We start from the raw sequence: 144,179 nt of genomic DNA, 5'->3' as shown, positions 1-144,179 counted from the left end.
CAGTAGCTGTGTGCAAGACGGTGATAGCTGCACAGCAATTATAGAAGCTCATTTTGTACATGAATATCAAAAACCAGAGTCTTCGTTTTAGGAACCCAAATACCAGTTTGAATGCCTAGATACAGAACTGCGTGTTAGAACCTTCGTGTCCACATTTGAAAATTCGGCTCATGGTCTTATTTTAAACAAGGTAATAAAATAGCCTTGTAAACTGCCAATATTACCTGTTTGGATTTGTACACTGTTCATTTATGCAATCCAATTTCATGCTTGCCTTTTTTCTGACTCACACACCATGCTAACATCTTAATGGATTTGTCTATAACAACATTTAGATCTTTCCCTTGTCATTATGCTCATAACTGTTCCTTTGTATATACACTTTCTACTTCGGTTCATTGCCTACACCTCAATTATTTCACATTTGTCTATGTTAAACACTAAACAGTATTTTCCACTTACTGACCTAGCCATTTAAAAGATCCAAATCCATCTGACTCTAATTGGTTGTTTCCCTCCTCTTTATTAGTTATACATTTAATTTTGGCAGCACTGGCAAAATGTCATCCAAATTAGTCATACAGACTTTGGTATTTCTCACCATGACAATCACAGAATCAACCTTCTGCTAGCATATTATCTCTTTCTAAAGTAGCAGTCACAAAATGGTACTTCTGAGACTGCTGACTGACTCTATTATGCTGTCTTTAAGATGTTCTGCACCCTCTGCTATATCAGACTGACTTACAAAAGAGTGTCCTTTTATCCCCCACTCTCCTTCGAAGAAGTTACTGCATTGGCCCCTCTAGATCAGTAGGGTTGAGTAAATCAGAGTGAAACCACAAATCAGCACAAGTCAAAGTTCAGATCCAGATGCAAATATTCCTGCAATTCAGGGGTGTTTAGGATCCATGTTTTTTCCTTGGTCCCAGCTCTAGTAAGATCACATTTCCCCTTGACCCAATCAGTTTCTACTGACAGGTTCTGGCTTGACCTGGCATAGGTGAAAATGCTGTGAGGAAGACTGTTCTCACGGTATTTCTGACGGCCTTCAGACTGGATTTGGAAGGTGGTTTGGAAGGATAACATGCCTAATAGGCTGCCTCCTGAAGAGAGGGAAGCTGACTGCCAGGCTTCCCCATGCCTCTTGAGCAGAAGATATAACCAGGAACCAGAGCCTGCTAGAAGAAGAATGTTGTGTAGATGGGAAGGGGAGTCATGGGACCTGCTGAGAAATAGGGCTCTGTGGAGTCAGAATACTGGAAAGCTCCCTAGAAGCCTGAAGAGTTTGGATGGCATCAGAAGTTTGGATCCTGATTTGAATTGAATTCAAACTCTGAGCCACTGAAAGTTCTCTCGTTGATACAAAATACGCAAGGACACTTGAGTAAACCCTAGTTAAGATGTCATTATTTTCTGCCTCATTTATTTAACATATGGGCATGTGGACCTAGATTCTTCTCTAAATAATTTTAGCCCTCATGCAAAACTGGAATATTGTTCCCACTTCAGTAACACATGCCAAAAGCTCGCCAGTCTTTGAAAAGTGTGAGTATATGCTCCCTAAAGAACCTTGAACATAGCTTGATACAGTTGGGGATCCATAATAGCCTGCACTCAGGCTTGCATGTCACTTCTGAAATCTCTTTCACTCTTTGTATTTGAACTGATCATTTTGAAACACTATATATAGGACTTCTGTGCCTAGTGTTCCAACTGGCCTGACTGCCTGCCAAACCCTTAATATATCAGTAAAACAGTTTCTTTATGATCTCTTTGGACCTTTCATTATCCTGAGGCTGTGGGAATAAATCCTTTGTTTATGTTTAAGTAATCTCTCTTGCTTTTACGTTGCAATCTTTTAGCAGCCAATGTTTAAGGAAATGAGCTGGGTGATTTTGTCCGAGGACTTCTGGTAGCCAATCCTTCTATTTTGCTTGATTGTAGTTTTTATTTTCAGTAATTATGTGAATATTAGGGGTAAATTAAGAGCCATCCCAAACCATCACCCAAAACTTTAACTGAGCACGGACTAAGCTTTCTATTTTGGAGTGAGACAGTGGGGAAAGGTTAAAAAAAAAAGACAGATTTTTCTTCCTAGTTATTTGTATTTTTTTTCTCACTTTAATCTAAGTTTCTAAGCTCTGGTTGGGGCTAGAAGCAGAAGCTCTAAACTGTTACAAGAAAGGGTATTTTCATGAGACTGCCACCACAGTTTTGCACTTCGTTATTTTGGATTATTATTATTATTTATAAACTTCAGTGGAGAATCTGAATTTTTGCATACCTACAAGAACCAAAATATATCCTGAACTTGTAGAGGAATTCCCATGAATTATTTTCTGTATTCTCTGAATTTTGTTTCTAGAACAGTAAGGATGATCCAATAGTGAGGATGCTGGTCTGGGAAACAGTACTGTCCCTTCTTCATAGATTTACTCTGTGATCTTGGGCATGTCACTCTGTCTTTCAGTTCCCCATCTGTAAAATGGGGATAGTAATACTTCCTTGCCTTTGAGGGCTGCTGTGAGGATAAATACTGTGATGGCTTGGATCACAGAAACCCCCTTTGGGACTGCCACCTGTTGTGCTGAGACTACCTCTGAGCACGCTTTCCCTGCCAGCTTGGGAGCAGCTGTGCCCTGCCTGCTTTGAGCCAGACCCGTTGCCTGCTACAAACACAGACCCAGGTCTGAACCACATCTCCCAAACGCTGCAGGCTTAACTGAAAACAGCTTAAGAAGTGTTCCTGTCTCCAACACTCAGGTACCCACTTCCCAATGGGGTCCAAACACTGAATAAATCCGTTTTACCCTGTATAAAGCGGATACAGGGTAAACTCATAAATTGTTCGCCCTCTGTAACACTGATAGAGAGATATGCGCAGCCGTTTGCCCCTCCCCCCAGGTATTAATACATACTCTGGGTTAATTAATACGTAAAAAGTGACTTTATTCAATACAAAAGGCAGGATTTAAGTGGTTCCAAGTAATAACAGACAGAACAAAGTAAATTACCAAACAAAATAAAATAAAACACACAAGTCTATGCCTAATACAGTAAGAAAACTGAATACAGATAAAATCTCACCCTCAGAGATGTTTCAAAAAGCTTCTATCACAGACTAGATACCTTCCTAGTCTGGGCACAATTCTTTCCCTGGTACAGCCCTTGTTCCAGCTCAGGTGGTAGCTAGGGGATTTCTCATGACTGAAGCCCCCGTTGTTCTGTTCCACCCTTTTATATAGCTTTGGCCCAAAGCGGGAATCCTTTGTCTCTCTGGGTCCCCACGCCTCCTTCTAAATGGAAAAGCACCAGGTTTAAGATGGATTTCAGTACAAGGTGACATGGTCACATGTCCTGTGAGACCCCAAGCCTTCATTCTTTCCAGCCTGACTCACAGGAAGGCCTGCAAGCAAACAGGGCCATCCACAGTCAATTGTCCTGGTTGATTGGAGCCATCCAAGATTCCAAACCACCATTAATGGCCCACACTTTGCATAATTACAATAGGCCCTCGGAGTTATATTTCATATATCTAGTTTCAGATACAAGAATGATACATACATACAAATAGGATGACCACACTCAGTAGATTATAAGCTTTGTAATGATACCTTACAAGAGACCTTTTGCATGAAGCTATTCCAGTTACATTATATTCACACTCTAGCATATTTTCATAAAATCATATAGAGTGCAAAATCACAAACACATTAAAAGGTTGTAAGGCTCACAGATACTACAATATGTATCATATAACTACCTAAGATAGAAAGAACCATAGATTGTCTTTGCAGGGAAATTCCTTAAGGCAGAAATTCTTCTTTATGGTATCTTGGTCCTTTGCAGAAATTTCCAAATTTTATTTCTGAGTCTATCAAGCAATTAGATGATATTTTCTAATATAGTGTCATGACCACTGCTATAAAGACCATTCTGAACATCTTCCTCACCTATGACTCCTCCAAGGCTTTAAGGATAACTTCATGGATTTCTCCTTTGACCTCTTTCACTGGGTCAAATCTAAGCCTTATTACTTTTTACAGTCCTCATTCCTTACTGCATCTGTATTTTCTTGATATCAAAGCAAAAAGGACAGTTTGACGCACATCATGTAGTGCCCTGGATAATTTAAACTTCACTAGTGTGGGCCAAAATTATTTTTCACATGGATACTCCAGCAGGAGACATTCATAATGGGCCAAAAATCCTCCAAAACATAACATTCAAGTTTTCATGAACACCCATTTGCAAATGCAAATCCACCACTTTATGTAGATAAATGACTGATTTTTGAGGTCAAATGCATGAGCATATGCTGGCATCTGTGAAAATCACAAACTTTGAGTGTATTTTGAAAAGCATAGACCCCCGGCTCTATTCTCATTCTCCTTTAAACACTCACCTGTATTTTTCAACTTTAATGGCATCTGCAATAGCCTTTTCATAATTCTGCCCCATTGTTATCTTTATACTATGAACCAGTAACTCTAACTTATTTGAAAAACCAGATTCTTGATCCAGGCAGCTTTCCATTCTATTCCTCCTCTACTGGAAAGTCAAAATAAAATAACTTAACAACTGCTATTTCTTTCATGCCTGTCTTCAATTCTCTGCTATCAATTTTTAGAGAACCAATTTTCTCTTTTATCTTCTATAAAGATGAAAATACGAATCAAATAACATGAAGTTATGCAGTGTAGGAATTGCAATTCTAATGGATTTAAAATTTTATTTGTAAAAAAATTGCATTTGGTCTGACAACTTATGTATGAAATGTAGCCCAGCACAATTTAGAAAGAGAGAGTTACATATAAACCTTTGAAAACTGGGAGTTCTAACAGAATTGCTGACGGAAATGTCACCATTCTGAAGTAGTGGCGCCACTATATGAATTAATTTTTCAGAGTCTATTTTACCTAGGGTTTTTGAATGCAAACCTAGTATTTTGGCACTGAATACACAGATTAAAGATAGTATCAAAATTATTTACAAGGATGCTGACTTCTCTGCTCTTTCTTGTTTTCAATTCCTCTTCCCCTCCCCCTATTCCATGACAATGTTCACTGTCTATCTGCCTGAAGGTACATAAAGAGTATAGACATTAAAAAGTACTCCCCATCTTGAGCTGAACACCAATAAAGTGATGGAATCATGCTTGGAAATGTACAAATTTTGGATAATTCTTAACCATCATTATGTTCGCAGAGGCACAATGCTATTAGAGTATACCCTGCCATTGTTCTGTAACTTTCTTGTCATGGTTAAAAAAAAGACAAGGCTGAAGAGGTGAGAGAAACAACTTTGGAATGAAAGTGTGTTTTCATCCCCACCTACTGCTGTTCTGTACCTTCCTTCCCAATCCAGGAGCTAGCTGCCATTCTAACCCCACTTCATGCCCCTCAACCTCCTAAGTCCAGCTGCACCTGATACCACTTCCCTTGATTCCTTCATGTGTTCCACATTACCACCTCAGTTCTTAGCAGCTGCTTATTTCCCCTGTTCCACCATTACCCACTCCCATCTCCAAGTCCAAAGGCCTGATCTAACAACAATTGGAGTCAATGGGAGTATTTCCCTGGATGGTCCCGCACTGAAGCCCTAGCTCCACCAGAAGCTTGATAGCCCCCTCACTCCACCAACAACTGTTTCCCCCAACTCCTAGCTGGAATCTTACTTTTGGAGAGATTAAGGCAGGAAGAGGAAGAGGAGGAGGAGGAGAAGAAAGGGGACAAAGTAGTGTGGAATGGTACCAGGCTGGTAAAATCAGAATGATTAACAAGACATCCTAGAACCAGATTTGATTAATAGATTTTAAGGTCAGAAGGGATCATTATGATCACCTCATCTGATTTCCTGCATAACACAGACCGTAGATCGACTGAGCCGTAACATATTTTAGAAAGACATCTGATCTTGATTTAAAGGGTGATATCCACAAAGGGGACACTGGCAGGCCTGGGCTTACCAACAGTACCACCTAGTGGTTAGATCACTGAGTCCCAGCTCTTCCCCATCCCTGACATCCCTTGACAGCAATCACTCACACTGTGGTAGGTAGCGACTCAGCCCTCCAGACATTTTATCAATTGTATTGGAGTAACAGAGTCCAACAAAATATATATAGTCCAACATCCCCACAAATGAAAGGGTCTTGAGCCCATCTCCAGGCCTCTGCAGGTAGTGTGCCTTTGTCTTAGGGCTTACAATGTCTTGATTCCCCCTCATCTGAATGGAAGGGGTTTGTGCCCCCTTTCATGAAAGGGATGGTTGGTAGGTGAGTCCGACCCTTCCTCTACACTGGGATCCAACCCAGAGCCTTATGAGAGGCAGCGACAGGAAATACCCAGGGTGCTTCCCTGAGGCATTTCCTACCACCTACTATCCCAGTCCAAGGGGTAAAAAATAATCCACCAGAAGTTAGAGTGAAAGGTTCCCAATCCCTAAGGAAAGGATAGTCCATTCTCTAGGGTCTGGGGCAGCTGTTGCTTGCAGACTTTTCCTGTGCAACCAGGACTCCTGTTGTACCCTTACTTTGGAGCTCCTATGATAAATCTCTCCTCTCCTGTCAAACCCTTCTCTTGAGCTGTCTAGCTCTCTTTTAAACTCCTCCTCCAGCTGGAACAGACTCTGGAGGTGCCACAGGACAAAGTCATCTGGGCCCAGAACTGTTCCTTAATGCTTTCTGTCCCAGCGTGGGGTTTATACACCTCATCACAGGCACTTAGACTTAGCATTGCAATGCCTAATGTTTAAGCATCCTGCAGCCTCGTGGAATCCACAGTGCCAAGTTAGATGCTCAGGCTTCCTATGTGATGCTGGGGAGAGTAAGGCACTTAAGTGTGGGATTCACAAAAGCCAGAATGCTGAATGGGGAGTGCCCTAAACTAGCCAGTAGAAAGTGATGAGGAGAGAGGTGGGCTTGATACCTACCCCTAAAGGGAGTAGTTTTGTGCCTAACACTGGGCCAGAGGGGGCACCTCTCTCCACTGGGGATTCACACCATGAACCCTCTCCTGGAGTTAGGCATCAAAATGAGCAGGGAGGAGGCAGCACTGAGCCAGAAAGAGGGAGAATGACTCTAAATCCCAGTGGTTAGAGCACTCACCTGGGAGATCCAGGTTCCAGTCCCCAATCCAGTGAATATTTCACTATTTTATACAAAGAGGGACAGATTCAAGGGAAGAGCTCCCTCGGCCCACGCCACGTCCAGCAGCTCCCAGTGGCCTGGAGCAGTGAACCGCGGCCACTGGGAGCCGTGATCGGCCGAACCTGCGGACGCGGCAGGTAAACAAACCAGTCTGGCGCTCCAGGGACTTTCCCTGAACAAGCGGCGGAACAAGTTTGGGAACCACTGTGCCAGACAGTATCTTAGAACACCTAGCAATTCAGGCCCTGCAGGGGGGATAGGTGGATGAAAACCTAGTTTGGGGATCCCGCTGGGGCTTAGAGAGCAAGCAGCTCAGTGGTGTGAGGATTTAAGCAGCTTTTCACATGCCCCACCCGCAGACACTAAGGCACCTACAGGTTTAGGTGGCAGTTTAGCAGTGGTTTTGATGATCTAGATGTTGGACTTAGTGGACTAAAGAAGCAGATCTTTAGGCACCTTTGCAGATCTAATCCCAAGTGACTGAGAATCCACTATATTCCTCAATAACTTGTTCCAGTCCTTAATTACATTCCCTGTTAAAATGTGTGCCTAATTTCTATTATGAATTCGCCTAGCTTCAGATTCTACCCATTGGATCTAGTCATCTATCTGAAGTAATTATATGGACATGTAGACAGTTACCAACCCAGGGTGCCCCCTCCTGACCTTGGGTGACCCTTTAGGAACACTGCCTCAGTTTCCCACTGAGGTTCCAAAAATAATTCACTCACATCCAGAGTCTTTAAAATAATATTTATTTTCTCCTGGGGTCTAATTTATTAAACCCCATCCAATTCCCCAAACAAGAATCCCCTTTGCTATCCTTTGCCCCTTAGGTTCAGGGTTTCCCAGTCCTCCTCCTTGGGACTGTGCTTCAAATCCTGACCTCCCTGGCCTGCAACCCCATCCCCACCCCCTGGGGTTTCACAGCCCTCCTTTCCTGGGTTGAGTGCTTCCCTTTCGGTGCTGGCTTTCCTGACCTGTAAATTCCCCTCCCAACCCCCAGTTTCAGGCATTTCATAGCTATCCTTCCTGGGCTTGTGTCCCAGTTGTGTTCTTCCGCTGCAGCAGTTCTTTCTGAGGGGATTGGAGCTTCCTTTTGATTTCCCTGCCCAGTTAACTAATCAGTCTCTTAATTCTTCCCATCTGGGTCTAATAACCCCAAACACCTGTCCATGCTGGCTGGGAGAGAGGGGAGCCTTGGCCTGGTCCCTTAAGGGAACAATGGTCTGGAATGGCTCCATACTTTCTCTCTCCTGAAATGAACTTCTCCCAGGGACTATCTTCCTCTCTCCCAGTTACCCCTTCAATTATTTTCTCACCTTTTTCTGCCTTCATGAACATATGGAATTGGGTAACTGGCTTTTCACACTTCCCCCTCTGGCCTTATAGGGTCAGTACCTCGTTACAGGCCTCCATTACTGTAGTTTCTAATCCCCTCATTGTCTTTAATATATTTATCTTTACAACACCCCTGTGCAGTAGAAAAACACACTAGTATCCCCATTTTACAGATGGGGAACTGAGGCACAGAAAGACTAAGAGACTTGCCCGAGGTCACACAGGAAGTCTGTGGCAGAACAGGGAAGTGAACCTGCATTCTCCAAAATCCTAGGCTAGCAGCCTAACACCGGACCATCCTCCCTCTCTTTGCCTTTGTCTGTACTTGATCTCTATGCTAGAGACTGGCCACCCATTTGTAATATTGCCACCATATAAACTTCAGTGCATAAGTGACTATCACCAGTTGCAAATCACTGAAAAGAGAGAGGCTTACTGAGCACAACTCTGCTAGTGTAGAACATTGTTTCCAAAGTCAGAATAATTTATCTTTTACTTATATTGCCAGACGAGATGTTTACTGGGGGAGGAAAAAAGTATTTTACCAATAGCTGTTTATATTTTACAGTTGATGAGTATTTGCCCCTAGAGGTTGTGTGACAGTTGGATGAGTTTTCTTTTAGGGAAAAATAAAATCAAGCAAGTGACAATGGCACAAAGGAAAATATATTCCCATTATGAATTACATACACCTTTTTATACCCAGGAGAAAACATTTCATTTTTTTCAATTAATCTGACCTTCATCAAGAACTAGCACAGAACAAACTCTCTCTGGCAGTGCTAAATACTTGAACTGCAAAGTGAGTAGTACTGCGGATCTGTACGTAATGCACTACAGTGACTAAGCTTAAAAATATGTAGCTAGCATTGTATATGACTGTGGATTTATATTTGGTCACACACAGCATGGCTTATATATGCTTGCCTGAACATATGGTAAATTAATGATGCATTGGTAATGATTTTAAGCACAAAATATTCTTCAGGTAGGTGCTTTTCTTTATACCTGTTGCGCTGTTGTGTGTTACCAGGTTGACTGAATGTGATATTGTGTAGGACTCAATCCTACTTCCATTGAGTCAAAAGCAACACTTCCATGGTCTTCAGTAATTGTGGATCAGGACCAATCTTTTGTCTTTTGATAGTAAATACAGCAAACCAACTCACCTTCTCATAGTGATCTGTAAACCTGAGCAATATTCTCCATGTTGTCCTAATCGCCTGTTTACCATTGTAGTTATTCATTGGATTCAAACTGAAAACACCTGATTATCATATTTCCCAAACCTACATGGGAAAAATGCAATGTTCATAGCTGTCATATATAGTACAGACAAAATGAGTACTACAGATATAATTGAAAATGGTATAATATAAAATGAACATAGGGTCATAATAAAGAACTTGTACTATTATTACAGGAAGGAGGCTCTTTTCTTGATCTGCAGCATAGTCCTCAAGCACGCCATCTAGCACTTATACAGGTCTTGTGAACCTGTAGATATATTATGTTGAATAGGCTCTGCAAATAGCATTTACAAACTCCCAGGTTCAGAGGGGTCCAGGGAAGAAAATAGTTAATGGTGGTCCTGGAAACAGGAACGCTAAGGAGGTGCTTACAGTTCACCTCAACCAGCTAACATGGTAAACTAAAATGGCCTTTATAAGAACATAAGAATGGCCATACTGGGTCAGTCCAATGGCCCATCTAGCCCAGTATCCTGTCTTCTGACAGTGGCTGGTACCAGACGCTTCAGAGGGAATGAACAGTACATGGCAATTATCAAGTGATCCATCCCCTTTCATCCAGGCCCATCTCCTGGCAATCAGAGGTTTAGGGACACCTAGAGCATAGGGTTGTGTTCCTAACCATCCTGGCTAATAGCCAGGGATGGACATATCCTCTATCAACTTACCTAGTTATACTTTTGGCCTTCATAATATCCCCTGGCTAAGTTCCACAGGTTGACTGTGCATTGGCTGAAGTAGTACTTCCTTATGTTTGTTTTAAACCTGCTGCCTATTAATTTAATTGGGTGATCCCTGGTTCTTGTATAATGTGAAGGGGTAAACAACTCTTCCTTATTCACTTTCCCCACACTATTCATGATTTTATAGACCTCTATCATATCCTCCTTAGTCATCTTTTTTCTTAAGATGAACAGTCCGTCTTTTTAGTCTCTCCTCATACGTAGGGCCCTACCAAATTCACAGGCCATTTTGGGCAATTTCACGGTCAGAGGATTTTTAAAATGGTAAGTTTCATGATTTCAGCTATTTAAATCTGAAATTTCACGGTGTTGTAATTGTAGACCTTCCAACACAAAAAAGAGTTGTGGGGAAGTCGCAAGGTTATTGTGGGAGGGGTGTTGCGGTACTGCTACTCCTGCTTATGCACGGCTGCTTGCGGCAGCGCTGCCTTCAAAGCTGAGCAGCTGGTGAGTGGCGGCTGCTGGCCAGGGGTAGCGCAGAAGTAAAGGTAGCCTGGTAGGGTATGTCGCCCAGCTCTGAAGTCAGCACAGAAGTAAGGGTGGCAATACTATGACCCCCCCTAAAATAACCTTGTGATGCCCCTTGCAACTCCCCTTTGGGTCAGGACCCCCAATTTGAGAAACGCTGGTCATTTCATGGTCCGTGATACATTTTTCATGGCCGTGAATTTGGTAGGGCCCTATTCATATGGAAACTGTTTCCTACCCCAGTCACTTGTGTTGCCCTTCTTTGTATCTTTTCCAATATTAGTATATCTTTATTGAGATGGGGCAACCAGAACTGCATGCAGTATTCAAGGTGCAGGCATACCATGGATTTACATAGTTGCATTATGATATTTTCTGCCTTACTTTCTCAACCCTTTTCTAATGGTTCCTAACATTGTTAGCTTTTCTGCCTGCCACTGCACAGTGAGCAGATGTTTTCCAAATGCCTTATCTACACTCTGACGCTAACACTTGTTAAAATCACATCTCTTTTTCCTTGTGTGGACATGGCCTAATTATAGTTAATAATCAGGAGGGAACAAAATATAAAGATGACCAGGGAAACACATATCCCTACAGGCTTGGACGGAGCTGGATTCACTGGTTTGGGAAATACAGTCAGAGGAAAGGAAAGCTTAGTCAACAGACTGTCTTTCCAACCATTGGGATGGAGTGTGTTTCTAGGACTCCCAGAGATAATAAGGGACAGCTTGGGGGCAGACTGTGAGGGATTTTCTTGCCTCTGAGAATGCAGCTTGACCACTCTAGGAATGGGAAAACACTGTCCTTGATTAAAGGGAAGGCCTAGATACTGACTGCAGATACTGACAACTGATCCCAGCTTGTACCCAACCCAGGCAAGTGTTGATTGTTTTGCTTATTTGTTACAAGTAAAAAGGTTTGTTTTTGTGTCTCCCCCAGCTCCCCACCATGAGTCATGTTTTCTTTCTGGCTCTATTTATGTGACATCTTCAAAGTCTCCTGTCCACCTATCTCTACATCTTCCCATTCTGATTCTATTCTAAAATTCTTCTCTGTTCTAAAATTATTTTATAAAACTCGGGCTAGTAATCTGAAATCCAAAATAAAAAGTTGTTCGAAAAGGAGAATTTTCCCCCAATGTTGCTTGTGATTTCACAAGAAATTCAGAATTATGACTTCATTTATTTTTAACTGCAGTCCCTCCATTTTGTTGTAAGAATATTATATGCTTAATTGAAGGGTAGACTAATATGGGAATGAGTGTCTGCACTCATGAGAAAGCTAAGTACTAAGCTTTTGCTATGAGTTGCTGTTCACCTCACCTGAGTTACTGAGCACCCTTTACTGCCATTTACTTTTCACAGAGTTGAGGCTCTGCAGGACCCAGCAGGATCAAATCCTAAGAGCAAATGTATAAAATTATTTGCAAATGCCATCACCTCCATAGTTGCCAAGTCAATTTGGCTGGAAAGACTAAATTGACTCAGAAGTACAGCTATTCCCCAGCCAAAATGAGTGTATATGACCTTACATTTTCCTCTCTACATTTCTCAGAGATACTTCCATTTATATCAACACCTAATGAGTAAAGGAGACAGAGAAATGTCAAGGTGAATACTTTTTAGCTTGTCCAAGCACTATTTTTCCTTTCTGTCTCACCTCAACAGTAATTAAAGTTGTGGAAATAAAGCACAGCATACTCAAATGAGAGTAACATTAATATGTTACATTTAGTTAGTATCTAATCAAAGGACACCCCCGCCCCCAAGACATTTTACGAACTATTTCCATAGCAAATGCCCAAAAGACATTTTATATAACTATTTCCACTTCACCCATCATTAAAATGCAACCAGTTCTTGGGTGGAACAGAGAAGCTCCAAAAAGTGAACAACAGTACACAACGATTTAAGTAAGAAGTGAAGAAGACTCAATTTAAACAGAAGGGGATGGGATCTGATAGGTAGGTCACACTTAGGCAGGACAACATAGCTAACATTGCTACTCTTGTGAAAAAAATCCCCATGAATAAAATCAAAGCATTTGTCAAAAGATAATTGAAACCATGGTCTTTACTGCAGAGATTCATAAATTTGAACTGTAGGGCTATACAGACATTGTTGGATTCTGGTAACATCATAATAAATCAAAAGACCAGTATTTGAAATGTTTTTATGCTTTTAGTACAACCCAAAGAATGTAATTGCAGCATTTGTTTTTTCTAGTCTCCCTGTTTTGTCTTGTAGAATGCATGCTGACATCTACATTTAAGTCCAAATATAAAACATAGGCATTCTTACAAATCAGAAAGGATAATGTTTCTGCTTGTTCTTATGTGCTCCTCAGTTCACTCCAATACGTCCACCCCCGATCTGGCTGCTTCTTGTTTTTCTGATCTACATGCTGTTTCATTTATTCTCACTTCCTTCATTCGTTCAGTTCCCTGTTGTTCCTTTTTTCTCTCCTTTCAGCTCCAACTCTTCTCATCCCGCTTGTTCTTCTCTTCTCTTCTCAAAAATGCCGGTCAGGTATTAAAAGTCAAAATCAAAAGCTCTTGTTACGGCTGGTCTGTTCTATAGCACCTAACTAAACACTGTGCCACTTTTATCTTTAGGATTTTAACACAAATCTTTTTTCTCTTATTGTGGTTTGTTTAATCTGAAAATAGTCCAAGTTACTATATTGTAAGAGTATGGGAGGCTGCAGCTGTGCTGATGCAGACGACTGAATTGGCTAGTGCAACATATGACATCATATAATTGATTTACCACCTTTCAAGGTAAGTCATGTCCATCAGTCACATCGTGCTTTATATAGTTGGTTTTGAGTCTAGATCAGAACTAAAAGGGCCTATTTTTCCAATTCAGACTCAGCCAAAATTAATTACAATGTGGTTCCATCTCATCCATATCGTAGTCTTGATTCTGCCTCACACTGTACCTGTCACCTAATCCTGATCTCAGCACCACCTTCTTGGCTCACTTGGTATACAGACAGACAGGTGTACATGCTGAAGTTCTCATGGCATACAGGATTTCAGACAAATTAGACATACAGTTGTGTGCCCAAAATACAAGTGCAATGTTATGCTTAGTTTTGAAATGGTGTGTGCCAATTAGCAGAATTGCCCATTGCCACTCACAATTACCCAATTTGTGGATGCAGTCATGGTACATGGGCATCTAACTTGCTTGGAAGTCTGGCTCCGTTTATACTTCTCCTAAAAGCATATCCTTTAAAGCACACCAGAGTATAAAGTTTTAATGATTCCTACTTGAATGGGTTTTAAAGATTTTTTTTTAAAGTGGTTGCCTCCAGGGATGAGTAAACAATCCTGTTTAGTGTAACTGATTAGCATTCCAAAAGTATTAAATTCTTTGGGCACATTAAATCACTAAGATTAACCTAAAGAAAACTTATTTTCCTCACAACCTTTGAAAGGAATTCAGAATCTAAGGTATGTTTTCTTTTGAAAAAGAAACACACATATAAACATGGAAAAATCTCAATAGTTTGGACTTTTGAGCCTCTTCTATATCTTGTATACTGTAAAAGCAATTTAACAATACATGTTTTAAAAAAGCAGAAAAACAGGATTTTGAAACATATTTGCAGGAAATTGCTGCTTTCTTGGATATATTATATAGAGTGTAGGCTTCCCCTCCCACATCTGAGAAAAGGTTGTTTTCTGATACCTTCTGGAAAAATACATCAGTGTTAAGGATCATCTTCAGTTGCACAGCCAGCACGATATACTGTAGCACTTTGTGTACTGTCAGTTCTCTGTGAAAACTGATATCCTGAATGAAGATGAAGTGTTGCTCTTCACTGACATTGTCAGACAGTGAGAACTTGAGTTTGAACAGAATTCTGCCACTATTGGAGTCTGATAAGATTAGGCTGTTGTGGTTTTGTCTGATAGAGGACAGTGTACAAGAGCACCCCATTGTCTCCATTATAGCATCGTCTTTGTGGAATACCCATTATGTTATAGCAGGAGCTTGTTTTATGGGATATGACATGGAATTGAGGGACAATTTAAGGGCTGTGGGACAAATAGTGGCATCTCCAAACCAAAGGGGAGGAAGCTCAGCAGCTTGTCCTTAAGACAAGTTTTTTTCTACTTATTTAATAATCTTCTAAGAATGGTTGGTGGGTTTTATTATATATTGATAAAACACGATTGAAAGCATAGCTGGCATGCGGAAAGTAGAAAGTGCCTCCAAAACAAAGATTAAGTCAGCTTTCCATCAACAATTGCCCTCACCTATTCTCAAGAAGCCTGATCCAAAGGTGACAGAAGTCAGGGGAAGGACTCCAATTGACTCCATCAGGCTTTGGATCAATTATCGCAAATAACACCATCATCATTAATCATTGGAAACAAAAATCTTGGAACTAATAGGACTTGTTCTGAATTTAATGTAGGCACCCTTTACTAGAAGGGCCTCTGAACTTTATTGGGAGTGTTCCAGTTGGGAAGATCCTGTGTACTGCCATCTCACCTTAGAGATGACAACTCCCATGATGCCTTGGGGAAAGAGGGAGAGACTTTCTCCTGCAGGGAGAGCAGGCGGTGGACTCCCTTTTGGGAAGAGGAGTGAGATTGCTGCTGTGGAGCTCTGCCCATACCAGGAGCTGCTGCTGCTGGGAGCCTGTGGGGGCTTTGATCAAGCAGGGAGCCTCAGAGGCTGTTGGTGGCTTCACTGGAGCCAGGGCAGAGACTGCTGCTGTGCCTAGAGCTAGCTGAGGTGGGCCTACAGTGAAGGAATTGTGAGTAACCCCCACTCTGGTTTGGAAAAGAACTTGCAAGGAAGGGGCACCGCAGAGAGACAGAGTCTGAGTGATCGTCCCACTGAACCAGGACCCAGAGCTGCTGACATTTGGTGGGGCCAGCTCCAATCATCAGAGGAGTTGTGTGGCTTGTTGCCTTGGCTGGACTGGTGCACAGAACCAACACAGTGCTGTCTCCAGCTGCAGATCTTCCAGTGCACCCATACAAGCGTCTACGACACTGATATCCAGAGAAGCGTGCACTCTGGGGTGGGGTAAATGGTGGCAGTGTAAATGCCAGTTAAATAAGTTTAATTTATTATTGTATATTATATTTGTTAATTGATTTTATTCAACTGCCCCTATGGATTTAAATTAGTGGTGACATTTAATCTTAGTCTGTTATACCCTGTTTCTTTACGGTGTTAAGTAAGTGAGTGTTAGCTCTAATTTAAGTATATTGGATGAATATTATTTATAATTGGTATGAGTTAGACATGCCACAGGTTATTAATTATTATTATTATTATTATTACTATTTGAAGGAGTTTATTCCTGGAGGTTACTAAGGCACACCACTGAGTGTGTACCGGGACCAGCCAGGTGGAGGCACCGCCAACTTTAACTTCCTTTTGGAGTAAAGGGACTGCAGCAGAGAGGTAGATAGAGGATTCCCACTTATCCAACATCACCACTGGGATCTCCTTTAATGTCAACAACATCAGGCACCCAGGCACACAGGTGAGTGTTGCCGGCTCCCGAATAACCCAGGGAAGAAAGGGGGGTTACATTAACATCTCAGCCCCTTTGCTGTATGTTGTATCCACCCACTCCTATTCTCCCACTTCATCTGCCTTTAATTCTTCCGGATGGGGACTTTACTTGCACTATGCACATCCACGGTGCTGCACAAATTCACACATACATGCAGCAAAAGTAACAGGTAATCGCCCCCGCAAAAAAGAGGGAGAGGGAGATAAATAAAATGGTCTTGCCTTCCCAGTCAAAAAGAGTTGTAGATCATTTAAGCTCTTTTTCCTGCCATTGTGGGGACCTCAAGCACAGGTGTACCTCAGTCCATCCTATTATCTGCCTATGGCACATAATGGTCTAGTTTCCTGTGAATTGTAATACTTTGGTCTCCTTTTGTTTGTAGAGGTTAATGTGTGGGTGCTAAACAGTGGTAGTGGTCTGTGATATACAGGAGGTCAGACTAGATGATTTAGTGGTCCCTTCTGGCCTTAAACTCTATATCTCTGTGAGGTCTTTTATCTCCTCAGCCTTCACAGCTAAAGGTCTGGAATAAAACAGTCCCACATTCACACAAGAAGATAAAAAGAATTCCTAGACAGAAAATTAATAGACATGTCTATAGCCTCTGCTCTGGGCACCACTCTGCAGGTTCTTCTGTTATAACAAGTGAACCTGCATTAGAAAAGCAAGCTGCAGCCTAGGAAGCATCTGTTGTGCTTCTGTGCATCATTATACAAGTTCCTCCCAACTAAAGCACATCTTAGAAACAGCGCAGTGTGTCAATTCTGGCTGCCAAACTCAGAAAAATCACTCGTTTGACTGAACAATACCGAAGGCCGTCTAGAGCTTCCTTTTGCACTTAATGAAGGGATAAATAAATCAGAAGCTCTGTTGCTGAGTTCAGAACCCTGATAAAAAACAAAGGTATATATAACATGTTGGATAAGTTTCATGTTGTGTCGCCCACCATAAGCTGGGGCACACAGATGATAAAAGCCTACTATTACTACCAGCTGTAGGAATTATGCCATTAGCTGAAGTGGCAGGAACCTGTGTTTTTGTTGCAGCATGTCCTTTGTTCTGTCCTGCTGGCAAACCATGGTGGGGGGTTTTATGTATGCAAGATACTGCCCACCACAATAGATGGTATTCTGAACCCAACAGCAATAGCTGCAAGGGCATTAGTGTCTTTTCTAAGTACAGTTTGCATATGGATCACCTGGACATTTTTATATTAGCATAGAGTGGCTCAGATGTATCCAAGAAAACCAGATCTTTTGTCTATATCAACAGAATACTACTTATTTGATAAATAGTCTAGAAATGTTAGGAAAGTATGTGATGTTTATAGAATTTGGCTTAGAATTTATAGAAGTTGACTTTGGCAAACTCAGGTAAAAAATACTGTTCTCTAGCTGAATTTTTCAGCATTTAGTGAACATGCACAATGCATCCTCAATGCCATACTATGCTCTATATATTTGATTTATGATTATACAGCTGTGACTATGAAATGATGTATGAAATAAAAATCCCTGAACAATGTACAGGGAATGCAGACTGTGTAAGCTACCAAACGTGCTGGATAACTGCTGTTTGTTACACTCTGCAATAAGGAAAAAGACTGTTTATTTTAGCCAGATCCGAACACCAAGTACATAGAAAACCTTTCAGAATATACAAATGCCCTCTTTAATGTGCATTATGCATTGTAAGATAAGGCTGAATAAAAGAGTCATATGGGGGATCTTTATTCAGCCTGGGAAGGCGTGATGCTGAGTATCTATTCCAATCCCCTGTAAACTAGCTAGGGCATGCTATTGTATGCCAGCACATACTCACTAACCTGAATCTCCAGTGTCCCCACCTTGTATAATCATTTACACCAGGTCAGACTAACTGTAAAACGCTGCCAAATCAGCCAGGCAGTGTTTTACATTCACTTCCTTGGTGTAAATGACTAAACAATGTGCAGGGCAACATAGCATTCATTCCACTGCCTATTGCCATGATAGTGCAAATATAACAAGTTGTTCTAACCTCTCAATGTTTAGCTGAAAAGTAAAATGAAATGGATGACTTGAACCCTGCTCTTTGCCCTGGGCACCAAAATAGAAAACTTATAAGCCACCACTCAATATTCACAACGTACACTCTTAGCTTAGAAAAAACAAACCCTAAACCTCTGGAACGTACCATCACTGCCCTTATTTGAGAAATGTTTTAAGCACAGCTGAGCTTGCTCCAACTAACATATTCTTGAGGACTTAACCAAAGTCATCTTTATGGTATGTCTGACGTGATCTATGATTCTCCTGTGGTATCTTTTAACTACAGCTGAGTGAACACATGATGTCTGGTGTGATGCCTTCAGCTGTGGTTACTCTGGCTGATTCAACAGTCCTTAATAGACTATGTATATTTGATGATGGTGAATAATGAAAACATATTCATAAATATTGTCTCTATATATTTAAAAATCATAATATATATTTGTTCATCTCTATGGTAGTTTTTGCACTCTAAGCCCATCAAATCATGAAAAAAATATTGAGTGAATAAAATGTTTGATGATTATTATTCTACCAGCTCTGCCTGTAACCTGATGGTAACCGTTAGAAGTCTTATACACACTTTTCCTGACTTTCCATAATGCTAAAATCCTATTTAAACATAGCCAGCAGAAAGTTGCATGGGAACCATTGAGGGCGCATTAATAAAAATGTATTCAAAATGTGTCTTAGTTTGATGGGTTTGTACAGGTATAACAGCTAAGTTTCTATACTCTACAGGAGGATAGCCTTGGTTTATACATTCCTCTCTCTTCATATATGAAAGCCTTCCTTTGCTTCTCTCTCTCTATATATATTTCCTGAGGGAAAAGTGTGGATTTTTGTGTTTATGTGAAACAAGAAAAAATATCTCTAGTTTTTTTAAGAACTACAGATATACTTGCTCAACTCTTGTTATGAATCAGTTAAGGTAGAAGAGTCATATGAGGGATGGTGCCATAAATAAGAATCTTCTAATAAGGGTGGACTATATTTGTTCTATTGACACTATTTTGATGGACGTGATTTTAAAGTATAAACAAATCTAAAAATGATTAGGCATGATTACCCTGCAGATGAAAAATTAATTCTTTCTAAATGGGGTGCTCTGTTTGAAAGCGATGTGTAAATCCTCAGTGCTTGTGCATGGTTTACACTGTATTGATTAAGAAGAGATGGGGTGTTCACTAATGATGAAAATATTGAGCATCGTTAGCAACTGCTGCTAAAAATGAAGGATTTGTTATTGATTTTTTTTTATATTAAAATAGCTCAAGCAAGTAGACCATGTCAGAGAGGAATATGCATAGAAAAATGAACAAGGGAGTCTATAAAATGCACAGATATGAGGCAAGGCCAAATTTTTTATTTTTTTCTTATTGTGCTGCACCATGTAATGATTCAGCACAATAAGAAAAAATAGAAAATTTGGCCTTGCCTCATAGTTGTGCATTTTACCACAATCCTCCATAAGGGTTCTGCTGAGAGAGGACTACTTTAATCTCTATGGCCTCTCCAGCAAAGGGTGTCTATTGGATATGCTGAATCAATTCAAACCCTGGATGTACTACTCATACTTTGACAGGCGCAGATGTAAGAACGAGTACTGTTTCTTTACATTTTTACCAGGTAGGGTTGCCAACTTTCTAGTCGAACACCCTAGCCCTGCCCCGTCCCCAAGGCCCTGCCCCCACTCACCACATTCCCCCTCCCTTGGTGGCTCGCTCTCCCCCAACCTCATTCACTTTCACTGGGCTGGGGCAAGGGGGCAGGGTGTGGGAGGGGATGAGGGCTCTTCCTGGGGGTGTGGGCTCCAGGGTGGGGCCAGAAATGAGACATTTATGGTGTGGGCGGGGGCTGCAGGTTGAGGCAGAGGGTTGGGGTGTGGGAAGGGGTGAGGGCTCTGGGCATGGGGCCAGCAGCCAGGGCCCTGGGAGTGGGGGTGGGGCCGGCCTGTGGCCCCGGGGCCAGAGGCCAGGAGCTGAGCCCCTTTCCCCCCGCAGGTGAGGGTGGAGAATTGGGAGTACAGCCTAGGTGCAGGAAGCAGCTCAGGCACCCCTACTTCCTGTGCCTATGCTGGCACCGCACTGTGGACGCTCCCGAAGCAGCGAACAACCAGCAGGTCTGGCTCCAAAGCGGGAGGCTCCATGAGCTGCTCTCCCTCACAGGCACCGTCAATGGGAGTGTGGAGCCAGTTCCTGGAGTGGAGGCAGCGTGTGGAGCTCTGTGTCCCTACCCCCCACTCCCCCGCCTAGGAGTCGGACCTGCCGGCTGAAATTTTGAACCCACTGCTAGTCAAAACTATCAAGCCCCACAACTCTATGATCCCACAAGTACAGTGCTGAAAGCTCACGTCAGAGAGAGCAGTACCTGGGATTTCATCAGACCATGCAGATTCAGTCTCTGGATCTTCTCTTTCTTACCCATATTGGCTTGAACAATGGAAAACCTACCACTGACCACTGTTGTGGACACCAGGCTTTGTGCTCTCATTTATGCCAGGGTCCTCTGGGCTTCCTGCATACTGAGAGCAGTAAGTTCAGAACTGGAGCTAGTACCAAGTGAGTTCTGGGTTACAATAGAGGGAATTATGGGAAGATGGGCCAGTCTCCCACAGTGCCTCTGGCCTCCTGAAGATAGTCCACAATATGGTGCAGAAATTGCCCAGAATGCAGTAGTCCCATCTACATGATCAGATTGCCCATCTTCCCCAAATTTCCAAGCACTGCTTCCACTGGTGTAGGTGAACCAGCAACAGCAACAGTAGGAAATGTCTGCAAAATTCCCCTACCATAGACATTGCTTTTGGTCTCTGATGCAGCCGGCAGTTAGTCTGTGGTTCTCATCACACTCACAAAAATTCACAAAACCATGAGGTAGGGAAAAGCCTCCCGAGGAGTAGACTGGATGTATATTGGGAGAAGATATTATTACTGCTGCATTATTCCTCTTTAGTCCTTTCTCTTCTCTTTCAGAGAAACCATTGATGTCTTTGTATTCTTACATTCCAACAGGTCCATCTAGTTTTTACCTACTCCTATTTCAAAATAATGTTTATTATAATATCAATAAGTATCATAATATGTCTCCTGATAAGCTATGGAAAAATAACCATATGTAGTACAGTTGAAGGGTTACTTTACTCCATTGTGAATATATGAAATAATACTGTATTGCATTGTATTGATGCTAGAGAGGAAATTAAATTTCAATGTGTCTACATATATTTAAATGACTGACCTATTATGCAACTATAAACACCTGTTTTCATGGACAGTTCATTGCTATAGTAGCTCAGGATAGGAGAAATTTTAGATTACATTAAGTATTACACAGATAATTCTTCTTTCATTAATAACAAGGTAGCAGGTAAAGGCATAATTAAATATTCATTCGTAAAGCCCCAATAAAAATAGCCTATTGAAATCAACAGAAAGACCAAATAAATTGATGCAGGAAACTGACCATTTAACTTTCTAAGAACATATTGTGATTCCCCACTCTGGTATACAGTGGGGAAAAATCCTTACACATAAGAATCACACCAATATTTTCATTTGAGAGATTATACATTGAGAACAGTGCTATAGAGAAGTAATACTTTTGGATTGGGAGGCTCAGTCAAAAATAGAATGATATATTAATATACTTTTTTTAAAAAATGAAACTCATGAAACAGCTAGAGCATTAAAGCCAAAAGTTGGCAGTCAGTGGAATGATATGGAAAGTATATGTAACACAGACCCAAATCAAAATATGCATTTTTTTAAAATGCTTTGCAGAGGGTATGATGTATAAGTGTCAGCCACAGAAAGGAAATATCAAAGTAGTAACAGGAACTGAGCTTAAGATTTCTCAGTACGTTCACTTTAGTTACAAAAGATTTTTATGCTCTATTTCAGACATTATTTAAACATTGTTATTTCTGCAAACATGCCACACTGAGATAAGGTTTCGTGCTGCACCACATCAAAATGCAGATTGGTGCAGAATGTCTGAAATTGCCTTTATTGAGGTAACTGTTTATTAAACCTTAGAGGAATTGAAACTGCAAACTCTTAAAGAAAGGGGAATTGGGGAGCGGGAAGGAAAAAGGATTTGTAATGTTCTCCTTAATCATATGATTTGCACAATATTAGTACTGCTATAATCGAAATAAAGTTTCCAGTCTCATCAGGATATTGTACTATAGCTGAATCATTTAATCTAATGATTTACATTTGGGTAATTTTCCTGAATTATAATCTATTTAATGACCACCTTCTTTTGGCTCATTTACTATGTCTGAATCTATATTGCACTTCATTTGCAGGACTTGGGACTTGAGCACAATCTTATGCAAAATAAAAGAGAGAAACAGAGAAACTCTGGTAAATATGCTATTTTACTACAACAGAAATGTTTGTATGTTTCATAATGTGAAATAATATTTGAGAGAATTTCAGAGCATGAATTTGATCTGGATTTGGGTTTACTTCATTGTGAAAGAGGATATTAAAGTTTCAGACTCCGGTGACCTACAAAGATGGACAAGAAATTTGAGCCATCAATTTAAAAAATCCCAAAATCTGGACACCAATTAGGATCCCAATATTGTGTTTGAAGCTTGCCTTCATAATGGGCTAAATCACATCTCTGAACACCCCTGATCCCCAGATATTAATTTTAATACTACAGCCCATCTGTGGTAATAGAGGAAGTAATTTGATTAGCATCCCTGTACTTTAGCACGTATTGTTATTGCCATGGAATGCTTCATAAACATAAAGCAGACCCTCACTTTACACCACACAGCACTGGAATATGAGCAATAAAAATTACGTTGGCATCTGAGCCAGTCCCTCTAGTGCTAGGGCCCCAGCATGACTGTAAATTAAGCAGCATTCTCTGATTACAACTGCGTGGGCAGCTGAAGTAGTTGTGTGTGCAAATTAAGCACACTGCTGGGCATGGATTCTGCACTAGCAACTTACTGTTAAAGGTTTGGTGTTTTTTTAAGCAAAGGTCTGGTCCTGAATTTGCATAATTGGGAAACTTAGAAAGTATTGCAAAAAAACATCAGAGCAGGAGGGTAAAAAAGGGGCTCCAAAGTAGTAGTAGATTCACTTTAAAAAAACCCCCAAAACTTGTATGTAGAGGACCTTACAGAGGAGATTACACTTTATGATTGGGAAATAGGAAGCAAATAGCTAAATTCAGAATGATCTGAATAGATTTAGCTATTAGCAGATAATGAGATCATGAAGTTCAGACTATAAGATGTAAGATCATGAAACTAGGAACTAAAAACACCATCTATATAAACGTTACAGGATAAATAATATTATAGTAGAGAAGACAAATCTAGAGGTAAAAATGACTAACACACCAAAGTGACTTAGGCTCCTAAAGCCCATTGAAAATTTTAACCATCATCACACAATATATGGCAGTAGAGGTTTTATTTATTTTATTTATTTATTTGAACACAAGGTGTATTTAGTAAGGATGCCAGGAGGGCTTTGTGTTCAGCAGCATCTTAGAAAACATTCTGTTCAGCTTTGTGTTTGAATAGGGTTTTCTTTCTGAAAATCTCCCCAGATCTCCCTAATGGTCATACAGTTATGCTTGGTAGTCCCTCTGTTTTTTCATCCCTTTTTGGTCTCCTGGTCTTCAGCGCTTCTCTTTGAACCTTTGGGGGAGGTGGCATATTAGCATTTGGCAGGAGTATTCTGTTAACATTTATGGTGCTATAACAACAATTGTGCTGGCACACACAAATTGTATCTGGATTAAGGAGTTAATCCAGAAGGTTTTACTATACATGGAAGTAGTGCTTACTATCTTTATCACTTCCAAGTTGTCTATAATAAAGTGGCTACCCTGCTCCTAAAATAAGAGAAGTGAAAGCAGGAAAGCTAGGCTGATTGAGGAAGCAGCTCAATTAGGGCCCAGCTGGCACTGATAAAAGGGCTGTGGGCCAGAAGCTGGAGGAGTCTCATTCTAGTCCTGGAGTAGGAAGGGCTAGCTGCCTGGGAGCAAGGTACCTGAAGCAGAGCAGTGCTGGGGAAGGGCAAAAGGGAGCTGGAGAGCTCCAGCCTGGTAAACCCCCAGATTGCAGGCCTTGTTGAAGGCCTATGAAAGGTACTGGGGCAGCCCAGGGATAGGCAGAGGCAGCTGGTCCTAACCCTTTGCCAGTGATGAGTGGCCATTACAGACTGCAGTCTACCCCAGTGAGCGGGGGCTAGATGATGACTGGCAGTAGCCACTGAGGGAAGGTGGTTGTCATAAAGGGAAGGGTAAACCCCTTTAAAAGCCCTCCTGGCTAGAGGAAAAATCCTCTCACCTGTAAAGGGTTAAGAAGCTAAAGGTAACTTCGCTGGCACCTGACCAAAATGACCAATGAGGAGACAAGATACTTTCAAAAGCTGGGAGGAGGGAGAGAAACAAAGGGTCTGTGTGTCTGTCGGTATGCTGCTTTGCCAGGGATAGAACAGGAATGGAGTCTTAGAACTTTTAGTAAGTAATCTAGCTAGGTATGCGTTAGATTATGATTTATTTAAATGGCTGAGAAAAGAATTGTGCTGAATAGAATGACTATTTCTGTGTGTCTTTTTTGTAACTTAAGGTTTTGCCTAGAGGGATTCTCTATGTTTTGAATCTAATTACCCTGTAAGGTACCTACCATCCTGATTTTACAGGGGTGATTCCTTTACTCCTATTTACTTCTATTTCTATTAAAAGTCTTCTTGTAAGAAAACTGAATGCTTTTTCATTGTTCTCAGATCCAAGGGTTTGGGTCTGTGGTCACCTATGCAAATTGGTGAGGATTTTTACCAAACCTTTCCCAGGAAGTGGGGTGCAAGGGTTGGGAGGATTTTGGGGGGAAAGACGTGTCCAAACTACGTTTCCCAGTAAACCCAGTTAGAGTTTGGTGGTAGCAGTGGTTATTCCAAGGACAAAAGATAAAATTAATTTGTACCTCGGGGAAGTTTTAACCTAAGCTGGTGAAAGTAAGCTTAGGAGGTTTTCATGCAGGTCCCCACATCTGTACCCTAGAGTTCAGAGTGGGGGAGGAACCTTGACAGTGGTGTTAGAGGGTTGGGGGTTCCCCTGGGAGGGCAGACCCAGAGTGTGGGGACACTGCCAGGGGGCAGCACCCAAATGTAAAGGGGCACCGGGGTCCAGGAGGGACACAGGGGCCAGTGGCAGGTGAGACACCGGCCAGGAGGAGGCGCTCCATACTCTGGAGAGCTAATTCCCGAGACGACCTGCCGTGCCGCACTGGTGAGTCATCGCCTCGCTACACCCTTGTTGAAATAACAAGTGCTTCTGTGTTCTTATTGCTTCTGCCTGCACCCACTCCACACCAGCAACAAGAACAACAGATTAACATTTCACTCCATTGCATTTCAGACACACAATTTAAAAAAAATGTTAATAAGGAAAAACGTCACAAGATCTTTTTATCCTAGGTCATTACAGCACCCCTTGTCATCAGCCTAAGGATGACAATGTAATCTGAAATCTCTTGCTATTTCCTCTAGTGACCTTGCAACAGGAGGGCCAATAGAACATATTCCAGTGACAGGCACCCTAGAAATGTTTAAATTAGACAGATAGAACAGAAGCCTGCTGAGAAAGGACCCTCGGGGTGGATGAGCAATTACCTAACACAGCCCACCGAGATGCCTGGAAAAGCAAGTAACAGAGCCACTGAAGAATGGTCCTGTCCATCCCACAGACAAGGAAGCAATACTGTATAGTGAACAGCTTCAAACATTGCTGTTTATTTTAGCAGCTTCTTTAAAATTAATCTCTTGTTTCCTGACTAAAGAATTGTATTCGATATACCTATTTAACAACAGACGAGCAAGACAGGGTTTTGCTCTGCTCTAATGTCTACTTCAGATTTCCCCCACACACACACACACAGAAATACTCATCAAATGCAGTCTGCCTCCCCTGGAGATAATGGGTGCTATGTAAAATGGCCACCGGCTGGGAAGCATGGGTATGTCTGTTACAGCCAGCATGCAAAGCATTAGAACCTTGGTACATGTCTGATAGTTTTGTGAAGCACATGAAGAATTCAGAATGTGAATCAGATTCTAGAGACCAGCAGCTCTCCCATTTCAGAAAAATTGTCCACAAAGAAAATAGAGCACTTCTGAATATTTCAAACATTTTTAAAGGATATATAAAATGCATGTATATCCTTTGAATTTTTTCATAAGAATGGTCATACTGGGTCAGTCCAAAGGTCCATTAAGCCCAGTATTCTGTCCTCTGACAGTGGCCAATGGCAGGTGCCCCAAAGGGAATGAACAGACAGGTTATCATCAAGTGATTCATGCCCTGTCACCCAATCCCAGCTTCTGGCAAACAGAGGCTAGGGACACCATTCCTGCCCATCCTGACTAATAGCCATTGATGGGCCTATCTTCCATGGATCTATCTAGCTCCCTTTTGAACCCCGTTATAGTACCAGCCTTCACAACACCCTCTGGCAAGGAGTTCCAGAGGTTGACAGTGCATTGCATGAAAAAATACTTTCTTGTGTTTGTTTTAAACCTGCTACCTATTAATTTCATTTGGTGACCCCTTGTTATTGTATTATGAGATGGAGTAAATAACACTTCCTTATTTACTTTCTCTATACTACTCATGATTTTATAGACCTCTATCATATCTCCCCTTAGTCGCCTCTTTTCCAAGCTGAAAAGTCCCAGTCTTATTTATCTCTCCTCATACAGAAGCCGTTCTATACCCTAATAATTTTTGTTGCCCTTTTCTGAATCTTTTCCAATTCCAATATATCTTTTTTGAGATGGGGCGACCACATCAGCACACAATAATCAAGGTGTGGACATACCATGGATTTATATACAGGCAATGTGATATTTTCTGTCTTATTATCTGTCCCTTTCTTGATGATTCCCAACATTCTGTTCACTTTTTTGCCTGCCGCTGCATATTGAGTGGATTATTTCAGAGAACTATCCACAATGACTCCAAGAAGAAGAGTAAGGTAAGTCGATGGTAGAGCATCTCCAGTCAACACAGTGCAATGAAGACCCCGGGGTAAGTCGACCTAAGCTACTTTGTCTCCAGCTACACTATTCACATAGCTGGAGTAGTGTAACTTAGGTCAACTTACCCCAGTAGAGAAGACAAGCCCTAACTAGAGACCAGCAGCTGACCCATTTCAGACAAAATGTCCAGAAAAAAAATAAAGCACTACTGAATATTTCAAACATTTTTAAAGGACATATAAAATGCATGGGAGTCCTTTGAATTCTTTCAATGTTCAGTTCAATAGAACACATTGATAAAATATTGTCAGGTGATTGATTACCTCTGAAACAGACACCTCCAGTAACTTACTTCAGCTAGTGTATTTAAAGTTTGAATGGAAAGACAATGAGAGAGAGAGGAAAAAAAACTTAGGGTGAAAAACTGCGTTACAATTCATTGGCAAAATTATTAATTTCCCCATTACTCAGAGCCAACAGTATATAAGCACCGGCAAGAGATCAATTTAAAAAATGTTGCTTGTCAGCAAAACATTTATTCTGAATTTATAATAAGCCTGCTTCTCATAATGATTAATGGTAATTAACTTTATAAAGCTGTCAGTAATTTACCTGAGCATTTCCTGCCTGGCCAAGTTAGAATACTTACTGCACAAAGGTTTCCTAGCCTTCTCTCAACTGTTCGCAATAAAGACACAAGATTTTGGCCCCAAATTAAGGGCGAGGGGAAAGAAGCCTGTAATTCACCCTTAATTAGTCAATGCCTAAATCATTCAGCTTCAGACATTTTATTGCTTAGATCTGGCTGAAATCACTCAGTGGTTAATAAAAAAACTAGCAGACAGGTTATGGGACTCTGCTTTTCCTATGATTACTTTGCATTGCAGAATGCATCTTTGTGTCTTTCTTATGCCTTAATCTAATGCCATTTTGGTTGCCAAGGCAATAATGCGTTCTACAATTATTCTCTCCTTTCTAACAAACTACAAATTCTATTAAAAAAAAAGGCATCTGACAGTGCATTTTTCGAAGTAAACTGATATATTTCAGTAGTGAAACAAGAGGTGCTGGTTTGGTGGAATAAAGCACAAGTAACATGTTTTTACTGTTGCTCTGTGCTCACACTTATTTTTTGATAGGGCAGACTTGCTGGAGAACTATTTGACCTCTACTTTTCTGTCTAAGTTCAACAATGTGTTATATTTTTTTTCAAATGCTGTCTGCAGAGGAGATGGAACCAGGATAGGTCATATTTAAGATAAATTCTTTTCAAGTAAAACACTTTATATTTTACAGTGGTAACTCCCATCCACTTCTGAGTAACTACTCAGACACAATAATAGGAACATGAGCTCATGGCATTCCAAGATCTAAAAGTTTGCTGAGACCCCTGGTAATGGTTGCTTGATATTACTGTGCAGTGGTATGACATGAGGTCTTCCCCTGCATAACTTGCACACCCCAACTCAGATTGAAACTGTTGAGAATGTAGGATCAGATCCCTGGGGCAAGGTTTCTGAGCTCCTTAGTCATGTACAGTGACGTCTTGCTTTACAACTAGTCCCATTGATTTCAGTAGGATTATTTGTGGAATAAGGTACTACTCAGTATGAACAAGGATATACGAGTTTGGCCCAAGATGAGTAAAATTACATGCTAGTATGCACTTAATTTGAGTCATCATTCAAATGTATACAGAAAAGGTTTATTATATATTATAATTGCATTAATAAGTATAAATTGCATCTACAAAAAGCAATGAAAGGCCCACAGAAATCAAAATACCTCACTATGTAAAAGGTTGGAAATATTGGGGTACACTTAAAATTTTTACTACTGTTACCAAATTTTTTACCATTGTCAGGATATTCTCATGTCTAAAGAAACTCTCTCAAACAAGAAATTTCTTTCAGACTGGTTAAAAAAAATGTTTTAATTGTACCCACTGTCAAGCAGTTTTCTGTAATGTGAGTGATGAATGTCTAGAAATCAAATGGAGGAGCAAGAGGGTTCTTAAATGCACTTTGTTGCTTGAGATTGCTTTCATGTACCTTAGATACATGGAAAGCATTGTTAAATACTCCCTGCTATGCAGTATGAATACATCCCTAAGAAAAAAGAGGAGAGAGTCAGCAGTGCATGCTGCACACTCAAGATTACAATTGCTACCTTAAAATTGAGGATCATTTGGTTTAATCTAAAATTCAATTTAAAGACCACAATTAGTCATATTTTGGAGTATTTCCTGGGCTGGGCAAAAAATTAATTAAAGATGACAGAAGGATCAGAATGGCTCCATGCTCCGGAAACATTTTCAATAAAATAAATGGTGAGATCATGTTCTCGAGCAACTCCCTATTCTTTGAAAATGTTAAATTGTAGGTAAGATGCTCTAACAAAGGCTGCTTTAATGAGACATCTCTTTAGTTTTTGCTATTGCTAAGGTCATGTATGTTCTGTGTCAGAGTCAAGCACTCTAATGGAATAAGTGCTTGTGATTTCTTATCTGACAATACTCTGTACTGTTAATGAAGCAGCTACATCCTTCCCCCCCCGACCCCGTAGGGTATGTTTGCCCTGAAATTAGAGGCACTCCTCCCAGTCTGGGTAGACAGACTTGCACAACTAGGCTCCAGTACTTTGGGCTGCAGTTTGCACGCTCAAGCCTGGGGTGCAGCCTGAGTGCCCAAACTGCAGCCTTAGCCACCACACAGAGATGACTACCAGTAATCCTTTTCAGGAGCATGGAAGAACCAAAGATAACACGAACTCTGTAAGGTGAAATTCATCCTTGCCTGACTGCACCATGGAAGCCTTACACTCGTCATGGTTAACAGAGATGTGCACAGTAACCTCACATGTGGCTTCCAAACAAGCCAGCACAGAGAAGTGGGGCAGGGGCAAGACCCCTAGATCTGCACATCTGTTGATTCAGTTGCCAAATACTCGAGTAGGGCAAATGGCTCCAAACAGCCTACTGACAACAGTGGAAAGGCTCCTCTTGACTTCAGGGGTGTTTGGATCAGGTCCACAGTGGGCATAAAAGGGAAGTGGCTGCTCTTCTTGTCCTATTTTTCAGGCCCTGGGATTTCTTCCCTCTCTCTGCCCTTCCAACCCAGCTGTTCATAGAAAACTTGCATAAAAAACAATTGTTTGGGTATTGTGAGGTTTTCCAGAATTTCAGCATAAATGACTCATTTTGTAATGCACTGTTGTTAGTTTTAATTTCCAAGTGCAGACCGAGAATCTTCTCCCTCTTTCCTGCTCTGCAGTACTGACACTGGCTGAATATAGCATTCAAAACTATAATAAACAGGGCAGACTTCCACTAAAGTCCACACTACTGAAAGCTTCTGCAATAATACAGATTGATATAGCTTGTGTTTCCTTACTCCCCTCAAAAGAAGCCAGGCATTTAAATCTTTCTGAGAAAAGGAAGCACAACAGAGAAAATTATTTTAGCAGGATATGAAGTTAGCCAGAGGTGTGGATTTTAAGATGTTACTCACTTGCAGCACAGTGGAAGCCACATCAGATAGTCATTACAGGAGACTTATTATCCAAGTGATTGTTTCCATTTTTGTGAACATCCCACAACTTTTTGATCAGAACCACAAATACGTACAAAAGAAAAATGTTAAATTCTTTCCCTCCCCTGTCCCACTGCTGCTGGTGTCTAGGAAAAAAAAATACAACAAATTTGTAGACTTTCTCTCTCTTGCTTTACAGTCTCTAGCCTTCTATGAAGATAGATCATAACTGCCTTCAACTTGTAAGCAGTGATTTCTTTGCCACATACACCATGTATAATATAGTGGGTTCAATTAAGTGGTTGTATGGGATCTTCACAGCACAACTTGTGCAGTAATCACTGTGTGCAAATGTCTATGGCTTGCATTTTGTGGAAAGACAGACTAGATCATTATGGCCCCTTCTGACCTTAAAGCCTATGAATCTATGAACTTGCAGAAGAATCTATGGGCCAAATTTTGAGCAGTAATGAGCACCTACAGTTCACAAAGAGCTAAATAGAAGGTGATGGGACTGGGCAGCTTTCAGAATTTGGCCAAGGATGAAACATGAGAGTTTGGAGTTTTAGACTTTGGAGTTTTTCTGCCTAAAATGCAAGCTTTATTTTGGAAGTTTCTTTTTTAGTGTTTTGTGACTTGTCAGGCATGCCACAAAACACATCTGTTCAACAGGGTTTCTGGAGAAGGCCAAGACTATGCCTCTTATATGATGAAAGGGTAAAGGATGCAGGACTCCCCAGCCAAATTCCTGTGGAAGTGATTTTAAAGCTGCTGAAGTTTATTCAGTTGTATTTATTGTATGTTTAATTATAAGAGGGCACCTAGGAGCTTGGATAGGAGCCTTTCTTATTTTAAAACTAAATAAATAAATGCAAATAAAGGTGTGGATATTTTTATTCAATCACTAGTTCTAGAATTTCATTGACAAACCCTCTGCTGTCCTATCCCTTTAAATGTTTGAGTTCTCTACAGTGTAAAACCTCACTTCTGTGTTAGTTTCAGTTTTGATGCCAGAACAATAAAGCAAGCACAGCACACAAGTGTGTGTCTATCAACTCCCCCTGTGTCAGTCCCTCTATCTCCTTCTCCGCTGGCTCCAGAAATATAATAAGACCAAGATTTCTCATCTTTGCTCCCATAATTGTTTCATTTCACTCCTTTATTACCTGGAGATGTCTTTCATGACTGATTTACAAATGTACCTCGTATAGTTACAGACTGCCAGATGAGAGCAGTGTATATTCAGATACACATGTTAAGTCTGATAAAGTTAATAGAAGTTATGTGCCCACATCTGGGGGCAGAGCTGAGGCCCCTTAGAGTGTGGAACATAAACTTAATAGCTACCCTGAGGTCAGCTTTGCTAATAAATTGTACGTTTGATGGATGTTAGATAATTCAAAGACAAGCTCCAGATACAGAGTAACTGCTGAAAGAAGTAATGGGCCAGATTCTACTTGCACGAACACCAATGTAAGAAAGATCAGAATCTGACACAACAGGAGAGATTCAGGCCCAGATCCAAATAACCCTAAGCTTTGTAGTACTAGTATGCACAAAAATAATGCATGTCTATAATAATGGTAATGGAGCATACAAATCAGATTATAAATAAAGAACTTCATTTAGAACCTTCTCTCATAATCCATTTAAAACATTTTCTTTTGTACTCATCTACGGCTCCTCCCCACAAGCACATTGTAACAGTTACATTAGGGATGGCTGCAATGGGGACAATGTGCTTAGAGTTCCCAAGATTCATAGAATTACAAATGCAGCATTCTCTCTATTTTCTTGGAATTTGTCCTCATTTTAGAGATTATCCCTCAGGATTATTTCTATTTGTCAGCATCTTCCAAGGCTCTCCCTTTACCATATCAAATGAAGACTCCTCTTTACCCTAGAAGATTAATTAGAAAGTCTGTCCCCTAAGCCTTTCTTTTTAGATGATATCAGCCTTCTTCCTCCTCTATTTTTCCCCATCCCACCAAGAAGGTAAATATGATTCCATGCCATGATGAGGAGGCTTAAATGTCCTTATATTGCAAATAACTTTTCCATCTTTAGCCAAAACAAGGATGTTCTGCAAAATATTTAATAGACCTGGCAAATTGGACTAAAGGATCCTCCACTCTCCAAATTTACGGAGAGGAAATTAAAATGTATATAGGTTTAAAAAAAAGCAGCTTATTTTAAATAATTGAGAGGACTGCCAGCTTTTTAAACTTTGCAACCCACTCTTAAATCAGGACCCCAGTCTCTTCCAGTGTCATTCCATTGATATGCTTGCCCCATGGAACCATATGAAGTGTACACATCTAAATGGAAAGAATAACCATCTTCATAGAATTGTAGGAACTCAAACTAGAAAAGAGCCATGATATCGCCAAGTCCACCTCCGTGCCAATACTGGCTTGTTCCCTCTGGTACATGTTCTAGTGCAGTCTAATTTAAACATCCTAGTAGCAATAGGACTGACCTGAAAAACTTCCCAAAGCTTAGGGTTATTTGGATCTGTGCAGTACAGGGACAGGAGTCAGTCACAACTTCCACATACAGGATTTTGGTTTAGACTCCCCTCTAGACCCAATCAACAAGGCTTCCAACACTTCACTGGGGAGACTATTTCTGAATGTAGAAGCTCTTGTCGACAGGTTACAGAGTCACAGGAGTGCATTCTTAGGGTTGAGAGTCACTGAGAAAAGTAATGTGCAATAACAGAGCTAGTGCCGTAAGCGATGTGGTTTTTCGCAGTAATTGTATGCAGAAATTGGAGAGAACTTCCTTTCCATATCACGGTGCTCTCAATATTTCCTATGTCTGCCACAGCACACAACTATGGTAACCATGGAATTACAGTTCTTGATGTTTGACCCACTTCTGTGTTTCTTTTCTATAAAGAAAGGGATAAAATAATTCTCCTCTCACTCAGCTGATGGAAGCACATGACCCTTGGATTCCTGGGGACCTGATCCTACAAATGCAAAGCCCCTAGTGGGAGGCATTGGGCTCTCTTAACTTCAGTTGCTATTAGCCTGTTTTGAGGTACAAAACAACTTCAGAATTGAGCTCTGTGTGAGCATAGAGAATAGAAACACTTTCCTGGTGTTTTTCTTTCCAGAACTGCTACAAAATAGCCGCTAGATGGGTGAAATATGTGAATAATACATATCTGGCCTAAGAAAACCTTTCACCTGTTCAAAGGCTACTTGTGATAGGATATGCAAATTTCATAGCAAAGTGAGCTACTTGGTATGCTTATCTGAATGTCAGTAACCAGAATGTTCTTTTGGCTCGCAACTAGCTCAAAGCAGTGCTGGTTGTGAGACAAGTCTAAAATAGTTGGGTTTACATCCATATGAAACCAATTAACTTATATTCACAAACAGATCAATGGCAGAGGTTTTTGACCATCCCTTTGCATTGCACTGAGCATTCACCCTTATGATTTGCTGGCTTTATGGACTTCAGTAACTCAGCAAGAGGTTATGGGTGAGGTTCTGAAGCCTGTGATCTGCACGTCCTGATGATCACGATGGTCCCTTCTGGCCTAAAGGTCTGAGAGTCTAAATTATACTTTTTCAATATGCTTATTAACATGATTATGTTTGTAGTATTCTTGCTTTTCAGAGGTCTCTCTACTATGATTGAAGTGACCTTTCTTCAATAAATTGTAGACCCCCATTTGAGAATATAAATATACTAGTATACCAAAGCTCTGACTTTGAGGTCTGTGAACTAATTTCATTATCATAAATGATCTACACATCTTTATGTCCCTCAGTTAAATGTAGTCTAATAGTTTTCATGAACCTAATCATTCATGGTATAGCATTTGTTTTGTTTTTAGTAGTATTCAACTGGAAATATTTATTGCTGAAATGAAAACATCTTATATTTAAGGATCTTAAATCTCTGATATATATTATCATCATAGATTTTTTGGACAAATATCCATACTAATGCTAAATCTCTTTCCTAAAGTGATAAAGAGGTTTACTGTAACCTCTTAATGTTTAATGTATCCAGTGCAAGCTCTGGGAGCAGACTTGAAAGTTGAATAACAAGGGCAGAAGGTACTTGAAAGTAATCTGGTTTTGGAATAATCCAAGAGAGAGTTAAAGTAAAATAAGGAAGAAGCATATTATGAGGTGTGTTATTACATCCCCTTGTTCCTCTTTTGTTTCCAGCCTTTGTTTCTCTTCCTTTCCCATTACTGTAGATAGGATACTATGCAAACTGCTCCCTTTGCCTAAAGGACTTCTGTCAATGCAAGCATTCTTCTAGCAAAGGTCTTACTACTATATCCCCATAGCCTTGCTATTCATTACTGCCCTTCATCCAGTAAAACACTTATGGATAGGCTTTAAATTAAGCATATGGGTAAATCGTATTGACTTCTGGATCGGATCTGACTATGCAACCCTGATGCTTTTGTGAGTAGTTCCAGAGAAAGCACCAATCTGAGTTGCACAGTTGGTCGGGGTTCACTTATGGCCCTTTCCTACATTCTTAATAGTTCCCACTGCCATTCAAAAAATAAAATCTCACTTTAAAATGTCTGAAACCAGTCAAAATCCCACTTCCACTCTGAGGACAGCACAGCTTCAAGCTGCTGGGACTGACTTGGTGACATCTTGGCATACAAACACCATGGTAATGTGTGCCAAAATAACTGGCACATACTCAGTCAATTTGCCAGGAAGACCTGCTGCTGATCTAATATGGCAACATGCCAAGTAATACAGCCCTTCGCAGAGTCCTTAACGCTGAAATTTGGCCCATGGTCAAAAGTTAGCAAGATCCACTACCACATACCATAAAACTACCTCTGTGATCCCTCTCACAGCCTTGTTCAACCCAACGTGCCAACAGACCTGACAGTTGTTTAAACAGTATCACAGAATCTTTTGCAAACAGAGTTTCTCACTAATGTTTAATTAAAAATGAAGCTTGTCACAGCTTACCATCAACGTGCACAGTGTCTCCAAATACTATGATTATGCTGGCAATAAATTAATCAAACTTCTTCAGTATAAATGTGAGTTTATATCACGTACGACTCAGGCTAGGGATGAAAGTGCTGTACTATCCACCGTTACATTAGCTAATGATGCTGGTAGAAAAGATACACAAAATTGTAAGATTGAGCATAGCTCTGAGCTGGAAGCTTAAATTTAGTTTTTAGTCACATGATTATTCTTAAATGGGATATCTAGTTTACAGTATTTGAAAATCACCTTTATTTATGCGTGTATTACAGTTTCCTTTTCTTTATCATTGATCCTTCTTTGGATGCAAACTGTCAAAAAAAAGCTAGTGATTCAGTTATCCCACATTTTATGATAGTGCTACATGCATCCAGCAACTCGTACTGCTTTGTGTAAAATGTGCACACACTGCTCCTTTCTTCTTTGACCCATTCCCAGAGGAGCATACTCCCTGGTACATTAGAATCCAGATGCCCATTGTTACTGCAATGCCCCAGCATGCCTATTTCTAAAAGAAATCAAACCAGCTTCTTGAGTGTAAATGAACCGTTCATTCAGACTGTCATTCTCAAGAAAATGTTAATCCAAAATCATGTCTGCTTTGCAATACTAGTAATTGCACAAATTCAGTGGCATCCCATGCTCCACCCCTGCTGTACTAGCTCTCATTTTTATATCTAAAAGGATACCGCAATTTTCAGCTAAAAACAATACGTTTTATATTTTACTAACAACATTCTTGGTCTTAAAACCCCCCCTGAAAACTCTGTATTGCTTTGATGTGACTTAAAAGAACTATGTTCAAATTCCCTATAAAAGGGACGTACATATGAATCTTGTTTCAGTACAGGATATAAAGGGATTTGTCAAAAACTGTTGCAATTTCAGTGATGCAGAATAACTACAGTGCTATTTGCTGTGCTAGTTCAATGACCAAATTACCGATATAGCTATGCTTTTTCCACTGCATTGGCTCTGACAGTCTCAAACTTTCCCTCTCCCCAATGCCCCATGTGTTTTTCTATTGTGTTACTATTATTGTTTTAAACTTAAAAAGAAAGAGCCCTAAATACGAGCTTTGCAGTCTATTTAGCAAATCTTAAAGCTTTTTCTTCAGAACAGACGGGCTAAAGGGGTTTATGAAGTCTATGTAAATTATCCAGCCAGATTAGACCATTTGATAAAGATGTAGATCACAGTACACAGCTTGCATCTGTGTTCCAATCTGCACAACACTAATGGAAAATTTCAGCATATTTTATTGTAGAATCACCAGAAGATCCAGCCAAATCAAGAATTAAACCAACTCACTGCACTCACAGGAGGCTGATGGAATGTGTATTTGAAAGGGTTTAGGCAGGAAAGAATAATATATTTAAAGTATTTTAACAAAAATCTGGGAATCAGGTAATTCATCCTTACAATAAATCCATTATCTGGTTCACTTAACAGAATCTATACCCATAAGGTAACCAGTATTTTGAGTATTACTATCAGATCTTGGAACAATTTTCCATTCATAAACCTTAATGAGTGAAACTGGGTTTTTTTGTATCACTATCAGTTATTTTACGAATACAGTATTGCTTTGTTAGCTGGGTGAAGCAACATTCTCTCAGGGCCTGATTTTGCAGTGGCTTTGTATACAAGACCCTCCTGAAGTCAGACATAATCTGACTGTTATTCCTTTGATTTATTGTTTTGATTTTGTTTTTTTTAAATCACAGCATTTCAAGGCATATGTTGACTCAGGTATGAATATTTTGAATAATACATGGTATGGCACTATGTCAAATACTTGTACTGGGCCCAATACATATGTCCTCATTTAGGCAAAACCAGTGTCACTGATTCCAGTTCATACTGAGTAATGTGACTGCCAATGCACAACTGGAATGAGACCTCTCAGTTCACCAAATTTCAGCCCAACTTCAGTCAGTCACCTGCTTGAAGTCACCAGTCTCACCTTTTGAGTAGATCCACATCTAAGAGGATAAGGGTGAAATATGGAGAGGATAAAAGACTTGGGAAATGAATGAAAGTGATTATCAGTTTGGGTAAAAATGGAAGAACAGAGTACCAAGTTGGTGGAAATTCAAGAGAAAAGATGAATGGTGATGATCAACTGGTACAGAGATAGGAAAGGAGGACAGAAAGATAACACTGAAGGTGAAAATAGATTTAGCCTGAGGAAACAACCACAGCACCTGAAGAGGGCAAAAGACAGATACATCAAGATGTACATGGAGAAGATGAAACAAGGGAGAATAATGGCAAAGGAGAAGAGAGTAAAACTAAGGCTAGGGCTACACTAGAGAGCTTATAGCAGTGCAGCCGCTGTAGCCTCTCTAAACCAACAGGAGAGAGCTCTCCTGTCGATTTAATTACTCCAGCCCCCACAAGCAGCAGTAGCTATGTTGGTGGGAGAAAATCTCCTGCTGACCTAGCACTATCCACACCTGCACTTAGGTTGGTGTAACTTACGTCGCTTAGGGGATGGCTTATTCACACTCCTGAGTGACATAACTTATACCGACATAAGTGGTAGTGTGTACATAGACTAATAGACAACATACTTGTAGTAAGATTGGCTTGCATGGAGTTTGCTTTACAGTACATTTGAATCTACTAATTATGGTGCTTCTAGTAACAACCACCAAAGTCAGAAAAAACAACGAGGAGTCCTTGTGGCACCTTAGAGACTAACAAATTTATTTGGGCATAAGCTTTCGTGGGCTAAAACCCACTTCATCAGATGCATGGAGTGCAAAATACAGTAGGGAGGTATAAATAGACAACATATGAAAAGATGGGAGTTGCCTTACCAAGTGGGGAGTCAGTGCCAACAAGCCAATTCAATTAAGGTGGAAGTGGGCTATTCTCAACAGTTGACAACAAGGGGTGGAAGTCAGAAAGGGTGGAAAGTGAGAGGTTTTCTAGCTCTGTATAGGCAAAGAAGGGCAAAACTATGCACATGCCTCTGACCCTAGCTCCTTTGAATGTTACAGACTACACATTTTATTTTGGATGGTGCCTGCTATAGAAGAATGGACTATGACCTGCAACCTATTAAGCCTACTTGCAGCTCTGATGTACAAGCATTTAAGGACTGATCCAAAGCTCACTGAAATCAGTGAGAACCTTTCCATTAGCTTAAGGGTCTGATCCAAGGCCCCCTGAAGGAGCAATTGAAAATGCATTTTTGTATAGCTAAATAGGTTGTGTTTATTCCACAGAGCTATGTAGTTTGCTGTTTGTATGGAATCTGTTCATTCCTGCACAGTGCTTTGAGACGGTCATTCAAAAGCATTTATGTAACTACTACAGAATGTACAGACCAGTGTACGAAGGAGCATACACCACGCAAGTGGGTAGGGCATCATAGGGAATCACTGTGTTTAGTGAATTCAGTGTAACAATATTAACATTGTTAATGGCTACATTGACAGCTGGGCTGAACTGAAGGATGACATGCAGCCCTAGCCAATTGTGTTAATTCAAACTCCATATGAATATTATATATTTTATTCTAAACCCACAAACAATAATAAATCTGATCTACACAGCATAGGCTGTAAATCCAGTCCTTCGGCCAAAAGAAAAGTGCTTCTTAAAGGTTTCTGTGTGACACCATCCTTCAGAAGGGAGACCTTATGACTTCCGCTCTTAAAGGTTATTGAGTTCTTGATTTCATCTTCAGGCTTGAGATAAGAAATACTTTCACTTGGCAATAGAAAGAGCCATAAGAAGTGTCCTGGCATTAAGGTAAAAATCAGTTCATGCAGTAACTGGCTCTGAGATTGTGAGAGTATATGAGACAGAGAGAGAATGCTTTATCAAACAGTCTTCCTTTGTACTGTAAACATACTCCCACCTTTGAAAGCTTTAAAATAAAAGGTTAAAGGAGTTAGTCTAAGTAGTGCCCAGTGATTTTTGATCAGTGAGGAGGATATTTCATTATACAATTGGCTTATCTGCTGTAATAAAATGCATGATGCTTACTTAGGATCTACACATCTGCTACTCTCAATATCTAGTGATGATCTGGCACTTCTCCAGTTCCGTTAGTAATAGTTTTAGATGACACTATGAATGCAAACTCATTGCACATAATAAATGTTCAAGGGTGTTTACACACTCAACTTCCTATGCAGTGCACACAGAAAACAAAAGGGAGCATATAAACCCAGACAGTTATTTGCTGATTTAAAGTGTGTACTTTTCTTAGATTTTCATATATCCATAAGTCACTGTCTTATGGGCTCACTCACCAGCCCATAAGCAAAAACATCACTCTCCAGCCCCAAGAATGCAGTCCCCTTTTCTTGAGGCACTCAGTTTGATTTCTTCAGAATAAACCGATGTACCACAAGTTCCACATATCAACCATGTCCCTGGTTCCTGCAGAGGACTTTGGGTCAATCTACTCCCTGTTGGGTTACATACCTAACACCTAAATGTCACATATAAACTGGCCTTTTTTTGAGGGTCTCCTGCAGGAGCCTTCCTACTCCCTTCAGCTCTCCAGCTCAACTGAGCTACTCAGTGGCTTTTATGAGGACTAGATGATTTTTGAAGCAATCACCTGGCCTCACCTAGGAGACTGCTGACTAATCAAGCTGGAGCTGATGTGAATCCCTCTTAAAGGGACATTGACAACTACAGTATAGTCAATATCTGATTTTAACGAATATTGGCAGACAGTTTGGAATGTTACAACAAAAATCAACATACCTCTCCTACCAGATCTGGATATGAATAGGCTTTTTCTAAGAGAAAAGAATTAGGGCTAAGCTTAAAATTAACAGAGCTTGAGCATGAAAAGTCTTAATAAAGTCAAAGTTCTCAAAAGGACCGTTTGCTTTGTTGTGCAATGTTGTGAGGCATGATCTCCAATATCTACATACACAAGCATGAACACACACACAACTGCCAGTTTAGGCCACATTTCTGCATCACTAAATTCAATGCAAAAAAGGATCAAGGTGCTAAAGCCTGTTTTTCTCTGCCTGAATTGATGATCTATGCCCAGATCCAGCAGCATACTTAAGAGCATGTATAATGTTAAGCACATACATAAGTATTCTGTTGTATCAATCCCTGTGATGCTGTATTTCCCTCAAACACTTAAGACAAATACTGCCCTGTAAAGATTCCTGCAGACTGAAAATTTAGATTTTGGACATTCACACTGGAAGGAAAATAAATAGAAATAGAGAGTCATACAGGCTATTCCATTAGAAACAGGAAAAGCCATATACAATTAGAGCTGTGCAAATAACTGATTTTTCAGTTTTCAGGCTGATCCAAAAAGTTTTTTTTAATTGTCTTGTGTTGATCCACAGCCATTTAAAAAAAAAAAATCAGGAACTGTAAAGTTGGGTCAAATGAAATGGTTTGTTCAAACTGAAATGAAACATTTCATTTCATATGAGGTGTTCTACATAAATAAAATTGAAGTGAATTTTGAAATCAAAAGTTTTTTTAAAATTTTGTTTGGTTTTGACCAAAACAAGTCAATGAATTCAACAAAAGGGTTACCCAAATCTGCTTTTTTTTTTCCAGCACAAAAAAATGAACAAAAAAAGTTTTGACCAAAGAATTGCACTGAGTTCCGTATACAATATATTTCAGTTATACAAAATTGCTTAATTTTATACTTAATCAGCATACTTTGATCATAGAAAGAATGGCTGTTCTTCTATGAATTACATTGACTTTGCATGATCTAATAAGGAGATCAGGGATATTTATTTAATTAGACACACAGAAACACCCATACAAAGTTATCACAAAGATATTCTATAAATTAAAGGTTGGAATAAACCAATGGCATGTATTCTGCAGATGTATTAACATAAATATTTCTAAAACACAAAGTAAAGCAGCGGTATTATTAGTCAAGGCTTCACATATCTTCATGCTGCCTCCATGGCATCCTTCCATACTCTTTCATTTTCCCATAGAAGCCTTTCCCTCTAGGTGCTCCATGGCAATCAGGATCTGCAGAGCTTGCAGCAGCATTAACTCAGGCTCTGGGCCTGTTCCCCCAAGAAGACAGTGTTGTATGCAAGTGACAGTAAATCAGCCAATGACAGAAGCTATGCTGTCGAAGGTGAACATAGGCATAGATGCATTGCAATTTTCTGCAGGACTGAAGGATCTGTAGGTTTGGAATGACTTCCACCACCCCCACCCCAACCCATTCCACCCACAGAGGCCAGTTTGTCAGAAATTCCATGATGTGAACCTCATTGGGTCCCTATAGCCCTTGCCACTGGTATTGTCATGGATGGGGACAATCCTGTCCTTAGAATCTTGCAGAACAATTCTGTTTTATCATTTTTATAAATTAAATGTAAAAGATACAACACACCAGAGGTGTTTTAGTGTTGTGGGAGAGGGGTTCATTTGGATTGCATAAAGATTTAAGAGCTAATTTGACATGTTTTGTGTATTTCTTAAAGGACTACACAACATGTTTCTTAAAGTCCCAGAACATTTATAGAAACAGCATAATCGGGAATTAAAGATGTTCTGCATTTTCACAAGACAATTGATGAATCCAGGGTCAATTTTCTCTGTTTTCCCCACTGCCAAACTATTCAGTAACTGTGCATATTTTAAGGCCCAGTATCTCATCGTTTTGGAATGAGTCAAAAACTATGTCAATTAAGTTTTCCTTTGCCTTTTTGTTTGTTTGTTTGTTTTCAAAGCATATTTGGAAATATTTACTCAGCTTATAATAATTTTCACTGCAAAATGTTCACTTCTGAATTTCAGGCCCTTCCATGTTATGGACCAGATTCTGATACCCTTTCTCTGTCAGTACATTAAAATCAAATCATATTGCAAACTTGACAGCAGCTCTGATTAAAGGTTTTATCTACTCTCAATTATTTTTTTTAAAGCAATGGGAAGTAGCTGTATGGATGCCCGGACCTGTGTAAGTGCTAGATTGGTCACAGTATCATAACAGACCAACTTTCTGAAAAAACCTACTACTCAACAGGAGGAAGGGGATCATAATTTGGCCCTTTAGTAAGGATCATTGTGCTGCTGATTTGAGGGAGGACGATGTTATCATTGTGGCACTGATTCATTACAACTTTAATTGCTTTGAAATGCTAGCAATGGAGAGCACGCTAATCCTCAGGTGGTGTAAACCAGTTTAGCTGTATTGACTTATATGGAGCTATACTCATTTACACCAATGGATGATCTTGCCCTGTGCGCTGTTGCCTGATTTATTGATTATAAATTGATTACATTGGTTATATTGATTATTTAGAATCCCCAGTTGTCAAGTAATTAGACTTCTGAGGTTTAGTCAGTTCTAATCCCAGAATCATGCACAAGAGACTTACGATTATTGTCTGGTTGGCACCCTGATGTATACTCACACTGAGGGCAAAGGTATTTTTTTAAGATTTTTATGAACATTGCTAGTAAAAACACAAATTTTCCAATCCAAACGAGAATGTAGCTAGAGTTCAGTGTCACTTTGGTGTTCTCCCATACGCATATTCACACAATTCTCAGGGAGATCTACAGAGGGAAAGGGAGGTCTTTCCAGAATGCCAAGTCCAATGGTCAAGGTTTCCCACCTAAAGCATGACGGAGCCTATTACATGGTATGGTGGCTGCCATGACTATTCATAGGCGAGTTCTGCCTCCTTTTCCTACAACTAACTTCCTCTTCCTAATACTGTTGGGTTGTTCTTATTCTATGGAATAGTATATTAATTATCGCACACATATTAGCCTATGCATCAATTATTTACTATGGCAATATTGCGGTTGTACATCTGTTCATGTTCCCATCTCAAAATACCCAACATTGGCATAAGCTGACTTCTTGCAGTTACCTGTCAGCATTTTATGCAAGATCTCAGCAAAACTAATATCGCAAATAACATTTGATGCTCTCTTGTGACTTTGGTCACTGCTTGTCCGCTTACTTATGCTCAGGTTCGTAGGCCTGACTGCCTTATGCTAACTGCTTACAGGTTTGAGGCCTGCAGGTTTCTTGCATTTCTGCTGGGTATAACATCCTTGCGGTCCTAAGATCCAGCAATACTCTCTGTAAGCCACAGTGCTAGAAATACTGCACGCTCACTAGGAAAAATTCAGTGCTGTACAGCTCTGCTAAGTTTTGCTAGCATAGCTGTAGTCAAAACACCATACCAAATTAGTTCACTAGTTATTATATACGAGTGCAGCTACAACATTGCTCGCATCAGTGTAAACGATAGTCCAAACTGGACTCAGGAATTTTCAACCTCATGTTATACACTCCCAGTCAACAAAGGATTTGATGACATACTGAGAAAAACCCTGTAAGCTAGTCTAGACTGCACCAACTGCTAGCACCAATGCAGCTCCAGGCATTACTAACAACAGGCAAAAGTCTGATGCAGAGGACAAGGCTATAATGGGCCTTTAATGAGGACTACTGTCAAGTGGCATTACTGGAGGGTCCCATGGGACCTAACTCAGTGTGAAATAACATCATGAATATTTGATGTGAACAGCACTGGAGAAGTGGGAATGTCATTAAGAACATTCCCTTTAATTATTGGTTCCCACCCAACATTCTGTTTTGTAACTTTTATTCACAGTCCTCCCCCACTACATTCCTTAGAAACCAATCTGGGACTTTTTAACTTACTTTTAGTTCAAGGCAACTGAACCAAGCCCAAAGGAAAAAACTAGATCCATTTACACTTCAGAATAGTATTAACTAATCTTGAAATGAAAAACAAAACAAAAACAAACAAAAAAGTGAAATTAAAGCTGGCACCGAAACTAACAAATGTAAGAACATTTTGATTAAAGGTTACAAAAATGAATCCTTTTGCCTGGCACTGAATCATATTCAGTTTGTAACATTGCCCACTATTCAGTGGTCACTTGGTTTTTGCTACAATATCTGCATGCAGAAGGGTCAAGAAGAAGCTTCTATGGTACCCTTAACTCAGGAGTTGCATGCTATTTCTGGTTTATACTAAAAACGTTTAAAGTCATGTACCTTTATTCACTTTTTTTAGTGTCACTGAAAGATGTTACAACTGCAAGAAACACCATTATGTACAAACTTACTATATAAAAAGGGCAGGAAGCCTTGTACAAAAACCCCTATGAAATGGAGCTTTGTTTAATAAATATAATAGGGACTTGCATTCTTCATCACATCCTTTGTCCTACAAAATGTCAAAGTGCTCTATAGACTACGGACCTGATCCTCAGCAGCGACCAAGTGCATGAAACACTGGTGAGCAGATATATGCGTGTATAAGGGTGGTTATAAACCTTTGTGCTCCCCTGGGGCAGTGCCAGGACACTCTTAAGTGCTGACTCACCTAACACTTCTCAGAAGATGTCTAATCAACGTGGTGCTTATCCTGGTTGTGGGCAGTCTCCTCTAGGGACCCCAACACTGCTAAAAGCAGGGGAGCTGAACAGTAGAAAAGGCTGGCAACACTGGAAAATGTTTGAAAAATGTCCCTAGTGTAGACCAGGCTTCAGAGGGAAATTTCACTTTGCCAACAGCTCTGGATCGAAGCATTTGTAATTTAGCAGCTAAGTGTGACATGCTGCATTCCAAGGGGATTTCTTCTCCTTTTTTTGCAAAGCCAGAGCTAAGTGGAAGAGGGAGAAAAAGTGCAACGGCAATGTGCTACTATAGTTATTCTGTGCTGCAGTCTGACTTCAATTCATGACGATTTCAGTGCATAAAGCTCCTCCCGCCTCCATTACTGGGCAGGCCAGAGACTGATTGCTTGAGAGCTGACAAGATCACAGCCTAGACAGTATGGCCCTAGGCCAAGAATGGAAATTAAAAAAAATATGATAATTCTTACCTCATATGAAATTTTGGTGCCAATTATTTGACTCTTTTAAGCATTAACCTCTAATTTGATCTTGCTTACTTCCCCCCTCTCCCACCCATCATTCTGGGTGTTGAAAGTTTTTATTGATTTGTGCAGTACACTATGGAGGTGGGCGGGGGGGGGGGGGGGAGATTTAAAATAGGGAACTGGAGTAGAGGTACCCTTATCTTCCTGAGGAATACGCTTTTGTGAAAGGCCTTCTCACCCACCCTATTTAGGCATCTGAATCAAACATGGGCAGGATAATAAGGGCTTTAATTTTGTCCCCATTAACCTCTGCTGAAAGATTCCCATTGATTTCAATAGGAGCAGGCGCAATACGTAATTGAAGTAGAGAATGGAGTCAGGAATGCTACATTTCAGTACATTTGAATGTAATGAAGCCCCTGTGGGGACACCAGCTGCACTGCACAGGAAAAGAGGCAGAGAGAACTTCAGTTCCATTCTTAGTTTTGGAAACAAAGAATTATTTAAAAAAAAAAAGATTCAGATTGCCAACTGACAGGCACTTTGATATGGATTTCCCCCTGGATTCCATCTACCCATCTGTCACCATGCTGAATCAACAGTGCAGCAAGCAAATGAGCCTTTCAGGATTATTAGTATATGTCCACTACAGACTGTTTTAATTCCAGATGACAGGGTTATGAATATACTATTGTGAGTTCCTTTTGGTAGGTTATAGGGCATGGATTTCAGGTCATTCAGTGAAGCAGGACAAAAGAATGGGTCATGATGACAACTTCTACTTGCAACTCATTTTAGTCTCAGTTCAACTCATGACCCAAGGTCTGTGCCCCCATACCACTAAGAAACAACCATAATAGCATATCCACCACCACCCCAACACACTTACGCTTACTGGCTCATAAGTAAAGAGTCCTCAAAACTGAATACGTAGACTTAAAATGCAGGAAAGAGCTGAACAAAGGAAAATACAGTGTTGCTATTATTTTAAATGAGAACAAACATGGAGCAATTAAGAAATTGCTCAAGGCCATGAAAATCACTAATTGCCCAAACTCCCTGTGAACAAAACAAAGTATCATATAAGGTGAAATATTTAATGCTCTGTTCTCGAAAATTGTACATACTTAGCTGAGATTTTGCTTCCTGGCTTTCAATTTCTGAATATAGTTGATTTTCAACTTTATGAGAATGTAGAAACATTTGCACCCCTTCTGTGGTTTAAGGTGAAATATTTTTCAAAACTTACCACATCCTTGTTTACGCTGCTAGTTCTAACCAAGTTTATAACCAGTTACAGGCGGTTTTTTTACCATTATTAACCTACATGAACTGAGAAAATTTAATCATTTAAGTTATACAGATGTGTGTCTAACATTTGTCACATAATTTCATATTTCCACACATTTATGATGAATCTTATCTATAACTATAAAACAATTTCCCTATATCTCTCCTACTACTCCCAATTTATTTAAGGGCGGGGATCAAGAGAGCCTGCCTCAAGCCTCTAGACAGCACAACACAAAAGAGCAGTTTAAAAAAGATACAGCCAAGAGCCCACAGCACACATTGTCCAGATGTAAATAGTTACCCTCCTATGAGACCTTCCAGAAGTTTTTTTTTTTTACTTCTATAATTTTCCCTTCTATAAATCATGTAATTCACACCAAACTGCTATGTTAGTCCCTTCATGGGGGTAATCTATGTACTGCATGGTTAAAACACACAGTAATTCTTGTGTCCAACATTGCTTTGCTTCTGCAAGCAGCCTAGTTTGGTATGTGCTCCCTCGCCCTGCCCCTCTCCTCCCTGAATTTGTTTTTATTTATATGTGCACAAGATCCCCTAATCATACTTTTGTAATTGGTTGGGCCACTCCTACCTCCCAGACCTTCGTGCGATGAAGCATACCAAAATGCATGCTGAACTTGTTGCATTATGGAATAGCTCCCCAGGATTTCCCTGCATTGTCTCAAGTTGTCCTGACTCTTGCAGACAGAATCTATCCTGAGTCACAGAGCAGCTTCAGAGCTGAAAGGTCTACTATCGACATGATCGTCTCGCCTAGAAAACTAGAAGAGAGAAACAGAGAACAAAACAAAGCCCCTCTATGTAGCCTTCGTTGAGCTCACAAAGGCTTTTGACTTTGTCAGTAGAAGTGTACTATTTGCGCTTCTAGAAAAGATTGCATGTCCCCCCAAGCTCTTAAGCATGATTCAGTCCTTCCATGAACACATGTATAGCAAGTCCAGTACGTCGGCTCAGTCTGTGAGGCTTTCCAGATTCATAGCAGAGTTAAGCAAGGTTGTGTGCTTGCCCCTACTCTGTTTGGGATTGTCTTCTCCCTGCTACTGAAACAAGCTTTTGGTTCCTCAACTGAGGGAATCTACTTGCACACAAGATCTGATGGAAAGCTGTACAGTCTTGCAAGACTCCAGTCTAAAACCAGGACTCGGGAGGCCCTTATCCACCACCTCCTCTTTGCTGATGACACAGCAGTGACAACCCACACAGAAGCTCATCTTCAAATCCGAATGGACAGTTTTTCCAAAATCTGCCAAGACTTCGGGCTTATTATAATCCTAAAAAAGATTAACAGAATGTGCCAAAGAGTTGAGCAAACATGCTCCATCAAAACCAACAACTATGACCTTGAAGCGGTGAACAAGTTCACATACCTGGGGTCCACTATTGCAGTCAACCTTTCACTTGAAACAGAACTCAACATCCACATTGGAAAAGCTGCCACAACAATATCTAGACTGAACAAGAGGGTATGGCAAAACAACAAACTGACAGAACACAAAAAGATCTGTGTGCATCGTGCATGTGTTATCATATGTTTGTATGGGAATGCGACATAGACCTTATACTCTCATCAGGAAAAGAGGCTCAACAGCTTTCCTATGTGTTGCCTTTGTCGAATCTTTGGAATCTCCTGGTGGTATACAGTCACCAACATGGAGATGCTCAAACGGGCCAGCATACAAACACTCCTCAAACACAGACACTTCCGCCGACTTTAGCATGTGTGCCGGATGAATGATTACGCATCCCAAAGGACATCCTCTATGGTGAATTGGCATCTGGAAAAAGACCCAAAGGATGCCCAAAATTGTTTTTCAAGAATCTGTGCAAGTGAGACCTCAAAAAAATGGACAGGGATGTGGAGAAAAGGGAAGATCACACTCAAGACCACAGCCTTTGGAAACAAGAGCTTAACAAAGGTCTCCGGAGTTATGAGAGGAAGCGTCCTGCTTAGCAGAGGAGAAAAGAGCTCACAGAAGGCAGAGCCCAAAGGGTCGAAACATCACCTTTAAATGTTACAGATGCGGTAGAGATTGTTTCTTTCGAGTGGGTCTCTCCAGCTCACAGCGGCCATAAAACGAACCCAGTAAATTCTTTACCCCTCAGGGGTGCATACCCATGGTCTCTCAAGACTGAAGGATGCCTACTACTGATACAAAAATTGTTAAGCAACATGGCACATGAGGACATGCAAACATGGTTGTAATATCAGAAAAGCTGCCATGGGGATATATAATGAATCATATTACTTGTGACCAATTAATGTGATTGTGTCTTGCTGGTAGGTGTGGTGTGGATAGCCCTAAACGGACTAATTATGTAAGACTAGAGTCAAAGTAAACTGAAGGAATTTAATGGCACGAAGAAAGCTAGATAAATCAAAGGGTGAGTCAATATTCTGGATGAAGATAAAGAAAACATTGGGCCAAATTCTGTGGACAGTTGTGTCAATATAACCAAAAGCAGCGTTGAGCCAAAGCTTTCAGTTCTCCCCATGATATGCATAAATTTTCCCTATGAACATCAATGAAATTTAGACATAAGTCCCAAATAGGGATTAAATCTCATGGGGAAGAAAAGCAAAGAGACAGCTCCCATGTAGAAATATTTTTAGATGTAGATCCTTCTATGCAATGATGTAGTTGACAAAAGATTTTCAAATACTGAATATGCCAATAAAACAATACTGATGAAAACGAAAACCTTTAAAATAGATGGCCAAAGGATAATCTATAGGATGGGCAACATTTAAATACTTATTATGTGACATCAAGCATATATTGCATTGCTGTTGAGTATATGACACAAATTTGAAAGGGCAGCATTATCCTAATGAACAGAGCAGATCTGAAATAAAGCAATTAACTCACTCTCCATTCATTGTTTTAATACTAATATAAGATAACACAGACACTCAAGATGGTAGGCAGTAAAGTTAATCAAATGAGAGAATATCTTTTAAAAAGTGTGTCAATGCTTCATTCTAGGGTAGCGAAAAAGAAAGTGCTTCCAAAAACTGCTAATTCATATTTTCTAGAAGAAAAAGTTGTATTGGATCTACTAGATCTGAGAGGATTTAACTCTAATAGTGCAATAGAAATGTGTATTGGATAACTAGCTCATCCAGTAAAAAATGTTTGGTTTCCCTGCTGACAGAACCTTATGATGCTGGGCCACAGAACTTAAGAAAAAATGACTTTAAATGTGATCATAGTCTTGGTCAGGCGTTAGAGGTGCATAAACCCAGATATACATCAGCCTTAGTATTAGCAGTCCACGGACCAATCAGGAAACTCTGTTAGCTTTCCTTTGTGAAATATGTATTAGTACTGTATTGGAAATTCATATGACTGACACTTTAAATGCATCAGAGCATAAAACCAAGCCTGTTAGCTCTTAATCATAATTACTTAGATTTATAGTATTTAAAATTCATATATACACCCATCCATTCTCTCTGTCTCTGACACACACATACCCCACAATTCAGGGCATAGCCAACCACTAACTTACAAGGTTAGAAGTTTTCCCCTATTGCTGGTTCATTCCACATTTGTCCACTACAGGATTTCTTGCACCTTCTTCTAAAGCATCTGGTAACCACCACTCTCAGAGAGAGAGGATATGGGACTAGATTGTTTGTTCAGTGGTTTAATTCAGCAGCAGTACCTCTGTTCTGTTATATTCTCTCATGAGAAGCCCCGTCCCTGGGACTACTCATGTGGGCACTGGGTATCAGGCTCACAATCCATTATTAATTGCATTTTAAAGAATGTTGCACTTAAAGAAGGAAGAAATACATTGACTTTAAATGTTAAAGGAGTGAACTAAAGTATATATTTAAATCGCTTAACCCAACTAAATACAATTTTGCAACTGACACTGTGAATTAGGCTGCACAAACCATGAAGACTGACTGCTTACCCATTTGGTTGATTGTTGGGTGAAGAATAGAGAGGAATCAGTTGGTCAGTGTTGGAAGCCTATTAAAGATGTTCTTTTACATGACATCATAACATGCATACACAGAAAATAATACATTTAACTATGAAAAGAGAATCTCAAGAAAATTAGCTCTCCTTGCCCTCCAGGGTTTATAGCCAGAAAAATCCATTTAAAATTAATTAATTTCTTAACGAGAATTTGTAAGAAAGCCTTGAATTGTTTTTATTATTTGGCATTTGAAAGCTGTGTGCAGGCTTCATCGCTAAAACTCTCAATAAAATTCCATTTTGCCATAACAAAGCATTCATTTTTGCCTTGGTTCCATTTTGACTAAAATGCCTCATGACAGGTTTATAGTATTAATTTCCTCTTCTTCTATCTACCCTTTATAAATGTTTTCTTTAAAATATAAATCTCATCCCCAGTTCCAGGTATGCAAAAACTCGAATAGATTGCTTTACCAGATTTTATATCACAAACATACTGTAACTGAACTATTCATGATGACAGACCTTAATGCTCAAAGTCATCCTGATGCAAAAATGATATGCTGATAAAAGTAAAAAAGCTTTTAATTAAACAATTTCTGGGCCTTATTACTAATTCAGTCACAGAAATTTCCAATGAGTGTTGCTAGTTCATATAAGGAAGTTAATCCTGTTAACAAGATTCAGTTTTCTTTGCCTCAATAATGTACTTTCAGATACTTATGATTGGTCTAAGGTATATTTGTTTTTCAGAATTATTTCTCCTAGCTTTTAAGTAAAACAAACTAGTTAGGTAGATTTGGGGAAGGGTTTGTTTCTGGGAGGCCCAGAATCATCATTCACATTGCTACTGCAGCGTAGCTGCACCAGAGCAAGCTCCTCGTGTAGAGGCATTCATTTGGGTACTGGTGCAATTAACTTTGATTTCACACGAGTGCAAATGTTGTTCTATATTGTTCAGTGAAAGGCATCTGCACTAGCAGGCTGTACTGGTGAATCTACACCTATACAAAAATCCCTAATATAGACAAGGCCACACATGAAAAACAAAAGCATTTCTTTAGCCAGGGATATTAATTATATTTTATTTATCTAGTTCTTCTAAAGCTGAAACTATGTTATTTTAATTTTTGGTCCTAGGCTGAGGACTTCAAAAAATATAGTCACTTGTGAGTTTCCTTGAGAACATGAAACTGGTAATAAAGGACCTAATTCTGGTACCTTTACGTGTAACACCACCTGACTCCACTCATTAATTTAATGGGACTGCTTGAGGAATCAGGTAGCATGTGATGAGAATGAGAGAATCAGAATGTGGCCCCAAAAATTTGCTTAGTTTTATTGGGTTTCCCTGAAAAGTCCACACAGGGGCAATGGTTTGCAAATTATTTTATTTATTTATTGTGAAAATTGTCACACTTTTTTGGGGATGTTTTAATAGCTTCCTAAAATGCAAAGCAGCCTTTCCATTGTCATCCTCCTCAAACAAAGAATGTCGAGGGGCCAACTGAATTGTGAGATGTTGATTTAGTACTTGTTCTCATGATGGGATGGCACTCTAACAGCTTTCCTTTCATTGCTGCCTCTGTGTTGCTCTTTGAATAGGTTATTAGGGATGCCGCGACCCATGCCCACATACATGACCTCCAAGACCCTTTTCACCTTTTCCTGAAAAAAGAATGGGGAGTCTTGAAGCTCCTCCTAAACCTGACTCTCCCATGTGGTGAAGCAAGCTCCATTTATTCAAACTCTTACAGGATAAAGCAGGCACATCAGCCTTGGGCTATGAAATGACAGGAGCTTAAAAAAAATGAAACTAAAATGTTGTATTAAATATAATTGTATTACAACTCAAAAACCATTCTATGTTTCAAACTAGGCCTGGGATGATATATGTTTACTTTGCATGTTGCTTTGCTGAACTGAAAACTTTTATTAATATTTGTGTTTCTGTTTTTTTGAAAATTATCATAACTGATGGATTTATGGATCTAAAATGGTAACCAACTTTTAATAATAAAGTAATTAATATATACCTTGACTTGAGGGTACATTACTTGTGACAGGATAATATTTGCTTTGAAAGCAGCAGTCCCCAAACTAATATGTTTATATCTCAATGTGAGGTGCATGAACATGCTCCGTCGTTAGCAGCACATTGTGTCATCTTGACAATCAAAGCTCTTCTACAGATTTTGTTTCTTTGGTCCCTTTTGCAAAAGGATGCTTTTATATATATATAATTTATATATAAAAGGATCACCTTGATCATTAATTAATTTATACATATACATATATATATATAAATTAATTAATGATCAAGATGATCATCAAAGATTAGATAAAAATAATGTAGGAAGGGATTTCAATTTAAAAGGGTCCCTGTTCCTAGTGATTCTTTGAAAAGCCTTTGGTGTTCTTGAGATGCAAGTCCACATTTACATATAAATAAAAATTTATTATTTATATATTATATGTATATATATTATATATCCTTTCAGATTCATCTTTAAGAAATGTACAGACTAATACCCCTTTAATCCAATTGGATACTCCCAAACCTAAAACTATTTACACACTATTATGTCCTGTAAGATTATTTTCACCCTTGCATTTGCCAGGGATATCATCATCATCATGAGTGAGGAAATGACAAGGAATGGGGAAGTAAAGATATTCAAACTACCGAAAGGTTTGCTTTGCTAAATGATTGTATTTTTCCCGCTGAAATATTTTGTTTGTTTTTTTCCCCCCATGTCCCTAATGCAGCCAACTATCTATTTGTAGAGAACTACAGATAGTGTGTACAGGTGCTCAGTGAAAATGAAAATGTTAAGAGATTCAGAGCTCAGGCAAGAAGTGTAATTCTGCTCTCAGTCTGAACTGAAACTCCTGTTCACTTTAGCATAGCTACACAACCACTAAAAATCCGATCAAACTCAATAGCCTCCAAACTGGTGGAGAACACAAAAGGACCACTCGATAAACACACAAGAAAAGAAGTGTGTCAACAACTCCACCAAACACTTGCATTAATCCCCCAAGGAGAACCTTCCACTGTCAGCACTGAGGAAGTAAAAGGAGGACCTGCCGCAATGAAAAAAGGGAAGGCTGCAAGCCCTGACGGTATTCCACCATCTTGGCCAAAGAAGGATTCCAATGGCTAGCAACATTGTACTCCGCTATCTTAAGGATAGTATGTATCCCTGAAATATGACATGAGGCAATGGTTTTTGCCATTCCAAAGCCTGGAAAGCCCCCTGATGAAGCGGGAAGCTATAGGCCAATTTCTATACTATGTACGACATATAAACTTCTTGAATTTATCATCCTCAAAAGAATACTCCCTTTTACTGAGACAATTATTCCTGTCAAACAGGCGGGCTTCCGGCCAAAACGTAGTTGTTGTCACCAAGTTCTGGCACTCAAAACTCACACTGAGGCTGGCTATCAAAAAAACCTAAATACTGGCACAGTATTTGTTCACCTGTCATCTGCGTATGATACTGTATGGATTAAGGGCTTGATGCTGAAACTTGCTAAAATTATACCTTGCTACCAAACACTTTGCCTGCTGTGGACCATGCTGAGTAACAGATGCCTGTGGTAAAAATGTGAAACATGATTATACTCCAACATATCTTGGAGTGAAACTCGACCGCACCCTCTCCTTCCATGGTTATCTTGAGAAGGTAGCTGCAAAGATAAAAATGAGAGCCAACATAATCCAGAAACTAGCAGGTACAACCTGGGGTACACCAGCATCGGTGCTGCGAACATCTGCAATAGCACTTGTATATTCAGTAGCTGAATATTGTGCACCAATATGGAGTAGATGCAGTCACACACAACTTGTGGATACCCAGCTGAATACAGAGTGCATCATGGGAACCCTTAAGTAGACTCCAACACCATGGCTACCTGACCTGTCTAACATCGCTCCCCTGCTGATACGCCAAACTGCTGCAACATTCCACAAAGCTCAGCAAATCGAGGAAAACAGATGTCTTCCTATTCATCAAGACATTGACAACGCCCCCCTGGGAACATTTGTTTAGACTCATGCAATCAGGCTATGAACAGGAGGAGGCTTGGAAAGCAGACTGGGCTAAACAAGACTTAAAAAATAAGCACCTTGTGCCAGATCCCATGCAGAAGGTTCCTGGGTTTGACCTTCCACGGTCATCTTGGTCCACTCTGAACCAAATTCGAACCAACCATGGTAGATGCAGATATCTAATGCACAAATGGAAAATCAAGGACTCCCCGATGTGTGTTGTTCCCCACTACAGACCATCAAACATATCACTACCTACTGCCCAATTTATAAATATGAAGGAGGCATCACTGCAATAAATTCTGCTACTCCTGATGTAGCCATTTGGCTCAATCAACTTCAGGTGAAATTGTAGTCACTGCTGTACACCAGCCATACGAAAGAAGAACAACAGATATAACTCAGGGTAGAGTTTAGCTCAGTAAGTTAGATAGTTCCTTTCACAATAATCCCTCAGTGAGTCTGTCTTTGAATTCTGTGGACTGTGTCCAACCCAAGGTCAGGGGAGGGGCCAGCGGAGCAGTCATTTTGGGGCATGAGGCTGAACAGACTTTGAAGGGTTCTGACTGGAGCCAAAAGGAGAGGCTCAGACTGATTCCAGAGGACGGACTGGAAGGCTGAAGATTGTAGGTTCAGGAGGGTCATGTTGTTGGTTAGATTTGGGGCTAAACTTGCAGGATATGTATGTTCATGTATTCTATTTTACTGTTAATTTTAAATATTTTCAGTCTGATGAACTGATACCCTGGATCATTTCAGTTATCGCTGTGACTTAATATTGATTAGAAACTGAGGGCTGCATGTCTAAGAAGAGGTAACTATTTCTTCTGAATCTAGGGGTGAGAAACAGAGACCAAAACTCTTTGCCAAATGCAGCAGCATTACAAGAGGCCATGATACTTACCCATAGACACAAACAGGCATGTTACATACAACTATTTACTCATGCAGCTGTTAATGCACAAAGAGCTTGCATTCAATTCAAAGGGTCTGGTTTTTATCAGCTTCCACTCATCAACTCTGCAGGGGCAGTTCTGAGCTCACAAGTAACTGAACCCACAATTTTACTGTGGCAGAAAACTGCAGGTGCAAAGGATGCTGTTGCCCCTCTACAGTGAGCTACAATCATACCATTCACACATCTCACTAGCTGATGTGTGGACACAATCTCATAGTTAGATGCACACAGTGATTTGAATTGTTCCCAGAGTTATTCAAGGTCCTCAAAAGTGTGTTTGCAAAACTGTAAACTGTTTTTTTTTTCCCCTGAAGAACTATCTTACACTTTTAAGTAAAACAAACTAGGTAGGTAGATTTGGGGAAGGGTTTGTTTCTGGGAAGCCCAGGATCATAATTCACATTGCTACTGCAGCATAGCTGCACCAGAGCAAGCTCCTCATGGAAAGGCACTCATTTGGGTACTGGTGCAATTAATTTTGATTTCACACGAGTGCAAAGGCTGTTTTGTAGATTATTATGTACTGCATGAAATTTTCCTTTTGAATCATTCACTTTAGCCTGAACAAAACATTTCATAAACCAAATACATTTTTAATGAATGGGAAAGGATGTTTTTGTGTGTGTCCTTTCCTTTGCTCTTTCTAAAACGATTTAATGGAACAACAGTTCAGGGGAGAAATACCTTATTTAGCAACTTGAGTGTTGTCTTAGTCCATTAATCAGACCAATAATTATAAAATCTGAGCAGGAATTAATTTGCATTTGAGTGGGAAAAACAGATGAGGCAGCATTTATTTCAATGAATTTCCTTCAAAGGGAGATTCCTTTGAATCCAGACCTCATGTTCCCATTAGCCATTATGTTCCTTGATTCATAAATTCAAACTTTACAACCCAGTTACTATTATGGACAATATTTCTTTCATAGATAAATTATCAGCTTCATACTACATTAGGATTTGAAACTTGTTCTGTAACTTTAATATTCAGCAATAAAAGGGAACCTCTGTACACTTTATCTCATCTTTACAGTACTAGAAAATATATACTAGCTGCATGTGACATTAAATGCACTTAAAAATCATGTAGGTTATTTCATGTTCATTATTTTCTAGAGAAGAGACTCCTAAATATTGGTGTATATTTATTTTTTTTTAACAGATGGGTTAACATGACTTTAGCCCACAAGGCCCTCAAACGCTTAAAATACACAACTTCAGTTATTCCTAACCAAATGCAGTGATGGAGAGATAATTACAACTGTACACTAATCATTGTATATTTGATACACACATCAGCTAAATCTATAGATGACAGGCTGATTCTGCTTGTTGGGCAAAGAGAACCTTTTCTATTTAAAGGAATATCAAGACAGGGACATTGCTGAACGAAGCAAGAGGTTGCACATTGAACCAAGTAAATCTCAAGTCATATTCCTACATCTCATTCAGATTAAAGCCCTGAAGGTATAATCAATGGTGTTCTTCATAACAAGTCAATACAGGTGGCAAACATAGCAGAGGATCATATGGATTAAAGACCTTCTTGTGATTCTATCATCTCCATTTATCTCTGATTTTTATAGAAAAAAACTCTAGACTATTTTTCATGGATGTATTTTGTCCTCTCCCAACAGCTAGGAGTGAGTGTGGGGCCATAGAAGAGATTTGAACCCCATGCATTTAACATTTTTCTGAAACAGTTACATTAAAACATCTTCTTTTCTAATATGGCACAGGCAATGTTTCTACCTAAAACAGTTTTCCAGAACATCTGTATTTAAGATCAAGATTTTCAATGGGTTTGCAAACCTACTATGGAAATTCTAGAATTTTAACCATTCACATTACCATTTTGTTCTGTAATTTGTGCTTTGCTACCCTCTGTCAGCTTTTTCTGTAATTTAAACAAGAGAATTCATTCAAATTAGAAGAAATAAGGATTCTTCTTTTGCAAAAATCTTCTAGACAAATTTGGAAGACATTTAAACTAGACAGAGAGGAAGAATGTCACAAACAAAGTTATTACATGACAAAAGCAGTGACTCAGTCAGCTTATGCAGCCAGGAGGGATGACAGCAGTTAAGACATGGGTGCTGACCTTGAAAGGAAAGGAATAGCTGGGGTAGGTGACAATAGGACAAGAGGCAGGGCAGAGAGAAGCAGCAGGGGACAGATGGAGGGCAGAGGGTGTCACTTATCTGGTTGCCACCAACTCCAGGGAACCCCTTGTTCTTGGGTTTATCCGGGGAGAGACTTCAGGAGCAGGAAGCTATGGGTTCCCCTTGGTCTACCCCCACTGGGTGGGTCCTCCAGCAGCTTGGTCTGTGCTGCAGCCTCAGCACGTGCATTAACGTGCACAGAGTGCACAATGTGTGCATCCTGCTTGTGACATTACACCCCATATTCTTCATAGGAATATGGTTATGATATGAATATGGGATAACTAAGATATACTTTATGCAAGATGGCTCATGTAAGATATCATTGGAAAGGTCATGATTCTCTGAATGTGATTATCCAATTTGTATGCATGTATCATTTCTGTATCTAAATTTAGGAATATTGACTATGTAACAATTACAACTGTGTGTGTACTTGGGGGGAACGCCCACCAGACACTAGGCAATCCTCCTGAACGACCCATTAAGAAGAAACGCTAAGACTGTGAAGATACTCTCTCTTCTTCCTGAGAGGCATCCTGGGACATAGCTTTGACACTTCCAGGTCAGGTGATAAGGTGACCTGATACAAAATATCACCTTGGACACTGATCATACTTTTCCTCTGTAGGGGGATGGGGATCAAACAAAGGGTTCCCGCCTTAGGTAAATCCTTTTTAAGGGCTGGGTAGGGGGTTGATCTGGACTCTCCTTGATTGCCTACCCAAGAACAAGGAATGCTGAACGAATCTGAAGGGACAAAGGCTCTAACCTGAAGTGAAAGGCACGGGTGAGTCCAGACTGAGACAGGGATTCAGTCTGTAAAAAGAAATAACTGGAACTCTGAGCTACAGAAACTCTGCATCCTGCCTAATTCAACATTTAGGGTGAGAAATTTCATGTTGTAACCTGTTTCCTTAGTGAATCAAGCTTAGTTTGCGTGTTTTGTTTTATTTGCTAAGTAATCAGCTTTGTTCTGTTTGCTATCCTTTATAATCACTTAAAATCTGCCTTTTAGAGTTAATACATTTGTTTTTTTATTTTTAAACCCAGGTTGTGAAATTTCTAACTGTGGAGGCAAGAAGTTGTGCACATCTCCCATCACATTGAGGGCGAGGGCGAATGTTTATGAGCTTGTACTGTGCAGATCTTTCTATATAGTGCAAGACAATATTATTTTGGGTTTATTTCCCAAAGGGGGGTGTGCACGTGAGTCTGGATAAATCCTCTCATACAGATCTGATTTCAGTCTGTTTCTGCAGCTGGGTGTGGCTCTACCTGTGTGTGTGTGTGTGCGCGCGCGTGTGTGTGTGTGTGCTGCAAGAAGCCAGAGAGCCTAATTCAGCAAAACAGGGAGAGGGAATCCAGGCTGGTGGAGCACTGAAACCCCAGTGGAATCCTAGAAGGGGTACCCACTAACTTTATTTACATTAGTGCACTTTGGTCTAGTCCCATTTCAAAAAGGACTAGATCAAAGCACATTAAAGAACCGTTAGTGCACATCAGGGTGCACACGGACAGTTACTCTGTAGCACAGCAGGGTAGATCACAGCTCAGTTTGCCATAAATCTGCCGTCCAAGGCAGCTGTGCCACACTAGGCAGCTGCCAAGTTTGCCTATGCCTAGAGTGACCTCCACGCATAACATGTTTGGAAAGGCACCACACATACACCTAAGGGCCCCCTATTAGCTGTGCTTCTGGTAAGAGAAAGTAGCTACACAAATACTTTTTATTGGACAGTTAGAGAAGATAAATTAGAACTATTGTGTACTCAGTAAGGACCAATGGTGAAATCCAAGTCCCCTGGAAGTCAATGGCAAAATTCCCATTGACTTCAGTTACGCCAGGATTTCATGCTAAGTCTTTACATCCTTCACAAAGCCTAAGTTAGTGGGGTTTGTCGAGTGGGGGAGTCTCTGGGAGTTAGAACTTTCCAACTCCCAGCCAAAGTTGCTGGGAACCAGAGAAACAGCTGCAACAACACAGTTCAGTCTTCTGAATGCATCACAAAAGGACAATGCTTCCCATTTTACGGCATGGGCTGGAATAGCACATGGGCTGTAACAGCAGCTGCACCCGAACCAGGCTGATCCATGGTTGGGGCCTGGGGCCAGTGCAGTCATCTCCACACGTAACAGCTCTACTCATAAGACTCAACATCCTCTGCATAGTTTGAGTGTCCCTGGAGATGTGCCTAACGTGTTTCTGTGACACCCCTTCATAGAGAGCCAGCACGAGGCGTACGCACAATTCAGGGTTAATTGGGACCTGTCACCCAGATTTGTGCTGACCCTCTGCAAAATAGTGAATTTTACCTTTAATGAAAAACTTTGTCTTTGCATTAAATATTAAAGAAGGTTATTCTGGGACAACAAATTCTCCCTCAAACCCTCCTCCCCCATTCATGTATTGTTTTATACTAAGACATGGTAAAACAAAACAACTCTCAATGTACAACAAAACATCTCTCACCTTTTAAAAGGTAAATGAAACTTAGTTTCCTTATGAATGTTGAGGGGTGTCAAGGTAAATCTGTACACTGCTTTGATATGTTTTCTGACTTTGAAACATTGGTCCTTTGTATTCAGTGTGCCATATACGGCATTTCAACTTGTTCGCCAGGAAATAAAAGCTCATACTTTTAACATCCATATATTGTGAAACTGGCCATGGAAAAGCTATTTTAGAAAAACACATGCTGATTAATGTTAAAATAGGTATAGATATAAGGACTGAACAATCTCAAAGTCTTTCTGTATTTAGCAAAGGCTGCTTTTGATTATTATTTTTGCTTATTACTTCCTGTTCTGTCGGTATGAAGTATGAAGACTTTTGAAAAAAATATCCCCCCGACACAAATGTTCTTACTCTGTGCCAGAATGAAAAGATTTCTTTAAACCACTTGCATGAATATATTAATGTTACAATGAATCTAGCAGCAATAGACATATTTATCTATGGTGGTTTGATACATGCTGAACATTCGTGAAGAGGCCTGAGGCTCTTGAAGGACATTAGGATAGCAATGTATATAAACAAGTCTGTATGTTAAGAATGCCGAAGAATTAATTTATATGAAATGCCACATAATGTGACATTAATTCTAGATTGTAGTCAGCATATGGAAGCTGAATTCATAGAACTGTAATCTTTTCTAATTACTTTTAAAGCACCCAGAACTGTAGTCATTTTGCAATTTTCTTAAATTTTGGGACAACTGTCTACAAGCCTGTTCTTGGACTCAGAGCTCAGTGTGCAACTGCTTGATTTGAAGATGCCTGGCAAAGATGTTTTATATTCATTTCAAATTCTACATGTCTGTCTAGGTTCCTTTATTGCACTCATCACATCACCTTCCACCTCTTTCACGAATTCTGCCAGGTTGTTTGCTAATTGCATGAGCTGGGCCATGTTCATTTACAGTGTAGCCACTCATTCATCTCAATTAATGCCAAGACAAATCACATGACCTGACATAAAGCAACAGAGCCCAGTGTAATCAATCAACACTTTATTCCACTGAATGTATCAGCAATGTTTAATGCACTCTAGGGAAAAAATTCTAGCTTTTTCAGGCAGAAGCACACAGGTGAAGGGGGAGGGAACATATCCGTTGTGCCTGAGTGCTGGCAATCTGAGCCATTCTGCCTGTGCAGGGTAGATGTAGAGACAGCATCTTGGGGACAGTATGATCCCTGCCACTGCCTATTGTTCCTTTCAGAAGGTGTAATGTGAGTTACCTAGCTCCAGCAGCATGCAATGATGGCTGTTGGAAAGCAGGAGGACATGGCCATGCCTCCAGACCATCACTGAGTGAAGAAGTGCTGCAAGGTGCATTGGCCATAACTTTGCATTGAATAACTTAGCAATCAGGGAATTGCTAAATCTGGATTCTAGCTGCCACCTACTCATACACTGGCTGGGTGCACACGCAGGCACATATACGTGAAATTTAGGAATCCTAGTAAGGAAATGCACTTTGAAAAGGACCATTTTCCCCGAGTACTCCAAAATTGCTTGGGTTGTCAGGTGCCATCAGTCGCATGCAGCTTAGGTGATATCTATTGTATATGTGTTGTGTCTGGAAAAGATACTGAAGAAAGGGGTCATAAAGATAGCCAGGGTCACAAAGTAAATGCTTCATATTTCCAGTGACAGAGATGACAATTAATACCACAATTCACAGCCAGCTAGAAAACACTCCCATTGACTTCAATGGGCTCTTTGGACCAGGCGGTCACTGAATAAAAATAAAATATTTACCAAACTATTTTTTCAGCCTTGAAGAAAGAATGTTTTAGGATACACAGTGTAGGTCATTTTTATTAAACTACTCTGGCAACATTTCAGTATTGTATGTACTTGAAATTAATATACTTGCCATAAGACATTTAGCATCAGTGACATCCATACGTCGCTAGTGAATATGGAACAATGAATTATTGTCAGGCAGATTGTAGGAATGATATAGTTGGATCTTCTGAACCTATAGAGTTTTAGTTGTCCAGTCTAGTCTGTCTTTAAAATGTTTTCTCTTTCTATTTAAATGACTCAAAGTTTGATAAAACTTGTTCAGTGTACACTGCACTAGCCTTATCATACAGATATATAGGTACGAGGAGCTTCTGTTATTTGAAGACAATGTTGAAATATCGATTCTGAATTACTGTATTTAACTCTGGTAGCTTTGTGGGGGTGGGGGGTTATTCACCTTTGAATCTGAACTTTGTCAGTACTGAGGTGTAAAAGTGGAGAAGGAATCCATGAAAGGGTCGTCACAGAACTTGCACTTCACATTAGAGAATAGCAGCATGGTAGGAAATAGCATTTGCAATATTGAAAGTTACCAAGTGAAAAAAACTCTCTCCGTCTGTTCTCAGAAGTCAAGAAAGTTGAAAGTTTCCAAACTTTTGACCTAAACCTGACAGGTACTGCAGCATCTGATGTTTCATGTTTGAAGAAATATCACTGGAAAATAAATAGTAGTGAAGTGATTCTATCAGGTAGGGCCCCTGATGCTGCTAGCTTTTTATCAGGTCTTATACCTGTTAACCTTTCATAAATGTCAGTCTAGAAAGAAGATAGTACCACCACACCCCAGGGCAAATAATTCACATGCTCATTCTGCTGTTTGACCAGCTTCAAATGAACACATTACAGCACTTCTCCTCCTATATAGCACTGAGGCCTTGCCTACACTGGCAAGTTTCTGAGCAGTAAAGCAGCTTTCTGCATTGTAACTCCCGAGGTGTACACACTGACAAACCACTTAGTGTGCAGAAACTGCGCAGCTGCAGTGCTGTAAAAAGACCACCCCGATGAGAAGCGTAGAGCTTTCTGCTGCTCGGTGATGCATGCAGTGATCTCAAAGCATCTTTCCAGGTGACCATGCCTGCTCCACGCACCAGGTGATTCCCCGCTTGGAGCAATGCCAAGCTGCTGGACCTCATCAGCATTTGGGGAGAGGAAGCTGTCCAGTCCCAGCTGTGCTCTAGTCATAGGAATTATGATACCTACGGACAGATTTCATGATGCATGACAGAAAGGAGCCATGACCAGGGCACACTGCAGTGAAGGTTCAAAGGGAAAGAGCTGCGGAATGCCTACCACAAGGCGTGGGAAGCAAACCGCCGCTCCGGTGCTGCGCCCACGAGCTGCTGGCTCTACAAAGAGCTGGACAGGATACTCGGTGGCAACCCCACCTCCACTGCGAAGGCCACTGTGGATACTTGGTGGCTCGAGTGCCAGTCAAGAGTGGACTGAGCCAGGAGAAGGAAATCTTGAATGAGGATGTGGAGGGGGACCCAGAGGCAGAGGATGACTCGGAGGCCAGAGTGATTCTATGATTCCTCAATAGGCCAGTGTTCTGAAAGATGCATCACGCACCTTTCTGGATCAGCCTGTGTTAATGTCTATAAAATGCCCACAGTGATCCTCAAGCACCTGGAGAACCACTGAGAAATACCCCTTGCGATTAATGTACTCAGCGGCTAGGTGGTCTGGTACCAGAATTGAAATGTGCGTGCCATCTATCGCACCTCCGCAGTTAGGGAAGCCTATTTGTGCAAAGCCTTCCGCAATGTCATGCACGTTGCCCGGAATCACGGTCTTTCAGAGCAGAATGTGGCTAATGGCCCTGCACAATTCCGTTAACACGAGTCCAACGGTCGACTTTTCCACTCTGAATTGGTTAGCGACCGATTGGTAGCAGTCTGGAGTAGCCAGCTTCCACAGTGCAATCTCCATGTGCTTCTCCAATGCTAGGGCAGCTGTCATTCTCATGTATTTGTGCCGTAGGGCTGGGGCAAGCTCTTCACACAGTCCCATGAATGTGGCTTTCCTCATCTGCAAGTTCTGCAGCCACTGCTCATCATCCCAGACGTGCATCACTATGTGATCCCACCACTCAGTGCTTGTTTCCCAGGCCCAAAAGCAGGGTTCCACTGTGATCAGCACCTCCGTGAATGCCACAAGCAATCTCGTGTCGTAGCTACTATGTGTGGCAAGATCAATGTCGCACTCCTCTTGCCTTTGTAATTTAAGGAATAACTCCATTGCCACTCGTGACGTGTTAGCGATAGCGAGCAGCATATTGGTCAACAGTGCGGGATCCATTCCCGCAGATCGAAGAGGCAGAACAGAGCACACAGTACACAAACCATTGAAAGATGGCGCCAAATGCGGACGGAAGCACAGGAAACACAGGTGGGGTGCGAAGCAATGCATCATGGGGCATTGGGACAGGACCCAGGGTGCCCCATGACTCCCTCTGTCTTCTAAGAACTTTTAGCAGCAGAAGAAGAAAAGATGCTCTGTGGGATAGCTGCCCAGCATTCACCGGTCCAAACACTGCTGCAAGTGCCGCAAGTGTGAACACGCTATTGCGCAGGCAGCTGACAGTGTGAACGCACAACAGCGGTTTCCCGGCAGTGCTCTCGGAGCAGCGCTGTAACTGCCGGCGCTGTAACTCTGCCAGTGTAGACATACCCTCGGACATGCAACTCAAACACTCTGAAAAACTGTCACATATTTTGGATGTGGTTTTGCTACCACCATTAAATTAAGGTTAGAAGTAACTGTCTGATTGCAGGTGCAATCTAAGCAGAAGCAATTATGATGCAACTAATTGCTTTCGTTTAATCACAGAGGTAAAAAGGGCTCCCTAAATATTGCAGGGCAGCTGGAATGTCGGGATAAAAATCAAGGTCAAATAATCTCATATGTGATTGTTGAGACTCAAGATAATCTCTCTTCCATCAGCATTCAAATCAATCAACTTGCAACAAAATTAAAACAGAGAAAATTCTGGTGTATGGTAGGAAAGAAGTCATTGCATGTGTGAATTTGGATGACATTTCCTAGTTAAGACATTCTTTTTTATTAATTCACCCTCCCCTCTGTAGTCATTAACCTAAGTAGAAACGGTGAAAGCCTGTCAATGTTTTTTACTATATAAAAATTAAAGCTGCCTAAACATTTTTATTTGCTAGCTGACTCTTCCCTCGGGTGCTTTAAATTTATCTGCTCTCAGTAGTAGAACAGTCTAACTCATCATCCACCTGCAATCATCCTTTAGTGTTTCTGAACCTCTCTTAAATTACTGTCATTTAAATATAACATAACCTCGTGCGCCTCTGCAAAATGGTCATTTTCTCCATCTTCCTCACAGCTATAGCAATACCTTCCTACCTGAAAGAGCCTCCTCATCTATCACACCCATTTTACCACAACACAATGGCATGTAAGGTGCCTAAGTAGGCTAGCATATGTGTCAAGGTTCCTCCCCCACTCTGAACTCTAGGGTACAGATGTGGGGACCTGCATGAAAAACCTCCTAAGCTTATCTTTACCAGCTTAGGTCAAAACTTCCCCAAGGTACAAAATATTCCACCCTTTGTCCCTGGATTGGCCGCTACCACCACCAAACTAATACTGGTTACTGGGGAAGAGCTGTTTGGATGCGTCTTTCCCCCCAAAATACTTCCCAAAACCTTGCACCCCACTTCCTGGACAAGGTTTGCCTGAAAAAGCCTCACCAATTTGCCTAGGTGACTACAGACCCAGACCCTTGGATCTTAAGAACAATGAACAATCCTCCCAAACTTGCACCCCCCCCTTTCCTGGGAAATGTTGGATAAAAAACCTCACCAATTTGCATAGGTGATCACAGACCCAAACCCTTGGATCTGAGAACAATGAAAAAGCTTTCAGTTTTCTTACAAGAAGACTTTTAATAAAAATAGAAGTAAATAGAAATAAAGAAATCCCCCCTGTAAAATCAGGATGGTAGATACCTTACAGGGTAATTAGATTCAAAACATAGAGAACCCCTCTAGGCAAAACCTTAAGTTTTGATACTGCCAAGAATGACCTTGAGCGGATCACTGCGGACTACGTGGCTCTGGGAAGAAGGATAAAGGAGTTTGAGGCGCAAGTGGTGTTCTCGTCCATCCTCCCCGTGGAAGGAAAAGGCCTGGGTAGGGACCGTCGAATCGTGGAAGTCAACGAATGGCTACGCAGGTGGTGTCGGAGAGAAGGCTTTGGATTCTTTGACCATGGGATGGTGTTCCATGAAGGAGGAGTGCTGGGCAGAGACGGGCTCCATCTTACGAAGAGAGGGAAGAGCATCTTTGCCAGCAGGCTGGCTAACCTAGTGAGGAGGGCTTTAAACTAGGTTCACCGGGGGAAGGAGACCAAAGCCCTGAGGTAAGTGGGAAAGAGGGATACCGGGAGGAAGCACAGGCAGAAATGTCTGTGAGGGGAGGGCTCCTGCCTCATACTGGGAATGAGGGGCGATCAACAGGTTATCTCAAGTGCTTATATACGAATGCACAAAGCCTTGGAAACAAGCAGGGAGAACTGGAGGTCCTGGTGATGTCAAGGAACTATGATGTGATTGGAATCACAGAGACTTGGTGGGATAACTCACATGACTGGAGTACTGTCATGGATGGTTATAAACTGTTCAGGAAGGACAGGCAGGGCAGAAAAGGTGGGGAAGTAGCACTGTATGTAAGGGAGCAGTATGACTGCTCAGAGCTCTGGTACGAAACTGTAGAAAAACCTGAGTGTCTCTGGATTAAGTTTAGAAGTGTGTGCAACAAGAGTGATGTAGTGGTGGGAGTCTGCTATAGACCACCGGACCAGGGGGATGAGGTAGATGAGGCTTTCTTCCGGCAGCTCACGGAAGCTACTAGATCGCACGCCCTGATTCTCATGGGTGACTTTAATTTTCCTGATATCTGCTGGGAAAGCAATACTGCGGTGCATAGACAATCCAGGAAGTTTTTGGAAAGCGTAGGGGACAATTTCCTGGTGCAAGTGCTAGAGGAGCCAACTAGGGGGGGCGCTTTTCTTGACCTGCTGCTCACAAACCGGGTAGAATTAGTGGGGGAAGCAAAAGTGGATGGGAATCTGGGAGGCAGTGACCATGAGTTGGTTGAGTTCAGGATCCTGACGCAGGGAAGAAAGGTAAGCAGCAGGATACGGACCCTGGACTTCAGGAAAGCAGACTTCGACTCCCTCAGGGAACAGATGGCCAGGATCCCCTGGGGGACTAACTTGAAGGGGAAAGGAGTCCAGGAGAGCTGGCTGTATTTCAAGGAATCCCTGTTGAGGTTACAGGGACAAACCATCCCAATGAGTCGAAAGAATAGTAAATATGGCAGGCGACCAGCTTGGCTTAACGGTGAAATCCTAGCGGATCTTAAACATAAAAAAGAAGCTTACAAGAAGTGGAAGCTTGGACATATGACCAGGGAAGAGTATAAAAATATTGCTCAGGCATGTAGGAATGAAATCAGGAGGGCCAAATCGCACCTGGAGCTGCAGCTAGCGAGAGATGTCAAGAGTAACAAGAAGGGTTTCTTCAGGTATCTTGGCAACAAGAAGAAAGCCAAGGAAAGTGTGGGCCCCTTACTGAATGAGGGAGGCAAGCTAGTGACAGAGGATGTGGAAAAAGCTAATGTACTCAATGCTTTTTTTGCCTCTGTTTTCACTAACAAGGTCAGCTCCCAGACTGCTACGCTGGGCATCACAAAATGGGGAAGAGATGGCCAGCCCTCTGTGGAGATAGAGGTGGTTAGGGACTATTTAGAAAAGCTGGACGTGCACAAGTCCATGGGGCCGGACGAGTTGCATCCGAGAGTGCTAAAGGAACTGGCGGCTGTGATTGCAGAGCCATTGGCCATTATCTTTGAAAACTCGTGGCGAACCGGGGAAGTCCCGGATGACTGGAAAAAGGCTAATGTAGTGCCAATCTTTAAAAAAGGGAAGAAGGAGGATCCTGGGAACTACAGGCCAGTCAGCCTCACCTCAGTCCCTGGAAAAATCATGGAGCAGGTCCTCAAGGAATCAATCTTGAAGTACTTGCATGAGAGGAAAGTGATCAGGAACAGCCAGCATGGATTCACCAAGGGAAGGTCATGCCTGACTAATCTAATCGCCTTTTATCATGAGATTACTGGTTCTGTGGATGAAGGGAAAGCAGTGGATGTATTGTTTCTTGACTTTAGCAAAGCTTTTGACACGGTCTCCCACAGTATTCTTGTCAGCAAGTTAAGGAAGTATGGGCTGGATGAATGCACTATAGGGTGGGTAGAAAGCTGGCTAGATTGTCGGGCTCAACGGGTAGTGATCAATGGCTCCATGTCTAGTTGGCAGCCGGTGTCAAGTGGAGTGCCCCAGGGGTCGGTCCTGGGGCCGGTTTTGTTCAATATCTTCATAAATGATCTGGAGGATGGTGTGGATTGCACTCTCAGCAAATTTGCGGACGATACTAAACTGGGAGGAGTGGTAGATACGCTGGAGGGGAGGGATAGGATACAGAAGGACCTAGACAAATTGGAGGATTGGGCCAAAAGAAATCTGATGAGGTTCAATAAGGATAAGTGCAGGGTCCTGCACTTAGGAAGGAAGAATCCAATGCACCGCTACAGACTAGGGACCGAATGGCTAGGCAGCAGTTCTGCGGAAAAGGACCTAGGGGTGACAGTGGACGAGAAGCTGGATATGAGTCAGCAGTGTGCCCTTGTTGCCAAGAAGGCCAATGGCATTTTGGGATGTATAAGTAGGGGCATAGCGAGCAGATCGAGGGACGTGATCGTCCCCCTCTATTCGACATTGGTGAGGCCTCATCTGGAGTACTGTGTCCAGTTTTGGGCCCCACACTACAAGAAGGATGTGGATAAATTGGAGAGAGTCCAGCGAAGGGCAACAAAAATGATTAGGGGTCTAGAACACATGACTTATGAGGAGAGGCTGAGGGAGCTGGGATTGTTTAGCCTGCAGAAGAGAAGAATGAGGGGGGATTTGATAGCTGCTTTCAACTACCTGAAAGGGGGTTCCAAAGAGGATGGCTCTAGACTGTTCTCAATGGTAGCAGATGACAGAACGAGGAGTAATGGTCTCAAGTTGCAGTGGGGGAGGTTTAGATTGGATATTAGGAAAAACTTTTTCACTAAGAGGGTGGTGAAACACTGGAATGCGTTGCCTAGGGAGGTGGTGGAATCTCCTTCCTTGGAAGTTTTTAAGGTCAGGCTTGACAAAGCCCTGGCTGGGATGATTTAACTGGGAATTGGTCCTGCTTCGAGCAGGGGGTTGGACTAGATGACCTTCAGGGGTCCCTTCCAACCCTGATATTCTATGATTCTATGATTCTACGATTCTAAGTTACAAAAAAGATACACAGACAGAAATAGTTATTCTATTCAGCACAGTTCTTTTCTCAGCCATTTAAAGAAATCATAATCTAACACGTACCTAGCTAGATTACTTACTAAAAGTTCTAAGACTCCATTCCTGGTCTATCCCCGGCCAAGACAGAATATAGACAGACACACAGACCCTTTGTTTCTCTCCCTCCTCCCAGCTTTTGAAAGTATCTTGTCTCCTCATTGGTCATTTTGGTCAGGTGCCAGAGAGGTTACCTTTAGCTTCTTAACCCTTTACAGGTGAGAGGAGCTTTCCCCTGGCCAGGAGGGATTTTAAAGGGGTTTACCCTTCCCTTTATATTTATGACAATATGCATTCCCTAATTTGGGAATGCATACAAAAAGGAAACTTGCACACCACTTTCAAAAGAGGAGCCTGTGGGAGCTTAAATTCATAACTTTGCTAGACACTAAAAATCATGATCTTAATAAAGACACTGATATATGGCTTCTTACAAGAAATCTGTAATCCCCTAATCTCTTTTTTGTCCTGTGATTACTGGGGTGTTAACAGGCCACTTCACCTTGAGCTGTCCCTTACAATATGTAGTTTCAGAGTAGCAGCCGTGTTAGTCTGTATCCACAAAAAGAACAGGAGTACTTGTGGCACCTTAGAGACTGACAAATTTATTTGAACATAAGCTTTCATGGGCTACAGCATCCGATGAAGTTGGCTGTAGCCCATGAAAGCTTATGTTCAAATAAAATTTGTTAGTCTCTAAGGTGCCACAAGTACTCCTGGGTTTTTTTAGAATATGTGCTAACTACTTATGCTAAACTATCTGTTTGACCTTGTATATTTAGCTGTGACACTTTGAGTACCTTTCCCAGACCCGAGGAAGAGCATTGTGTAGCTTGAAAGCTTGTCTCTCTCATCAGTAGAACTTGGTCCAAAGTCCAATAAAAGATATTACCTCACCCACCTTGCTTCCCTAATTTGAACATGAAATTGCATTAACTACACATGCAAACAGCCATGTGACTGAGTAGATACCTTACACATACTTTCGGTTTCAGCCCTTTTGAAAATCTGGCCATATGATTAATCAGATCATATCAGACAACAGTGTTATTACAGACAGGAACAAGAACATTACCGTATTGCCTGACAACTATTTGCCAGCATGCATCCACTATGTAAGTAAGTAGACAAATGCTTGAGAGAACAAATGTTACCACATACACAGAACTGTAGCATTTTTTCTTGAACTTCTTGAAACGATGCAGTAAATTCATGATCTTTTATTCCTGTTACACCACAAAGAAGATAGTACTTCCATGGAGTGCCAGGACAGAATGATGCAGGTTGCCCTATAAATAAAAATTACAGGACTTAAAACACGTCTCCTAATCTTTGAACAACGGAGTACAGGTCAGCTTAAGTCCCATTTCTAGCAAATTATTGTGCACAATAATTTTAGTAAAAAATCAGTCATAACCTGATAGCAATCTAAATAGGTATATACCTATGACATATTTTGTACAGCACAGATATCAATTACAAAATACCAGGGACTCCATTGTCACCCTTTGCCCAGGATAACTGCAGACCTTTTCCAGCAATAGATATTTGCAGTTCCTATAGGTTACCATGCCAACATTAATTGTACCATACAGTATATCCATTTCAGAGGTGCTCTCAACTGGAACACCACATCCAAACTCCTTCAGTCTTTGAGAGGTACCTAAAAACATGTTTAGACCTGCACATGGGATCTGAAATTCCCTCAAACTATGGGGAAGTTCACATCTGGATCCATCATGAATAACGATATTGCTGTTGGTTCCCCCTCATGCCTTACAACACATATGCACTGGGTGAATGTCATGGGGTCACTTTCTTTCCTAGGTTGAACTGAAACGCATATTAATGTTATAGTGCAGAATGTTTTTTTCTTCTTTGTTTTGTTTGTTTGTTTTCCTCCCAAGAAGTTTCTTGGCCTTCTTGGGATGTTAGAAATTGTCTTGGTTCTAGGACTGACCCATTGCACCTGCTGTAAATTCAGCTCCTTGATGAGACAGTCAATACCAAAGTGGTTCACTTCTTGGTTAATAAAAGGATGGAGTCCATTTATGTATCACCATGGATTTCAAACGTTGCAATTACTACCCACCTGAACCACTGAAGGTGTTAGGAAGACAATGTTGGGTACTGCTTTGATTTTAAATAAAGCTGTAATACCTGATTGTTATCCCCAGCTTACTACTGAGTTAATAGTGGGTATACATGGCTCTGTACTATCCAATAACTTGGATCTGAAATATAGATGTCTTGTGATTCCCTGAGCTCCAGCTTCTCAGAACCTTACAGCTTTCATTACAATCCAAGGATTTTGTTTATTTCACATGGATGTCTTTTGGTCTGTCATCTGCTCTGAGTTGCTCTCAGAAAATAATATCCACCAGGAAAGCATTCCTTTGGCAGCAATTTACTTTAATAACCTAGCTCTACTTGGCACGTTCTTTCTGCTGATCGCGTTGCTACCTGACTTGAGTGCTACAGTACTAACAGCAGTATAGACTCTCTTTGAGCACTGGGAAGGATCCGAAGCTGATTTGTGGGTTATTACCATGGCAGAACAAACTAACCTCACACCTAGCACCATGTGGAGTATAATTTTTTTGCACAGCGTTGCGCTTATCCTTGCTAATGGGATTCTATTGCTTCCATCGGAAACAATGAAATTTCGACATGACAGCGCCTGTGTTACCAGAGATTGTGCAATTTTATTACATGAATGGTATCAGCATGTCACCGCTGCTCATGCAATCAGCTCATGTCCTTCAATATGTCCTTCAACTAAGGGGATATATTAGAGAGGTCTATAAAATCATGAATGGTTTGGAGAAAGTGAGCAAGGAAGTGTTATTTACCCTTCTTATTACACAAGAACCAGAGGTCACCCAGTGAAATTAATAGGCAGCAGGTTTAAAGCAAACAAAAGGAAGTATTTATTCACACAACCCAAAGTCAAGCTGTGGAACTCATTGCCAAGGAATGTTGTGAAAGGCAAAAGTATAACAGGGTTAAAAAAAGAATTACGTAAATTCATGGAGGATAGGCTCATCAATGGCTATTAGCTAAAATGGTCAGTGATGCAACCCCATGTTCTGGGCATCCCTAAACCTGTGACTGCCAGAAGCTGGGACTGGACAAGAGGGGATGGATCACTTGATGATTGTCTGTTCTGTTCATTCCCTCTGGGGCACCTGGCATCGGCCACTGTCAGAAGACAGGATACTGGGCTAGATGGACATTGGTCTGACCCAGTATGGCCGTTCTTATGTTCTTAACCCCACGTTTCAAGGCATGGTTCATTATGGTCCCCATACACAAAAGCACATATACACATCTAGCCTTAAGAATCAGTAGTCCCAGTGAAGTAACTGTGACTGCTCACATGCTCAAAATTAAAATGTTTGTAACTGTTTGACTGGGGCAAAAATCATGTATTTATAGTAATGACATGTGAATAATGAAACAAACTTCATACTTTTCTGCTTGCCAGAGTCCAACATGCCAATTCAGAAATGAGGTTGTTTGTAAAGGTAGATGATGAATGATTATTAGAGCTAGTCAAAACTCAGAATTTCTGTTCCTTGTGAAATTACGACATTACAAAATTTGTTTTCATTCCGAATCTGAATGAAAATAAAACATTTCAACATTTCCTGGAAAATAAAATTCTGGTAAAAATTGTTTTTCAAATTCTACTTTTATTTGATATCAAATGGAAATGAAACAGCATTTCACAATGGAAAACCAAAACCCTTTAGACCTTACGAAAATGCTTTTTTCAAAAATTTTTAAATGAAAAGTGATCAAAATTGACATTTCCAGGAAATGTGTCCATTTTTATAAAATGGTATCTTCCAATGGAAAAACAGTTCATTGGAAAATTGCTGACTGTCAGAGACTGGGATGTGGGCAGTCATGCCCAGTGGTTAGAGCAGGAGTCAGGCATCAGATCCCAGGTATGAGAGGCCAGGCACCAGAGCCAAGGGCCACAGTTTAAGTCAGAAGTCAAGGATTGGAGCTGAGGGTCAGAACTGGAGTTAGAGGCCAGATGCCAGAGTCAGAGCTGAAGTCAGAAGTTAGGAATCAGAGTGGAGGATCAGAACAAGGCTCCCTGGAGTGAGGCAAGGCAGGGGTAAGGCTGAGTTCAGGGCAGGAGCAGAGCTGGGAACAAGGCAGAGGCAGGAGCTATTGCAGCCCTGGGCAAATGCTTTGAGCAGCCACTAAACTGCTGCTGGCTTAAGACCTGGTCTGCTGACTCTTCCCACCAATGAGGCCATGTAGCCAATCAGGCAGCCTACTACAAGCTAGTTGCGCTCATTAGGTTACCCAGAGACTGGCCCTGCTGTAGGCCCCAACTACAGACACTGACCAACCCTACTAATCATGCCTCATATATTCAGAACACATCTGACAATGGTTTAGAATGTGACTAACACAGCTGCAAAGAACACCCGATAGAATGCCACGGCATGCTATTTTGATTAAACAGTATAGTTAAAAATATCTTAACCCACCACTTCCTTATGAAGTACAACAGTTGAGTTACCTACACAAACACTGAGCTCAGATTATTGTGAACTGAATAATCTTGTGTACCGCTATCTAATCACAGCACCTTGGAAATGTAGGGCTAGAAATCATCTAGTCCAACCCCCCGCTCTGAGGCAGGACCAAGTAAACTTAGACTCTTCCTGGGGTCTAACTTCTTCTTAAAAATCTCCAAATGATGCTTTTCAAATTCCACAACCTCCCTTGGAAGCATATTCCAAAATTTAAAACCCTTAGAGTTAGAAATTTTTCCTAATATGTAATCTAAATCTCCCATGCTGCAGATTAAGCCCATTACTTCTTGTCCTACCTTCTGTGGACATGGAGAACAATTGATTACCGTCCTTTTTATAACAGCCCTTAACATATTTCAAGATTGGTATCAGGTCCCGCCTCAGTCTCTTTTCTAAAGACTAAATACGCCCTGTATTTTTAACCTTTCCTCATAGGTCAGGTTTTCGAAACTTATCATTTTTGTTGGTCTCCTGTGAGCTCTCTCCAATTTGTCCACATCTTTCCTAAAATGTGGTGCCCAGAACTGGACACAGTGCTCCAACTCAGGCCTCATCAGTGTCAAGCAAACTGGGACAATTACCTTCCATGTCTTACATATGATACTCCTGTAAGTACATGCCAGAATATTAGCCCTTTTCACAACTGCCACATGTTGTTGACTAATATTCAATTTGTGATCCACTAAAAGAACCCCCAGATCCTCTTCAGTAATACTACCACCTAGCCAGTTATTACCAATTTTGCAGTTGTGAATTTGATTTTTTTTTCCCATAAGTGTGGTACTTTGCACTTGTCTTTATTGAATTTCATCTTGCTGATTTCAGACCAATTTCCCAGTTTGTCAAGGTCCTTTTGAATTCTAATCCTGTCCTCTAGAGTCCTTGCAACCCCTCCCACCTTGGTGTCATCCACAAATTTTATAAGCACACTCTCCATTCCATTATCCATTGCAACACTAATCATGCTCTTGTTAGGGCCAAGCTCCAGTTACATCTTTAAAAGACCTGTTATGAGATGCCAAAAGTTAAATCTCTCCTCAATGTCACCAACATGAAGGATTCTGGCACTTGTGCAAAGTTTCAACGTGTGCTTGAGCTTATTTTTGAAAATGATCAACCTGATTCCGACACCTTGTGGGAAAATTTTAAGAATAAGACACTGGCTACTGCCAAGGATGTCTTTGGAACAACAATGAAAAAACATCCTTACTGGTCTGAACATCTGCTGCTCCCTCTTATAGAAAAGAAAAAGCAAACTTGCCTAAGTCTACTTCAACAGCCATCCAAGCTCAAAACTCTCAAGTTCAAAGAGGCTAAGGCTGCGGTTGAGAAAGCCACCAGAGAATGTGCCCAGAAGTGCAGAAAGATTCAGATCTGGCTTTGAAAGATGGGACCTTTGTGGTACTATAATGGAATTATAGAGGCACTTCGTCCACCTTGTGAAAAGACTGCAAACCTAAAAGTGAAAGATGTTACCGTATTGACTGATGGGCAAAACCAACTTGACCCGATAGACTGAGCATTACAAAGGACTCTATTCAAAGGATGCCATTATCTGTGATACTGCCTCAGCTGCCATTCCCCAGCTTCCAACAATGCATGAGCTGGACCAAATACCAACTCTTGACAATGTACAGAAGGCTATCAAAGAGATTGCTCCTGGGAAAGCAGCAGGCAATGACCCCTGGAGCTCCTAAAGGTGGGTGGGGCGAGGGGAGAGAAAGCTTGCGAGTGACATCTATGCACTTCTCTGCTCCTGTTAGGAAGAAAGACTTATATCCCAGGATCTGAAAGATGGAAAGATCATTACTCTAGACAATATAAAAACAAAGGAGATAGAGCAGACTGCAACAACTACTGAGAGATATATTTGCTAGAGTGATCAGCAAGGTGCTTGCAAGGGTCCTGTTGAAAAGTCTTCAAGTCCTTGCTGAGAAAGTCTACCCTGAGAGCCAGTGTGGGCTCAAAGCTGGACACTCCACAACTGACATGTCCCTTGCAGTGTGTTTGTGCCAACAAAACAGCCATGAACAACAGGCACCTCTCTATGTAGCATTCATTGACCTACAAAAGGCCTTCCGCGCTGTTAGCAGGAATGGCATCTATAAAATCCTGTTGAAAATTGGCTGTCCACAAAAGGTTCTCTCCCTATTCGAGGAGTTCCATGAGGAAATGAAGAGAACCATCCAGCGTGAAAATGAAACACCATCCGAGTTTAATATTGATACTGATATGAAGCAAGGCTGCATCTTAGAACCCACTGTCTTTAGCATCTTCTTCTCTATTCTTCCTAAATACACCTTTGGAAATGATCAATCTGGCGTACTAACCGAATTAAGGATGGATGGCAGCTTGTTTAAGATCAGATGATTCCAGAGCAGAAGCCTTATTATATGGGATCTGCTTTTCACAGATGACTCTGCGTTTGTCTCTAATTCACCTGATGAACTGCAGGTCACGATGAATAAGTTTCCTGATGCATGCCCCAAGTTTGTCATGATAATCAGTATCAAGAAAACAGTTGTCATGTCACAAGGTACCAACATTCTACCCAAAATCTATGTCAGTAATTAAGTTCTATACACCGTGGATCACAGATCTATTCTTAACAGCTCATTAACCTTGATAGGGAACTTGATGCTAGAATTAGCAAAGCTTCTGTTACCTTTGGAAAACTTACCTCATGTGTTCAGAACAAAAAGTTGCTAATCGTGAACACAAACACCAACACAATACTCTCCTTTATGGTTGGGAAACCTGGGTTACATACTCTGAGCAGGGGCAGAGATTGAACAGTTTCCACCTCTTCAGGCTTAGAGAAATCCTTGAAGTTTCTTGGTAGCAATGGATCACCAATAATGAGATCCTTGAGAGAACAGGCCTACAGTCTATGCAGACTATCCTGGACATTCGCAGGCTTCGCTGGTTGGGACACGTGGAGCGCATGCCTCAAGATAATCTGCTGAAGGCTATGCTCTACAGCCAACTTAACAACTGCCTGCAATTCAAAGGAAGGCCAAAGCTCCAATACAGCGACAAGGTCAAGAAAGGCCTGAAGAAATTCAATATTCCCCCTGACAACTGGAAAAATCCTGCCCACAACTGTTCAGTTGGGAAAAGCTGAGTTAAGACTGGTGTATTCACCATGGAAAGCCACAAGAGAGCCCAGGGCAAGGCCCACAGGTGAGTCAAGAAGCAGAGTATGCTTCAACTTCTATCTGGTGAGTGGACCTGCAGCCACCCTGGGAAGGTTTGCCACTTGTGCATCAGGCTCTTTCCCCATCCCATTGCTAAGCACCACTGACCGACTGACTTTGTCGCATGTACTTTCATCTGTCAAGATGTTGGACAGCCATATAATACAGTACAGAAAGCAATAAGCACCAGCCCATGGAGGTCCAAGAAGGCATGGGTGAGGAGAGAGAGAGCAAGATAGACCCGAGTCTCTCTTTACTCTGGGTAGGGACAGAGTGGGAGAAGAGAGTCCAGCAGGAGCACTGGAAGCACTGGGAGGGATGGAAGAAGATCAGAGTATAATTGACCAGCTTCCACTGCCAATTGTATATCCCCAGCCTTCAAAACATATGTAGTTGTGGCTCTTTGGAAATTGTGATTTGTTTCCAGCCAGCCTCCCATCAGTTGGTTGTCCCTTTGGAGGGAGAAGTTGCTAGTCACAAATACCTGGAAGGCCAATTAGTCTACTGGTCTACTGTCATTACTATTGATTTTTGGGGTGTGGACTTACTTGACCCTTACTCTTCCCAACCCCAGGTTCACTGAAAGTATCTACAGCCCAATTCAACAACTCAGCTGATCCTTTCTACTAAATCCCTGCTATTGGATGAAGATGACCTACATTTCCTCTGAGATGTCGTGAGCATGGGACAGGACTTACTCTTGTTACAAGAGGTTCTTTTTCGGGGGTCCCTAGATTTCTTCACCCAGCCTTAGTTATTACTTTTAAGTAAATCCACACTGGGGTATAAATATCTCGGACACTGGCTTTTCTACAAATGTGGGTCAAAGAAAATAAGGGAGTGACACCACCCTTTAAAGAACTGAAGTTGTGGAGGCTACATTTTGGCCATATGATCTGCTAAGAGCTGTGCTCCTCATTCTCTCTCTCTCAGTCTACTTTAGGAGACTCCTTGAAAACAATGTTTGTAGCAAACACATGACACTTACATGACTAATGCAAGGCTTGGGTACGTTCAAGCATAGTCTGATAAATTAAAATCCCCATGGGAAATGGAATCTGAACTCCAAGTGAGAAGGAATGTTTTGCCTTTTCGTAGAGTGTAGCTTTTATTCAGCTTATATTATTAAACTTATTTTGGTATTTTCCATTTCAAAAGCACAGCATTGGCTTTTATTAAATATTAATGTTGACTTCCAAGTATAAAAACTATGGCAAGAAAAAACAGGCACTTAGATTAAGAAATCCTGTTGTACTCACATGGTCATTAAGTGAAGGGGATAATATTATGCCCTTGTTTTAATTTAACCTTTGTCCTGTGTTTATTTTTCATCACTCAATTCCCTGGTGGCTCTGAACAAGATATTGCTTCTGTTTTTCACATTTCATTTTCAATTTGAAACTTTCAAACAGAAATATTCCAGCATCTAGATCTAAAGTTACTATAAAATACATAAAAAGAAAAGGAGTACCTGTGGCACCTTAGAGACTAACCAATTTATTTGAGCATAAGCTTTAGTGAGCTACAGCTCACTTCATCGGAAAGCTTATGCTCATATAAATTGGTTAGTCTCTAAGGTGCCACCAGTCCTCCTTTTCTTTTTGCGAATACAGACTAACATGGCTGTTACTCTGAAACCCATAAAATACATGCAGCCATATAGGCCCTGATTCAGCAAAGTTTTTGAGCAAGTTCCTGAATAAGTTTAAGCACATGAACAGTTCCAGTGATTTCAGTGGGACTGTTAATGAGCTTAAAGATAGGCATGTGTATAAATGCTTTGGTGCATTGGGACACATTTGCTGTAGGCTTTCTAATTGTTCTAATTTAAAGAGTTTTAAAATGATGTTCGGGATTTTGTTTGTATCATTTACAATGGATTCCAAGTTTATGACTAACCATATCTGTATATTCACTGTCATCAAGACATACAGTGCATCAATTTTCTTTCATTTTTGTTTCTCAAACACTACGACAAACACAACACTATTCAGCTTCCTCCTGAAATTTTAAAGCGAGATAGACATTGTTTTAGCTGAAGAAGCCATTTAGATACCAGCTGTTCCCACTGAAAAGATGTGGCAGCCATCAGCAGAAATAAGAAATGCTCCCTCTGTACATATTGAAATTAGTATTATTTCCCTTTCCTCTCAGTTTTGTGTGCCTGCTGATGAAAGAGACAAGCTAATTTTTTCCCTATATCTTATCCCAAGTAAAAATCTTTAATGACAGGTATCTTAGCAGCCAGTATTGCACTCAGGTAAAACCTTGCTGCTTGCTACTGAGTGTAGGAGAAATCCTATGTATGGTAATAAACCATTCAACAGCCTCAGAGCTGGAGCTGATAGGGAGGGACTAGTTTATATGTATATATCAAAATTACTTTCCTCCATGTATGTGTTTTTAGATAGACTAAGAAATAAATATATATGGGCTAAGTAGATGAAAATAATGTGGTATACCCCAGTGTGTGACCCCAGGTAAATGCTGACTTCTTAACAGTGACCACTGTAAATGAGTTTTCATTTGGTGTTGGCTACAACATTGTGACTGACTATGAATAATCTAGTCATACATTCTAGAATGTAAGAATACAATAACTGAAATGTTATTTTATGGGTAATACCATAGTCTGCATATTAATAAACTCAGCATGTCCTGGTGTCTATTTAGAATAAAATTGCTAATGACTATGATAGACTATTTGTCATATTTTTTCGTCCAAAGGGAAGGTTATGAAGCTGGCATAACTAACATCTGTCCTTGGAGACAGGTATAAAATGCATCATATCTTATTAAAGATTTTGCTTCTTTTGCCACAGGCAATCAATTACAAAATATTTGATTAAGAAAACATTGCATTAGTATTGTATTCTCAAGCTGTCTCTTATCATTTTCCTGTAACATACTATAATGACAATCAGTATAACTCATTATTCCAAGTAAGGAATGTAGTCATTTTCTTCTTAATGATTGAAGTGAAATGTATCTATGGGGACCATTTTTAGTTTACTCTCTCTTACACTGTAATATTTTCATTGTTAATACTTCACACTGTGCTCCTGCAGCCTAATAAGTGTCTTTGCAGAGTCTCTGTGCATATCACTTTAAACATGAATATTATTTCTAGTTAACCACAGAATACAATGTAATGTGCTAGATAATTTCATACAAACCTAGAAATTTGAATACAGTTAACCAGGCATAGATCTACTGAACCTGTTTGTAGTGCTACAACAATGTTTCACATATCATGCATTTCATCCAAGAACCTATAAAAAGTAATTAATTAAACTTCACATACTCCTGTAAAATAGACAATTATCACAAAACTGAGATAGAGAGAGGTTAAGTGACTTGCCCAAGGCTAAACAGTATAACAGAGGCAGAGCAAGGAAAATAATAAAGAATACTTAGATTGTTAGTCCCTACCTCAAAAAGCTATCTTTCTGTTCTGTGTTTGTACAGCGCCTAGTAAAATTAGGTCCTGATCGGGCATTACTGCAATTAACTAAGTAAAATAAATTAAAATAAAATAAAATAAGGAGAACTTGGCTCCCACTCTCCTGCTTTTGCGGCTAGAAACACAGCTTCTCAAGACAATGCGTGCAGGTTGGAATCCCCAATCTTATCTATCTTGCATTTGACAATTTGTACTTCTCAGCTAGAATGCCAGTTTTATATTCGGTACATCTGAAAAATGCACCAAAGCATTCATGTGAATAATTTTGGCAGATGATTTCTAGGGATTTAGGAAAAATGGCTTTCACCATGAAATATCAAGGCCAAGATACTTCAAAGTAAGAATCTAAAGACAGATCTCTGAATACAGATAAGTAGCCAGATTTTCAAAAGTATGTAGACACCTAAAGATGGAGATCAATGCCTAGTGGCATTTTCAAAAGTGCCCAAGTGAGTTAGATACCTAGGTTTCATCATTGGTTTCAGATGCAGATGGGTGCCTAACTTGCTTAGGAACTTTTGCAAATCCCACTAGGCACAAATCTCTACCTTAGGTGCTTAAATGTTTTTGACAATCTGACTCATAGCAACTCAAATGAAGTTAACAGGTCAACTTTTGTAAGCCAGTAATTAAAAATAAAATATAAATAAACACACAATTATTTAGGAATCTTTATAAATTATGTAACAATGCTATAGAGATAAAGTGCATTATATTTTTTCCAATGCCAGATTAAATGTATTTTATTATAAAATATCGGAGCTTTTAATGATTTAGCCCCAAAGTAATCTGGGAATCTTTAGCCAAAGGAAATCTTCTGTAAAGCCCTGAGCCTGCAAGATTAATTTTAACTTTCATCAACTGTGCAAGTGCACATTATCATCAATCATCTTATTATGACACTAAAGAAAAAAAATCTATTCCTTTTCCTATACGTTTTGTAGAAATACTGTATCCACAATTTAAGGTGATTCTGATTTAGAAATCTGATCAATTGTTTCCTCTGGGTTAAATCATATTACATAATTCATTTTTACTAAAAGGAAAATAAAAGGCTTCAGAAGAACAATGTATATGAAATTCAGAGTAAAACAAAATCATAGAAAGCACATATAGTCCATCCCCCGACACACTGAGGGAAAGTCTAGCTCATCGCAGACAGGTGTTTGTTTAACCTGTTCTCTGTTCTTAAAATCCGCCAATGACAGGGATTGCATAACCTCCCTTAGTAACCTTTTCCAGTACTTAATTATCCTTATAGAAAGGGTTTCCTAATAACTAACTAAATCTCCCATCAGATTAAGCTGATTATTTTCCTACCTTCAGTGGACATGGAGAACAATTGATGATCATCCGCTTCATAATAGTCTTTAGTATATTTGAAAATGGTGTCAGGTCCCCCAACCCCCATTTCTGAAGACTCTGCATACACAAAAACAAAAGGAGTACTTGTGGCACCTTAGAGACTAACAAATTTATTTGAGCATAAGCTTTCGTGAGCTACAGCTCACTTCATCAGATGCATTCAGTGGAAAATACAGTGGGGAGATTTATATATAGAGAGAACATGAAACAATGGGTGTTACCATACACACTGTAACCAGAGTGATTACTTAAGGTGAGCTATTACCAGCAGGAGAGCCGGAGGAGGAGGGGCAGAGAACATGGGGAAATAGTTTTACTCTGTGTAATGACCCATCCACTCCCAGTCTCTATTCAAGCCTAAGTTAATTGTATCCAGTTTGCAAACTGATTCCAGTTCAGCAGTCTCTCGTTGGAGTCTGTTTTTGAAGTTTTTTTTGTTGAAGTATTGCCACTTTTAGGTCTGTAATTGAGTGACCAAAGAGACTGAAGTGTTCTCTGACTGGTTTTTGAATGTTGTAATTCTTGACACCTAGACCAGTCCACACAAGAGATCCACTTCCTGGACACTACGGTGCTAATAAGTGATGGCCACATAAACACCACCCTATATCGGAAACCTACTGACTGCTATGCCTACCTACATGCCTCCAGCTTTCATCCAGACCACACCACACGATCCATTGTCTACAGCCAAGCTCTACGATACAACCACATTTGCTCCAACCCCTCAAACAGAGACAAACACCCACAAGATCTCTATCCAGCATTCTTACAACTACACTACCCACCTGCTGAAGTGAAGAAACAGATTGACAGAGCCAGAAGCATACCCAGAAGTCACCTACTACAGGACAGGCCCAACAAAGAAAATAACAGAACACCACTAGCCATCACCTTCAGCCCCCAACTAAAACCTCTCCAACGCATCATCAAGGATCTACAACCTATCCTGAAGGACAACCCATCGCTCTCACAGATCTTTGGGGACAGGCCAGTCCTTGCTTACAGACAGCCCCTCAGCCTGAAGCAAATACTCACCAGCAACCACACGCCACACAACAGAACCACTAACCCAGGGACCTATCCTTGCAACAAAGCCCGTTGCCAACTGTGTCCACATATCATAGGGCCTAATCACATCAGCCTCACTATCAGAGGCTCATTCACCTGCACATCTACCAATGTGATATATGCCATCATGTGCCAGCAATGCCCCTCTGCCATGTACATTGGTCAAACTGGACAGTCTCTATGTAAAAGAATAAATGGACACAAATCAGATGTCAAGAATTAAAACATTCAAAAACCAGTTGGAGAACACTTCAATCTCTCTGGTCACTCGATTACAGACCTAAAAGTGGCAATACTTCAACAAAAAAACTTCAAAAACAGACTCCAACGAGAGACTGCTGAATTGGAAATAATATGTAAACTGGATACAACTAACTTAGGCTTGAATAGAGACTGGGAGTGGATGGGTCATTACACAAAGTAAAACTCTTTCCCCATGTTTATTCCCCCCCTCCCGCCACTGTTCCTCACACGTTCTTGTCAACTGCTGGAAATGGCCCACCTTGATTATCAATAAAAAAGGTTTTTTTTCCTCTCCTCCTGATATTAGCTCACCACTCCAAACTGTGCTGTTTCATGCTGAGACATAGCAATGAATCTAGTCCTGATAATAGCTCACCTTATCTGATCACTGTCGTTACAGTGTGTAGGGTAACACCCATTGTTTCATGTTCTCTGTGTATATAAATCTCCCCACTGTATTTTCCACTGAATGCGTCCGATGAAGTGAGCTGTAGCTCACAAAAGCTTATGCTCAAATAAATTTGTTAGTCTCTAAGGTGCCACAAGTCCTCCTTTTCTTTTTGCGAACACAGACTAACACGGCTGCTACTCTGAAATCTGCATACACAGAGATTACTGTCCAAACTTTCCTTGTAAGTCAGATTTTGTTTAAAAAAAAACACAACTATAATTTTTATTGTTCTCTCCTCTGTCCACATCTTTCTTGAAAGGGTAGTGCTCAAAACTGGACAATTCTCCAACTGAGGCCTCACTTGTGTCTAGAGGTACAATTACCTCCTTTGATTTCTACATAATATTTTATATAATGTTTATATTACCTTTTTTCACAACTGCATTATAATGTTGACTCGTGTTCAATTTGTGATCCACTGTTCATCCAAATCCTTTTCTGCAATAGTATTGCCTAGGCCAGTTAGTCCCCAGTTTGTAGTTGTGCATTTGATTTTTGCTTCCTAAGTGTAGTATTTTGAATTTGTCTTTATTGAATTTCATCTTGTTGATTTCAGACCAATTCTCCAATTTTTCAAGATCATTTTGAATTCTAATCCTGTCCTCCAAAGTGCTGGCCACCCCTACAGTGCACTTGAAATCAATGAAGCTATGACACTTTACGCCAGCTGATGATCTGGTCCATTCAAGTCAATACGTCTTTTTTATATTAATTTCAAACGGAATTCAGATCAGGCCTCAGTGTCTGCAGGCCAGCAACTCAAGTGACTTGGGGTTTTTTGGGCTCATCATTAGGTTAGTTTTAACGTCTTTTCTACTGTCTGCCCAAATAGACAACTATGTGCAGCAGGAACAGAATCACTGTTGTATGGGAAGATTTGTGTACCCCACTTATGGTATCTCAAATGGAACTAATTTGGTTTTAACAGAACCTACCTGACAGCAATGTGTTAGCAACGGGTCGGTAAGAGTAGGCAGGTTGTGGTTTATCCAGTCTACAGGGACGCTGCATAGTTAGTTCAAACCTGCACAGGCAATAGTGCAACTGGAGTCTTGGCAACTTTAAACTTCGAAGCCATGTTTAAACAGTTAATTAAAATTTAAAAGCTAATGATAGGTTAACCGTCTTTAATGTTGATTGCTAAAAATGCTAATCAATATTTGTTAAGTCATCCAATTAACTGAGTACTCTCATCTCCAATATCTCTGAAGCTATGCAAATATAGCTTTATAAACATAGCTTTCAAGTTTTATAAATATCCAGACAAACATTTAATATAAATTAACAATCAATTACATATTAGAGCCATTGCATTATTATTAGTGATGTACATAAGGCCAACTGTGTACCAACCTGATCTTACCTCTTATTGTTTAAGATATTGTACAAATTAAAAAATATGCATGTAACCTCACTGATACCACTGAACATATCCAAGTCATTGAAACAAAAGGGTTTCTTTTTATTTACTTTGGGTATCTAGGATGTGCAGATTCATCAGCGCACTGTTCACGTGACTGTTCAATAGGCATGTCTACACTTCTACTGCACTGAAGGGATTGCCTTTAAAATGAGAATATACAGAAGCCAAGATACCCATCACACGTAATGAAAATATTCAAAGACAAAGAGAGGGTGAATGCAAAACAGATTTTGAACGGAAAATGACATTTCAAAACATAGGTTTTGGAGACAGATCCTGAGAGTTGCTGAAATCAATGGGAGTACCAGGTGATCGGTAGTTCTCAAGATCAGGCTATAGAGCTATATTGTATATAGAGATTATCAATTATTAAGAACCCACTCCTGTAAACACTTGTGGCCAAGCTGCTGTAAATTGCACTAGGGAACCAGTCTGACATAAACTGGGGTGAGGATTGAGGAATGCAACCCCCTTTGAAACTCCTACACCTCCAAACTGTGCTGTTTCATGCTGAGACATAGCAATGAATCTAGTCCATTGTCATCTCTTCTCTGTCTATAAAGATCTGTTTAGAGATGACAATTTAACAATGTTGCACAAGCTTTATGCTAACAAGACTTACTGACCCACGTTTTTAACAGACTTTATAACCATGACATCTATTTTTACCATTTTACATGTGAAATAATCATAATCATGGCAACGTTGCATGTTACAGCTTTTTCCTTTCTTTTCAAACTAAAAAACTTTCCTCTCCCCCAAACTTTTGCATTTGTAATAATAACCACAGCATAACGTTCCCCATGTTTTTGCATTTAACAAACAACCAGTTATATATATATAGAGAGAGAGAGAGAGAGAATTGTAGTGGCACATGGACAAAGTAATACCTTGACAGATGAAACTCTGTTGCAGACTTTGGTTTTACAGTACTTCATGTTTTAATCTTTCATATGCTTATTGAAGCCTGAACCTTCAATCCGATATACAATGATGGACCTTTACATCTGCCTGGAGCATCACTGAAGTTGATAGGCTCTGCATGAACACAGAGGCTCACATGTATTGATAAGATTGCAGGAGCAGGGCTTTAGTGATGGAAAGGTTCAGGTACTTGCATTGTAGCACAACAGCATTAGAACAACATGAAATTAACAAGTTTAGTTTTGGTGTTTGCCAGTGTCAGCAAGGCACCTTATCTTTCAGACCTCCAAAGAATTCCAACAAGGACCAAAGATGTCCCAAACCAGTATTAATCCAATCTACTTTTAATTTTAATTTTAAAAACTGAGTAGTTAAAAGTGATGCTTCTTTCAATCCCTGAAGCTTATTTTAGGGAGGCAAGTTACATTAAATTCAATGCCTTGGCTTAATTATTTTTATTTTTGTTAAGTTGGCATGAAATTTCCAAGAAAGGCTTAAAAAAATAAAAAAGCCAAGAAGGGTGAAAAATAAAAGAGGAAGAGAAAAATGCTCCAAACTGTAGCATTTAACACTGTCTATAGTTTAAGATTTCAAAGTGCTTGTTCTCCACATTATGTCAGAACTATGGCTCTTTCTTTGACAGCCTTTTTTAAAAAGTGTGTGACAGTTTTAACTGTAAGCAACACTGAAGGACAGGAACTTGATTTCATCATTTCATGGTTGTCAGCTCAACAGACAGGAAGGTATATCTTAGGACAACACATTTCTCACCAGCTGCTTTCATGAATAAGAACACACTTCCATCATTAGTCATTTAACCTATATAACATGACAACAAAATTTATTACAGCAGCTAAAGATTCGTGACACTATCAAGAATTCAGAATTGTTCTTTATACAATTTGCATCTGTTGAGTGCTTCAAGGTGACAATATATTTGAACATCAATTATATTTGTCCTATTCCTACTTAACTAACTAGATTCAGAAGTATTTCAAAGGCTTTAGAAGTATCATCTTGTGAGAAGAAACCAAGAGATCAATTATGGCTCATAGAATCTTAGTAGCTCCAGGGAAGGTGTGGGTTTGCACTGCCCAAGTGGTCTTGGACTTTTAAAGGGAGGTAGGATGGGAAGAGATGCCCCTTGCAACAACTGTTTGAGGTGTAACCAGAGTTCTGCCAACACTCAGCTATCCCAGTACATGATGTGTGGGAGTTCTAAGGTTCTAGATCATCCCTCACCCCACCCACAAAATGCCCTTTCTAGAGCACTTAGTATTGCCAGCAGTGCTAGCTTTTTCCACACCTCTAGCACTGGGAACCAATTTATGCCTTGCTTATCTGTGGGGGAGACGAGCGACAACTGTGCTTAATTCTCCTAGCAGGCCACTGCAGAGCAGGCATAATTCAACATTAAATATACTCTCAAATATATTCAAAACTGCTTTGTGAAAGTCTTAACAATTAAAAGGTATAAAAATATCTCAATATACTCTATGGGCCTGATGCTTTAATTTTTGGTCCTTATTCAGGAAAACTCTGACAGCAGCTAAAGGGAGCTTTTCCTAAGAAAGTCCTGGGTGGGACTGTACAGTAATTAAGGTTTATAGAATTGTCAGTATTTACCAAGCAGCTTCATAGCATTCATCACGAGTCTGTGACAACCAGCACAAAGCACTTGGAGATTCTAAGGCATGACAATCACCAGATAAAGTAGTAGTGGAAGAAAAAATTAATCTTCTTAAATTGTTGTCATTTTCCAGACTGCCAGCCAAATGAATGTTAAGGAGGAAGTACTGTATTGTACATACTGAAACACAATGGAATGCATCCGACGAAGTGAGCCGTAGCTCACGAAAGATTATGCTCAAATAAATTGGTTAGTATCTAAGGTGCCACTAGTACTCCTTTTCTTTTTGCGAATACAGACTAACACGGCTGCTACTCTGAAACAATGGGATGGATTCTCAAGAGCAGCCTTCCAATTTAACATCCACAAGTTTTGGGTGCCCAACTGTTTACAGGTAGAAACTCTGTATCTATGCCTCTGGATTGATCTGCTAACCATTTTACTACTCAGTTGGTAGTATAAAAAATAAGATTTCTATGTACAAATCTTGTAAGTGTAAATTTGAGAGGCAAGGTTCAGGCCATTTCTAAAGTGTGGTACTATCCCTTTGCTGTATCCAAATGGCTGAGGGGAGATTTTCAAAGGAACACAGGCAAAATAAGCACCTAACTCATTGACTCTCAATGGCAGTTGAGCACCTAACTCCCGCTTGAGCCTTTGAAAGTTTCCCCCTAAGTCTTCATATGGCGAGAGCAAAAGATATGTTTTGTATGTTTACAACTAATACACTGAAAGTGTCTTGGAATCAATCCAAAATTATAATGAAAAGGTAGAACACAGCTTATGACACTTGTCATGTAATACATGGCTTTATTTTGACATGATTAAGTCATAGGAGCCTCTAGTGTATATAGAGCTTCCAGAAGTTCTCCAATCCTTTATTTCAATTCTTTCTGTATGATGTTGCTCTGGAAATACTTAATATAACTAATATTCTCTTTCTTTTCCACCCCAACCTCTTCAAGAACAGATAATATCTCAAAACAAAAATGAATTTTAGCCTATTACTTGTCAAACTTGTTTGAAACCAGGCCCCAGATATGTATTACCTGCAAACAGCTAAAGTCATATTGTTCGGCAATGTTCAGTGTACGGTCATCACTACACATACTTTGAACTGTGAACTTCCCTGTCAGCAGCAGTCATGCCTGTGTTAAACAGTTTCCCCAACTTTAAAATGGGGGTAAAATATCTACCACACATGATTTTCGTACATCTTTTGTTACTGAGTTTTGAGTGTCTTGTTCAAAGCCACAAAGTTTATCACAAGATATTCTGTTCAAACACACACACAGAGATATAAGCTGCCATCTTTACTGAAAGAACAGTTCTAACAAGACAGACAAAACATGCACAGGATAAGAATGGATAAAATGCTAAACTGTCCCCTGCTTGGGGAACTATAAGCCAGCCCTGTGAGAACAGGGAAATACTCTTATTGCCCTCCACAGATGGCACTGGGTGGTCACACACGAATTCTGTAACAGAGCAGAGATTTGAATACAGGCTTTCCCATGTCCTAGGTTGGTGGCCTTAGTACTGGGTCACCCTTCCTCTCTGAACAAGTCCCTTCTTTAATTTCAATGAGACTACTTGCAAATAACTGTGGTACTATACAATGCAAGGATGGCAAAATCAGGTTGTAGTTAAATATTACTATAGAACACTATTTTTTTTTCTAAAATCAATAAATAGTTTAAGAGAGCAAGGTTGGAAAGACATGCCATTCCCAAAAAGCAATCCAAGGTATTAGTGACTTATAGATCACTTTCCTTTAATATGGGAGAAAAGAAGGTGCGTTACAAAAACAGCTGTCTAAATTACCTTATTTCAGTCAACTGGAAATAAGGTTAGTAGAATAGACTTCATTTTTAAAAAAATATTTATGTTAAATGCAAGAGATGAAGTATTCATACTGGTCCCCATACTACAGTAGAACTAGTATCTATTTTATTGATTATAAATGTAGAAAAAAAAAATTTTTTACTAATCTAATTTAATCTGCTCATCATCTGCTCATTACTCCTTCTATTATTTGATAAGGCTCTTTGATTGCTCCCAACCTAGGCTGGATTCAAACCAGCAACCTAGAAATAAAATGCTCAATATCTCATTAGCAGTGATTTCCAGCTATAATTGTTCCAACAAACACATTTGCCTGTTCTCACTGATAGTTTCTTTGGCTCCACAGCACTAGACAATGAGGTCCAGACTGAAGAAACCAAAATGAAAGACATGTAACAACAATAAAAATAATTTTTGGAGCAAGAAAAAGAAAGGAGATGGAATTTCAAATGTCTGTTTCTTTATAAATATCTGATCTGGTCACCAAGTTCTCTAATGGATTATTGTTCTGCCAAAATACTAGTATGAGTGCATCACAAAACTTGTGGCACATTGCTTTTTACAGAGTAGTTAATTATTCATGCACTGATTATATTTGTACATTTCTATCCGTGACAAAAATAACTGATGCTTATGGGAAAGTACGTGATGCTTGGGTGGATCCCATGAAATCATCTTCAGAGGATTCAGTATGATAACACAAGCTTATTGTTATGGAAGTCAAGAATCCTTCTTCCTAGAGCTATTATCTGAAATCTGGCAGAAAATGTATTCTATTTTCCACTTTTGTAATTTAATTAAAGGGATTCTGGATAAAATACAATTGTGAGAATAATTGCAAGAAACAGAAAATCAGGTAGACAGCCCTCTCTCCCCCAAAATAAATAAATATACCTTGCACATAAATTTAATTTTTGACAAGATTTTGCTATCCTTTGTAGCTCAATAGGTACTGTTGATAATTGCAGGCTCTTCCCCTTGGGTCCTACATATAAGTGAATTCAAGAATGAGGTATGAACAAGTATCATAAGAGTACATACTCTGCATTCTTAATAACAGTTGGCTTAATGGTGCAGTGGTTGCCCTCAAATCCTACAACAAATGAGTAGCCATACTTTAGAACATACTTAGGACAGAGATGCAATCACCATGATCCCCATTTTCCTAGTGTTGCCAATCCATTCAGGTGCTTGGCTGTTTGAAACTTTGTATCTGAGAAACAAAACCTTAAAATCAATATAACATTTAACTTGAAGCCTTTGTGGAATAGCAAATACAGGAGAAATGTGCTGACTATATTCAGTCAGGTAAGCACATCTCTGCACCAGCTGAAGTCAATTTCTAACAGTCGTGGGTAAACAAGGAAACAGGGAATTGCTGTCATCAATCCCAAAGAAGAAAAAAGACTTAAAATGCTGCAACCTACTAGTTATGCTTCTCAGATGGTCATGAGAAACCTCAGAGACTTTAGATATGTGAATTTTGAAGGTTGAGTCAAAAATAACCTCAAGTTTGCTATTAGCTGCCTCGGTTGCTAACTGCTGGACATCAGAGTCCTGTGTTAGTGGGGTGGCTTTTTTGAGAAAGTACAGTACTGAGATCAAATCATCCTGGCCTTTGTCTCCCCAAAGCAGCACTGCAAATAATTACCCTGCATTCAGTTCTTTATTCTGAATGCAATGCAAGCACAAAGAATTTAATACAGAATGCACAGAAGCTCTAAAAGAATTTATAGCAGCAGCATAATATTCCATCAAGTTCTTCTACCTTTCTCACCAGGCCAATCATGGCTGCCATGCTGTGGCTGAGAAGGCTGTTGGTTCTTTGATCACATACACTTGTCTTTGTAGATGGTTTCTATGGTGAACAGGTTCATGCAGTTCAGAATACGTCCAGGGTTACTCAGAGCTGTGTCAGCAGCTTTCAGCTCTCAGAGGGGTTGAAGGTGATTGTAAGTCCCATCTGAGATAACTGTGATGTCAGCTCCTGAGTCAATTTTAAAAGTAAATAGTCTTGCTGTGAATATTTCACTCTCCAGCCAGGCTCTATGTCATCACAAGTGATAAACAGCTGAAAAATGTCCATATTTCATGCATTTATTATACTGTCTGCCTAAGGCTAGACACATGCATCATCTCTTGGGTTATGACTTTTTTCATACCATGTGTAGGAGGCTGGAATTTGTTCCTTTTAGCCGTGGAGTCTTCTCTCCTTCCCTCTTTCATAAACCACTTTATATGATGTACAAAGTATGCGTCAAACATAGCCAGAACATCTTCATAATCAAAACCTTTTCATAATCATCATCTTCAAGCCAAAGGATTTAAAGATGCTCTGCCTGCTTATCGATAGTATAAATTGATTAACATACCTGTATATCAGCAGTTTCTTTGTGGAGTTTTTTTGCAATTTGAAATCTTGTAAAATACTGCTTCCTTTGTGTCCACTGTGAAGGTTTGTCAAAGCTGAAGTTCTCTGGGGCATTGAAGAACATGGCATGTTGATGACATCCTGCAATCTGTGTCACTTTGTTTCCTCTGTATGCAAACTTTGTTGCTGTTTTACTTCTTTTCTGTTCTTAGTTTATTCCTGACACAATGTCATGCTCCTCTATACCACTATGCCTCTACATACAAGCAAATCAACTGGAATCAATATGGCCTGGCTATAGAGCTTGCTTATACGCGCCAGATGTGTTCATCATAAGATCCTTTAATATTCTGCAGAATAATTTAAATAAGGTATTTTACATTTAACATCACCTAGTGGCTGAACAATGTAATACAGTTTAGCATTCCATTACACACCCATCTCTTAAAATAAGAAGTTTCCAAAAATTGATTTCTAATGAAAAATTCAACTCAGCATTGAGTATCATGGTACTGTATGAATTATGCTACTACTATAAATTCTTTTAGAGCTTCTATGCATTCTGTATTACATTCTTTGTGCTTGCATTGCATTCGGAATAAAGAACTGAATGCAGGGTAATTATTTGCAGTGCTGCTTTGGGGAGATAAAGGCCAGGATAATTTGATCTCAGTACTGTACTTTCTCAAAAAAGCCACCCCACTAACACAGGACTCTGATGTCCAGCAGTTAGCAACCGAGGCAGCTAATAGCAAACTTGAGGGGTTTTTTTGACTCAGCCTTCAAAATTCACATATCTAAAGTCTCTGAGGTTTCTCATGACAATCTGAGAAGCATAACTAGTAGGTTGCAGGTAATCTTCTAAAGCAAAATCTCCCAAGGGGTATGATGATATGTAGTCAGTTTAGAACTTTCTTTGGCTAAGGGAATTTTCCAGAATTTGCATAAGGCATCCAGCTTGGGGAATACCGTAGCTCCTTTGACTTTGGGGAACAAGTCATCCAGTGTTGAGGGGGATTTATTTTTCTCTCACAACTACCTCGTTAAGGCTTTTAAGATCCACACAGATTTGTATTGTTCCATTTTTCCTTATAAACTGGTACCACTGGGGCACAGAGATTTTTTTTTAAATTTATGCCAACCTACTCCATTCTCTTGAACTCAGTTTCCACTTTATGAAGTACAGGGACAGGAATCCTGCAAAGTATAAGCACAATATATGGTTCAGCATGGTCTCTTAAGGTTATTTGTACCAGAACAGAGATGTATACTGGGGATGCTAAGTACCTTGGTTGATACCTACAAAGCATTTACACAGTGACAAATCCACTGAATGAACTGTTAAAGTCCAACATATCTTGGCTATGGGGCCAAATCAAGAAATTGCCTTCAAAAAAGGTAAAATAAATTATCTCAACAGTTCTCAAGTACTACAAAGTGAACAAAACCCCAATGGTCAGTGTGGGTATAAGCAGGTATGATCTAGGTGGTGCACTGCTGCAACAACATGGCTCTGAGTGGAAGACAGATACATTTTGCTCTCACACACTCACAGAAACAGAAAAATCATATGCATCAATTGAAAAGGCGTGCCTGGCAAGTTTATGGACATAAGAGAAATTTTATAGATATCTGTGTGGACTGGATTCATTTACACTGATAGACCATAAACTGCTTGTAACCCTCATCAATGGAAAAGACATGGATCAAAAACCACTGGGATGCTAGTATCTGCTGCTAAAATTAATACGATTTAACCCAATTGCTGAATATATTCCTGCAAAAAATCTGACAGTAGCAAACACTCCATCACAGAGCCTTGTATCACATTCAACTATTCATGAGCTCGAAGATGACATAAAGGTGTACGTGTATGCTGTGGATACATTCAGACCGGTGTCAGGAAAGAGACTCCTCCAGCTGCAAAAACCAACCCTGACAGATATTCAACAACGGGAGGCTCTAAATTGCTTTATGAACAGCTGGCCCAAGAATCTAAAGGACACCAAGGAAGTGACAAGAGACTACTTTGTGGTACATGCACAAATAAGCAAATCAACTGGACTCATGATTAAACGCAATTGCACCATAATTCCAAACAAAATGAAAGGAAAAATCAGAGTGCTCACCAGGCATCAGGAAGGACATAAAGAATCTGCATGTGAACATTGCAGAACTAACAGACCAACACAACACCAAGAATTTTTAATAACAATGCCTCTGCCAGAGGAACCTTGGAAGAGATCAGCTGCAGATTTATGGAAATGCTGAGGACATCATTACCTGGTCGTCCTGGACTATTTTTCCAGTTATATAGAAATAGCATACTTGAAAGACATAACATGCCACAGTGTTATCAAGAAAGTGAAGTATGCTTTTGCTCATTTTGATATTCCAGAACAATTAGTGATGGACAACAGACCACAATTCACTGCAGCAGAATTTTAAGTCATTCTGAATGAAACAGAATTTCGATCATATTACTAAGCCCACATTATGCACAAGCTAATGGAGAGGCTGAGAGAGCTGTACACAGAGCCAAGAAAATCCTCCAGCACAAAGATTCATTCTGCTTTCTTCAGAGCTACTGGATATGGTCCAGCACATGTCCTGATGGGAAGATAACTCAGAGCTACTGTTCCAACTTTGGAAAAGAATCCATCTCCAAAGTGGCCAGACAAGAAGAAAGCAGCCAAATTGGATAAGACCTCTAAAAGGAGCTTATGAACATTTTTACAACAGAAGTCACTCAGTTGGACAACTGCCGGGTCTAGAACCTGGTGACCATGTTCATGACAAATTGGATGGAAAAGAGAGAGACAATCCAGCTGTCATTAAGAAAAAGAAATCAACACCCAGTTCATATGTGATTGCAACTGACAGTGGAGAGTTCAAAAGAAACCGTTGACATGTACAGTTTGTTCCTCAGAGACAGCAATCAACGGAGCAAACTCTACAGATGGCAGATTCAGCACAAGACAAGAACTCAAGAATTCCAGACCTACAACAGCCAGTCAGTGCAACTAATGGACAGTCAGATGACTAAAAGCTGTTACTCATTTGGGTCGTGTAAATAGAAACAGTATGATTAAGAGACAGTTAACGGACTGAGATGTACTGGACTTCAAAGATAGCATAATAACGTATATTTTGTAAATGATACAAATGTAGAGCCTAAAGGAGGAGATATAATGGAATGCTAAACTATTATACTGTTCAACCACTAAGTGGCTGTGTGTAAAATACCTTATTTAAAGCTAATCTTAGCTATGTCTGGCACTCTGGCAGAGTATTAACAGCTCTTATGATGAAAACATCTGGTGTGTATAAGCAAGCTCAACAGCCAGTCCATATCTGGAACAGAGGGTTATGACAGGATGAAGGAAAAATAAATGAATGAATCAAATCCTCACAATAAACTTCACCCCTTTCTTAAAGTGTAAAAACTTTCACTGAACATTTTTTGTCTTCAGAAGACATTTGACACAGAGAGTAACAATTTAAGCTTTTCCCATCCTCCAGCTTTAGGAATGAGAGGAAATTCATTCTCCAGGACAATTCAGTTTTTGGTGACCACGCTCAAGTTCTCAAAAAAATTGCTAATTCATGCAAATTTTGAAGAGGGTGTGTATGATTGTGAACTGGGACTATCCCACCATTTGCAGAGGTCACTAAAGAGCCATCCGATTGTAACCTTTTTTTTCAGTAGCATAAATCATTATTTCTGGCCCAGCCCTACTGAGAAAATACTGGAAATTACAGAAGGAAACAGGATCTCAAAATTCTTCCAGACTTATTCCCCAAATAAATAGCTTGAGAGATATATTTGATTAGGCAAGTAATAGCTACCTAAACAAAATGGACCAACAAGCCTTATCAGACTCGGCCATCACTAAAACATCCACATTCAATTGCATATGGCTAAATACTGACATAGTGACTTACTTCAGAATTACTATTATTAATCTAAAATGGTGGCATTTTTTCACCTTAAATACTTAATATTTTTGCACTACAGGGCAGTTATTTGTTTATTATTGGTCAGCATTGTGCAATAGTACTGAGAGGTCCCTACCACGATTAAGGGCTCTATTGCACTATGGGTATACAGTGACACAGTGCCCTATGGAGCTTGCAATCTAAATAGACAAGACAAACAGAGGGTGGGAAGATAAACATAAGCAGAGACGGGTGAAGTGACTTGCCAAAGGTCAAATAGGTTAGCCAGAGCCTGAATTAGAACCCAGGTCCCAGTTCAGTGCCCTACCCACTAGACCACACTGCCTCTGAAACAATTACTGTTGTTGAAGAAGGCAGGCATCAACCCTATTATCGCTCACAGACTAAGTGAGCACTGTACCATTTGAACTAATTCGAAAGCTGACAACGTGCTCGGCACTGCATAAGGCACGGAAGACAGCATGGGGCTAGATCATCAACTAATGTAAATCTGCAAGTTCTATTTGCTTCATGGAGCTTCAACAATTTATACCAGCTGAGGACCTGGTCTGTGCTCCAAGGAAATTATAATTCAGATTTATGAAGAAGACATTTTGTATCTAATATAATTGATTACAGCCTGTAATGCGAACAGAACCTAATTTGTACTAATGAATCCTATGAATAATACAGCAAGGCATTTAATAGTATGGAGACCACAAAATGCCAAACCAGATGTCACTTGTGGCGATGACAATGTACACAAATGGCTATGTTCCCCATCTCTCTTTGTCCCCTTCAAGTTTGATAAGAAGGAATTTAAGTCAGGAGATTCCTCTGAAATTCAGTGCCTATTAATTCAATGCCATGATACTCCATGTACTGTGTCATTCACCACCCTATGATAGTTATCCTTGTACTATGGAAATGCTTGTCTGCTCTGGCAAATTTTGATAAATGGAACTTCAGATTAAAAAGAATATAATCAGAATTTAAGCTAACATATCTCTTGGGGAGTCTTTTATAGAGAAAAACAAACCTGACTTAATTAAATTATAAAAGTTCATGTGTGTGATATGGCAATAAACAATACATATAATCTATATCTGTAAAATATTTATTAGTACACACCATGTATATTTTTAAAATCATCCCAAATATATTTATGTTGTGGTGGGTGCACTTTTTGTGAGTCAAGAGCATGGTTGTTTTTTGTTTGTTTGTTTTTGCTCAAAACAATACTCCACACCAAGATTAGCTGTAAATTCCATACATATATAATAAAAGCATTCACTGTATCCTTTGCTGTTTGTCAGAACTGCAAAACTTTTGTGTAAATATCAGTTTGTGCTGTAATAAAACAAGACTTGCTCAAATGATAAATGACAAGCTCAAATTCAACATTATTTGCCAAAATGTCAGTCAAGTTTCAAGTCAACATGGGTGTCTAATGCATATCAGCATAGCTATTTTGGTGTATCAGAAAAGAATCTTGACTCACTAAAAATGATTTATAGAAGACAGTTTTCAGATGCTCTCTACTGTCGTATGCCATCAAACCTAGTGAAAATTATACAAACTGAGTTATATAACAGTTCTTCTCTTGTTTTAGAAGTCTACACCAGATTATAAAATTAAAATATAGTAGGAAAAATTTGAGGATTGAATAACAGATGAGGTATTGCTGTTAATGAAGGGAAGACAAGTGTTTAAATTAATAAGGACTGTGCAAGCTGAAAAAGAGAACATAATAGAAAAATAAAATAGCTACTCAGACAAGACAAATAGGAATCCATCAACAGGCATTGTACAGAATCAGAATAGCAAAGCCAGGAAGACAATCTTTTTATCACAACAGATGAATATACTAAAATGTTCACTTCACATTGTAATGCCATCTAAGTAACAGATGGCAAAATGCCACTTGAACAGGAAGATGTCAAAAGAGAATATTGTCAGCAGCTACATAAAGAGCGAAGTGATGCTCCAGACATTGCTTTGTAACGTAAGGCCACAATCTACAAAGTCTTAAAATAAACCCATCTATGAAGCAAAAACTAAAACAAAAACTGCCTCTGCAAAATCTCTTTCTTGTACCCTAGCTTCAGACAAAGAGGCAAGCAGCCCCAACGTATTACAATTAAACTCTGGAGTAAGAGGCTGCTGTAAACGCTTAACCATTCTAAATAAAATTAAATAGTTTATAACTGTCAAGACCTATATCTGGACTAAGATAATTACTGTCACCTTTAAGAAAAAACAAATGAAATGGACAGTCTCATTCCTATCCTACTTAAATCAACTACAGATCAGCTTTCTACAGTTTCAGATTCCTTCCAAAGAATGGATGTAATGAGCTACTCATCATTATTTTTCTATATAAATAGAAGGGGAACCTGTTGACCTGAAAGTAGAACTGATGTTTTGCTGCCTTCAGCAATGAATACTTGCTACTAAAAATGACTCAGTCGAATTCTCTCACTCTTTCATGTTTCCATTTATGATAAGATAGCAACGTGGATGCTGCTAGAGGGTTTGGGGCATAAAGTACAGATTGTTGGCTGGGTGATGATCAGTAATCTTAAAGTATAATATGAAGACAATGTGAATTTCAGGTTGTTCCTACAGGCTGAAAAAAGAGCCATAAAAGCAATCAGAAGAGATTGGGCAGAGAACATACTCCTATGGAATTATAACTGAATGCTAATTAGGTTACCAGAAAAAAGGCATAAGTGGCTAGAGATCTCTATTTCATTGTGTAGTCAAGCTTTTAGGACTGAGAATCCTGCTAATAATACTTCAAAAGCAAAGGAACGTAATGGGCTCTGGCAACATGCCCTTGTTGATAATATGGTTTGGTTATTTAAACAAATCGGTATATCCAAAAATGAGTCAGTCATCAAGCCAACAAATGTGTAATAATGTCAAGAGGGAAAAGTGAGGTCTGTCCCAGATCTCTCACAGCAAGGGATAGCAAAATGTACTAAGGCCTAAGAACCAGAAATTGGTCTAATAAAATATATTATCTCACCCAACTTGTCTCTCTAATGCAAAACATAGGCATTTTCCTGGCCCTCTCTATGGGTTAATTTCTCCTCTAATAAAGAACATGGGAAATATTAAGTTTGGATATTCTGGGACAAAAGCTGCATATTTTATGTCACTCTGTATAACATGTTAAAGCAAAACAGATCTTCCAATGAAATCCAAAGCATATCTCACCCTATAACCATCTGTTATGCATAAATAATTACTTGTGGGGGGAGGGTGAGTTAGAGTTTGCTTTTTTTCCCTTCAAAAAACAAAATGGCCACTTGTGCATAATTTTAATAAGTTATTGCTGAAAGACTGATTTATTTGCAATAAGTGAAGTAAAGACCAGGTATTAAACGTCTCTTTTTTGTTTTGTGTGTTAAAACTGCCTCCCTCAGTCATTATAGGCAAGACAGTGAAGACTATACTCACCATCCTGAGCAGTTACTCATGCGAGTAGACCCACTGGGTCCTCTGGGACTTTTGTGTAAGCAAGAATTCTTCTACATGAGCATTGCACCCCTCTGTTGCTAATCCAGGTGATAGCACAAAATAAAAGTATTTAGAAATAAAACAAGTACTATATACAGTATTTCTAATTTATTGGAGTATTATGAGTCAAGTCCACAGATCTTGGAATCCAGCACAATATCTTTTTGTTTGGTTATTAATTCCTTATCGAGTCACATGTGGTGAATGTCTTTCCTTTGACTGCAATATTTGTATTGATTACTTTCCTTGTCCTCTACTTAAGAGTCACATATATGTGACTTGTTACTTATTTTTTTAAAGTTATAACAACAGACCTTGGTAGTAATCAATCTTGGCAATGAGGAGAAGCAAACTAACATGACTCCAAAATTTAAAATCTGTCCTTAAGTTAAAGTTCCTATCTTCTGTAAAAAGCGAGAACACAACATTAGAAATAATCATACAAAAGGAAAAGAAAATCAGTCTTACATACTTCGGTGTGAGCAACATAGGAAGTTTATGAAAGACTGATTATGTAAGTTCATAGAATTCCATTTAGGTCTTTATCACTGGAGCTGAGATAGCAATTTGACATGTAAAAACTTCAAAACTTCATTTATACAGTAGACGCTTGTTTGCAGTAATACTGTTTGCAGTAACTCTTTGTAAGAGCAACCACCGCTTACGAGCAACATTTCCCCTGGGAACACTTTCCCTACTGTGAATTGTCAACACTCCCCATAGGAGCAACATAGCAAAAAGGCACCAATATGTTGCTACTAATGAGTATCTACTGTATTGGTTTTTGAAAAATGTTTAAATACTTCTCCTGTTCTCCAATTATATCTATGACAATTTTCTTCTACAGTATTACATTCTGAGTGAAATTCAGCCCTGTGGAGAGAGCACAAACAAGTTCTGTGCACCACGTTTATCCTGCTTAAACCCTATTTTGAGGGTGTACATGAGATTTATGTGGCACAGTGGTCTGTGCAAACCTTTAGTTTGGGGAGGAGTTCCACCTCAGAGGGAACTTCACCGTGTGTGAAGAAATGTCACTTAAAATTCCTCTAGATCTTGTGCCTTCTCCTATGTAGTATCTTCTTCGTCTTCTTGCATTTCACCACTAGCTCAAATAATCTTATCAACTATTATCTCATCTTGAAGCCTATGTTTTAAGTACCCTTCTTAATTTCCTCTTTTATAATCCCATGTGAACTAAGTGTTTCCATTGGTGAGGGCCATGAGTTTGAAAACAGAGTAAGCAGAAGCTATCCAGTAACCCAGCTAAAATGTGATACAGTATCTTTGAAGAGTTGTAGTTGAACAACAGAAGATGTTCTCAGCAAAAATAGCCTTTGAAACGGCATCTGGTAATTTTAATAGTACATCAAAAAGTGGGGCGGGGGGAAGAGAGTTCTGCTACACAGTCTGAGTTTACTGTTGGAATCCAGTTTATTCCACTACTTTCTACCCTGAAATACACTTCTGCTTATTTCCCTTTCTTATAAAGTATTTCTATTCTAAAGCAAATCACCCCTATGTTATTTGGGCTTGATGCAGGAAGTACTAGGTAAAATTCTGTGGCCAGTGTATGCAGGAGGTCGGATTAGCTGACAGCAATGGTTTATTCTAGCTTTAGAAATCTTTGAATCTCTATCAAGTGTTCTGACCTGAGCTAAACTCAGAAATCCTTACTCAGTTATTATTCAGCCACTGAAAAAACAGACTTTAATGAGAGCTTTACCTGAAGGAAATTCTCTAGACAGCAGAATTGTGGGGAAGGTGCTACACAAAAGGTTGCAGAATTTTGGCAGGCGGTGCACCCAATGCAAGAAAAAACACTGCAGCATCAACCACTAAATCACTCATATTTATTTATACTGAATGGCATGTGGTGAAACTGGTCATTCTTAATCTCTGGCAGGCTTCTTCACTTATTCAGTTTTGGTTAATGACCAGAGTAGGACCCAGACTTTATCTTCTCTAGATTGCCTTTTGTATATTGTATATTGTTTCTGGTTGGATCTATTTCTTCAATCACCTCTGTTGGGATATGGAAAAAGCTTACCTGACTTACATAGTCATTTGACAGTAGTCATTTGTCATTTGCATAACAGGTCCAAACATGGTGAGGGAGATTAAGTGATAGTCAAAGAGGGAACAGATGGAAGAGGCTGAAGATGGAAGAGTAAGGTACTTAGTGAAGAGGTCAGCTGAGTGACCATTTTGACAAACTGATCCAGGGTTGAATTTCATACAAGCTCGAGGAGGGTGAGATTAATTATCAAACAGGTCAACGGAGTTGTACATGAATTCACTGAAAATGAGAAGAAGGGATTGAAAGAGGGAGCCGCATATTAAAATTAGAGAGGAAAGGCAGGGACAGGAGTCAGGAGTGAGTAGATGACAGCAACATGAATGAGGAGAGAAGAGAATTGAATTGGGTGTTTCTCAAAAGGAGGGAAATAGTGGGAATATATGAATATTTGATAGGCTGGTTACTCACATCAATATGGAAAGCATGATTATTGTCCCTCCTGGGCTTGTTTAAGATACTTATTTTTCTTTGCCATGCCTTACAAAATTGTACTATTTGTTCATAGAATAGAAGAGATGTGACTGAGTTACAGGAGGATCGCATGCCTTGCATATTTTGATGTCTTATCTTTTGGTTTTGTAAGTTTTATTATAACAGTGTACAATCTCTTCTCTTGTCACTGTGCTTTATTGCCCCATTTCAACTTAAAAATAAAAAATGTCTAAAACTAGTATTTGTAAATGTATGTTGACCATCCCTAAATGAGCTACAATTTTTCCAGGTGCTTCTAGAACCTCTCAACTATTAAAAGTGCTACATTAGATATTTTCTTTTGTCTATTGGTGCCTTTGCTGTTTCCAAAGAGGTGAAAATAATTCTTCTAAGGTTTTCCCTACATATGTTGTACATTTTTTCTGAATCATAACGTGAATTTACTTCAAGCTTTGGAGTTCATCTGTCTAGAGAGAGCTCCAGTTTTTTCTTTATTCCATTTTCTTGCCTGTGGGATATGCAGGTCTATGTTATCTGTCTCAAAGTAGGTGCATTTTTGAGGACTGTTATCTGGACTTGTTTATCGGAAACAGTTATAGCTTGATGGCTGAATTCCTGAATGTTAAGATCCATCTGGATAATTGATAAATTGTATCTCCAGCATTGTCTTCATAAGGCAAACTGCTCTGTATATCACACAGTTCACATTTTCTCAGGCAGAATGTTATTATTGAACTTAAGTACTACAGCAGCTTCTCAGAGGATAATACTAGAAGCACTGATTCTTAATGGAACAATGCATTTTAGAAGCAAGAGCTGAGTGATCTGTAAGATACTTACAAAAGGTTCAGTATTCCCCTTTCCTCAAATTACTAGATCTGACAAATTCCCTGTAAGATTTACTACATATTAGGACTTTTTTGCATGACTGGTCCAAATTTCCATTAAACAAACAAAAAATACCTTACAGGTGCTTGAATTTCCAGGTTTCTAAGCCTAAACACTGAGTTATATTAAATTCTCTAGTTTCCCAATTGTGAACACAATGGGATGATTTATGTTAATTATAATGTTACAGTCACAATGCTACAACTGGCTGTGTGTGCTACCGAACCCTATTCGATTACAACTGAATTGCTCAAATTAAGCAAATAATGAAAATCTATAGATTTTCATTAATGCAGTTGTTCCAATGACTGATCTCGCAACAAAGTACATTTTAAACTTTCGGTAAACTGCAAGATAGATCTGATTGTTTGCATTTTCACACTATGCTGGTAGCCCGCAGAGTATGAAGGGAATGTATACTGGTGGTAACAAAAGCAAATTTGTAGTTGTATTTAGTGTACTGATTGTAATGTACATGTAAGATTTTCATGTTGTTATGCAAGATTAATTTACCATTAAAACAGAGGTTGAAGGGGCCATCCATCAAAACTTAAGACAGAGGGTTATTGCTTTTGACTGGCTCAGCCACCTACAGGAAAAAAATCCCAGTGCTATGTTTTAAAACCTGCTGTCCCTCAACTGCGTTCTCAGAGCTTTAACATATCACAGGAGACAGAGTGATAGGTAATCACTAACTTGTAGCTCACTCTATCCCCCAGCCCTTTATAAAACATTCCAGACAATAAGCAGTAAAACACACTTAGAAACTTGCAGATTACGGTATTGATCTCCCTCTCACACAGAGTCACAAACATCTCTCTTCCATCTAAATAATATCGTGGCCACAAATGCATTTAAATCCTTCTGTTTCCTACAAATGTCGTGGGGTGGCTTCAGTGAAAGACCAGCAGCAGAGTGCCACATGGGGTATATATATATTTCTATGATATTTCATTACAAGGTTGATCATAGGTTAAACCTTGAATTTTAATGTGGGGGGGATGGGAGGAAACCAACAAAGAATTGCAAGGAATCAACTGAAAGAAAGGCATTGCAAGGAATTTTCAGCTGGTGTATCACTGCATTAGTAATCACAGGATAAGGGGATCTTAATGTGATGCAGTAACTGTACTAAAAATAGATGCAACTCTTTAATATCTATAAAATACACACCTTTATTTTCTTACGATCAGCAAGTTTACTGTGCTAGCCCTGACTGCTGAAGACAGAAGAACACAGCAACAGTGGTAGAGCCCTCTATGCGCTGGATACCTGAATCATAACTTCCTCACGCTTTCCAGAACCCCAGTCTTCCCCTCTCAAAAGGTATCGTATGGAGCTGTGTTCTAGATTGCTTCCAGAGAGAGGATTTGCTGTAACTAGAAGAGCTCCCAGAAGTAGTAGGAGAGTACCTGCTATAGTTGGAGGGGGTACAGCCTTCTTTTGCCCCTATCCATGTCTTAAGGCACATGAACAGTTAATAGATGAACAAAAATCAGATGAATATAGTAAATAGGAAGGCGCATTATTTTCAAAAGTGCTCAGTACCCACAAATCCGGCCAGATTTTCAAGAGGGCTCAGCCCCCAGCAACTCTGCTGTCCTTAAGGGAAGCTCTTGAGTGTGACGTTTTAATGAAAATCTGGGTCTAAAACTCTCTCCTGCAACTGGCTCCATTAGGATGGCAATTTATCACAGACATGTCCCCTTTGCTAAAAATTTCATGCCACCAGGCCCTTCTGGGAGGTTAATTGGTCTCTTCTCTTGTAGTATCCCACTGAGAGTTGCGGGCAATTTCTCAACTGAAATTTATCCTCTTTGAGATGTCAGACAGCACAAAAGGACCAGAATTTGACTTAAAATGGCCAGCAGAGAATTCCCCTGCTGTATAGCAAATCCCTGTTGATGTAATGCTGTCACAGCCAAATCCCGGCCCAGTCATTCCCCATAATCCTCTCTGACAAAAGGCACATGTTGAGGAGAGGGATAGAGTACATTGGAGATATGATGTATTAGACTTCCTATACCAGGGACATAACTTAGAGAAGCCCCTTAGCTGTTGTTGGCACTCACACTGGCCCTCACAAACAGGAAGCTGTAAGTGGCTCCTTGACATGCCCTGCTGTCTCTTGTTGCTGAGCAAAGCTTGGCTGCATGAGAGAATCTGAATTGTGTTGTTCAAGATACGAGAGCTGCTTAAGAAAAAATGAAATTTGATATTTGTTGTGAAATTTCCTCTTCACCTCCCACCCCCCTCCAGCTACAGTGCTAGTAATTTTTTAAAATTTATATACAAATATGTGAAAAAATGTTTGCAATTTTTGCCATGTTTCAACCAGCTCTAGTGGACACAGGCAACATAGGACTTAATAGGTCAAAACCAGCAGAGTAAATTCTGCCCGGTATCAACTGGAATCCAGTGAAGACTGGGGACCAGAGGTATTATATACTCCCAATATAAGTATTGCTAAATACCACCATATTTTGCGTTAATTTTCTCTGATGTAGCCTGGGTAGAACATACGAGAGTAATCCCCCGTTGGAAGATATTAGAAAAGGGATGGACTTGTGGTTAGAATGTGGGATAGGACTCAGGAGATGTGGGTTTAATTCCTGGTTCTGCCACACACTTCTTGTTTGGCCTTTGGCAAATGGTAGTCTGGACCTCAGCTCTCCATCTAGTATGAGGGGGCCTTGATCTTAGGTTGATTCACTATTGTAATGAAATAATAAAAGTAAGCGAGAAAAAACATACTTTGCTATTAAATTTGATGTGAACAAGAGCGGGTTTAATATGGGGGATCCAACTCCTAAGGAAAGTGTTCCAGTTTCTGTGCTGCTGAGACAAGAAATTGACTGCAGCTGTAGCATTATATGTACAATGGAAAAATCATTAGAATTTAGTCAATTACGAACCACATTCAGTTTCAAGTGTTCTGTTTTCCAAGTGCATAAAAACCCTCTGTAAAGAGGTATCAGTTTAAAAAAAAAACTCTCAAAATTGAAAAAGGCTAAGCGATGTAATCTTTCTGTAATTCAGTTTTTTGCAATACTTTTATGGAAAAGCAATGAAAATAAATTATTAAGAAGGTCACATTACATATTTTCTTCAAGGTCTATACAATTTCATAATGGTATTTTATACTTTGTTACTTCCAAGAAGTTGAAAGATAATTGTTTTACTTTGCAATTAAAGTTATCACATGCAAATGTTTTCAAAGCTAAATTAGATTTTTCTTAATGCTTCAAAAACATATTACTACTGAGTAGTTACCTTATCTGGTCATACGTAATTGAAGTCAAAGTCTGGCAATGGCAGAGTATAAACCTAAAACTATAAACTCAAGTGATTTACCATCCAATAGCAAAATAAGACATTCTGGAAGACTTTTGTCAGCACATAAATACAAATTATTGAAAAAGCAAATGTAATCACATTAACAAGTATTTTTGGAAGTGTTTATATTGTCACACTAAATACAATAGTTTCAGTTTATTTAAGAGAAAACTGCTTCATAAAATAATGAATTTCAGCATTTCAGTGGAAAGTTTTAGAATGTTGTTACCAGAAGATCTATATTCATGACAAGTAAGAAACTTTTATAACTCGAGCAAAAAGAATGTTCAAACACTAGAAAGTAACAAAGGACCCTGCCCTTCATCAAACATGAGTGCAACATGGAAATCTGTATTATCATCGAATAATAGACATGTAGGTCTGGAAGGAGCCTTGACAAATCACCTAATCCACACCCCTGCATTGAGGCAGGACCGAGTATGTCTAGACCATCTCAGACAGGTTTGGGTCTAACCCAATTCTTAAAAAACAGCAGTGATGGATACTCCACCACCTCCCTTGGAAGCCTGTTCCAGAGCTTATCTACCCTTAGAGTCAGTGGTGGTGCTGAAAGCTATTGAACAAAACTATAAATGCTGTATATGCCGGAAACCACTTCCAGCCAGGGGGACACCTTCAGCACCCCTAGTTCCAACACCCCTGCTTAGAGATAGACATTTTTTTCCTAATATCTTAATCTCCGTTGCTGCATATTAAGCCATTACTTCTTGTCCTATCTTCAGTGGACATGGAGAGCAATTGATCGCAACATTCTTTATAACAGCCCTTAGCACATCTGAAGATTGGTATCTTAGTCTTCTTTTCTCAAGATTTTTTTTTTCTGCATAGGTCAAGCTTTCTAAACTTTTTTATTATTGCTGTCCTCTGGACTCTCTTCAATATGTCCACATCTCTCAGATTAGATGCAATCCTCCAGCAAATGTGTCAACAGTGCCAAGTAGAGCAGGACATGACACTATTATTAATACACTCCAGAATTCTATTAGCCTTTTTTTGCAACCGCATCCGATTGTTGGCTCAGAATCAACTTTTGATCCACTACAAACTTCCAGATTCTTTTCTGCAACCAGTTATTCCCCATTGTGTTGCTTTGCATTTGACCTTTTCTTTCTTAAGCAGAGTACTTTGCACTTGTCTTTATTGAATTTCATCTTATTGATTTCAGACCAATTCTCCAATTTGTGAACGTCATTTTGAATTCTAACCCTGCCCCCGAAAGTGCTTGCAACCCCTCCCAGTTTGGCATCATCAGCAAATTTTATAAGCATACTCTCCACTCCATTATACAAGTCATTAACCAAATATTGACTAGTGCCAGCCCCAGGACTAACCTTCTCAGATACGTCCTCATGGATTGACAATGAACTATTGATAAATACATTTTGGAATATAGACTTTCAGTTAGTTATGCACCCACCTTTTAGTAATTTCATCGAGACCACATTTCCTTACTCTGCTTATGAAAATGTCATATGGGACTGTGTCAGATATCTTACCGAAAATCAAGGTGTTTCATGACTACTGCTTCCTCCAATCCATTTGGCCAGTATCCCTTTTAAAGTAGGAAATTAGTTGGGTTTGGCATAATTTGCTTTTTACAAATCCATGTTGGATGTTACTTATTACCCTATTATCCTCTATTTTACAAACTGGATGTTTAACAATTTGGCCCAGGGTCTTACCAGATATCAAAGTTAAGATGCCTGATGGAGAATTCCTTGGGAATCTTGGGAGACAGGCCAGTCCTTGCTTACAGACAGCCCCCCAACCTGAAGCAAATACTCACCAGCAACCACACAACAAAAACACTAACCAGGTAACTATCCTTGCAGCAAAGCCCGTTGCCAACTTTGTCCACATATCTATTCAGGGGACACCATCACAGGGCCTAATCACATCAGCCGCATTATCAGAGGCTCGTTCACCTGCACATCTACCAATGTGATATATGCCATCATGTGCCAGCAATGCCCCTCTGCCATGTACATTGGCCAAACCGGACAGTCTCTACGCAAAAGAATAAATGGACACAAGTCAGACATCAAGAGAACACTTCAATCTCTCTGGTCACTCAATTACAGACATAAAAGTCGCAATATTACAACAAAAAAAACTTCAAAAACAGACTCCAACGAGAGACTGCTGAACTGGAATTAGTTTGCAAACTGGACACCATTAAATTAGGCTTGAATAAAGACAGGGAGTGGATGTGTCATTACACAAAGTAAAACTATTTCCCCATGTTTATTTCCACACACCCCCTCACCCCCCGTTCCTCACACATTCTTGTCAACTGCTGGAAATGGCCCACTTTGATTATCACTACAAAAGGTTATTTTCCTCTCCTGCTGGTAATAGCTCACCTTACCTGATCACTCTTGTTACAGTGTGTATGGTAACACCCATTGTTTCATGTTCTCTGTGTATATAAAACCTCCCTACTGTATTTTCCACTGCATACATCCAATGAAGTGAGCTGTAGCTTACAAAAGCTTTTGCTCAAATAAATTTGTTAGTCTCTAAGTACTCCTTTTCTTTTTTTGGATCCTCTTGGTTCCCATTTTCAAAGATAGATATTATGTTTGCATTTCTCTAGTCCTCTGGGCTCTACCTGTTCTCCATGAGTTCTCAAAGATAATGGTTAATGGTCACAACTAGATTGCGTCATCTAGTTCCCCAAGTATCCTAGGATGAACTTTCAACAGGCCCTGACAACTAAATATTCTCTAACCTTTTCTTCCTCTCTTCTGACTTCTGTTCCTTCTCTCTTTTATAACAGGTATAATCTCAGTCTTAATGAGAACTTCTCCAGTCTTAGCATGACAAAGTTTCAGCTTCTCTATTCAGCAATCTACAGAAACCCTCACAGGTAGCTGAAGACCATTAATAGTTGGCTGCAGTTATATCATGGAGGCCTGAAATGCAGAGCTATCAATCTTGAGACAAGTTCAGCGCAGGATGAAATTGATGAATCTATAACCAATAATATTTCACTCAGTTTTAGCCCCTGCTGCCACTGCTGCACTGATCTCCTCCTCCCCCACATCAGCTGCAGGAATGCCCTGCATTTAATGAGGTCCTGTTGAAGCACAACTTTATCAAATACAAGGGCAGGCCGGCTAAGCCGTCAACTTCTGCTGTTCGAATGAATGGAAGAAGGATAAGAAATGTGATTGGAAAAAAAGAAATAAAAAGGGATTTGGGTTTGTTTTAATATGGTCTTTGACCCATTATAACACTTTTCTTATAAGGCTTTCTTTTTCCTGATCCCACAAACCACTAGGAATTATAGAAATGTAGATTAATTCTGTGGCTTGCCATCTTTCTCAGATTTCTTATTGTATCTATTTGCTTTCTCGCCCTGTCACTAAAGCAACAGTTGAGGTATTTCAGTTTACACAACAAGATTAAAGTACGCTACCTCCTTTCCAAACTCGCTTTGATCCTGTCAGACACAAGATGATAGGACTACTTTCCAGAAAGAGAAATTCACCTAATTAATTACTGTACTCATTCATTAACTCACTGATTGCTACTGTCCTCATGTAGCAACGTTCCCAGTAGTATTATCCTGAGGCCTAGGATAGTCACTCAGTTTAGAAGGAAATGTATAAACAAAAAATAGTCATTATCCATTGAGGAATAAGAATGAAAGACTAATAAGGCCCCCATGAAATCACCAGATCCCCATAGACCCTTGAATTCTTAAAGACTCAAAAATATGCTTTAGCAGTTTTGTTGCTTCTTATCTTGTAAGCCCAAAACTCAATATATATCATATTCACCTATGTTAAATGCCCTAATGGTGTATTAAGGAAGAAAACGACTTACAAAGTCTAATTAGGCATTTTAAAAGTAATTTTCTATGTACTATGTAAAACAAATATTTAAAACTTATCTTAAAACCTAGCTACCCTGATAAGCATAATTTAGAAATCTTGAATGAATTCACCTCAATTAGCCTTTAATTAAATAGCTCATTAAAAACTGATTTGAATACTGCTCATGAAGAAATCCTTGTTCAACTGTTATGACAGAGCAGGAAGGTAATGAAGGTAATATTAAACAATTTTTGGAACACTCTGAAAGTCATATATTATTACAAGAATAAAACCCTGAACTTTCTATGACTTCCAAAATCTTACCGAAAGGCCCAATAAACAGAGTTACTATATTATCACAATGCAAGACAAACTGAGGTTCTAAATAAATGTGTGTGTAAGAAATTTCCTATGCAGAAAAAAATAGAACTTTAACTTCTCTTTCTTGGAAAGACACACACAGAAACAGCAACTAAATGGATTCAAGGCTGACATCAAAACATTTGTTGGCTATTGCATATTAGCTGCTTCTTGGGAACTTCTTTGACAAAGGGAAAAATGCACATTAACAGAAAGTCCAGAGAAAAGCTATATTTTTCCCCAATTTTAAAAGTAAAATATTTTTTGGTTTTCAGTTTGAATTCTCTCTGAAAGTTTCTCTACTGCTTGCAAAAGTGTCAGTTTGGAATGAGAACCCACATAAAGATAGTGATCATTTCCCCCCAAGAGTGAGTTTTATTCTTACAGTGACAGAAGAACAAAAGACCTAATTCCATTGCCCTACACTTTGCACAGTGATTTATACCAAAACAAAGTAGTATTTTACATCACTTTGTGTTTGGTCTGTACTAGTGCAAATGACTACACAATATATAGGCCTACGGTGATTCAGGCGCAAAATGATTTCCAGTATTTGATTTAAATTGCATATTTGTGGGAACTCAGAAATAGATCTGGTAGTGTAGTAACCTACTGTTTTTTTTTTTTTAAAACTGGGACACATTTCTAGTTTCTGTTTGATAATAGCTGCTTAAGTTTATATGCACAAATGCCAGATGGTCTTTACATTTTTCTTTGAACCAACTCTCTTGGGACATTATGACAGAAAACAGAAAAAAAAACCAACAAAGTTTCATAATTATTTGGAAAGAGGTCATCCTGTCAAGGATCCTGTTGTGAAAATTGGTTTGTACAAAAGGTTATTTTGAGGCCATTCCTGTAGGAGCCCAGGTTGCTGGCATTAACAAGAACTCATTAATAAAACACCCCAGCTTCAAATGGCAATTTCCATTTATGGGGTTCCAAAAACATTTTAGATTTAGGTGACAAAGCCATCACAAACCAGATAGTACTAAAGCAATTGTACTATTTACACCTGGGTGAAAGAGTCAGTCATGCCTGGATAAAACTGCAAGGATATCTGAACGTCAGATGGAATTGAACAGTTGTGACTTTGCTGAGTTGAGCAAAATTCTAGAGTAGAACAGAAAGATAGAACCACCATTGGTGGCTTCCTCTATTATTTTTATAGTACCAAGAGCATAGTAGGTTCTTCCCAGCACAAAAAGAGGACACGGGCATTGCTCTGAGTAGCATGCAAAATAAAATTCCCTACTAAGGATTTGATCCTGCTCCCATTCAAGTCAATAGGAAAACTTTCTTTTATTTTAATACTGCAGAATCAAATAGCTAAACAAAAGGGAGAGGCTGGGCAGAGAAAAGCCAAGAGTTACAGCAATAAGGTGATGTGGTCACTCAGCAAAAACATAGCAAGGCAAAGGTTTGCACTTAAAAAAGAAAAGAAAAAGAAAAAGCAGCAGCTAGACTTGTGCCAGGTAGATTGAACCCTGAGTTGAGAATGCTGCATAGCTGAACCACCCCATGGGGAGCACTGGAAACACAATGACTTCTGGAGTACCACACACACTGCTACATCCCTTTAACAGGTGTGGCCAATTTTGCCATCCCATCCCCCAACCAAAGGCTACCAATCTCCTATGCCGGCAAGCACATAGGGTGGGTGAAACCAATGTACTGCCTACTCTCAGCATTTAGGGAGCATTCCTGCTGTCATCCTCCATGCCCTTGTGAAGTCATATCAAGAAGGCTCCTTCTTCTGTACTCACCCACTGTGCACCTACATAAGTGTTAGGCAGAACCTAGCCCAAAATAAGTGTCTCTAGTAGGCCGGCCACTTTAAATTGTCCTCAACCAGTTTTACCTGAGCTGAAAGCAATGTTTAAAATGCAAAAAACAGAACCCAGCATCACACAGAACAAAACCCTTTCTTTCCTGTGTAGCCCATAGGATTATTTTGCTAGCTATTATATCCTACTAATCCAGCCAGCAGTATCAATTAATATGTTTCTTTTTCTGAAATTAATCTCTCTCATTCTTACATTTTATCAGTATTAATTATTTGGAATTTAAGATGTGTTGAGGCATGTATTTCCGAAGAATAAGTTTTACTGAAATGCAAGAAGCCTACCGGTCTGTAAGATCCGGTAAGATCTGCTATACAGCAAAAAGTATAATCAGTTATAAATATGTCAGCATAAAAGTTGGCAACCTTTGGCACAGATAAGAATGGTCCCTGAACTTTGGGGAACCAAAGGGAGGAACTATCCACATCACAGGTTTATCCAGCTTCTACAATCGGTTGGTTAACCGCAGGGTACACAATAACTTGAGATAATCCTTATTAATATATTTAGAAAGTGTCATAATCCACTAACCTATAGGAGAAGGGTACCCATAAATTCTTAGGGTATGGAAATAAGATTTGGGTATAGTAGGTTGGGCCGAAATTACATAGGTCAGGATCCTATAAAATACCTTGTAAGAGAGCTCTTTGGGAGTCTAGTCTATTCTAAAATTCTTCCTTTGATTCATTCATTCAGTTCTCCTATACTCTATCTTCTCATCTATCTATCTAGTCTATCGTCTATCACACTATTAGCTTAGCATGTGCAGTATAGTATAACTACTCAACATTCCTAACCATTGGGGAAACCAGCACCATCGCATAATCAGGCATGCAAGGAGTGAGGCTGGTCCTTCACCTCCTGTTACCGTGTCCTCAAGGAAGGGTGTGAGTATGTTAGGTTAAGGTTAATAATAGAAATGGTACCACCAGGAGTTTTGGAATTCTTTTACTGTTTTGCAGTTTTAAGTTTCATTGCATTTCTTAGTTTTATGTTAATTTCAATAAAGGTTTTATCAATTTGGTGTTGTCCTCAGTGTATTTGTTCTTGTCAAGCACCCCGAGAATCCTCTCCCATTATAGAGCTCATTGAGTTCATGAACTCTGTAGTCTGAATTGGATAAGAACCTATAAATCTTCTGGTCAGATACGATCAGTGGCGAGCCATTAAACTAACCCATTAAATTCAGGTCAACACCTGAGGGGGTGCTGTCTTCCAGCCTTCCTCTGTGGGTTGGAGGCCAGCTCAAACCAACTTAGCCCTTTTTCCCCTGGTCTTAGGGAAGTCAGCAAGCAGGCATGCAGTCCTTCCCTTGCTAATGTCTCTTATTATGAGGGAACAGGCAAGTTATATGCTGACCTCTTTCCCAGAACGTATCCTGGTTGATAGAGAGAAGGGAGCTTTGTCCCACGCTACAAGGCTCCTGAGCCCAGGATCTTAAAGAGATGGTGTCTGGGTTTTCCCAGACACCGTCTATCAGCTCAGGACCACTTTCTCTTTCCTAGTACCTGCCTCTGTCATTTCCTAGGCCCCTGTCTGCTCCAGAATTCCTAGAACAGGGTAGTCTGACATCCTAGACTCTGGCCTTCAAGGGCCAGTGTACACAGTTACAGTATCCTTGAGAAAACAGGAGAGAACACAGGACAAATTACAGTGTCCTTAGAGCCAATAGTGATCTGTCAGATTTCCTTCTCTTGTGTACTTCTCTCATAAAAAAGGTAGAACACTACTCTTAATTAGGACAGATGGCTTTGTAATTGCAAAATCTTTGGTAAAATTCGAAGTATCAAATTCACATTTCTGCATGACAGACGGTGCTGCCATGTGAAGCATGAAAGAACAGGGCTCTGTCAACAGGTTCATCACACTGCATTTGAGTCTTTGTTTATTTAACATAACTGGGTTTCTGGATTAATAAAAAGCCTGCATGCATTTGCACTGAACTGATGTGAGGCAGGTCCCTCATCCTCCCCAGAAAGCAGAACTCCTTCAGATGGAATGTTAACAAGAGGCTGGGAGGTCACCTACCCAGGGATTTTGCACATCACTAATAAAAAGTAGTGAGCATTTAAGTAGAAAATGTATAACTGGATTGGGAACCTCACTAAAGATGAAGAGTTTTCCCTTTCTCTCAGACAATATACTTCACATACAACTCAAGAAGTGACCCGAGTGACACAGAATATAATGCATCTGATGAAGTGAGCTGTAGCTCAGGAAAGCTTATGCTCTAATAAATTTGTTAGTCTCTAAGGTGCCACAAGTACTCCTTTTCTTTTTGCGAATACAGACTAACACAGCTGCTACTCTGAAACCAGAATATAATTTGATAGAGAGAGGGGAACATATAAGAAGTGTGTGCAATGGTTGTAACTTTCCTATTATGATTCAAATGATGCATCATCTTCCCATTATCATCACCTTCCTCCCTTAAAGAGGTATCAGCTTGTGCTTGTCAAATACATTGATCAAGGCAGTTTATTTTAGTTTTTTTTTTAAATTGTTTTTCCCTTGTAAAATCATTTGGAAATATTCTATGCTGCTTCCAGCTAACCAATTCCTGGTGGATTTATTTGCTAGGTTTCAGACTACAGGTGGCCCAATTTGGAAAAATATGCGAACCCACTCTTGCCATCCCTATCCCACATGAACCTTTGTTTGTTTTCAAAAGTGATCTCAAACTGTTTCTCCTCTAATGTTCTGAGATGTTTGGAGAGAGTTTCTTTTTTCATTTCACCTGCCATTTTGCAATTCACTTCTGATCTCAGCCAGAACGCTGAAGTATCAATATTGTTAAAAAAAAAAAAAAAAAAAAAAAAGCTGTTCTTGATGTATTTGTGATGCAAGTGGGAGTTCTGGAATTTAAATGAATGGTTAGTCATCCAAACAATTTCCAGTCCAATTTTGCTTCCTCAAGTGGGGCAAGCAAGCAAGCAAGCAAGCAACCTGTCTTCTGGATTCTAATTCAAACAGAACACAAACAAAAATTTTTGAATCACAACAAATGACCCAGGAGGGGACCACAATATGAACCAAATTCTCTGCTGGTGTAAAATGATAAAGCTTCATTGATTTCAGTGGAACTGCATCCATTACACAAGCCCTACAACTTCCAACTTGTATCTTACCCCCCACACCCCGCAAATCCACAAAAATTCCCTTTCCCAAAAGTTCCGTTCAGTAGCCAACACCTACAAAGAGCACTTCAGTTTTAAAGAAAAATACACTGCACGAAAGCTGCACCTTGGTACCAGATGTCAAGATCACCAACTAAACTGATCATGAAATGGAAGTTCTTTGAAAGCCATCTAAGAAGATAGAATAGTTATGTGATTGATGTCACAATAAAACAAAATAGAACTTTACGAGATAGGAAATTATAACAGTCTTATTCTTCTAGTCAATGACAGTAAACAAGGAAAAATAACTAAAATGCATTTCTCTCGACTCATCAGTTTTCATGCATACAACACATTAAGCACTTTAAATTTTAAAAAAATGTTATTGGGCGTTTATCAAATGGATTTATCAATGCTTAGTTGAAACGTACTTCAAATTACTGTTGCATATTAATATGCCTCTTGATATTTAAATGTTTATCTGCCTCAAGGAATGAAGTGTTTTACTTCAATAATAAGACAACAGGAGAGCTTTTCCATTGACTTAATTAATCCACCCCTAATGAGAGGCTGTATCTATGTCAGCAGGAGAAACTCTCCCACTAATATAGCACTGTCAACATCAGCGCTGAAGTTGGTGTAACTTATGTCACTCGGGGGGTAACTTATTCACACCCCTGAGCAACATAAGTTATAGCAACATAAGTAGTAGCGTAGATATAACCTAAGAAGTTGCTCCCTGTGGATTTTACTTCAGTGCAGTAAGCCTTATCCAACCACCTGAGCATGAACATCAGGAGGATCTATACAGCAGAGTACTTATCTAGGCACCTCACCTTCCTGCTCTTGCATGCTGCTAGGGTTGGAGAAGGGGTAGCATTGTTACACCTGCATAGGTGCTGAGCCTGCACTGCTCTTCCATTTTCCAAGACACTATCTCCCAGGCCCACTGGCGTAAGGCAGGTTGCCATGGCATGGCCAACAGACAAACCCAGAGTAAGCCACCTATTTTTCAGGCTACATAATCCATGTCTGGAAGGCAGACTTGAGTGAGTTAGTAATTATTAGAGATTTAAACTCACCAAATCCATCTCTCATTTACGTAATACACAAGTGTTTCATAAATATTTGCTAAGCACATGCTGCCAGAGGACCTGTGTGCATTCTGGAAAGATTTACGGTGCCAATGTCTTAAAATATATGCCTTAAACTTTATTTTATATGGTCTGAATTCAAGATTAGAAGTAGCTGTCCTGGTAGCAGTAATGAAAGTATTTGATTAAAGTGTAGTTTATTCACAATGGCTGGTGTTTGTAATTTTTTTAAAAAAAAAGGCTCCGTGTTCTGCTATCTTTCATCTGTCACATGAATTTCATATTATTTTGGCAACTCAATGTCTGCAAATGTGTCATTCTACCCCCCAAACAAACCAAGACAAACTATATGGTGGTCTCTCCATCAAGCAAATATTTCTAGTGCTCTCAAATGTATACCACTGTGGAAATGCATATATTTCATAACCATCTCAGAATATTCAATAAGGAGTTCACTCTGCTTTTTATAAGGAAAAAAAAGCAGAACAGCATAGCTCATGGAGGAATCCCTAGGAGACCTTGATGAAGTGGTTCTGAGTGCACAAGGACAGTATAGGCCAAAGTTACACTACCCCTGTCATCAGCTACCTATTTGTATACTGACCAGAATCTCTGTACTGCACCCACCCTAACCCCGAGCTCTGTCCCAGATATCCCCCTTACGGGGGTGTTTGAGTGATGGTCTTCAGAAGACAGCCTGAGGTTGTCCTCCTCAGGTCAATGTTCCCCTGGCCAGATCTGGGGCTTTTTAGAATCCTTTTATACCACTCTGGCTTCTTTACTCAGTATATAGGGACCACAGTCACCATGAAAATCTAATCTTAAATCTTAAACATAAAACCAAGGTGCATTCTAATGTTGCCTCCAAAATTAGTGCAACTCCCATTCATCATGAATGCTTAACTTGTGTATATGCTACTGCATTTCATGATACAACACACTTTTCACACACTGAATAGTTCCATACTTCTATGGATTTCAGAACCTGGCTCTGTATGAATAGATTTCAATGGGACTACTCACATAGCAAGGAACTATTCTAGGTGACTAAATGGCAGCGTGTCACCCACAGATGTCACCAATTACTACGTTCAGAATAAATTTTATTTTCAAATATATATATTATATATATATATATATAATCTTTGTTTCATAAACCAGGCTGACGCTCTCCAGATCCAGTTCTGCTATCTTCCAGACACACATTAGTCACTGTAACCACCATGTCATTAAAATGTTTGGGATAACTCTTAAAGGTCCTACTTTAGATCATAAGAAAAATGACATGTTGGAATGCAAACAGACAAACTGATCGCTTCTTTCTTAAGTGAGTTCATATCAGAATCTCCAAAAATGCAATCCTTTTGAACTGCAATTTGTCCAAAATCCTCATTTCAGAAGGATGGTCCAGAACACAAAGTCATATCTCTTGCTCTTGTTACGTTGCAGTTTGCTAATCCGTTTATTGGATTGCTTTAATATTAGTATGTGAAGAACAGGCATTGAAAACCACTACTAAAAATATCCAAACTCTTCTTTCCTTCATCAGCAACATTTCTCTTGGAGTGACTTATCATTTGATAATTATAACTAACAACTCAAGCACCTCAGAAGCTATGAGATATCTAAATCAAACTTAATTGTTTAATTCAACAATTTCAAAACTGTTCACTTCAGATAATTGAAGACTCCAGGTCTGATCTAAAGTTCATTGAAATCAGTAGAAGTCACTGATTTAATAGGCTTTAAAAATATGTTCCAAAGAGCTGATTTTCAAAGGTACAGGAGACAAAGCTTGTACAACTGCATGACAGATTTGTTCATCCACTTACCACGATTGTGCATACAACTGGGAACTCAGATGCTTAATTGCACACAACCTAGATTCTTGGTCTTCTGAAACTCAGATATGTAAGCTCAGAAATACACCTTAAATAGTAGTAGTAGATGGCAGTTTAGGATCTGGTTCTATTGCCCTTACTCAAGAAAAATCCCTCTAATTTCATTTGCAGAAAACAGTTCAATAATAGCTCCATCCAGGAAGGCCAGAGGCAAGAAACAACGCACAATGTTGCCAAGAATTCTAGGGCATCTAAACAAAGTAGAACCTAAGGACTGCAGAATATTATCGTTGACGGGCACAGGATTTACTCTGAAGAACCCTTTCTGTTGATTTAACATATATGTATTTTTCATTGGCAGCCAGGCTTAAGAAATTTAGAAGGCCTAACAAGAACTATTAGCTCCATCTGCAAAAACTGACATTTGCTGTCATGGAAAGAGGCATCAAACTAGAGTTTACACTACAAAATGTCTGTAGTTTGCTGATTTCATAAACACTAATTTTTTGGGCCTCATTTTCCTTAGCTTTGTAAGGAATCCGAACAATTTCAAAGCCGATCTTCTGACAAGTTTTAGTGCTTGGATGTATGTTTTAGGATGCAGGCATGAGCAATCTTTCATGTTTGTTCATTGTTAATTATACTGTTGTCTCAACAATTAATTTGCAGCAAGACCGGGTGTGACTACTTCCCCCCACCCCATAGCCTGCTGCTCACTAGCCATCCATGTAGACCCATCTGACAAGCATTAGCAGTTTGCTAATGCACTTTGATCTAGTCCCATGTCAAAGAGGTCTAGGTCAAAGCACATTAATGAACTGTTAATGCATGTCAGCATGGTCCACACAGTCTGCAGCAGGTTAGTTGAAGCAGATCCACACCCTAGCTTGCCGCAAACTAAATGTTTATGTGGATGAGCCTTTATTCCCATTTGGTTTGTCTTTCAATGATCAGATGTATATGTTCGTTTACTGTTTTTTTTTGGTCACTTTCCATTTTTACTCCTTGTCCAAGGAAATGAGCATTGAACCTGTGATGCACTAACACAATTGGGAATGATTAAGGAACATGAGTAGCTTCCCCCCACCTTATGAGATAGTGGAAATCATATTCAGAGATGAACCTGAAGAGATAGACAGTGATCCAAACATACTTGAGATTTGCACCAAAAAAAAAAAAATTATCTGGATTCAAAACTATATGACTAAACCCATCTCTCATACTATAAATATTAATAATACAGTGCCTTTAAACTATGCACAGGAATCCCTTGATTCATTACTGGCCCAATATGTGTCTGACACCACCCGCATGGGATTAAATCCAACAATTAAACCAGTATAAATTTGATCAGAATTAGGCCCTATGGATGTAGATCTCTCTTTTGGAGGAAAATGGTAGTTTTTTATTTTAATGAAGAGACAATTTAAAAAACATAGAAATATGCATTGTTAGTTACCAAATATCACATTTTATCATGTGCTTCTTTCTTTGCTACTGTAAAATTTCCAGCATTGGAAGCACTAGCATGGCCATTCTCCTTTTAGCATGGCCTTTCTCCCATTGTGTTTAAAAAGTGAACATGTAGTTCTTGAATAGCTTCAGGAAGAAAGCACAGCTAAAATTTGTGGTTTGTGAGTCACTGCAGAGATATGACAATGACTTCTTGAGTTTTTGAGACTTAAATCATTCAGGCAAATATAGACAATTCCCTAAAAATCCAGGGCCAGCTCCTCAATTGGCATAAATCAGAATAGTTTCTTTGAAGCCCACAGAGCTACACCAATTTACACCAGCTGAGAACCTCTGGCCCAGTATTCTGGCAATATCATTGCCAATATGCTAAGGAACAAACTCTTAAGTTTTCATTGGTTTTATAACAGCAATTCTTAGGAACTGGCATGAAGATTTTAATGTAGTCTGGTGCAAAATGTGCAAGGTTTGCATCTTTAGAAATGGTGCATAATTCCTCATATAAAGGACTTCAAGATCATGTCATTCAGATGAGTCAGTTCTCTGAAGTATCAAACTAATACACTATCAATAGTGCATTATACAAAGCTTCCAGTGGACAGAAAAAAAAAAAAAACTTCTGGGGGCTCACATGAGAGTAAAAAAAAAGTATAATTTTATGATACACAGTAAATAGAAAAAGCACACTGGAAACTTCTGTCTACATAATATACATTGTATGAAATGAAAAACATTGCCCCAACTTTAAATAAGCCCTAGATATTTTTCCATGAAACAGCCAATGAAGCTTTTCTTTCCAACAAGCATTAAACGCTAAGAAGTCAACTGAGTAAAATATTTCAGATATTTACTGGTTTGATAAAAATCTTCTCAAAAAGTTCTCCTTTGTCTCCCTCATTTCCTTTACTTTGCATTTCATCCAGCACAGCAGAAATAGCTTTGTTATTTCAGCTGGTAATAATTTAAAAGTCCTGTTGTAAATTTTGCAGAAACCTCAACAAACACAAAAAGATGTTTGGTGACTGTAGCATGAAAAAAAAATAGTTTCACACAGTCTTTTTTGTAACTATTAATAATATTAATAATATTTTCATGGAGTCACATGGTACCTACTGGCCTAAATAAATCTTGATAAAATAGCAACTCATCCCACTTTTTATTATGTTTAATCTTAGCCTTGAAACATTAAGCATTATATTACATCCAAAATATCAGAAATTTGGGGCCAATGCAGCACAAAATATCCATGGCCTTCTGGGCCAGAGAAGCTGAGGAAGACTGTCTATGTTGTCTCAACAAAGAGCCAATTTATTTAGTATAGGTTACTTGTTTCAGATGCCCACATGAAATCTTGCCAAACAGCCAAAGAGTTGTGGAGCAGTCTGAGGGCAAGGAAGGTCAGAATACATACAGATTCACATCAGCAATTATAGGATGACAAACTCCACCCCTAAAACAAATACGACTGGTAATCATCATAAACAATTCTATTGACAGAATTCCCAGCACATATGTCTACAGTCAAAGTGACAAGGTGGGTGAGGGAATATCTTTTATTGAAGTAACTTCTATTGGTGAAAGAGAAAACCTTTTGAGCTTACACAGAGCTCTTCTTCAGAACTGGGCAAAATAAAGTGAAAATGACATTCAAAGCCACTAATATTCAATGGTCAGGCATTTTGGAAACAAAGTCCTAGAAATTTTGGGATGTATCTGTTCTGGTTTGTGTTGTGGTATATGCCAACTTTCACTGTATGTTTTGTATTGTCTAAAGGAGAAGGACAAGGAAATAAACACACACAAAAGCCTTATTAAAATATGTTATGTTTAAAATTTCCCATAGATCCTAAATAAAGTTGAATTACCGAGGACATAAAATATGGAAGTATTTTCACCTTCAAACAAATACATCAGAGAAGGAATAAGGACATTTGAGATTTGCCCTCCAAAAACATACCTTTCAACCGGCCAGACCCTATAGCCAATCAACGTGCGACCAAAACTGACAGCCACACAAAATGATTCATGTATGAAATTTTGAAGGAATGAATCCCACAGTATTTTGTGTTAATAACTTTTTGTACACCTCACTTTCATGTCTCTTATTTCTGATATACTTGATTTTAAATAATAAAAAAGATGATAAATTTGTGTGGAACATCATTAGCTCAGACTAAAACGAACTATATTCCTCAAAATAAGGGGCAAGTTAGAAGCATGCTTCCTTTGGAAGGATGCACTGTGAGATTTCTTGTTGAGTGGGCCCAAGGAACTGGACCTATCAAGGACCTTTCCAGTCCTACATTTCTATGATTCTAACAAGGAACATCTTATCTATCTCAAATATATATTAACTCCTTATTACACAGAAATACGGTCAAACATGTAACTTAAAATGGCCTGGAACAAGACATGAGGAAAGAAAATAATGGGCATAAAACCTCCATGGGATTGAGTTTTGGAACAACCAAGTACAAAAATCCCATTGAATTCCTACAACTCCTCAGGAAGCTTATTTATCTTTTTAACAGACAACTGCTGCAAATGCCTTAACAGAAGGTCTTTACTTCATATGTTAAGGGTGTGCCCACAAATATGCTCTTTTGGGGATGCAGTTTGTACAAAGTGTAGCGTAGTCTTCCTCAGTATCTTTAGCCAGTCTCTGCAACAGCTATTTTGGAGATAGAATTCAACTAGCTGGCTTCAATGGTTGTTAAAAGACAACAGTGACTTCTTAGGTCTACTTTAACTGCCAAAATTCTTATCCTCTCTATGTGCAGACAGAACTCCAGACATAACCAATGGTGCAACATCCATATAAAGTTTGCCAAGTATGTAAAATAAAGTAAATAAATTATGAACACATGTAGCAACAATTTGTTGAGCTGTGTAGCTATCAAATACATTTGAATATTTTGTTTAACTTACAAGATTACTCTGCTGCCAGGTACTTACAGTATGGCTGATACTCTTATGATTTTATGTTATGGAAATAGTTTCCACTTGTTAAAAAACTTTCCACTCTCCACCTACAAATAATAAAGACTTTTTCCAAAGTCTTAAGTAGTCTTTTCCTCTTATTTCTGTATTCACTATCTTCTGTCTAACAGTATGTTATTTGAATGTACACTCACACAGTTGCACAATTTGTTCACAAAAGGCTATTTGGAATATTGTGTGTTGATTCTAACACATACTAATTATATATAGATACAAACATCTCTTTCTCTCTCTCTCTCTCTCTCTCTCTCACACACACACACACACACACAGATGATACAGAAACACAATGTATGTGCATGAATGTGAAAGGCAGATGTGGGATCAGAAATATTGTCTTTCAAATGTCTTCATGTAAATAATGGTTCACAGGAAGATGGCTGCCTAAAATCACTAAGACTAAAGAGTGTTAACATGAGCTTGAAGAATTCCGAATATGGCATCGGAATTGCTTCAAATATATTCTTGAATTATTTTGTTACTAACAAAGTCCTTGGAAGTCAGTGTTGTCACTATGGCAACTGGGGCTTACAAACAACTAACCTCCCAAGAGGTAGGAAGATGACCTACGTGAAGAACAGCTCTCTCTTTCACTTCTCTTCAGCTTATTATCTCTAGCTTTTTGTTCTTCTATTATGCATATTAATATAGCTGAAAGATTCCAGACAGAGGTGGCTGTAATGACTTGTATCTGAGAACAGCTATAATTGAAGGAAATATACAACATACTTGGATTTTGAACGTTTGTATTGAAAAATGTAGGAAAAGAGTAAATATGTAAAGGGGGCGGGGGTGTCAATGAGATTTAGGGTCACAAGTTCCACTGGTACTTAAGTGAGAGAGAGAGAGAAGAAGCCTTTCAGCAAGGTCTGTCCTCCAGCCTAAAAGTTTTCTGCTTTCAGATATCTTGAGAAGTCCCCTCAAGATCCATAAACATCCGAATGCATACAAAACTGAGCACTAATAGACTGTAGTGAAGGATACAGTCTAGAAAAGGAGAAATGGCAGCCTAACTCCAGCAAGAGCAGTATGTTATCAGAGCAGAAGGAAGTGACATTTAAGGAAGATGGGAATGGCTACATATGTACTTTTGGTTAAGCAATGACTAAAGGAAAGATACTAGCCTACAGATATGGTATAAACACAGAGGAATGCTTTATTGTGGGAGATGAGCATGGGGGATATAACTAGGAAATATGAGACAACATTAAGGAAGACTTAAAGTGAATATCAGGAAGAACTTTCTCACAGTGAGAGGTTTGTAGATGTGCTCATACTACTTCATTCTGATTCTAGAAATATTATTGAAGAATTATTATTAATAGTCTCCACTGTATATATTCTGGGACCAGTAATCTCTCTAAGGGCATATACACTACGGAAAAAAAGGTATTCGTAACTCAGGTTAAAATAATGTAATGACATGTCAGCTGGAACTTTAACCAGGATTCACAGCTCACATTCAAGCCCATAGGGTAGCTATGGGTTGAACTCAATACACTAATTTGAGTTGAAAGTGGAATTGTTTTCACTGCTGTTTAAATCTCAGTTTGCTAATGAAAGTTAGCTAACCTGAATTAAGGAAATACCCCCTTTCTTTTTTTCAGTGTAGACTTATTCTACAAGTAAAATGAACTGTGTGTGTACCTGCTGCACCAGGCAAAGATACAGTCCCCCTGATGAAGGAAACCCCTTTGTTTGGCACAGTTAATATAAGTTAGACCAAACACTAGAAAAGCGTATCATAGGAAACCACTCCGTAACTACAGGGAAATGTACTAGATGAGCCAACCAGTCTTACATCTGTAAGTTATATGACCAAAAAGTAAAGAAACATTTCTCAAACATTCCAGACCTGATTCAGAGCTACTGATTTAGACCAGCTGAGAATCGGGCCCTCTGTCTCATAACTAAAGACAGTTTAAGTGGCCTTCCTTTCCTCTGAGTTTTGAATCTTTGTTCACCAGACTTCCAGTGAAATTTTGCAAACCCCCCCCCCCCCCCCGTGGCTTTGAAATCTAATATTTCAGTGATGGAGTAAAGTTTTTTTCATTTTCTGTATTTTGCATATAAACAATCATTACCACATCTGTAATTTTTTTGTCTAACACGTATATGAAATCATAAACATTTCAATAGAAATCTTTGTGTCCCATATAGGACACGATAACCTGGAACCAAAAGTATTAGTGTGCAGTATACCAAATTTTAATAACAAAAATTTTCCATTAGAAATTAAATCATTTATTGCAGCAGGATTGATCTGACAAGATATGCTAGTTTGTCACATGACACTATTTCAGAAAGAGGAGTAGTAGTAAGGGCCCTACTGAGCTGCTGTATAGAAAAACCCAGCAGTTTTGAAAGATTCAGGATACCCAGGGATTTGATATGGTGCAGGAGCTGTAATCCTGGCCAAGCAAGCCAGAAACAGCACATGATCTGCTAAAACAATTGTCCTATTTGATGAGATATTGTTTATGCTACAAATTATGCAATACCTGGTAACTTGGTACATGTGCTTGTAAAACTGCCTGTAAACTCCAGGCCAAGTGCTCCTCTGGTGTAAACTGGTACAGTTCCATGGCTTTCCATGTGAATATATCAATACAATCGATGTTTGTTTCGTTGTAAGTGAACCTAAAAGTCAGACTTGAATAGGTGTGTGTGACTTGTATATATCTTAGTGAAAGTGAACAATATACAGCCTTTTTGCTGTAAAAATGAATGATATTGCATGTGTGCATGTGAAACTGTTTTCCATGAAAAGGGCTCTTTGTTTTGTGAAGATTAAATGATTAATGATTGCAGAGCTGTGATGTGAATCACTAAGAGCAGTTCAGGACATGGCTTAAATCAATAAGAAAATTGTTCTCACTTTTATCACCAGGGTGTAAATCAGTTTGGCTTTTATTTTAAATACTTTTTAAGCTACTGCATATTCGAATAACCTCTAAAGATCAGATGAGTTCTTGAGGTTTAGTTCTAAAAATACAAGCTTCCATACAATGTAGCTTAAGAATTTTTTGTTTTACAGTATTTGTGTCTATTGGTGGACTTACTGGCCATATAGCTATTGAAATCATTGTGATTTGGGCAGCCATTGAAGACAATTCAGCCTCAATCTATGATAACAACATAAACAAGTGAAAACCTTGTGTTGATATATTCAAAAATTCATGCTATTTAAAACTTTTCATATTCTTCATTATTTCCTTTCAGTTATTACAAGGAGTAATACTTGAGTAAAGTATACTGTGGCTTTTGTTTTCCTTTGCTTCCAAATTTAATCCATTTAAAATTGCATTGCACATTCTTAAGACTTCACAAAAACCACCTCAAGATGAAAAAGAAATAATGTTTGGAAACAATTATGGTAGATCTAATTTCAACTAAGTTTATGTTAATGCAGTAAGTGGTTTGCTTACAAGTCAGCTGATGAATATGACGGAAGACCATGGTGTCTTTTTCATATTATGCCAGGGAATACTCAATAGAGTGGCATAAGAGTTTTATCCACATGGGCTTCAGTGGATACATTATTCACGTATGGCTAATGACACTAAAATGAGTCTGTATGCAGTGACTTACCTGGTATAGTTTGGGTGGCCCGTCCACACCTGCCCTGCAGAGGCCTTGCGGAGGAGTTTCCAGGGGGGTGGGAGGAACATGCTGCATAGGAAATACTTGCTTCCACTCATTGTAACTGTAGGTGCAGGGTTTTGTTTCAACAAGGAAGCATGGGGAGCATGAAGTCCTTAGTTTAACCATCTATCATTCTTAGTCTTTCAGTAGGTAAATGAAAGGAACAACTACCTGCTTGTGGCAGTGTAGGCCTGGCTCACATGTGGAGTACACAGAGAAACTCTGAGGATCATCATGTGGTGTGGGAGGAGCAAGGCATTTTCCTTGCCCTACACAATGGGCAGCGGCTCTACCCCCAAATATCATAGATGCTGGATAAACAAAAAAGCAGTTCAGGCTGCACAGAGGCCCTGGGCATCTGCATCAGCTTTAGACCCTCTAGACCCACTTGCCCTCCACCAGCCATCATAGCTCAGTTGCCGTTGTGCTGCCAGGACCTGGTCTAGCCATTGCTGCCACTGGAAGCCTGTCATCTACCTCATTTAGATAATTCCAGGGAGTTTCCCCAAGCAGGGAGGCAGCTGCCGAACAATTAGCCAAGCCCCAGGATTCATAAATGTTTTGCTGGGTTTTTCCACTAAGGGGCATATCCCTTTCCCCAGCTGTAGAGATGCCTCAGAGAACATAAGGAGGGTGACCAGATAGCAACTGTGAAAAAAATGAGACAGGGCGTGGGAGGTAATAGGTGCCTATATAAGAAAAAGTCCCCCAAAAAGGGGCTGTCCCTCTAAAAAAATGGGACATCTGGTCACCGTAGGCATATGTGATGATGATGCCATAGAGATAGCAAGGCCCACATCTAGGAGATCTTCATATAGGTTCCCATCCACATTGCTGTAACCTTGCCGCAGATTTTCTTTTCACTCCCTTCTCCCCCCACCAACTTTATGAAGATTGCTTTACTGGTTAAACCAGCTCAGTGGATTAAGAAAGCTTCAGTAGATGGCAAGGCACCTTTTTGTGGGACCATTCCACAGCTCTCTACAAAGTTGTTGCCTAGTATTTTCTAGCTGAGAAACAAAGAACCATTCCCCTCCTGTTAACAAAGTTGCTGAGATTTTTACCAGTAGGAAGTTTGCACATCTGTTTCTTTGTTTCTCTTTTTGCCACATGTACCATAGTCGAGATCATGTGAGTCGCTCTATAAATGTCTAATATTAACAGCCTGATTTTCCACATTTTTTTAACATGAATTACAAGGAATTATTTCTCTTTCCTTTTTGAAAATCATTAATATTTTAAACCATTTAACAAAATACTGTCTGCCACAAATGCCCAACTTCGATGTTTCATTTTGATAACCTTCTCACATCTGATTTGGATCAGAACCAACTGGCTTTCAGGTTTCTTTTCAAAATGACATTTCATCTAAAATTTCACGGGGGTTTAAAAATTCAGCACAACAAAAGGAAATTCTAACATTTTATCATTTGATTTTCTCAAACAAGCAGTAGCTCTGCAGAAGTATTTTACCACCAGGTATTGTTTGGATTTAATTCAAATGTGATGTTCCCCGACTGGGAAAGAGAGATGGAGCTTAGTTAATATCACTCTTTCCTCATTATTCAAAATAAACTTTAATGCAAAGCAGTGGTAGCAGACAGGGGAGAATGGAAGGCAAATTTGTTCTCTTTCTTAGTAGTCCAGATAAGATGCATTTGTATGTTTTGACTCTCAGTAGCAGAAATAGGAATTGCTATATAAATGTCAGCTTGAGCTGAGAGATCCAACAATTCACTCCCCAACCCCCACCTCTTAATTCTGATTATTACCAGACAAGAACCAGCCCCTCTCTGAATGCTGCTTTCAGAATGGTTTCATTTTGGGTCGGGGGAGGGGAAGTGGACTCACTTTACCAATGGAAAGGCTGTTACCTTGCAACAGCTGTTTATAGTTAACTACAACCCATACTTAAAGCATTTAAAGTCTGCTTCTTGTTTAGTTCTTATGTGTTTGGGAAAGGCTTTGGGGGAGATTTAACCCATTTCGTCCCTCATGACAACATGACACAGTTGAATCAAGAGCTGGAAATTGCTTCATGTTTGATGTGGCACAGCCAAACCCTGTGAATAAGTAATAACTGCTCTTTGTTTTCCTGGCTTGGTAGTTAAAGGCTAATGAGAGGTTAAAATTTCTAGAACTAAGTCAGCAGAAGCCTTGCCAACAACATTTACACAAACCCAAATGACATACAACATAAAGCATTTTAATATTAAATCATATGGGAATCTGGTGAAGGGAGAGAGAGAAAAAGAAACACAGACGTTTTTTTCTGGCCTTTTCCTTTTTTTCAGCATTCACAAGGGTTCTTTTTCAGGTTTTTCTTCTGTTTCATTTCAAAGTATCCCTTGCTCTCAAACAAAGCAATTGTTGTTTAGGATTTGCAATGTTAAAAGAAAAAAAAAAAAACTTGCCAGCAGTTGAACTTCAGTTCTCATCTGTTGTGTCTGACAACTCTCAACGGAGAATACAAGGACTAGTCAAACTGCTACATACTATTGGGCTGAAGAATAAGAATATGTAAAGTACAAGATGAAGAGATGGAGACTTCTTGTAAACAAAATGCGTTGCTAACGGGATACAGCAAAGGAAAGGAAAAAACGTATGTGCAAATTAATTTTTCTCAGTCCGACCTTCAGAAAGCAGACTAGTGTAGCTGGCCACATGTAGCCTTTGCTAACACTTAACTAATTTTTCATTAACTACTCAGCAGGGGTGAGCACAGCAGGAGACATTTGGATTTTAATGCTGACCTCAGCTCAGAAGACTTGAGAAAACTGAACCCTACCCATACTTTAAAGAACACAGGTTGTTTGGGGTGTCTACTGCCACTAGGCTCCAACAGTGGACTCTTCTAGTCCAGCTGTGGGGAAGTAGCTTAACTGCTCCTGCTGATCACATTCCAGAAATGTGACCGTACAGATTCCAGAAATGGTCTTTTCAGTGAAACAGCCCATAACTAGAGCTCAAACAAACAACTGATTTTCTAGTTTGGTTGCTGAATTAAAAAATCCCTCCCCAAAATTTGGTTGGAGCTGACATGAAATGGAAATGTTTTGGTTCAGGTAGAACAAAAACATTTTGTTTGACCCAAAACAAAACACATGATTTCATTTTGTTTTCACTGTTATATATTTTTTAAATCTAGATAAATTTTTAAATGAAATATTTCAGAACAAGAAGTTGATCAGTTTCGCTTGACTAAACAAAAATAAGCCCTCCTTAAAACCTAAATAAATGTGTTCACATAGGGGGTTCTTCTGATTTAAATTAAACTGGTGCAGTTCTTTCATATATACAGGGCCTTATAGGAAGTCAGTGGAGGCACCCCAGCCCAGTGGAGGCACCCCAGCCCTGACACCCACCCCCCTACCTCTCAGAGCCCAGGAATCCAGAGGGAGAAACAACCTGATGCTCAGTTCCAGGATTGCACAGTTTCCTGGTGCCACCCTTTCCTTCCATCACAGCATGCTGGAACTGCAGCTGCCGGGAACCCTATAGCTCTCTCCCCTTCCCCGCAGCAGTGTCTTCTATGTGCGAACGGGGTTCTGCTGGGTCTAGCAGCCCCTTGTGTTGGCCAGTAGCACTGCAGTCCATTTCTGCAAAATTCTCCATTGTGCAGTGGTGCAGAATTGCCCCAGGAGTAAATAATTGTGTGTGTGTGGCACTTGCACACACAACATTTTACATTCATAGTTCTAAGTCAATACCTTCTACATAGATGAACATATAGTAATAAAAACTTCAGACAAGTGATATTTAATAAGATTGTAGCCATTTCCTGTATTGTATCCTGAATATGTCTTTTGCCGTTTTTGAATATATTAACTTAATTACAGTATTCAAGTAATTTATAACATTCTTTAGTGCTTTGTCCCCACCCCACCACAGCTGCTTGACGAAATGCCACAGACCAGGGTTTTGAGCTAAAAGATTAAGTTACACAGGTGGGTTTCCCCTTCCCCGGCTCCTCTGAATAGTGCTGTACTTTAATTAGCAATGTTCATTAATCAAAGCTGCCTTTTTTAAGCTGGCCGATGCTTGTGTGTCACTTTTACAGTTCATTCTTTATGAAAAATACTTAATATATGCTAGTCAAAATTTTGTGAGTACTCTGAAATTATAATTATTGTTGTTTAAAAAGGTTTCCCTCTTGGGTCCTTGAATTTACCCTGATGGTTTTCTTAGGATATCACAATGGTGGAATTGGTCGTCCTGTGATCAACTGGCTGTGTGTACATTGTCATATCACAATGGAAGATAAGAAAGTAAAGGCTGCAAGACATCTAACAAAATATACTGGAGTCATGTGCCCAAGAAGTGTGTCATTTTCTGGATTTTGAAAATCATCCTAATTGTTTTGTGTCACTCAAAGAGCCTGACCTAAAGGAACACTGAGACCCTACAACTTGTATGGATTTCAGAGGGAGTACTTGATGCTCAGCTTTTGTTGAGACCAAAATCAAGTGTTCTGAAACGTGAGACCATCCAGCTAACCAAGTTTATACAAATTAATCCATAGTAAATACAGTCTATATAACTGACAAAATATCACTAGCAAAACAGGTCTGCACCTGTTTGCATGCAGAGAAGAAACCCACCTTTTCACATGGAGTGGAAATATCACATGCAAGTAGACACTTAGACGTGCTTATAGGTAACCTTTATGCCTAAATGTCTGTTAGTATACACAATGATATGTTTACAGGTGTAAATCTGAGTGGAGTTTACAAATCTTGCAGGCACGCTTTCAAAGATTACTTTCAAAATTTGATGACAAAATGTTCATGTATATATAACTCTTCTGCCAGTCAGAGTTGGCAGCAACAAAGGCTGGGTTCAGTATCTAGGAGTTCCGTTCCAACAATACAACACAAAATCAGCTCGAGCCCCCACTCGGTGACCTGGGACAATTACACACCACCCTCTGGGAGCCTCTAAGAGGCAATGCTTCCCCTCTCGCAAGCACAGAGTCTGAGTGTAGTAAAAACTTTTAATAAAAGGAGGGAAATAATACGGCATTAATTTGGGGAAACACCACAACTAGGGTTTATAAACATAAACCATGATCAGAAGATCCACCCCCAAGTAAGTTGAGCAGTGTCCTTTTCCTCTCAAAAAGAAAAGGAGTACTTGTGGCACCTTAGAGACTAACCAATTTATTTGAGCGTGAGCTTTTGTGAGCTACAGCTCACTTCATCGTATGCATAAAGTAGAAAATACAGTGAGGAGATTTATATACACACAGACCATGAAAAAACCCCTCAGGTTCTTAAGTCCAGCATCCCAAAAGTCCCTTTAATGTGCCCGATCCTTCTCTGCACCCCAATCACAGTTGCTGTCCTTGGCCAACAACTCATAGTTGCTGACACTGCTGGCCGCTTGCCATGCCTCTCCACCAGCCACCCGGCTGGCCACTCGCCAAGATGTCTTCAGGACTCCACACAGCTCTCAGTGATTTCAGCTGTTAGCAGGGGAGTCTCACTGCTGCTGCCCACTGGGCAGTCTCTTGCAATAGAGACACTGTCCAAAAGTAGGTCTAATACTTAGACCTAGGTAGCAGTGATTTCAGCTCTTCAGAGTGTAACAAGACTCTCAACTGAGTCTAAATTAGCTCTTTTATTATACTGTGGAGAGAGGAAGGGTCAAATGGGCCCACACCACCAGGTACAAGTACCTGTCCCCACCCTCTCTCAATTCACTGGGCTTTGGAACCCATGTTCCCTGCCTAACAAGTGCAGTTTAGTTCAGCGTGAGTCCCTCCATCGGGGTATGCCAAGTACAGTTCTGTTGCCCTTGATTCACCCAAGGATAACAACCCTTTATTACTCCTACCCCAATAACAAAGAGACTGGGGATTCCACACCAGCCAAAAGGGACCATTTGGCAAGCAATCCCATCATGCTGAGCACCCAGCCAAAGTGGGTGTACCCACGCAAACGAGATCAGCTCCTAAAGTCCTTTTCCACAGTTCACCACTAGATGTCAGGGGAGAGCTCATTCAGACTCTGCTTGCATATACAAGCACTCCAGAAATCACACAACTGATAAATTAAAATTCTGTTGACAATGGCTGGGAACCAAAGATATCTCATTGCAGCAATGTGAAAAAACAAACAACCAAACAAAAACATACATACAATATTGCCACTCCTATTTGTGAGGCATTAGCTTATTTCACATAACCTCTTATGAGCAGATGATCACAGCTGTAGATCAAGTGTATTCAGCTTCTCCCACAACCCAACCCACCCACCTACTTTTCCTCCAGTGACCCCATATACCAAATTCATTTTTGCTCTATCCCAGATTCTCTTGTGCTGTTTTAGCCAACAAAATTGAGCCAAAATGCCATAATGAATAATAATTTGTTCATTTTTAAAGCTTCAGTACCATGTAGGGTGAAGTATCTATTATCCAACGGCTTTTCTAAAGTGATCATTGTAGTATTTACATTGAAATTAACACATTATTATGCTATTAAATATTTTAAAGTATAATATATATACTGTTACTGAAAGTTTAATGAATTGCCTATTCCTTCCAAATGTTATATAGTCAGCCTAATTACTGAATCTATTTTCTTCACAACTAAAGGACTAAAATACAATTTTTGAATGGTTTCCATAGGAACTTTGATGACACCCAGAAAACAACTTCACAACCCACTTTGGGGTGATAACCTGAAGGCTGAGAACCACAGCTTTATAGAATTAGTATCTCACCGCTTGGCAGCTTTTGCATCAAATGAAAACAGAGTGTTTCTAATTAAAGAAAACATTGATGTTTTTGTTACAAAACAAAAACATGTCTAAAGAAAAGTGAACAAGGATAATCAGGTAGGCTACAACTCATACCTTTGAAATGGAAAGGCCTTGCTGTCCTTTGCTGGGTTATTCTTGGGTTGCTCCTTTGTGTCATATGGCCACTCTTTGTTTTACTAGCTTTTGGTCTTCCTTTCATGTGGTGAAATTCTTTAGGTCTTCCCAATACAGAAATAACCATGGTCTTCTCAAATTCCTGTCCAAAAGTGGATCTAGAAGAGGTGAAAGTCAGATTTATGGCCCAGTTACATTTGATCTAAGTATCTATTCTAAGCAACATTCAAATGGTTGATTCAAGAGGCCAATGAACATAAGCCTGGGATATAATACTACAATGTTATCCTTTAAAGCTAAGATGATAAAGCAGAACAAGGGTAAGAGGTTTTTTTCTACAATAACGTAAATGTAAACATTACATTGGTATCAAGAACAAATTAAAAACAATGGAAATTTGTTCGATATTCCTTCCAGATAAGATGTGGATTGCAAAAGAGAAGTATTGGGTGTTGTAACGAGGAATTGGGGATGTCAGATGCTCAGAATACAGCATATGAGCTCCCTTTGGGAGGGGACAAAGCTGCCAGAAATTTCATTCCAGGGAGTGGGGTTACAAGTTGGACATTTTTGCTTTGTTTTAAATTAGAATATTTAGGTGCAGATATCAGATTGTCCAGTTTTTGACTGGAGGAATCCACAGAATAGGCTGCCCGAATGAGAATGTGTGGAACTGAGAATCACTATACAGAAAATGAAGGGATGACACCCAGATCCACAAGACTGAGGCCACCTCAGAGACTAATAGAAAATTCTTAGTGAGTTATTTTATTTATTTGTACGTATACTGTTGTGTCTTATGTATGTTCATGTTTATTTGTAAAGGTGAGATGTGAGGATCTCTCTTTAAAAGAGCCATGCTTGGGAGTCGGCTCCACCTAGTCTGACAGATGGTCCCAGACTTACTTCTAATAAAGAACCATCTCTCTCAGCTTTGTCAAAGGCTCCTTCCTAAGAACTCATGAATATTATACTGATGACTGTTGGACTACTGATTTTACTACATATTGTTACTGGGAATTTGTTTGCTCAGTCTGAATAAACCAATACCAGAGCTAATCTAAAATCCTTAATAGTCAATGGAAAGATTTCTATTAACTTCAGTGGGGTTCAGAGCTGATCTTTTAGTTGCATATACCATAGCACCGTGTTATTCACTATGCACTGTCTATAATTTATTATTGTTGTTATTTGTTGTTGGTTTTTTTGTATTCTTTGTCCCTCACACAATGTCCTGATTCTGCAGCGTTAACATGAAAAAGGAATGAGCGCAATAAGTCTCTCCCTGCTGCCCTTACTCTGGCCCACAACAATTGATGTACCATTTCAGAAATGGCACTCTCCCTCAAAAAAATGTTTTGTACTGTAAACAATGAACTTAGGCCCCAGCATTTTCATTGAAGTTATGCCTAATGAACACTATCTTTGTTCACATGCACAGATCTGAACCCAATATAACTGGCTTGGCAGTCACAGAAGCATTCTATTTATTTGGAAAAAGCCAACAAGAAAGGGGAACAACTTGTAGCAATTAGAAGATTCTGGTGGCAACTCCTGCTGGTAGAAGACTGCAGTGGCCATCCTGATCTCATCCACAGGGCATATTTGATTGTTCTTTACAATACCGGATGGTCTCCAAGAACATAAGTTTACAGTCATACTGAAATAATCAGAAACAAAGTGTCCTAATGTAATAATAATAATACCTCATAAATTTACTTTGAGATATACTGATTAAAAGAAAGTAATGAATAATCACACTGAAGTCAATAGACTTATCCTGGTGTGAAGCCAACATAAATTAAAGGAGAATCAGAACCACTGAGTATGTGAAACATTGTTTTCACATTCCTTTACATTCTCTAACCTCACTGATGTGCAGTGTTTTGCTTGCAGTTTTACAAAAGTGAGTCCAAATTCCGTTCACAGTTGCATCAGTGAAACTCCAGAGCAGCTCCACTGACATGTGTGGAGTTAATACAGATTTATGTCAGAGAACTGAGAAAAGGATCTAGCCCAAAGTTTTTGGTGATTAACTGCATTATTAATCAGTCACACATCTTTTTTGTTTCTCTGAATCACACAATGATGTGGGTTGCAAGAATATAGGTCACACAAAGAGTTTGAAATGTCAAACATTTTTTTAGCCACATATGGAACACTTTATTAAAAGTTCAATGCAGATGCAGTTTAAGGCAAAGATGACATATTACACCATTTGAAAATGATTATTGATTTATTAAGATTTATACTAAGAAGTAGGTAATGGCGGAAACTAGTTGTACCATCTTATAATGTAACCAGAGTCTTTTCCTCTTTCCATTTGGGAAATGGACAAAATATATGTATTGCTGTAACACAGTGGAAAACAAGATTTTCTTAATGTAAGAAAGACTTTGTAAAGTTTAGTGCAGAGGGTACCTGTGACCTTACACTCCATATACTTTATGGAAATAAGCTTATGATACAGATATGGCATAACTCAGATATACTTTATGCAAGACAGCTCATATAAGATATCATTGGAAAGTTTATCGTTTACTGAATGTGATAATCCAATTTGTATGCCTGTATCATTTCTGTATCTGAAGTTAGGAATATTGACCATGTATCTGTATTTCAAATGTGCTACTTTGGGTGACACCCACAACTAGCCCTTCAGGTACAACAATGAAAAGCCAGACAGGGCTAATGGCCCATTAGAAAAGACAATGGATTGTGAAAGAGTTTAGTCTTCCTGTGGATGCTCCAGACAGCCTGTGAGTAATGGCTGCTACAACCCTGCAGAGACATGGGTCTAAGTCACCTGCTACTTGACCTCCCACCCTCATCCCCTTGGAATGCCAGTATTTTTCCACTGGAAAACAAAGGGTTCCCATCATACACAAAAGCTATATAAGGCAGGAGAGTGACATCATTGTGGTTCTCCTCTGCCTCCCTGCCCAAAGAGACACTGGGGAACACCTGAAAAGAAGAACTCAACTGAGGGGAGAAGAGTTGAGCCCAGGCTGGAAGGTTGTCTAGTCTGTAATAATAATACCTGAAGTTTCAAGCTGCAGGCCAATGCAGCTGTCTTTCAAGAATCTGTAATCTGTCTGAAACAACTTTTAGGGTGAGAAATTATGATTTGTATCCAATTTCTTTAGTGAATCAAGCTTAGCTTGCGTGTTTTGTTTTATTTGCTTAGTAATCTGCTTTGTTCTGTTTTCTATCCCTTTAACCACTTAAAGTCTGCCTTTTATAGTTAATAAATTTGTTTTGTTTATTATTAAACCCAGTTTGTGCAATTTCTACCTGAGGGAGGGGGAGCAAGAAGATGTACATATCTCTCTTCACATTGAGGAAGATGGTGAATTTTTATGAGCTTGCACTGAACGGATTTTTCTATACAGTGCAAGACAATATACCTTTGGGTCTGTACTCCAAGGGAGGTGGGCACCTGAGTGCTAGAGCAAGATCCTTAAACTGAGTCTTCCCAGAGCTGATCTCAGTGTCTGTGTCTTTCTGCAGCTGGGTGTGGCCCTGCCTGTGTATGTGCTAGAGGAGGCTTAAGAGCCTGGTCCAGCAAGATAAGGGGCCCATTCTGGCAGAAAAGGCGGGCTCAGTGGTATCTTAACACATCAGGTGGCACCTTAAAGGGAGGCAACCCATCACAGTACCATAGCTGTAGATTGCCACAAGAACAGCAGCAAAAAACATCCCATGATTCTAAATTGTAAAAATGATTTAGCACAGTTCTTGAGGGAATCACAAGCACAATAGGCACAAAGAGTGAAAAGTGCTGAGTTAAGACAAACTTGTATTTGTGGCCAAAGATGGCTACTTGCAATCATACAGATATGGCTTTCATTGTCATGCTTATGCAAACTAAAATAAATCTACAAATTATTCTTCTTCCTTACCACTTCCCTATTTGGGTTTGGTGACTTTTATATTCCACTTCCAAAACTCATGAGCTTACACCAGGCTGTCATGCAAATTGGTCTCTCTGAGGTCCTCTGATGCCAAGTTCACATACCCACAGACGAGGGTAGTGCCCTGGCCCCACTGTGCACTGCTGCCACCCCAGACCTGGTCCAGGTAAGCAGCACCGGGCCTGAGCCCACACCCCAAACCCCTTCTTCACCCCGCACCCCAACCCCCTGCCCTGAGCCCCCTCCTGCACTCCGCATCCTCTCCTGCGCCCCAACCACCTTCCCTGAGCCTCCTCGCACACCCCACACCACTCCTCTGCCCCAACCCCTTGTCCTGAGCCCCTTCCTGCACCCCCTCCCACACCCCACACTCCCTCCTGCACCCCAACCCCCTGCCCCAGCCCTATATTCATGGGCCTGCATGCAATTTCACCACCCAGATGTGACCCTTAGGCCAAAAAGTCCGCCCACCCCTGCTCTAAGGCCTTCTGAAAACTATGTTGCAACTGTTCAAAATTGGCTTGCACAGTCTCACAATCTTTCATACATAGCACTAAGCCATCAACAAACAGTATGTTCCAAAGTAGCTCCCTTCATATATTCTCACTTATTACATACATGATAACCAGAAACAAAAGGGACTCAATGCTGACCGCCTGATGCAGGCTATCAACTGTAAATTCAGTACTGGAGCTCCATTTAGTGTTGACTATGGTAGTCACTCCTTAATACATATCCTGGATAAAACTGATATACCCTTTTAGCACACCTCCTGGTCACAAATGCACCTAACTAGTTTTCATGGTATCCAACCATATGCCTTCTCCAGGTCTACAGAGACCATACCCAGTTGCCATCTCTTTTCTCTGAACTTCTCCATGAGGATTCATAGCACAAACATGTCAGCAATCGTTCTCCGTCCGAGCATTAATCCATACTGACCTGTCCACTGAAATCCTTGCCCCATTGAAGTAAATGGGAGTTTTTCTATTTAAGTCAATAGGGCCAAGATTTCACCCAGAGTGTCCACTAATAGGAGACAGATCCTTTGATTGGTATTAGCTGTGTGGAGAAGACTCTCCGCACATATTATTCCTTCCTGTTGTGATGGACGTGTGTGCTTTGAAGGGCATTCTTGAAGTAGGGAGAACTGGGGAAAATCCTAACAGCAAGACTCCAGTTGTGCCTCAGCCAGAGATACACGAGTTCTGACTGCAGTGTCAACAGCCATTTGTGGCAGGCAGCCTCCTTCCCCCTGACAGAATGTGCCCAAGAACTATCAGAGAAGAGATCACAACTTCAAGGGAGGTCCCCACACCCCAAATTCCTCCCATGAGTAGGTCTGCATTAAGGGTTATTCTGAGCCAAGGAATTGCACATTAGCAATCTTGTAAACCCACTGGTAAATAACTTCATAGGAAGCTCAGAAAGACTTAGTTTGGTATGTGCTTTGAAACTTTTCATTTTCTTGGGTGTTCCCCAAGAAATCCCCCTTCAGCTTAAAACATACACAAATAAATTCTTAGTCCATTCTTAATATGCATTGCAAGAAATACTATAATGGTAGCTGTCGCCAAAGCACACTGAGAATAATGTATGTCCTACCCACCTGAGTGTATTCATATTATGACATTTTGGTACGCATTTTTCCTGTTATTGTTTAGTCTGCAGCCAGCGCATATTGTGAATGAGCCCTGCTAGATCTCATAACTAAGCAGAGCCAAGCTATATTATTATTTGCCTAGGAAATAAATAGCCATTTATAATCCCATAATACTTTTTCTCAGAGTTAGAGTGTTTCCTTTCAGGGACTGGACAAATTTAAATGCATGCAGTTTCAACTGGATATGGTACTCTTCCTGTCTTAAACCATTGTGTTGTGTTAGTGTGCTATTAAATAGCCATTATAGCCCACAATAAAGGTGGGTAATGCATTCCTTATTAAAGCTTACAGAAATATTTCAAATTCATTAAAATTTCATTCACAACAATAAGAGAAAAAAAGTGTGGGAAAATTTTGTACAGTTTTACAACCATCAATATTTCAATGGAAAAATGGGAAAACATTTAACAAGTTTCACCAAAATATTTACTGGGTTTTGGCCTGCTATAATCCCTACCTAGGGATTTTATATTTTTGACAGGGTACAAGGTTTATTAATTAATGGTTGTGAAGTCCTTTCAAATTCTTGGATGATATAAAACACAAAATATTATTTCACACTGCTAAATCATTGAAAATTATATTTATGAACAACCCTGTTTTATTGGTGGGTAAAATTCTTCTTAAGATGGAATGAACCATGTATGTCATGTTTTCAACTGAGTGAGTAATTAACCATTCACTACTATTAGCAATTTGCTAAGGTTCATGGTGGATTCTCCATCACTGACAGTTTATAAATCAATATGGGATGTTTTCTAAATGCTTCTAATGCTTTAAGAATTATTTGGGCAAAGTTCTATGGCCTGTGTTATATGGGAGTCACACTACGTGATCCCAATGATGCCTTGTGGCTTTGGAATCTATGAATCTGTACCAATCTGCAGAACATATGGCATTCTGCTTTGCCATTCTCCCTCCACCTCCCCCCATCCCTGTTCATCATTATTTATAATTATCCTCATTATTATTTCTAATTGAGACACATTTTTCCTCATCCACAACTCTCTAAATTATGCTAAAATGAGTACGCACATACACAAATTTAAGAGTACCTGTGAACACAGCAGGTGGTTTGATACTTCATTTGTGCAAAAATACATCTCCTCCCCAATGACCTATGGAAATGTTATGGTTAGTTGAAGCTTTAGGCCACTCGTTCTCAGGAAAGTGTCCTAATATATTACATAGATACATAGTAATGGTATGTTTGTGCCTCCTCATTGTTTCTGCCAACACATACATTTGTGTAAGAAATGTATTTTTTCAAACAGGAACACCACGCCTTGTTTGCACAAACACAGGGTTTTTTTTCTCTACATGCTGTCTTTCAAGCTATGCAAATTGAATAATGAGACTTTATTCCCTCCCTGGCCCCAAAATGCTGGCAGGATTCATTTAATTTCCATGTAAAATGTAATTGGTTTGATAATAGGTCACTCACAAATATTCTGCTTGCAGGATCTCCTGCTGTTATGCTAATTGCATGATAACACAATATACAACCAAGGCCCATGAACATTATTAGATCATGCATTTCATTTTGGTAAGCTGTGCGGTGGGGTGTTAAAGAAAGTGTCAGTTAATACTACAGATACAGCTAAGTTAAAAAACTAAAAAATGTATCTATAATAAACAAAATTCTGGTCATGTCTGCAGACTTAATAAGCATTTATTAAAGCAGCATTGAGTTGTTCACCAAAACTTCTTTTTTCATGAATATGAAATTGCTTGCTAAATTCACATTGAATACAGGGCCTGAAATCCGAAGTAGTCTAGGCCACAAAACCAGAAACATTCAAATGACTCCAAGTGAGGAGTTGTAAGGTAATATTCAGTACAAGATAGTGAGCAGAGGAGGATGATTTTCAAGTGAGCAGAGGAGGATGATTTTCGGGTTTGTAACCACACATGGAAGAGAAGTAAGGCAGGAGATTATGGTCACATGCAAGAACTTTAATATTTAAGGTTTATGGATTTTGTTGAAAAATTTAACTTTTCAACTTGTATATCATTTGTGAATGAAAATTAGCCCATTCCCCTCTAAAACTGGCTAATTTCTAACCTCTACTTCCAAACTAACTTTCAGAATTGTGTTCAAATAAATATCAACATACATATTGAAATACGCAAATTTAGAATGTACACATTGTTCAGTGTAAAATCCCAGGATCATGAAATTTGGCAGGGAGGGAGAGAAGGTAGGGAATGGAAATTTGCAGATATGCAAGCAGGTAAGAAACACTTCATACAAAATGCACCTTCTCAGAACTCCATTCTGCATCAAACAATACTAAATTCAATGGGATCTGCACAGGTACCACTTCTTATAGGACTGTTCGTAAGATTGTGGGCTATATCTGTATTTATGGCATCATAGCTGCAATTGTCCAGCCCTCATTGTTTTATATGTTCCCCAGTGATTTCAGAAAATGTTGAGAAAAACTTCAATTAAGGAATAAGCCTACAGTTGCTTCTAAGTTTGCAGGAATCACCCCCAACTGGGAAGTATCTTGAAAAGAGAAACATCTTCTATATAAAGATATTTATTGCTCTCATTATAGATAGGGTTTCTATAATCCTGAAAAATAACTACAAATTTTAATAGGTTCTTCCAGGATTTAACCAGTCAGAAAAATGGAATATAAATTCACATTTTCCTGGCTGAAGATCTGACCTCACTCTTTGTTCACCTCTACTGGCCTGAGGCAAGCCCAAGGCAACAAAAATTTCCCAAGTAAGGATGAGGGATGGAATGTGTTAATAAGAAGATTGATGTCAATCTAGGAAGAAAATAATATTAGAGATTGTTTATGAAAGAGAAAAATTGTCATTCCATTTCCAGTGTTGTACAGAACAATGCCTCTGGACTGATTGGAACAGTTTATGGAATTCTAATCAGCTGTTGCTAATGGTGAATCATAAAACAAGTGCATAAAGATTTAATCTGTCAAACGGAGAGCCACGAAGGAGAGTGCAATAGTTCATTCTGTCTGTGACATCCTACGTCTTTCTCTTGGGTTCAGAAATATTTAAATAGAGTGGTGTCAAGTGTATCCTGATGGATTGTAAGGCCTTACTTTTTTTTTTAAAACTACTTAACTAAAAAAAAAGTCACATTGGAAATGAAAAATACTTTTCAGTCCAACTACAGCATTTTTTAAAGGGGTGGTGGCGATAACACTCTTGATATATTCAGTTTTAAGAGTAAGTATTCTTAGTACATCTTGTGGAGCAGTTGATTTCCCCAAAGGGAAATCTACTTCAAAAACTTGATAGCTTGCCTGCTGTGTCTTCCTAGAGATTTCATAGAATCATAGAATATCAGGGCTGGAAGGGACCTCAGGAGGTCACCTAGTCCAACCCTCTGCTCAAAGCAGGACCAGTCCCCAAATAAATCATCCCAGCCAGGACTTTGTCAAGCCTGATCTTAAAAACTTCTAATGAAGGAGATTCCACCACCTCCCTTAGTAACGCATTCCAGTGTTTCACCACCTTCCTCGTGAAAAAGTTTTTTCTAATAGCTAACCTAAACCTCCCCCACTGCAACTTGAGACCATTACTCCTTGTTCTGTCATCTGCTACCACTGAGAACAGTCTAGAGCCATCCTCTTTGGAACCCCCTTTCAGAAAGCAGCTATCAAATCCCTGCTCATTCTCCTCTTCTGCAGACTAAACAATCCCAGTTCCCTCAGCCTCTCCTCATAAGTTATGTGTTCCAGTCCCCTAATCATTTTTGTTGCCCTCCGCTGGACTCTTTCCAATTTTTCCACATCCTTCTTGTAGTGTTGGGCCCAAAACTGGACACAGTACTCCAGATGAGGCCTCACCAATGTCGAATAGAGGGGAACGATCACGTCCCTCGATCTGCTGGCAATGCCCCTACTTACATATCCCAAAATGCGATTGGCCTTCTTGGCAACAATGGCACACTGTTGACTCATATCCAGCTTCTTGTACACTGTAACCTCTAGGTCCTTTTCTGCAGAACTGCAGCCTAGCCATTCGGTCCCTAGTCTTTAGCGGTGCATGGGATTCTTCTGTCCTAAGTACAGGACTCTGCACTTGTCCTTGCTGAACCTCATCAGATTTCTTTTGGCCCAATCCTCTAATTTTCTAGGGCCCTCTGAATCCTATCCCTACCCTCCAGCATATCTACCACTCCTCCCAGTTTAGTGTCATCTGCAAACTTGCTGAGGGTGCAATCCACACCATCCTCCAGATCATTTATGAAGATATTGAACAAAACCGGCCCCAGGACCGACCCTTGGGGCACTTCACTTGATACCGGCTGCCAACTAGACATGGAGCCATTGATCACTACCCATTGAGCCTGACAATCTAGCCAACTTTCTATCCACCTTATAGTCCATTCATCCAGCCCATACTTCTTTAACTTGCTGGCAAGAATACTGTGGGAGACCATGTCAAAAGCTTTGCTAAAGTCAAGGAACAACACGTCCACTGCTTTCCCCTCATCCACAGAGCCAGTTATCTCGTCGTAGAAGGCAATTAGATTAGTCAGGCATGACTTGCCCTTGGTGAATCCATGCTGACTGTTCCTGATCACTTTCCTCTCCTCTAAGTGCTTCAGAATTGATTCCTTGAGGACCTGCTCCATGATTTTTCCAGGGACTGAGGTGAGGCTGACTGGCCTGTAGTTCCCAGGATCCTCCTTCT

This window comes from Eretmochelys imbricata, chromosome 12 (genome assembly GCF_965152235.1).
Source record: "Eretmochelys imbricata isolate rEreImb1 chromosome 12, rEreImb1.hap1, whole genome shotgun sequence".
NCBI classification, from domain to species: domain Eukaryota; kingdom Metazoa; phylum Chordata; order Testudines; family Cheloniidae; genus Eretmochelys; species Eretmochelys imbricata.
Note: the sequence above shows the minus strand (reverse complement) of the source record.